The 126,149-nt window shown below is 48.6% G+C and overlaps 4 protein-coding genes and 2 non-coding genes across 10 annotated transcripts; 4 read left to right on the plus strand and 2 right to left on the minus strand.

Annotated features, from left to right (window-relative positions):
* Positions 1–16,112: 16,112 nt before the first annotated feature.
* Positions 16,113–22,609, minus strand: FBXL12 (F-box and leucine rich repeat protein 12). Of its 2 annotated transcripts, XM_068980906.1 has the most exons (3): positions 22,404–22,609; positions 22,222–22,294; positions 16,113–17,447 (listed from the first exon to the last, which is right to left on the minus strand). In XM_068980906.1, exons 1-3 carry the CDS (start codon positions 22,487–22,489, stop codon positions 16,626–16,628), a joined length of 981 nt encoding a protein of 326 aa, XP_068837007.1. In that variant the 5' UTR covers positions 22,490–22,609; the 3' UTR covers positions 16,113–16,625. The 2 variants fall into 2 exon arrangements, with proteins under 2 accessions (XP_068837007.1, XP_068837008.1); XM_068980907.1 differs by lacking the exon at positions 22,222–22,294 and having other exon boundaries at positions 22,430–22,609.
* A 5,500-nt stretch (positions 22,610–28,109) lies between these two features.
* Positions 28,110–29,674, plus strand: UBL5 (ubiquitin like 5). Its single transcript, XM_068980863.1, has 5 exons — positions 28,110–28,258; positions 28,545–28,662; positions 28,821–28,904; positions 29,067–29,104; positions 29,538–29,674. Exons 2-5 carry the CDS (start codon positions 28,607–28,609, stop codon positions 29,579–29,581), a joined length of 222 nt encoding a protein of 73 aa, XP_068836964.1. The 5' UTR covers positions 28,110–28,258; positions 28,545–28,606; the 3' UTR covers positions 29,582–29,674.
* A 7,342-nt stretch (positions 29,675–37,016) lies between these two features.
* Positions 37,017–49,140, plus strand: PIN1 (peptidylprolyl cis/trans isomerase, NIMA-interacting 1). The gene is made up of 4 exons (XM_068980898.1): positions 37,017–37,080; positions 39,383–39,595; positions 47,614–47,724; positions 48,539–49,140. Exons 1-4 carry the CDS (start codon positions 37,023–37,025, stop codon positions 48,646–48,648), a joined length of 492 nt encoding a protein of 163 aa, XP_068836999.1. The 5' UTR covers positions 37,017–37,022; the 3' UTR covers positions 48,649–49,140.
* Positions 49,141–54,230: 5,090 nt separating this feature from the next.
* On the minus strand, positions 54,231–108,780 carry OLFM2 (olfactomedin 2). 4 transcript variants are annotated; one of them, XM_068980730.1, is made up of 9 exons: positions 108,676–108,780; positions 88,662–88,673; positions 75,386–75,413; positions 69,524–69,542; positions 60,757–60,892; positions 57,723–57,869; positions 56,996–57,215; positions 56,562–56,668; positions 54,231–54,908 (listed from the first exon to the last, which is right to left on the minus strand). In XM_068980730.1, the coding sequence occupies exons 1-9, from the start codon at positions 108,778–108,780 to the stop codon at positions 54,231–54,233; spliced, it is 1,452 nt and encodes a 483-aa protein (XP_068836831.1). The 4 variants fall into 4 exon arrangements, with proteins under 4 accessions (XP_068836831.1, XP_068836833.1, XP_068836832.1 ...); XM_068980732.1 differs by lacking the exons at positions 69,524–69,542; positions 75,386–75,413; positions 88,662–88,673; positions 108,676–108,780 and adding exons at positions 62,671–62,694; positions 67,970–67,989; XM_068980731.1 differs by lacking the exons at positions 69,524–69,542; positions 75,386–75,413; positions 88,662–88,673 and having other exon boundaries at positions 60,757–60,906; positions 108,646–108,780.
* Positions 64,179–64,313, plus strand: LOC138086705 (small nucleolar RNA SNORA70). Its single transcript, XR_011145413.1, has one exon. It is a non-coding gene; the product is annotated as a small nucleolar RNA SNORA70 (small nucleolar RNA).
* On the plus strand, positions 84,603–84,737 carry LOC138086704 (small nucleolar RNA SNORA70). Its single transcript, XR_011145412.1, has one exon. It is a non-coding gene; the product is annotated as a small nucleolar RNA SNORA70 (small nucleolar RNA).
* Positions 108,781–126,149: the final 17,369 nt, after the last annotated feature.

Below are 126,149 nucleotides of genomic sequence, written 5' to 3' on the forward strand. Positions count from 1 at the left end.
ACGAAACGGCCAGATCACGAGAACCGAAAGACACGAGGACGGAAGGTCAAACCCAGCTGGACTCCCAGTCGCTCGAATCCCCACCTTCGGAGGTATAAGACCACACCCTCTTTCAGACCCCGCCCCTTGGAGTCCCACGCCCCGCCCCCTATGCCCCGCCTCCCAGAATTCCACATCCACGCCGAGACCCCGCCCCCCTTATCCCGGTCTCCGCGCCCAGACCCTGCCCCTTGGATCCTACGCCCCTGCCCCTGCCTAGATCCCGCCCCCACGGCCTCATCTTCCCGCCCTTCTCAAGACCCTGCTCCGCGAGCACCGTCACCTGCCTCCCGAGCCCCATCTCCAGGCCCTTACCAAGACCCCACCCCACAAGCACCTTCTCCCCGCCCTCGCCGAGTCCCCGCCCCCCAAAAGGCGGGGCCTCACACGGACCTACTCCTCGGTGCTGGAGGCAGATCGCTAGGAAAACAGTGGCGCGGTTTCGTTAAGGATGGCCGCTCTAGAGACGCCCACTGCATTTCCTTAGAAGGGGAAGACTCGGGGGCCGACCTAGTAGCACCTGAGGCGGCGAGAGTGGCGGCCACAGCATCTCCTAGCCTCGGGGCCGGGGAGTCCCAGTATCCTCTCACTGGAGCCGTTGGGCCCCGCGGGGCAGACTCCAATAGGGACCTTGGGGGCGGGGCCAGGCGGGAGGCTCGGGCGGGGTGGGGGACCAGGGTGCTGGACCGGCCCTCGTGCACACCTGGGAGCCGCCAGGCTGTGGGAGTCTCTGAGAATGCTTTTCTCCCAGCTCTAGCAACTCCTTAGTACCTCCTTTCACAAAGGGATACTAAGTTTGCCGGTGGTTTGTTATGCAGCAGTGGATAACTAATACAACCCTCTTGAGTTTTTTATTTCTATTCTTATCTTTGAACCTATGTGTTAAATAACTTCAGTACTGTCCAATTCGTTGCGACCCTATGGACTGTAGCCCGTCAGGCTCCTCTCTCCATGAGAGTCTCCAGGCAAGAATACTGGAGTGGATTGCCATGCCTTCAGCCAGGGAATCGTCCCCACTCAGGGATCGAACCCGCAACTCTTAAGTCTCCTGCGTTGGCAGCTGGTTTCTTTACCACTAGCGGCACGTGGGAAGAATTTGTCTTACATTTGTATATTAATCTTGAGACTTGTTCAGTTGCTCAGTCGTATCTGACTCTTTGCAACCCTGTGGACTGGCAGCACACCAGGCTTCCCTTTCCTTCACTATCTCACTGGAGTTTGTCCACTGAATTGGTGATGCCATCCGTCCCTCTCACCCTCTCATCGTCTGTTGCCCCCTTCTCCTCCTGCCCTCAATCTTTCCCAGTACCGGGGTCTTTTCCAATGAGTTAGCTCTTTGCATCAGGTGGCCAAAATATTGGAGCTTCAGCAATCAGTCCTTCCCATGAATATTCAGGGTTGATTTCCTTTAGGATTGACTGGTTTGAATTGATCTCCTTGCTGTCCAAGGGACTCTCAAGAGTCTTCTCCAGCACCACAGTTCAAAAGCATCTATTCTTCAGTGCTCAGCCTTCTTTATGGTCCACCTGTCACATCTGTACCATAGCTTTGATGATATCTTTATAGGCAAAGTGACATATCTGCTTTTTACACTATCTAGCTTCATCATAGCTTTTCTTTCAAGGAGCAAGTGTCTTTTAGTTTTATAGCTGCAGTCACTGTCCACAGTGATTTTGGAGTCAAAGAAAATAAAATCTAACACTGTTTCCACTTTTTCCCCATCTTATTTGCCATAAAGTGATGGAACTGGTTGCCATGATCTTAGTTTTTTGAATATTGAGTTTCAAGCCAGCATTTTCACTGTCCTCTTTCACCATCATCAAGAGGCTCTTAAGTTTCTCTTCACTTTCTGCTATTAGAGTGGTGTCATCTGCATATCTGGGGTTATTGATATTTCTCCCAGCAGTCTTGATCCTAGCTTGTGATTTATCCAGCCCAGCATTTTGCATAATGTACTCTGCATATAAGTTTAAAAAGTAGGTGACAATGTACAGCTTTGTCATACTCCTTTTCCGATTTTGAACCAGACTGTTGTCCTATGTTCAATTCCAACTGTTGCTTCTTGACCTGCATACAGGTTTCTCAGGAGGCAGGTAAGGTGGTATGGTATTCCCATCTCTTTAAGAATCTCCCCAGTTTGTTGTGATCCATGCAATCAGAGGCTTTAGTGTCGTCAATGAAGCAGAAGTAGATGTTTTTCTGGAATTCCATTGCTTTTTATATGATCCAACAGATGTTGGCAATTTGATCTCTGGTCCCTCTGCCCTTTCTGAATCCAGCTTGTACATCTGGAATTTCTCAGTTCACGTACTGCTGAAGCCCAGCTTGAAGGATTTTGAGCATCACATTGCTAGCATGTGAAATAAGCACAATTGTACAGTAGTTTGAGTATCATTTGGCATGGCCTTTTTTTGGGTTTGGAATGAAAACTGACCTTTTCCAGTCCTGTGGCCCCTGCTGAGTTTTCCAGATTGTAGACACTATAGTTATATACATCTAAGTTTTAGTTTAATTTCCCATTTGATTGCTTGGGGGGAGTTCTGAGAGTTGAGGGACCTGGTCTGATTTAAATTAAAGATGTATATCAGTGCTGCTAAGTCACTTCAGTCGTTTCCAACTCTGTGCGACCCCATAGACAGCAGCCCACCAGGCTCCCCCGTCCCTGGGATTCTCCAGGCAAGAACACTGGAGTGGGTTGCCATTTGCTTCTCAGTATTCACCTGATAAAGTAGATGCCCAACAAATATGCATTCCTTTATTTTACCCCTTATGAGGGATGAAGAGAAATACAAATGTTAGAGCTTTCTTAACTCCTATGTTATAAAGTTATATTTATAATTTACATGGCAGATATGATGATGTGTTGCCATCTGCTGGGGATCAAGGATATCACGTGCTGTCTCAAGCAGCTGCTTTTGAAACCAGCCACAAAATAATCCTTTCTGTATTGGATAGTTCTCATTAAAAAAAAAAAAAAAAAAGCATTTTCCTGGCAAAGCCTCCTTGCCTGCCCACTTGCATCTTTCACAAGCATCCTGGATTCCTTCTGCACTGAGACATAAAAATACCTGAGTCTCAGGAAGTCCAGACACAAGATACTGACACCCACTACAGGTAGAAAAGTTAATGATTAACGATGGTAGGCTGCCCACAAGCATGTAGACCCCAGACCATTTGGACCTGAGGGTTGATGATGCTGACTCCTACTTACCACACCACCAATGCTCCAGAAGAACTCAAGCCCATCACTCCCTTGATCCTTATCACCTACCCCTCTCCCTATTCCCTAAGGAGTGGGGCACAATTCATGAGGCACTGCTGCTGCTGCTGCTGCTGCTGCTGCTGCTGCTAAGTCGCTTCAGTCGTGTCCAACTCTGTGCGACCCCAGAGAGGGCAGCCCACTAGGCTCCCCCGTCCCTGGGATTCTCATGAGGCACTAGCCTGCTGTATTCCCTCTTTGCCCAGAAAAGAAATAAAGCCACTCTTTTCTTCTCCTCCATAAGTAAATTTTCCCTTCCCAGGATAACTTTGGGTTCTAACAATGCTTAGTGCTTGGAGTTTGGCAGGGAAGGAGTGACAGTTTGGCAAATGAGAAAACTAAGATTCAGAGTTATCCAGACACAGTATTTCCACATTACCCACCCGCCTCTATCCCCAGCAATCAGGCTGAAGGATTTTAGGGACTGTCTTAGAATTTCTGGAGGAAGAATGAACAGCAAGTGCAAAGATCCTGAGGCAGGAAATGTTTGGCCTCTTTGACCAACAGCAGAAGCTCAGTACCTAAGATGATGGAAGTGAATTGGGCAGGATGGAAACCAGCAGGAAATAAAATCAGAGAAGTAACAGTGTCAGAGTATATGGGGATTATCTGGGCAACTATAAGAATATTGGGTTTAACTCTTGAGTGCAGTGGGGAGGCCCTGAAGGGCTTTGAGCTACAAGAGGAGCATTATTTGATATACATTTTTAAAAGATGTGTGGAGCTTCCCAGGTGGTGTGAGTGGTAAAGAACCCACCTGCCAATGCAGGAGACACAATAGACAAGAGTTCGATCCCTGGGTAAGGAAGATCCCCCTGGAGGAGGGCATGGCAACCCACTCCAGTATTCTTGCCTGGAGAATCCCATGGAAAGAGGAGCCTGGAGGTCTACAGTCCATGGGGTCGCAAAGAACTGTACACAATTGAAGCGACTGAGCACGCATGTCTTTTGTTTGACTCCTAGAAAGCAAAAATAGAATTGGGGAGGACAATTTTAAAAGTTAAGGCAGGAACTTCCCTAGTGGTCCCATGACTAAGACTCCCACCCCCAATGCAGGGAGCCCAAGTTCGATCCCTGGTCAGGGAAACTAGATCCCACATGCTGCAATGAAAATCAAAGATCCTGAGTGCTGTAACTAAGAACTGGAGCAGCCAAATAGATAAAATAAATAATTTTTTAAAAAAGAAAGTTAAGTCAATAATCCTGATTACAGATGGAAATGTCTGAACAAGCATGTCAGGGGAGAATAGAAGGAGTGGGAAACCATTTGCAAAAAGTATGTGCTTGACGGCATGTACTCCCCCTTCACCAAAATCACATCTATACTGACATTTCCCCCTCCTCTCTGGAGCAGTTTCTCAGAGCTATCTGAGGAGCTGTCTCCCAGGCTGTGGTCCTCATTTTGCTCCAGATAAAATTTAACTCACAAGTCTCACTCTGTGCTTTTTTTATTTTAAGCCAGCACTCTATCTCCTTCTATCTGAGACCTCAACCATGCCCCTGAACCCTTTAGGACCTATGACTAATGAACCTGTTTTTTCAAGTTCCCTGATGATCGTTGATGAAGTGCTTCTTGGAATTGTCAACAAAAAAATTAATTAGTGATCAATCCAAGAACGAAATGTAGGATTTTGTTCTAGCCAGCCTGAGGGTTATCCATATAACCTGGGAGATAGTCTTTTGGAAAGCCCTGAGGACTTTTCCATTGGTTAGAGATCAAAGCACAGTTTTTTTTTTTTTTTTTTTCAGGAAAAAAAGAAAAAAACATCAAAGTGACATGCTGAGAGTTTACAAAGTACAGATTGCATATATAGGGCAAGTAATGGGTCACTGTGCTTTTAACAGGGTTGTGAAAGGAATATTTTCTCTCGAGGAGTTACCTTGCAAATTTCCAGGAGAAATTTCCTCTTTACAATTGGGCAGGTATTCCTGTGTCTTCTAAGGAGGTCTGATTTATGTATAATACAGATGCATGCGGCACACAAAGGGGAGGAGGTAGTGGCCCAAATGGGCAGAGAATCCTATGTTTACATTTTTCCTCATCCTGCCTTAAAATAAATTTATTTCATCACAATCATAATAAGAAACCATAAAGGCCATTCCAGCCACATAGTGTTGGCTCACGTTGGGGGAATGTCCACAGGGGCTCATCCCAATGAGTCTGGGACCAGGTGAGTGTCCCAGGCACCCCTAGATGATAGCAACTCTATCAGTACGCTGTTGTTCAGTTACTAAGTCATGTCAGACTCTCTGCGACCCCACGGACTGCAGCATACCATGCACCAGGCTTCCCTGTTCACCATCTCCAGGAGCTTGCTCAAACTCTTGTCCATTGAGTCAGTGATGCTATTCAACCATCTCATCCCCTGCGGCCTCCTTGTCCTCCTGCCTTCTATCTTTCCCAGCAATGAGTCAGCTCTTCGAATCAGATGGCCAAAGTATTAGAGCTTCAGCTTCAGCATCAGTCCTTCCAATGAATATCCAGGGTTGATTTCCTTTAGGATTGACTGGTGTGACCTCTCTGCTGTTCATGGGACTCTCAAGAGTCTTCTCCAGCACCACAATTCAAAAGCATCAGTTCTTCATCACTCAGCCTTCTTTATGGTCCAACTTTCACATCAAAACAGGAATGCCTCTAAGTTAGTCTGAGTTAGGGAAGAGACTCCATTTCTCTGGCTTCCTAGGTCCAAGTAGGGGAAATTTCAGCTGAAGTGACAGTCCTGGTTCTTTTCTGTACATGAAACACCCACACACTTTCTCTGACCAGTGGATTTGGAAGAAGGAGCTGAGTTTGAATGGTTCATGCCCTTTATCTCTGGCTTTTGGAGTCAGCTCGACCCCAGAGAGAGGGTGTTGCCCTAAAGGTCCAGGAGCAAATGACGAGAATGAAAACAACATGAAATCTAGTGCAATGGATCGGGGGCCTACAGCCTCTGACTGAGGTGCAGAGTCCACTCTGAGTCCAGCTTTTATTCCTGATTGCAGACTACAAAACTTGCTTTGATCTGTCCTTCCCAAGATACTACATCGACATAGTCCAGATCTTGTTTTTACCCCAGGCTGTTCCCTTCTGGAATAGTCTCAGGAACAATCAGCAAGTGTGTAGGCAGTATTCATACCTAATGCATACCTGGTGTTCCAAGGCCCATGCTTTCATGATCCCAGTCATACTCCCTCCTGGGTCTGGCCTTGGGGTCTGTAACAAGGCTATTATTCTAAGAAAAACATGATGAAAAAAATGTTTTTCATCGTTGTTTACATATCATCAACACAGTTTCTTGATATACGCTGTTTTTCCAGGGGCTATTTCTATGAAATTTCTCAAGGCTATGAAAGTACATTATTAGAAATTCCCACTTCAAGAGAGTATTTTGGTCAGGCTGGGACCATGTAGCTGATATCCAGAGGAGCCTTGTGGTTGACTAGCTGTGCCATGCCTGAGTAGGTTGCGCACATTAAGGGGTGAGATATCAGAAAACCCACCAAGTTGCATAATGAAGCCTCGTGTTCCAGTCCTGCCTAGTTCCTGTGACTGGTCTTGACCCCAAAAGTGAAACAAAGAGATGCCAATGATTGTTTTTTGTCCAAAGTCACAGTAATAGAATGCCAACTGAAAACTGTCGCTTTCCCTCTGATTCTATAAGAATGAAGTCACTAGCGGGAATTCCGTGGTGGTCTAGTGGTTAGGACTTGGTGCTTTTAGTGCGGGAGCCCTGGTTTGATCCCTGGTGGAGGAAGATCCCACAAGCTACATTGTGTCACCAAAGAAAAAAGAATAAAGTCACCTGCCACTGCAGTGACTTCAACACACCCTGGAAGGAGTTCAGGATAGCGATCAGGAATGAGGCACTCTGTGCACAGAGAAAAACTTGCAGAACAGGTCTTCCAAGGGTTAGATTTTTCAGGAGATTTTCTGAGTCTAATTTCTTGCATCTTCTCATATTTAGAAAAGCACTAAATTACTAAGAGAAACATCTGCTCCTTGAGACTAACAAAAACCTTCTACCAAAATGTATGCTTTACTGCACTTAACCCCCTTCACTAAAATCATAAATCTACTCACCTCCTCCCCTATTTGAGAGCAATTCCTCAGAGCTGTCTGAGAGACTGTCTCCTGAGCTATAGTCCTCATTTGGTCCCAAACAAAAATTAAACCACAACTCTTACATTGTGCTTCTCTTTTTTTAGTCAACAAGACAACATTTTAGAAGATGATAAGCCAGACTTCTTACAATGATTCTCTGTGGGGTCTAGGATTAGAAATAGATTCACTTTCTGTAATGTTAATGTTATTTACAAGGGACTTCCCTGGCAGTCCAGTGGTTAAGACTGCAATGGTTAAGACTTCCCTGCAGGGTCCACAGGTTCAATCCCTGGTTTGAGAGCTAAGATCCCACATCCTGTGGGGTGGCAAAAAAAAAAAAAAAAATATTTACAACATCAGGACAATTTCTGTTTAACCAGAAATGATGTTGTCAAGGCTTGTATGTGTATGTATGTGCTCTGTGTCTCAGGTGTGTAAAACTCTTTGCAATCCTATGGACTATAGCCTGCCAGGCTCCTCTGCCCATGGAATTTTCCAGGCAAGAATACTGGAACAGTTTACCATTTCCTACTTTGGTGGAGCTTCCGGACCCAGGGATTGAACCCAAGTCTCTTATGTCTCCTGCACTAATAGTTCCCTGTGCCAGCTGGGAAACCCTATCTTCAAGGCTTTTATTTCTTTTAATATTTACTTATGTACTTGGCTGCTCTTGGTCTTAGTTTTGGCATGCAGGATCTTTAGTTGCAGCATGTGAAATCTAGTTCTCTGACCAGGAATCAAACCCAGGTCCCCTACATTTGAAAACATGGAGTCTTAGCCACTAGACAACCCGGGAAGTCCCACAAGGCTTATTTTACACTTTTTTAATTGAATTACAGTTGATTTACAGTGTTGTGTTAATTCCCACTCAAAAATTCTATGTTTAAACACAAATAACTATCCATAGGTGAATGGATAACAAATTACTGTCTCTAGTCATATGATGGAATACTACTCAGGAAGAAATGTTTTTTACTTATTTTTTTTCTGTTTGTTTGTTTTTTAGGGGGCAATTTGTTCATGTTTGGGATTTTGGTGGGGTTTTTTTTGTTTGTTTTTGCCAAACTGCACTGCTTCCTGGATGTTATTTCTCCCACCAGGGATGGAAGCTGGGCCTCCTGCGGTGGAAGCAAGGATTCCTAATCACCTGATCACCCAGGAATTACTTTGAACAAATTTTTGATCCTTGAAACAAAAGGCTCCTGATAAATCTCAAAATTTTTAGGCTGGGTAACAGGAACAAGACCTCTCCTCCCAAATACACACACACACACACACACACCATATGATTCTATTTCCACAAAATTCTTGGAAAAGCAAAATAATTTCTAGTGACAGAAAGGAGATCAGTGGTTGCCTAGAGGCTGTGCTCTGCAACAAGAGAAGCCAGCCCAATGAGAAGCCCAGGCACCACAACTAGAAAGTACCTCCTGCAAAGCCACAACTAAAGAATGCCTGCATGCAGCAACCAAGACCCAGCACAGCCAAAAATAAACAAATGAATAAATAAAATCTAAAAACAAATAAATAAAAGACAGTTGTTGGAGGATGGAGGGAATGAAAAGTGACCATTGAAATGAGAAGCCATCTTGAGACTGAAAAACAAGGCAAGCAGCTTCATATAGTCAATGGATCGATTTATTAGAGGGTAACTTGCTCATGGGTTTCGCAGGTGGTGCTAGCAGTAAAGAACCTGTCTACCAGTGCAAGAGACATAAGAGATGCAGGTTCAATCCCTAGGTCGGGAAGATCCCCTGGAAAAGGGCAGGGCAACCCACTCCAGTATTTATGCCTGGAACAATCCCATGGACAGAGGAGCCTGGCAGGTTCTGGTTCATAGGGTCTCAAAGAGTCAGACATGACTGAAGCAACTTCACACACTCACAACGTGCTCACAGCGTAGGATCAGGTGTATGACAACTGAGAAGCATTCATGGCCTCACTCCTCACCCCTGAGGGACCTTTGGACAATTTATAGTTAACCTAGGGTCTGGGGGAAGGTGCTGGGAAACAGAATGTACATTACTAAGTCAAGATTTATAAATGAGTAACTAGTCTCATGGGCACTGGGAATACATCAGCCGTGAAAGTTTTCATCACTATTTGGGGAGTATCAGAGCATAGAGGCCAACCAATCCTAACGACTGTTAAACAATATCTCTTAACTACAAAGCCCTTGATGACAGAGAAGTGGGTTACTGTACAGTACCTTTCTGCATGGGGTCAGCAGAAGGACAGGAGGAACTATAAGGGCCCAAGATAGCATCAGTTATGCTAACAGCCATACTACCAATGTCTCCACATCTGTCACTTTACTATACATGATTCAACAAGCTCCAGGTACATTTTGTTTTATTTGTATTTTTTAGTGGAGATGTGAAGTAGAAAAGAGTAGCTTTATTGCTTTGCCAGGCAAAGGGGGCCACAGAGGGCCAATGCCCTTAAAACTGTGTGTCCCGATGTGGAAGGGATAGTGAGGCATTTTTATAATAATATTTCAAAGAGGAAGGCATGATCAGCTCATGGATATTGAGCTGATTGGTTGGTGGTGAGGTAACCGGGAGTCAACATCATCAACTTTCTGGTTCCAACCTTCTGGGGTCTCTGTGCTTATGGAGAGCATGCAGTTACTTTCTCCCACCTGGTTGGGGTTTCATTACAGTAAATCCCCTACATAGGAACCTTCAAGTTGAGAACTTTTGAAGATCCAAACATACATCTGGTTCCGGCCAGGAACCAGAACCTATGCCATCAATATCATGCGTTAATGGAACTGCAGCTTTCCCTGCATCTCCTATTGCTGATGATCCTTCAGCTCTAACTGTTTTCCACCTCCTCTCCCTCCTCCAGTCAGTAACTCTTCTTGCCTGTTCACTAGATGCCAGCCTCTATTTGCCAGCCACTGTACTGTACTCCTGAATTTTCAGTAAATTTTCTTAAATTGAAGAGAGTAGGGAAAACCACTAGACCATTCAGGTATGACCTCAATCAAATTCCTTGTGATTATATAGTGGAAGTGAGAAATAGATTCAAGGGATTAGATCTGAGTGCCTGAAGAACTATGGATGGAGTCCTGACATTGTACAGAAGGCCATGATCAAGACCATCCCCAAGAAAAAGAAATGCAAAAAGGCAAAATGGTTGCCTGAGGAGGCCTTACAAATAGCTGAGAAAAGAAGAGAAGCAAAAGGCTAAGGAGAAAAGGAAAGACATACCCATTTGAATGCAGAGGCCCAAAGAATAGCAAGGAGAGTAAGCCTTTCTCAGTGAACAATGCAAAGAAATAGAGGAAAACAACAGAATGGGAAAGACTAGAGATCTCTTCAAGAAGATAAGAGATACCAAGGGAACATATCATGCAAAGATGGGCACAATAAAGGACAGAAATGGTAGGGACCTAACAGAAGCAGAAGATATTAAGAAGAGGTGGCAAGAATACACAGAAGAACTGTACAAAAAAGATCTTCACGACCCAGATAACCACAATGATGTGACCACTCACCTCGAGCCAGACATCCTGGAATGCAAAGTCAAGTGGGCCTTAGGAAGCATCGCTACGAACAATGCTAGTGGAGGTGATGGAATTCCAGTTGAGCTATTTCAAATCCTAAAAGATGATGCTTTGAAAGTGCTGCACTCAATATGCCAAGAAATTTGGGAAACTCACCAGTGGCCACAGAACTGGAAAAGGTCAGTTTTCATTCCAATCCCAAAGAAGGACAATGCCAAAGTATGTTCAAACTACAGCACAATTGCAGTCATCTCACATGCTAGCAAAGTAATGCTCAAAATTCTCCAAGTGAGGCTTAAATAGTACACGAACTGTGAACTTCCAGATGTTCAAGCTGGATTTAGAAAAGGCAGAGATCAAACTGTCAACATCTGTTGAATCATAGAAAAGGCAAAAGAATTCCAGAAAAACATCTACTTCTGCTTTATTGATTACACCAAAGCCTTTGACTGTGTAGATCACAGCAAACTGTGGAAAATTCTTCAAGAGATGGGAATACCAGAACACGTCACCTGCCTCCTGAGAAATCTGTATGCAGTTCAAGGGGCAACTGTTAGAACTGGACATGAAACAACGGACTGGTTCCAAATTGGGAAAGGAGTACATCAAGGCTGTATATTGTCACCCTGCTTATTTAACTTATATGCAGAGTACATTATGCAAAATGCTGGGCTGGATGAAGCACAAGCTGGAATCAAGATTGCAGGGAGAAATATCAGTAACCTCAGATATGTAGATGACATCACTCTTATGGCAGAAAGTGAAGAGGAACTAAAAAGCCTCTTGATGAAAGTGAAAGAGGAGACTGAAACAGCTGGTTTAAAACTCAGCATTTGGAAAGCTAAGATCATGGCATCCAGTCTCATCACTTCATGGCAAATAGATGGTGAAACAATGGAAACAGTGGCAGACTTTATTTTCTTGGGCTCCAAAATCACTGCAGATGGTGACTGCAGCCATGAAATTAAAAGACACTTGTTCCTTGAAAGAAAAGCTATGACCAACCTAGACAGCATATAAATAGCAGAGACATTACTTTGCCAACAAAGGTCCATCTAGTCAAGGCTATGGTTTTTCCAGTAGTCATGTATGGATGTGAGAGTTGGACTATAAAGAAAACTTAGCTCCAAAGAATTGATGCTTTTGAACTGTGGTATTGAAGAAGACTCTTGAGAGTCCCTTGGACTGCAAGGAGATCCAACCAGTCCATCCTAAAGGAGATCAGTCCTGAATATTCATTGGAAGAACTGATGCTGCAGCTTAAGCTCTAATACTTTGGCCACCTGATATGAAGAACTGACTCACTGGAAAAGACCCTGAGGCTGAGAAAGATTGAAGGCAGGAGAAGAAGGGGACAACAGAGAATGAGATGGTTGGATGGTATCATCGACTTGAAGGACATGAATTTGAGCAAGTTCCGGGAGATGGTAAGGGACAGGGAAGCCTGGTGTGCTGCAATCCGTGGGGTTGCAAAGAGTTGGACATGACTGAGTGACTGAACTGAACTGGACTTTCAAGGTACTGTACTATAAGATTTAAAATGTTTTCCATATTTTTGTCTTTTTTATGCATTGTGTGAAAATTATTATCAACCTGTTACAGTATAGTACTATACAGTAATTGTATTACTTGAATACCTAGGCTAACAAATTGGACTTATGAACATGCTCTTAGAACAAAACTCATTCATATGTAGGGACTTATAGTATCTAAAAAACAGCTCAAAGATAATGTTATTGCTTGAGGGGAGAACCAGGACTCCTGCCCCAAGGCTTCTCTATGGTCCAGGTACATTTTATTTATATATTTTTGGTTGTGCCAGGTCTTTGTTGCTGCACTCGGGCTTTCTCTAGCTGTGATGATGAGGGGCTACTCTCTGTTGGGGTGCATGGGCTCCTCATTGTCATGGCTTCTCTTGCTCTGGAGCACAGGCTCTAGGCATGCAGGCCTCAGTAGTTGCAGGGCGCAGGCTCAGTAGTTGTGGTGCACAGGTTTAGTTGCTCCATGGCAAGAGGAATCCTCCCGGACCAGGGATCGAACCTGTGTCCCCTGCATTGGCAGGTGGATTCTTACCCACTATGCCACCCAGGAAGCCCCAGATACATTTTAAAACAGAGGACAGCCTCAATCCCCAGCTCCTTATCTAGGAAAAGGCACTGGTTAAGGATGGGGAGATCCCAAGTGGGGAGGAGCTCTGTCTGATGTCCCACAACTCCACCAACCTTCAGAGCTAAACTCGAGGAACGCACCACTAAGATAGAATGAGTCCCCCACTAGGTGAGCCGGGGGGAAAAAAAACACCTCTAACTAGTGGTGTGCTGCAGCCAGTTCATGCCAGTGTAGGGGAGGTGATTGCTAAATTTTCATGAATTTCTTGAGCCAAGTTGTTAAACTGTTGGTATCTTGAAACCAGCCATGGTAGAGAGTTTTACACCACAAAAATCTGCAGGTGCTACAACCACTGCGAATGAGGACTTCCTCCACCACCACCTGCTAACACCAGCCAGCAAACATTTCTGGGCACACCACTGCCTCCAACTCCGTATCTGTTGCTCCATTCCCACTGGAAAGGTAGGAAAGGAGCTGTTCCAGGTTGAATGTCAGTAGGAAATGACAACACACTCCAGTATTCTTGCCTGGGAAATCCCTCGAACAGAGGAGCCTGGCAGGCTCCAGTTCATGGGGTTGCAGAGTCAGACATGACTTAGTGATTAAACAACAACACTCCATCTCCAGGGAGACCAGCAGAGGCCAGGACAGGGCTTCTGTTGATCTCTCCATCACACCCCCTCTCCCAACAGTATATTTCAGATCTCCAAACACCCTCTACCAGGGTGACAGATCCCTTGGTCATTTCCCTTCCTGAGATGTTCCCAAGGCCCATGCCCCAGCCTGGATCAACCTGGTCCCCTTGATGCCTTGGGCAGGAGCTGCTAAATTTGGTCCCGGTGTGGGACAAGTAGACCCTAACTATGGCCACATCAGGGGAGCAGTCACACCCTGGTCTACATGTGGTCAGATGGGAAGGAATTTTCATTGGCTGCCCCAGCGGGAAAAGAATAAAACATCTGGTTCCTCTCTGATAGGTGAACTTGTAAAAAGAACCAAGGGTCCCCAGCTCAACCCCCTTTCCTCTCTCCTGCCTCTGCCCACCACAGAGCAGGCACACTGACCTGGCAGGCAGGTGGTGAGCCTGCCAAGCCACACACACCCTCCTAACCCAGCTCCAATCAGAAGTAACACTCATGGATAAACAACACAGTCCTAAGGACTTCACTTGGTCCAGTGGTTAGGACTCCATCCTTCCACTGCTGGGGGCACAGGTTTGATCCCTGGTCAGGGAACTAAGATCTCACAAGCTGTGAGATGTGGCCAGAAAACAAAACAAAAAACCCAACAAGGTCCTATTGCATAGCACAGGGAACTATATTCAATGTGTCCTAAGCTGCTTCAGTCATACCCGATTCTGGGGCCCTATGGACTGTCGCTCACCAGCCTCCTCTGTCCATGGGATTCTCCAGGCAAGAATACTGGAGTGGGTTGCCATGCCCTCCTCCAGGGGATCTTCCCGACCCAGGGATCAAACCTATGTCTCTTATGTCTCTTGCATTGGCAGGTAGATTCTTTACCACTGAGCCACCTGGAAGTCCACTATATTCAATATTCTGGGATAAACCATCATGGAAAAACATATAAAAGAATATATAGGGATCCCCCTGGTGGTCCAGTGGTTAAGACACCCTGCTTCTGAGTTAAAGCTTAGGGCCCTTTAAAGAGGAGTCAATACTCTTGCTCATGCTTTCCTTAAGCCTTGTGCAACAATGTATCTTGCCTGAGAACTGGCCTTTCTTTAGGTCTGGAACTAATGGCTACACAATGTCTTACTCATGGAAATGGTTTTCTTAGACTCTATGAATAATTATAATTGTAACAAATCTTGCCTGGGAACCTGTTTCTCAAGACTTGTAGCCCTGATGACACAGCAACAGTATATCTCCACCAGAGACATTGACCCGGATCATTCCCCCTGGCTAATCTTGTGCCAAAGTTATAACATGATGTATGCCTTGGGAAAGGGTATGGTGGAACTTTTACAAACCTTCAGGTATTATTTTTATTTAACTAGCTAGCAGAAGAGTATATATGCCCGGCCCAAACTAGCAAGCCAGGTATTCTCCTGCCCCCTTCTGATGTCTATATCAGAAGCTTTCTCTGTCACTTTCACTTCAAATAAAAATCTACACGAAGCTCTGAGTGACTGAAACTGTCTTTGGAGTTAAATCTTCTCCTTTGGGGACCACAAATCTGGCAACAACATTCACTGTAAGCTTCTTTCACTTCCACTGCAGGGGGCACAGGTTTGATCCCTGGTTGGGAAAATAAGATCACACATGCTGTGTTGTTTAAAAAAACAAAAACAAAAAACGATATGCATATATATATATATGTATAACCGAGTCATGAGTCACTTTGCTCTATGGCAGAAATGAACACATCGTAAATCAACTCTACTTCAAAAAAAAAAAAAAAAACACCTCATTTCAAGGGTAGGCACTTAGGATCGCTATCTGTCTCCCACCTGTATCTTTCAAGTGGTTCAGACTCAAAAGACAGGGAAACGAATTGCTACTTACTGAACCCCTAAAACCAAAGCCACCTGTGAGGCCCTTGCAACGTCTCCCCATCATGTCTGATTTCACTATTGTTCACCCCTTGTTCCCTTGGCCATTTGGACCTTCTTCCCATCCTCAGAAAATGCCAAGTTCATTATTTCCATCTTAGGTCTTTGCTTTTTCTGTTTTTCCTAGGGCTCCCCAGGGCTGGTTCCTCATTGCCTCCCAGGTTTCCCCTCAGAGAAGCCCACCCTGCCCACCCAACCAAACACACGTGCGTCCATCACGTGGCCCTAGTTTATTGGCTCAGAGTCTCTAAAACTATTCCATGCATATGTTCACCTGTTGATCACCCTGCCTTCTTCCTTGGGTGTTTCATTCATTGCTGTGGTCCCAGTGCCTAGAATAGTCCCTGCAAAATAGCTTGAGACACATTTGCTGAATAAATAAACCAAACACTTTAAAAAAAAAATTATTTGTCTTTAATAGCAAAATTACACTATCGAAAATTGGGAAAATCCAGAATACAAAATACAGAAAGGACAGCTTCGGATCTTTATTAACATTTTGATCATCAAGCATGAACTGTATCTGCCCTCCTTTCCGTGTCTCCCGTGTGCATGTAAGTCTGTCAGTGGCATGTCAGTGTTATCAGTGGTGTGTCTGCGTGTCAATGACATGTTAGTGTGCAGGTGTGCATGCATAGATAGCCTTTCTAGGCTTCCTAAGGGGTCTCGGCCCCTCAGGTCTCCCTAAGTCCTAATCTGCCCTTCCGCATCGTCCTGTTCCTGAGAACAGCTCTTCATGGAGGACCTTTGGTGGGCCCGGAGGTGGTAAACATTAAGGCTCTGTAACGTAACCATGAGGTAGCTGTGGTCTTCTTCATCTCCAGATGTGAGGATAGGGCCTCCGAGGGGCTGGCTCATGTCAGAGGCCATACAGCTGGTGAACCACAATTCCAATGACCTGAAGACGCCAAGGCCTGGGTTCTCTCTACCTGTGGCCTTCAGCCCTCTCCAACCTGATTACCTGCCTACTGGCAAGGTGCTGCTCAGAGAGTCCAGATCTCATTAATGAAAGCTAAGAGGGGGATCTCTGGGTCAGGGGTAGGGGATGCAGTCACATCCACCAGTCCATGGACTCTTTGGGCAAGGCCCTGACAATGACCATACAGTGGGGTAGCCCCTTAGACAGGATCCTCTCTGCCTCCTGACCTTCCCAGCCCAGCCCCTGCAGCTCAAGGACCCTGAGCTTGGGCATGGTGAGGCAGGAGGCGAGGATCTCCTGCGGAGAAGGCATTTCCGGGGTGACAAGTGGCCCCAGCAGGCACAGACTCTCCAGGGCTGGCATGCCCTCCAGGACAGAGAGGCCAGGGGCCGAGAGGCCCCGAACAGTCAGCCGTATCTTCCGCACGTCTCGGAGGTGGCGGCTGATGGCCAGGAGGGTGCTGTCGGCCGAGAGGGTACAGCCCAGCACCTCCAGCCTCTGCAGGTAGTTCAGCTCCTGCAGGCCCATATCCAGCCCGGTCTCAGTCACCCGGTAGGTGCCGCCCAGCACTAGCGAGCGCAGGGCACGGAAACGTGTGAGGCCCTGCAGGTGCTCGTCACGGAAGGCGGGGACGCGGTCCAGCACGATGCACTCGAGCAGGGGCAGCACCGTGGGGTCCTGCTCTTTATGGAGCCAGGCCATGGAGATCTCACAGCTATGCAGCTCCAGGGTCCTCAGGGTGCAGGGCAGGCTGGTGATGGGCACCATGCTCAGGTTGGCCACATGCAGGCAGAGGCGCTTGAGGTTGGGGCACTTCTGACCCAGGGCCCTCATCAGGGCAGGGGACAGCTGGGGAGCCTGGGAGCCCGAGAACAGGTAGCCGCCCATCCGCAGGGAATGGAGCCTGGATGCCATGTACCGGCGGAGGAGGTGCCACATGACTTTGGGCCGCATCTGTAAGAGCCAGAGATGGGAGGGTGTCTGGACCAGAGATACGGGGCATCTTCCAGGGACCCCACCCGCCTGGAGACAGAAAAGCCCCGGCTGGGGTTCTGAGGCTTCCTGGGAATTCTGTCCTTCCCTCACCAGCCTCACTCAACCAGATACCTTTCCAGGAGTAACAGGATGGTTTAACCCCACCATTTTGACCTCTAAGTTTGAACAAAAGCATTGGTGGATAAGAGACCATCATAACATATCTGTCTCTACCAGGACAGTGAGTCTCATTACCTTCTGGAATAAGTAAGTGAAACAACAACAACAAAAAGCCTGTTTCTAAACCTTTCAATTCCTTGCATAATGAAAGTCACTGTGATCTGTATATATATCCTAGGAAAATGTTACTGCTGTCTAATTTATGAAATAATACTCTTGACTCCAGGTTTAATAAAACTTTATATTTTTTAAGATTTTTTAAAAAGTGAATCCACCCAGCAATATTTTTATCTCTTTCTTTTTCTTTTTTTTGGCCATCCCATGTGGTATGTGGGATCTTAGTTCGCCAACCAGGGCTCAAACCCTCGCTTCCTGCAGTGGAAGCCTGGAGTCTTAACCAGTGAACCACCAAGAAGTGCCTGTCCCATTCTTAATGACCACCTCCTCATAGAAATGAGCAACACAAAATAAAAACTGAAAAAGGTTAAAACTGCCCAGGGCAAATTAGATCTAGGTATTTTTTTTAAAAAAATCATAGCTTAATAATAGTGAAAGCTGCAAAATTTAATCCTGGGAAGTTAGACTTGTAGAAAACCAACTATATACTAACTAGTATTTCATGTATTTTATTATATGTACAGTTTACCTTAAAAAAAAAAAGCAGAAAAAAGAAACTGCATACCATAGAATTTGTTAACTTTTTTTTGGTAAATATGACTTTTTTATTAGCAAAATCCATGACCAGGCAAGACGATATTCTGCTGTCCCTCAGCTATTCCTTTTCTGCTGGGTTCTTGGTATCCCCAATCCTTTTATTCCTAAATTCATGTTTTTCACACTGTCATTGAAATATAGTTGATTTACTGTGTGTTACAATGTTATTAGTTTTGGTGCAGAGCAAAGTGATTCAGTGATTGCTATTTTGGTGTACATATATATATATAAAAGAGTTAATCACTCAGTCATGTCTGACTCTTTGTGACTCCATGGACTGTCACCCACCGGGCTCCTCTGTCCATGGAGTTCTTTAGGTAAGAATACTAGAGTGGGTAGTCATTCCCTTCTCCAGGAGACCTTTCTGACCCAGGGATCAAACCCAGGCCTTCTGAATTTCAGGCAGATTCTTTACCATCTGAGCCACCAGAGAAGCCCATATGTGTATACATATGGATGAATATATATATATATATGCTGGATCTATATATATTTTTTATATTCTGTTCCATTTTAGGTTATTACAAGATATTGAGTATTGCGCCTACTGTGCTATATAGTAAGTCCTTGTTGGTTACCTATTTTATATATAGTAGTATGTATATTTTAATCTCAAACTCCTAATTTATCCCTCTCCACTGTTAACTACTCTTGATAGAGGAATCAAATCTTCCTGATCCAGTTTAGACCTGCAAATTTGGGCTGAGGAAAGGGACTCACTAGAAACACTTACCACTAAAAGGTAACTCACAAGAGTGGAAGCCACTGTTGGTAAAATATCAAATGGCCACAAAGCCAGAAGTTGAATCATTTTTACTTGTAAAAAGACAAATGAGAAAATCCTTTAAGTTTCATGATATCAAACACTAGCCAGGATGTGGAGAAGCAGTTCTTGGGTCCTGCTGGTGGGACTTGGTCTGGCTACTTTGAAATGCAATCTGATTTTTAGTGAAATTTAAAATATGGACACCCACTGGCACCTGTTTTGTTTTTAAAAATATGGGAACAGCTACTGCCTTTTTGGGAAAGAACAAGGTGACTTGGGTGACAGAAGCAGGGAGAGACCTTAATTTCCAATGTTTATAATTTTGTATATTTTCAATCCTGTGCATTTATCTTTGGCCCCTCCCCCACTTGTGTTTTTTAAACAAATTCTTTAGTTGGTTTAAATGAACACACTGCCTAACCTAGTAATACCTGTTTTGTGGAATTTACCTTACAGAAACGTTGGTTTCTGACATCGTGGTTTTAACAGCAAAAATGTCCAGTGATAACAGCCATGTAGATAGCAACTAAGAACAAAGAGGATTCAGAGATTCAAACATGGGTAACTCCTCAAGACATGCAGGAAGGAGTGGCAAAATGATACCTTCAAGGTTAAAGAAAAAAGAAACAATACTATGTACTTTTGTTGTTTAGCTGCTAAGTCATGTCTGACTCTTTTGTGACCCCATGGACTGTAGCCCAACAGGCTCCTCAGTCCAAGGGATTCTCCAGGCAGGAATGGCGAAGTAGGTTGCCATTTCCTTCTCCAGGGGATCTTCCTGACCCAGGGATTGAACTGGCATCTCTTATGTCTCCTGCACTGGCAGGCAGATTCTTTACCACTAGCCCCACCTGAGAAGACTATTATATATATATTATAATTTATATGGGTACAATTATTTCAACCATAATGGTTAACTTGTATTGAGTAACTATTGTTTGCCGGATGCAGCGCTGAGCATTGAACTAGAACGCTCACACAGTACCTGGCTGCAAAGCAGGTCTCTGTCCCCACCCCCACGCCCCCACCTGGAAAAACGCATTGGCCGAATCTTGCTGCAAGAGTACAACTGATTCAACACAGCCTGACCCCAAAGGCCAATCCTGCTCTTGTAACCACTGCCCTTTCCTTCCCTATAAAGCCCTAAGGGTCCAAAAGCATAGAAAATGCTATAGAAGGAAATTCCATACATAATAGTGGTTATTCTGGGGAAGGGTAGAGATACCAGGGGATGACTGTCAAAGGCTCTTGCTTCATTTGTGACAATATTTCAATGTTTTTTTGGCTTGGTTTGGTTTTAATTTAGATATAATTAACATATAACACTATATGAGTTTCAGGCATACATGTGACATAATGAACCAATGCTTGTATGTATTATGACACGATCATCACAATAAGTCCAGTTAATATCTGTCACCATACATAGGTATACTACTTCCAATTTTTGTAAGAATTATTCATGATGTGTGACTTTAAAAAATAAAACCTCAAAAAGAGAAATGTAAAACAAATGTCCTAGTTAATCTCTATTATGGGTACTAAAGTGTTTTAGAAGTGGACTCATCTGCAACTGATTTTGAAGCATACTTAAAAAATAAAATGGGAAAACAAAATAAACATTTGAAAAATAAAATAAAAGCTTGATGGAAAGAGGGATGGATGGATGAAGAGATGATAAAACAAATGTATTAAGTATTAGTGGTGGGCAACTCTATGTTCTCTGTACTGTTCTTTTAACTACTATATACGTTTGAAAGTTTTCGTAATAAAATGGTCTGGTGGCTTGGAGATAAAGAATCCGCCTGTCAATGCACTAGGTCGGGAAGATCCCCCAGAGGAGGAAATGGCAACCCACTCCAGTATTCTTGCCTAGGAAATCCCATGGACAGAGGAGCCCGGCGGGCTATAATCCATGGGGTTGCAAAAAGTTGGACACGACTGAGTGACCAACACCAACCTAACACCAATAGGTGATTCATATGTACAATAAAGTTTGAGACACGGTCTTATAAAGCTGTTTGTGATAGTAGAAAGTTGGAAATAATCTAACCATCTGTCAACAGGAAAATAGAGAAACAAACTGTGGTATATTCATTTAACAGCAATTAAAAGGAATGAATTAGATTTACAAGTACTAATTAGAGTAAATCTCAAAAGTGATGTGTGAATAAAGTTGCTAATGGGTGGATATATTAAGTAAAATATCATTTCATTATCTAAAGAGTAGTTTCATCTCAATTTTAGAAACACATTAACAATACTGTATATTGCTGATAAGCACATACATAGGCAGTAAATAAAAACATGAAGGGATACAAATCCACTTTATAGTCATGGTTATCTCTGAGGAGGGTTTCAAAAGTGCAAGAAACATATGTGCAAATGTTGTATGCATATGTTTGCATAGAAACATTTGTATGTGTATTTCACAAGATCTGCAGTGAATAAAACCAAAGGTTTAAAAAGATTAAATCTAGGTGGTGAGTACATAGTTTCAGATATTATCCTCTATACATTTCTATATCTATCTGAAATAGTTCATAATAAAAAGAAAAATGCAAAGGGTCAACTCATTGGAAAAGACCTGATGCTGGGAAAGATTGAAGGCAAAAGGAGAAGGGGCAGCAGAGGACGAGACGGTTAGAGAGCATCACTAACTCAGTGGACATGAATTTGAGCAGACTCTGGGAAACAGTGAAGGACAGGGGAGCCTGGTGTGCTGTAGTTCATAGGGTTGCAAAGAGTTGGGCAACTTAGCGACTGAACAACAACAAAGAAAAATAAATAAAGCACAAGTGGGAGAAAGTTGAAATGATTTGGTTGACTACTCAGGAGATTAATTCTAGAACTAAGTCGACTATAGAAATTTCTCCATGAAAACTCATCAATAAGCTCTTTTCCTGCAAGACCTTGGTTATACCCATTCTGGAGATGGGGAAGCTGAGGCCTGGAGGTCAGTGCAGAGCAAGTAAGAGACGCGGGCGGGACGCACCCGGGAGAGCCTCGCTCGAAACACAGGGTTGGAGGCGTGGTCCTCGAAGTCTGACCAACCCGACCTCGGCCCAGGCCTGCCCGGCCAGACCCGCATACCGTGTAGAGCGTCAGGTCGACGTGTCGCCACAGCCACCGGTCGTCCACCAGCTTCTTCCAGTGGTGACAGACCCTGGGGGAGGGGACCCGCCGTTAGAACGACCCGGCCGCTTGAGGATCAGATGTGCGTCTCCTAGTGCGCCCCCCGCCTGGCCCTTCCCTCCCGCAGGGGGCGGCCGCACCTGGAGATTCGGATCCGATCCCGGACCTGGAGGTAAGAGAAGATCTCCAGCAGGACCGAGTCGGGCAAGTCGGCAAAAGTCGCCATGATCCCGTTGACACGCACTTCCGCTTCCGACTAAAGGAACTCGGGGACTCGCCCTGTGGGGGCCCTAAGAAGCGGGGGAAAGAGAGGGTGAGGACAGGGAGGTGGTCGCAGTTTCCGGTAGCTGGCGGAGTTTCGGCTTTGCTTTTGAGGGGATGTGGCTGGACCTGGCAGCCAGACCAGCGCGGTATCAGAACTCCGCACAGAGGACGGGGCTAGGGACTGGGACCAAGCCCGGAAGGCGTGGCTAAGGCGATTACGAAGTCAAGGGCGGGGTTAAGGTGGGAACACGACTCGGGGGCGGGGCCGGAGAGGAGGGCCAAACAAAAAAGGCGTGGCTCGGGCGACATTGAGGCCTGGGGCGGGGCTAAGGGCGAGAACGAGACTGGGGGCCTGGCTGGAGGTTAGGACCGAGCTCCTAATACCGATGCCGAGCCCTAAAGGGCGGGATTGAGGGCGGGACCAAAAGCGGAGCTCTAGGCAGACAGGGAAGTCCCTATTTTTTTACTTAATAGTGCTTTTTTGTCCATGAGAATAAGTTTGTAGAAGTGAAACAGCTTGTTAAAAGACACTGAATTTTTTACTTTTACTGATGGCGCCAAATTGTTCTCCACAGAGCCTGAATTGACACTTCCTCCACATATATAACACTCATTTTTAAAGTTGCCAAGTCATCAGGGCAGTGAAATTTATTGAAACACTCCTGTATTGATGAGCATTCAGGTTGCTTCCAGGTAAGCTAAACAATACTGGAGCTAAACTTTCTTTTATATACATATATTAGTTAAGTTCAGTTCAGTCGTGTCTGATTCTTTGGGAACCCATGGACGGCAGCACACCAGGCTTTCCTGTTCACCAACTCCCAGAGTTTGCTCAAACTCATGTACATCGAGTTGGTGATGCCATCTAACCATCTCATCCCTCTGTCGTCCCCTTCTCCTCCTGCCTTCAATCTTTCCTAGCATCAGGGTCTTTTCCAATGAGTCAGTTCTTTGCATCAGGTGGCCAAAGTATATGTACATATATATGTAACATACACTAATATCCCACAAGCTGTACAGCATGGCAAGACAAACAAAATCCCCAACAAACAAAAAACCATGTATTGCCATTATAGGCTCTTGAAAGTGTGATTTGGGAGAAGCTATTCAAAATTATAAGCAGAACACTCTCGTTGAATTTTTGTCATACTTTTTGAGGAAAGAACTACATAATTGGAGAATAAGACCTGCACTGTAATAACTGTTTATCTGATGACTTTCCAATTAATTCATTTAAAAAACATTCAGTTCAGTTCAGTTCAGTCGCTCAGTTGTGTCCAACTCTTTGCGACCCCATGAATTGCAGCACATCAGGCCTCCTTGTCCATCACCAATGCCCGGAGTTCACCCAAACTCATGTGCATTGAGTCGGTGTTGCCATCCAGCCATCTCATCCTCTGTCGTCCCTTTCTCCTCCCGCCCCCAATCCCTCCCAGCAACAGGGTCTTTTCCAATGAGTCAACTCTTCGCATGAGGCATGTCCTTTGACACATCAATCCAATTCCTGGTTTGATTTATCATATAGAAATAGATTGTATTTATAATAGAAACATAGAAAGTATATATTACATATATATGTGTGTATATATATATTATATATATAATAGCTTTTTCTAAATCACACTCCCAAGAGCCTATAATGGAAATACATGGTTTTTGTTTGTTTGTTGGGGGCTTTGTTGTTTTGCCATGCTATGCAGCTTGTGGGATCTTAGTTCCCTAAGCAGGGACTGAAGCCAGACCACTGCAGCAAAAGCACTGAGTCCTAACCACTGGACCACCAGGGAATCCCCTGGCAAAATATGTTTTTAATACATGCACACACAGAAGGAATTGTGTATGAAATGCAAAACTGGGACTTCCCTGGTCGTCCAATGGGTTGACGTGGTGGTCCACTGGACTCTGGTAGTCCAGGGGTTTCTGGTTTCCTCATCTTAATAAGTGACTACCACAGTGTTTTACTTTTTATATATTTATTTATGGATAAGTGAAAGCAATATAGGTTTTTTAAGCTTTATTCAGATATAGTTGATACATAGTTGCAGAAATTTAACACATTCATCTAAAAGAGTTTGCTTTTAAAAATTTTCTTTTGGCCAGCTGTAGAGTGCATGTGGGATCTTAATTCCCCCACCAGGGATCGTGCAAACATCATGTTGCTTGCTAGGGCCTCAAGCCCAGATTTTTCTGATGCCAGAATATGGGCCTCTATCTCAGTGCTCTCTGGCTGTGATTCTCTCTAGAAAGTCCATGGCATCATGAAGGGGCAATGCCTCTGTCAGTTACACAGGTTTCCTAAGAACAATCTCCTCCCCATCAAGCGAACAGGAGTGGAAGGATGGGCACCCCCACACAGAAGCTCTTTCCTCTGGGTCAGAAATTTAGGTAATAAGGGGCAGAGGGGCCCTGCCCAGCTTGCACCTTGAGTTGTGACTCAGAACTCTCCTTCCTGGGAAGCACCTAGCTCCTCCCAGTAGCAGATGACAGCAGATCCTTTTGAGGCCCAGATGGGAGATTGGGGCTGTCCTGGCCCCCAGTGGGCAGGTACTGAGTCTCTTCATGAGAATTTCTGAATGACATTTATCAGGAAATAGAAGTCTCTAATGTGAGTCTGGAGAAGGCAATGGCACCCCACTCCAGTACTCTTGCCTGGAAAATCCCATGGACGGAGGAGCCTGGTAGGCTGCAGTCCATGGGGTCGCTAAGAGTCTGACACGACTGAGTGAATTCACTTTCACTTTTCACTTTCATGCATTGGAGAAGGAAATGGCAACCCACTCCATTGTTCTTGCCTGGAGAATCCCAGGGACAGGGGAGCCTGTTGGGCTGCCGTCTATGGGGTTGCACGAAGTGGGACATGACTGAAGTGACTTAGCAGCAACAGCAGCTCTAATGTGAACTGTCCAGCCTCCTGAGGCCTCTCCATATCCCACCCAGCTCTGGAGGAGAGAGTCCTTGCAGCAGTGGCAGCCTAGTCCTGGGACTTCCCATGGCCCATTCCCTCCACTTCCTCAGGATGCCTTAGCCCAGCTGGGACTAGCAGACCCCCAGTAGATCCCCAAGCTCCCAACAATCCCAGGCTTTATTTCCCTCCCCTTTCAGCAGCACTCTTCACCTCTTTTCAATCTCTCCCAGCCCATAAGCTCAGCAACACAATCCTGTGTTTTAGCTATCTCTTTTTTAATTAAAAGAAATTTTTTTTAATTTGTGGGGTTTCTTTTGAGGAAAGGTTTTTTGTTTTTTTTTTTTCCTGTGTTGCATGGCTTTCAGGATCTTAGTTCTGCAGCCAAGGACAAAACCCAGGCCCTAGGAAGTCAGAGAGTAGAGTCCTAACCACTGGACCACCAGGGAATTGCCTAGCTACCTTTGAATCAAACATAAAAAATGAGTGAGAACTTCTTTTTTTTTTTTTAAATAACACTTACTTCCCTGGTGGTCCAATAGTTAAGACTTCATGCTTCTACTGCATTGGGCATGGGTTCAGTCCCTGGTCAGGATGCTAAGAATGCTGTTTGGTACAGCAAAAAAAACCCAAAATTTCTTTTGGGACTTCCCTGAAGGTCTAGTGGTTAAGAACCTGCCTTGCAATGCAGGGGATGAGGGTTCAATCCCTGGTCGGGGAACAAAGATCCCACATATGGCAACTAGGACTCAATGCAGCCAAATCAACCAATAAATATTTTTTAAAAATTTATTTTCCCCCTCATTATAAGAATAACATATGTTCATTGTAGATAACGGGGAAAACACCAAAAGCACCAAAAAGAGGAACATGGACTCAGCAATTCCACTGTCTAGTGGTCAACACCATCAACACCTGGTGTGACCTAGTTTTTCTATGTGAATGCAAAGATGTGCTCTTTCTAAACTTCCCCAGGCACATGAGTCCCTTCAAGCTTACCCCTTACCTTCCATCTCCCTTCTTGTCCCATCTATTCTTCTGGATGAGGAAAAGGAGAATCAGAGAGGGGAAGTGTTGAAATCGTGTGTGCGTGCTAAGTCGCTTCAGTCATGTCTGACTCTTTGCAACGCCATGGACTGTAGCCCATCAGGCTCCTCTGTCCATGGGATTCTCCAAGCAAGAATACTGGCGTGGGGACGTGGTTCAATCCCTGGTCAGGGAACCAGATCCCACATGCCACAACTAAGGGTTCGCATGACACATGCTGCCAAGTAAATAACTAAAAATAAATATTAATTAAAACAATTTTTTTTAGAAAGTTTACAGAAATACACTGAAAAAGGCTTCACCTCAGGAGAGAGAATGAGGCCAGGAGTGTGGTCTTACTTTTGGCTTGTATTTTTCCTTCTCCAGGGGATCTTCGCGACCCAGGCAGGTGGGTTCTTTACCACTAGCGCCATCTGAAAGCCCGTTGAGACCATGCAGCTTAATATTAAGAATCAGACTGAGGTTTTGATTCATCATCTAGATCTGTGTCTCCAATCTGAATAAACTTTCCATTAAGATTCCCTGCCCTCTGAAGCCCACTTAGTGGGATTCTGCAGAGGTTGGAGAAATAACAGATTTCTGCCCTGAGGCAGAAAAAAAGAAAAAGTCCTGAGGCAGGAAGGCCCCGGAGACTAGTGTTTGAGATGGCACTTCTTGAGCCAGTTCCTTAAGTCAGGGCAGCCCCAACAGGGTCGCAGAGTATCCATCCTTTCCCCAGAAAGGTATCTCAGTCTTCTGCCTAATCTCACACCCTATTTTGAGAAGGTGGATTGGGTGGATCAGAAGTTGCCGGCCCCTTTTCAGAGTGAATCGTTTTAGGCTCGTCAAACTAGGAGAATTCTGTCTGCTGAGAAGAAACTGTTCAATAGTGAGTTCTACGGGCAGGTTGGATTTAGGAAGGGGTGTTCCCTGTCCCACCAGCTCTGGGGAACCATATCAGTCCCGGGGCTGCTCTGGGGCTGAAAAGCAAGGTTGGGATCTGGTACACAGCGCCCTCTGTAGGGCAGGAGCGACCTTCCTTGAAGTCAAAGACCCGGGAACTCTTGCACGTGTGCTGGTTTCCACCAGGTGGTTCCTCATCAGTGCTGCATTCTGGTTAGTGCTGAACTTCATTCTGGAGTGCTGGTAAGGCTGGTACCCAGGCCAGAATCAGAAGACTCCTTCACTTACGGATTGTAGCCAGCAACCCAGATGTCCCTGGGGACAGGCGAGATAGCCAGAGGGGAGGGATTAGCAAAACGCTTCCGGGGTCCAGCCCTGAATGAAGGCAGGGGGGACTGATAGCACAACTGCAGGACTTGATCCAGGCTCCCCGTAGCCCTGAAGCTTCTGTTAGAGGCTTCTTTGGGCTCAGGAACAGGAGGTCAACCCTTTTCTCTCGGGATGTGCCTGGGCGTCCCCACCAGATGCTACACTAGAGGGTGTCTCGGCACAACGAAGGGCCTTCAACCAAGGGCCTCCAAAAGGCTGGGCGCCGGTCCAAGACCTCTGACACTCCACTCGTCTCCCCAGCCGGGACCTTCACTCGGCCCAACGCTCCGTCCACAGGTGTCCCCCTGCCCAGGCTTGGAAGCCCAAAACCGCTCCTGGGAACTGCAAACCCACATCCTACCCTGGGATAAGCACTCGGCGGCGTGTTGACAGGCACCGGAGGTAGGGGTGGAGCTTCCGGCTGCGCACTTCCGCTTCCTGTTTCAGCGTAGGTTCTTAGTGTCTACTCCGGCCGAGGCTTAGCAGTTGTGCGAGGAGGTTGTGGCGTCTGCTGCTTCCAGGCGATTTGAGGTGAGGGGGGCAGGTAGAGGAGTCCGGAGTCCGGGAAAGGTGAGGGGACCTGGCCTTCGAGGATCCGCCGGCCTGCGAGAGGCTCGGCTCGGTGTTCAGGCTACCTGGAGTGGGTCGGGGCCTGGGCGGGTTACTGGAGGGGAGGAGCGCGGCTGCCCGGGGTCCGCGGTAGCCCTGGGGTCCAAAGTCCTGGGACACGGAACTTGGAGCCTGGGGAGACTCCGATCTGGGGGAGTAATGGGGACGTGAACATTAAGTCTCAATAACCGGGGGTCTTGCGATCTAGGGGACCCCTGAAGTCCCGACTCAGTTGCCTCCCAGTCCCCGCCTTGTGTTGCTCCAGCCAGGATGATCGAGGTTGTTTGCAACGACCGTCTGGGGAAGAAAGTGCGCGTTAAGTGCAAGTATCCACTGGCGACCAAGTGGCTGTGGCTTCCGGGGGGTGCTTGGCATGAGGCAGGCAACTCAGTCTTTGTTTTAGGGTGATTGTAGTTAAACCCGGGGGTTGGGGCGGGAATGGGGAGAGTCCCCTTTCCATTTTCCTTAACTCCTCTGCGTCCAGTACGGATGACACCATCGGGGACCTGAAGAAGCTGATCGCAGCCCAAACTGGCACCCGTTGGAACAAGATTGTATTGAAGAAGTGGTGAGTACAGGGGTAGAACTAGGGGCTGGACAGGAGCAGGCCAGAAGGGTTTGGCTGGGGGAGGGCTGCAGTCAGCCCTTTGTTTAGGCAGAACTTTTTTTAGCTGGTCTCGGGGGTGAAGAGCCTCCTTAGACTTTTTTCTAAAAAGTTTTTATCCCACAGGTACACGATTTTTAAGGACCACGTGTCTCTTGGGGACTGTATCCTTTTTTGACTTCTTGAGGAAGGATCTACATACCCAGACTTGGTTCTCTATGTTCAATACTCAGGTCTGTATGAGGTTATGCACATAAGCTATTTAACTTAGAATGTGGCACATAGTAAGTATTTAGAGTGGGAGCCATCTAATTATTTTGTTGGGGGAGGAGGGTGGTTGGTGAAATATTTTGACTTGGCTTGTAAGACTTTGACACTTTCTGGTCAAAATATTTATTGCTAAGCTCCACCTGAGTGGGGACAGGAGACCAGGGTGGAACGAGATTCCAGGATGTCTGTTGTGCAGAAGGAACATGAACTTTTTACAAAGTTTGGCTTCTTTCCAAATCAAAATGATCCAGTCCCAAATGTGCAGTTGTGAGAGATGGGGATGGGAATGGAGCCCACCATAAGGATTCCTTAACACCTTCACTTCAGATGAAATCCACGATGGGATGAACCTGGAGCTTTATTACCAATAGAGCAGAATTCCTTCTTCCTGCCCTTCCCCCTCCTCCCACCCTCACTCCCCACACTAATATGGATGCTTGTTTTTGGAAACTCTCGTTAATAAAAACTTAGAGGCTGCTTTGTTGTCATCTTTGAGTGAGAGTTATCTCTTGAGGGGAGGGTTGGTATCTGGTTGTCACTGTATTCTCAGTACCCACTCAGCTGCTCAGTAAGACTTCAAGATTGGATCAAGGAGGGAGCCAGTAGACTGGGAACCTGAGTGAAAGACCAGAGCTCTGGGGCTAGCCGTATGTCCCTGGGCCTCCCTGGTGGCTCAGACAGTAAAGAATCCTCCTGCTGTGCGGAAGACCTGGGTTTGATCCCCTGGAGAAGAGAATGGCAATCCACTCCTGTATTCTTGCCTGGAGAATTCCATGAACAGAGGAGCCGGGCAGGCTACAGTCCATGGGGTCACAAAGAGTTGGACACAACTGAGTGACTAACACTTTTCTGAAGGTCAAAAGATCCTGGGATTATTGTCATCAATAGACCAAGGATCCTCTGGGCAAGGACCTTAGTAGAATTAATAATTAGGAATACAGGTTTAGATTCAGACAGACTAGGGGTGGAACCCTAGCCCTACCACCAACTGTGACCCTGGGTAGTTACTTAATCTCCCTTAACCTTCATTTCCTTATCCAATCTGGAACTGATTGTGTTTACTTCATTGGTATGTTGTGAAGTAGAGATGAGATAAGCATGATTAAGCAGCCATAGTTCTTGACACCTATGAAATGCTAGTGGACAGAGTAAAACAGTGTGACCTAGGCTATTCAGCCCTTGCTAATCCTCCGTTTCTTCCTCTAAAAAGGGGCACCATGATGACACTCACATCTCCATGAGATAATAAGATAATGCAGTTAAAACAGCAGGATGCCTCGTGCTATATCCATCCCTGGCCTTCTTCCTTCAGGTATGAGTAGACAGGACATCAAACACTCCATTTCTATTCCCTTGGCCACAGCTCCTGAGGTCAGCCTTGACCTTGTCCTTACCCAGAGCCACATTCTGGAGCTGCTTTTGAGAGTTTCACCTAGAACCTTGCACCAACCCTTCTCCTCTCTCTGTGTGTTGACCTGGTAGGTCCTTCTCAGGACATAACCATGTTCAAGTCTAGTCCACTGCTCCTCCTCTTCCCCCCAGCCTTATGCTTTCTCTTTGCCGTCAAGCTTCTTGGCACGAAGTCTTGCAGACTGCCTGGGATGCTGGCCTATAGTCCACAAAAGCTGGTCTCTGCTTGGTCTCTGCTGGCCTACTTTTTACCTGCCCCCTTGGCTTCCCTACTGTCCTAGGATTCCCTTTCCTGCTGACAAATCAGAAATATCTGTCTTCTGGTACCCCTGCTCTTTTAGCTCAGTCTCCTCCTTATCTGTCTGCTTAGAAAATAAACCCCCTCCCCCCATTCTTTTTTAAATTTCATGACAGCCTTGACATGCTAAAGTCCTTGTTTTCAAATCAGCATAGAAAGTACAGGCTAAAAGTAAGACCATACTCCTGGCCCCATTCTCTCTCCTGAGGTGAAGCCTTTTTCAGTGTATTTCTGTAAACTTCCATTAAAAAAATTGTTTTAATTAATATTTATTTTTAGTTATTTACTTGGCAGCATGTGTCATGCAAACCCTTAGTTGTGGCATGTGGGATCTGGTTCCCTGATCAGGGGTTGAACCAGGTCCCCATGCATCGGAAGCATGGAGTCTTAGCCACTGGACCCCCAGGAAGTCCGCAATTTAATTTTTTTTAAAATTACTATGCTAATATCTGCTTGTAAAAAAAAATCCACACGTTTTGCGAAAAATTAAGTTTCTTACTTTTATAACACCCCTACTGACAGTGGCAATAATTAACATTTGAGTGAATCCAGAAATTTTCTGAAATACAATTGGAAAAATTACATATTCTGTAATATTTGTATACCATTCAGTAGTGTTTTTTTTATGCTTTTCATTTTTCTATATTAATGATTATTTTGGTCTCATTCTTTTTGGTATTTTTATTGATTTTTTTTTGGCCTTTTTTTACATAAAAGGGCAATATGGAGGAGGGATTTTTGTGGTGATGGAATTGCCACATCTGGAATTATGGTGATGGATGCAGGACTCTGCATTTGTCAACCAGGATATAGAAAGATCAAATGCAGCCAGTCAAACAGATCCATATGTATAAGTGAATTACAAGACCTCACTGAAGGAGGTGGGGGAGAAAGGAGCTGATCTAAATAATTTTCTAAAACGTATTTTGATGTGATACTATAAGGCTAAAGACAAAAAGAATTACACACAAACATTGTACTGTAGCTGGTAAGTCTGTTCCTCACAGCAGAATGATTTTGCAGTTTCGAAACCAGTCTTACTAATATACATCTGTACACAGAGTTGGATACATAAATTGCAGATAATTATAGCCAGGTGTCTTGCTGCTGGAGAAAGAAGTTACTGTGAAAGAGGGTGAATAGAAGCCCATGGGACTGATTAGAGTTGGAGGCATCAATATGAACTCATGATTTTCATTTAAAGCATTTACAAACATACATAGAAATACAGATATGTGCATATGTACATACATTTCCTTGTTTATCCATTTAGAGGGACCAGAAGCAGTGGTAGCCCAGTATCAATAGTTCCAGATCTTGGTTTCTTTATATGTATAATTTTACTTTTCATTTATTTTGGCTGTGCTGGGTCTTCATTGCTGCTCAGGCTTTTCTCTAGTTGTGGTGGGGGGCTACTTTTCATTGCAGTGCACGGGTTTCTCATTGCAGTGGTTTCTCTTGTTGCAGAGCACAGGCTCTAGGACACAGGCTTCAGTAGTTGCAGCTTGAGGGCTCAGTAGTTGCAGCTCCTGAGATCTAGACACAGGCTCAGTAGTTGAGGTGCACAGGCTTAGTTGCTCCACGGCATGTGGGATCTTACTGGGCCAGGGGTCAAGCCCATGTCTTCTGCTTTGGCAGGTGGATTCTTTACCACTGGACCTTCAAGGAAGCCCCAGATCTTGGTTTCTAAACAATATTCTCCAATAAAAGGAACCAGGGTTTCTGGGAGAAGTGATTGATTCCTGAGCTGGAGCAGGGAAAATGCAAGCTCAGGGTGGAGCATCTTGAGGTAAGAAGTACTCAAAAAAGATGGAAGCATGTTGAAAGAGCACAGAGACCAACCTGTGAAAAAGCTCTCAGTGGCCAAATGTAGAAAAACTTGAGCAACAAAAGAATAACATTGGACTATAACCCAAAGAATAAAATAAATATACTCAAGCCCATGTTCATAGAAATAAATAGCTAAAAGTGTAAATGAGTGGGGAAGAAGGGACAACCCTTCATTACAAGTAGATTTCAATTAATTGTAGAAGGAAAGAAGAAAATAAGAACTCACCAATGCTTTTTTAAAAAAAATCACCAATCTTTGCATCACCATAGTAATAATTGCTGTAGGCAAGATGCTCTAATAGATGTTAAAATTGGGGGGTGAAAGTTTAAGTAGAAGGATATTTGCACAGACTCAAAAGTATCTCTTCCAAAAGTATTTACTTATTACAAAAGGGAAAATAGTTCAGATACTGTCTTAACCAAGTGATGAAAAATACCACAAGTGTGGGAGGTGATCTCTAAGATGGCCCCTAATGAGCTGGGACCACACTTATACTACTGTGTAATCCCCTCCTCTTAGGCCAGACCTAACTTCTAACAATATAGCAAAAATGATGGGATATCCTTTCTGAGATTAGGTTGTGAAACGTTCCATCTTGCCCTGCTCATTGATGAAAGCCAGGCAGATACCATGTTGTGAGCTGCCTTGTTGACCCCCAGCCAATAGCCAGTGAGGAACTGTGGTCCTCAATTCCATATTCTGTTAGCAACTAAATCCTACCAGCAACCAAATGAGGGTGCTTGGAAGCAGATCCTGCCCAGTCAAGTTTTGGGATAAGACCATAGCTGCTCCTGCTGACACCAGCTAAACTACTCCATTCCTGACCCATGGAAACTGAGATGGCAAATGTTAATTCACTAGATTGTAGGCTAACATGTCAAACAGCAATAGACACCCTAATACAACCACTAATACACTGCAGCGTCATTAATTGCCTGGCACAATGCACTGAGAAGGGCATATCATCTTTGTGGTGTCCTTTCCAATGATGTATGCATTAGTGGTGCTTAGTTGCTCAGTTGTGTCTGACTCTTTGTGATCCCATGGACTGTAGCCAACCAAGCACCTCTGTCCATGGGGATTCTCCAGGCAAGAATACTGGAATGGGTTGCCATGCCCTCTGCCAGGGGATCTTCCCAACCCAGGGATCAAACCCAGGTCTCCCATGTTGCAGGTGGATTCTTTACCATTTCAGCTACCAGGGAAGTCCAAACCTCAATAAATCATGAGAAAATATTGGACAGACATCATCATGTCCAAACATCAGAATGAAAGCCATTGTACTTTTCAAAAGTATCGAGATCATGAAAGACAAGGAAAGACCTAGAAATGGTCACATCCCGGAGGAGGATATTACTAGGGAAACAGGAAATTCTTTTATTTAAAATATAGTTTAGTTAATTGTATTGGACCAATATTGATTTCTTAGTTTTCATCATCATTCTGTGGCAGAAATTCTCAGTTTTAGCACTGTTAACATTTGGGGGAATAATTATTTGTTGTGGAGGCTGTACATTGCAGGATGTTCAGTAACATCCTCAGCCTCCACCCACTAAATGCAAGTAGCATCTCTCTCCTTTTGTGACAACCAAAAATGTCTTAAACTTGCCATATGTCCCCTGGGGAACAATATCACCCCTGGTTGACAACCTCTATTCTGTTATGTAAAATGCTAATATAAGGGATGGTTGGGTAAAGGACTTTGAGAACTATACTACTTTTGCAGTCCAGCCCTAAATCTAAAATTATCTTTAAAAAAAGATTATGATTATTATTATGCTAATACATGCTTGTTAAAAAAGTCAGAATGTTATAACTTAAGTTCCTCATTTCTTCCTTCACCTGCATCACCAACCAGTATGTCATTAACATATTTGGATAAATCCAGAAATTTTCAGTGATACACAACTATTTTTATACAGTTTGAGTTAATTATAATACTCTAATAATATACAAAGTTAATTTTTATTGATCTTTTTGGTTTTATTATACTTTCTTTTTTTTAATATATATTGATTTGGCTGCACTGGGTCTTTGTTGCTGTATGTAGGACCTAGTTCCCTGACCAGGGATTGAACCTAGGCCTCCTACTTAGGGAGTACAAAGGCTTAGCCACTGGACCACCAGGGAAGTCTCTTACTATGCTTTCATACATACTATAATTGCTATGCTGTACTATGTTTTGGTTTTTTTTTTTTCACCCAGCAATACCTACCCTTGCTATGGACCAGACACTGTTTTTGAATGCTTGCTATAGATGAACTCATTTAATCTTTACATTAAGGATATTCATGAGACATGTTTTTTCCTGACTCTCATTTTGCAGATGAAGAAGCTGAAGTACAGAGGTTAAGTAATTTGTTAAGGTCACAGCAAGTGGTAGAGCCAGGCTTTGAACTCAAAGCAATCTGGTTCCTGAGTGCTTTTAACTTTCAGCTGCATCCTGCCTCTAATTTGTCCTAGACATGTTTCCCTGTGTTTCATGTCACTGCGCCTCATTCTTTTTAACAGTTACATAAGGTTGTATGCTATATTGTTCAGTTGTTAAGTCGTGTCCGACTCTTTGCAATCCCATGGACTTCAGCACACCAGGCTTCCCTGTCCTTCACCATCTTCTGGAGTTTGTTTAAACTCATGTCCATGGAGTCAGTGATGCCATCCCGCCATCTCATCTTCTGTCACCTTCTTCTTCTGCCCTCAATCCTTCCCACCATCAGGGTCTTTCCCAATGAGTTGGCTCTTCACATCAGGTGGTCAAAGTGATGGCACCAGGTGGAACTTCACTTCAGCATCAGTCCTTCCAATGAATATTCAGGACTGATTTCCTTTAGGATGGACTGGTTGGATCTCCTTGCAATCCAAGGGACCTCTTGAGTCTTCCCCAGAACCACAATTCAAAAGCATCAGTTCTTTGGCGCTCAGCCTTCCTTATTGTCCAACTCTCGACATCCATACATGACTACTGGAGAAACTGTAGCTTTGACTATACAGACCTTTGTCGGCTTAGTGATGTCTCTGCTTTTTAATACCCTGTCTAGGTTTGTCATAGCTTTCCTTTCAAGGAGCAAGTGTCTTTTAATTTCATCACTGCAGTCACCATCCACAGTGATTTTGGAGCCCTGGAAAATAAAATCTGTCACTGTTTCCACTTTCCCCTTTTCTATTTGCCATGAAGTGATGGGGCCAGATGCCATGATCATAGTTTTTTTAATGTTGCATTTTAAACTAGCTTTTTCACTCTCCTCTTCCTATAGAGGAACTTTAGTTGAACTCTTCCCTGTTGGTGTCCCGATTCCGACGTAAATCTACAGCCCTAGGTCTCCAACCACCTCTTCAATGTCCGTTTAGTGCCACAGCCTTCATTTTAAATTGACTTATTCAACTGATATTTCAATAAAAAATAAATTTAAAAAGCAACTTGATTCAAACTGAGCTATTATCCTCCCACCCGCGCTTCCACCCACTAATTTCCACCCACAAAGCCACCGTGTCCTCATCTGAATGGCAATGCCAACACCCACGAGTCACCCAGGACAGAGGCAGAAGCCAAACTGGGAGGGAATTAGTAAAGTAAAGTAGATTTCAAAGGAAATGGAAGGTGTTTGGGTCAGTAAAATAGGGAGTTTTGCACAAAAAATTAAAAGGAGGTGGGCTAGCTTTGGACATCTTGGGGAAACAAGTGGGACGAGGGAGAACAGAGGAGCCAAATATAGGCTTCTGGATTCTTAGCTGTTCATCACCAAGGTAACTGCGTTGCTATGGCAACAGCAAAGGCAGCACCGCCTTTTTCAAGAACTTCCTTCGCTGCGGTTACCTCCACACCACACAGGCCAGACACTTCCGCATGGGAGGCTTCAGCCCGCGGGCTATGGTTTAGGAAGGCGGGAATTGCTACAGTAGTAGCCAATCGGATGGGTTCTGTGGCGAAGGACGCAAAGGAGGGGTCGGAACTTTTGGAAGCTCAGCAGAGGGCGTTGATAAGGCGAGTTCGCGTCCCTTTCCCACCATTTAGCGGCCGAGGAAAGGAAGAGGGCGGGACCTGGGTGAGGCCGACCGGGGGCGGGGCCCAGATTAAAGGTGGGAGGCTCCGCCCACCCCCGCTTTTGCTCAATAGGAAGCCAGAGAATCAGTCCGGACAGTTAGGGTGCCCAATGAGTGCTGTCGCCAGGACCCCGTGCGGGGCGGGCTCAGCCAATCGGCAGCAGCGATGGGCGGACGCGGGCGGCAGAGGCGGTGCGGCGGAGGCGGAGCGGCCTCTGCGGCAGGAGGGAAGATGGCGGACGAGGAGAAGCTGCCGCCCGGCTGGGAGAAGCGTATGAGCCGCAGCTCAGGTGCCGCGGGGGTCGGGGCTGGGACGGGGCCGCGAGGGCCCGCAGAAGCAGGGCTCGAGCTTGTCCCTCGAGCGCGGCAGCGCTGCTCGGTTCCCGTGGGGTCCTGGCTCCTCCGCGTCGTCCCCGGGTAACGGCCCCGGCCCACCCTGTTGGGGCTGCGAGCCTGAGGAGAGGGGAATCCCGAGGAAACTGAGGCAAGGGGCGTGGCCGGGGAGTTCCAGGGTGCTCCCGGGGTGGCAAGGGGATGGTGATCCCGCGGCACTCCCTCAGGCGATGGCCCTGGCCCTGCCGATCTGACTGACATTTTCGTTCGGCCTAATGCACCAGAAGTCCTGAGGGAACGTCTGTGCAACCCGCTGGTCCCAGGGTGGGGACCCCTTGGGGAGGACACCCCAACATCATGCTCAGGGCGGGGCCCTAAGGGTGTTGTTCGGCCTCGGATATACAACCTCCTTCTGCTAATACACTCGCTACCATCCACACCATATTCTGAGTTTGCGATATCCAGCCTGTGGTATTCTGCCTGAGAACTGCTCTTGTGCTCCGGAACCCGACTTAAGACTTTTCCCCAGTAATAATGTCAAGAATAGGGAACGTTTATCTCAGGACCAAGCATAGTTCCAAGCATTTTGGGTGTTTGCTTTCTCTAAATGGCCATAATTTTGGGAGAGAGGTAATTGTTACCCCCGTTTTGCAGATCAGGAAACTCGAGGCCAGAAAACGCAAGGAACCCGCCCAAGGTCATTGATTTCAGGGGGTGGGGGTTGGGTTCGGACCCAGTCATTCTGACTCCAGAGCCCCCTACCCTTCTTGCTGCAAACTACCAAGATGCAGGTTCCAGTATTTCACACTTCTTTCTCCATAGAGCCTAGCAGTCATTGTCGCAGTAATAATTTGATTTTTTGAACATCAGGAGCACTTTGCATACAGCACCATCCACTCTCCACATTAACCCTCTGGAGGTTTGATGTCCTTATTCTCTCACCCCCACTTTTCAAATGAGAAAACTGAGGTTCAGGGAGATGGAACCCATTGCCAGTGTTTTTGAGGCAGTCAGTGGCTCAGCTCTCACCAACCCCCACCCCACCCTGCAGCCTTGACCCATGGATGTGACCTACAATGTAAAGCCAATGCTCTGCCCAATTTGGGGCTCCCACTCCAGCCATTTCTACCCAGTTCAGTCCTGACAGTGTTCCCTGAGGGTGACATCCAGCCCTTCACGGTGTTCGGACAAGTCCTCCGTGTAACCCCGGGCAGACTCTGCTCCAGGAATGACACCCTATCTCTACTGGGTCCTACTTCAAGCTTCTTGTTGGCAGCCCTCACTCCATGCTCTTTAGTCTCTGGATAACATCTGACCCCAGTAATGCTGGACCCCAGTTCTGTAACTGGGTAGGGGAAAAGGACAAAGCTTTTGTGTGTGACACACATGGGTACAGTTTATGCAGCAGAATAAACACCCATTGCTTTGTTTTGGAGGTACTAGTAGCTGACCAGATGCCTCACAGTAACATGTGCATGCTTAAGTCGTGTCCTCCTCTTTGTGACCCCATGGACTATCCCACCAGGCTCCTCTGTCCATGGGATTTCCCAGGCAAGAATACTGGAGTGAGTTGCCATTTCCTCTTCCAGAGTATCTTCCAACCCAGGGATCAAACCCAAGATTTTTTTGCTTCCTGCATTAGCAGGCAGATTCTTTACCTCTGTGCCACCTTGGAAGCCCACAGTTTGACCAGAGATGTATTAGTATGTCTTTTGTTACCCAAATGTTACTGACTGGAGTGTCTCAACATTCATTTATAATCGCCAGACACAGGCGTTAGTTTTTGCAAAAATTCCCCAGTCGATAATGTGTTAATATATGTCAAGTGCTATCCTAAACTCGTTACAGATGTGAACTCATACAGTCCTTCCAAAAACCATTCAGGCAAGTACTGTTATTTCCATTTTACAAGTGAGAAAACTGAGGCCCGGAGAAGGGAGTCATACAGGGAGTGTGTGGCAGATTTGAACAGGGAGTCTGGCTGCTGAGTGCATGCTTTGAACCTCTCTTCCTCATCTTGGATTATTTTCCCCCCTTGAAGTTATTAATGACCAAAGTTATTATGTGGTCGTACTTGCTTGTTTATTGTCTGTCTGCCTCCCACCTAGAGGGTTAGCTCCCTAAGTCCTGGTGACACTGGTGGACAGCAGTGGGCTGGCTGGATGAAGGCATCTTGTTGGCCAGTTCCATATCATGGCTTGATCGTGGTATGCACTGAGCAGGTCCCAGCTGAATTCTGTACCCCACCCCCCCTTCTAGGCCGGGTGTACTACTTCAATCACATCACTAATGCCAGCCAGTGGGAGCGGCCAAGTGGCAACAGCAGTGGCAGCGGCAAAAATGGACAAGGGGAGCCCACCAGGGTCCGCTGCTCACACCTGCTGGTCAAGCACAGCCAGTCACGGCGACCCTCATCCTGGCGGCAGGAGAAGATCACCCGAACCAAGGAGGAGGCCCTGGAGCTGATCAATGGTGAGCTGGGGTTGGAGACCAGGCCTGGGGGAAGGGGGCAGTCCCTCTCCCCAAGGGCAGTGCAAGCTTTACAGAAATCACATGAGATGCTCCACCCCAGCCAGCTTAGCTGTCAGCTGTGGCCTTGGCCGACCTATAAGTGCCCGTTGGTGGCATGAGCCTGGCTTCCATGGCTGCCTCTCATTTTCCTCCCCAGCTGGTGTGTGAGAGTGGGCCAAGGTTGGTGGAGAGGACCCAGCCTTGTGGCTGCCAGACCTGGGTTCACATGGTCACTATGCCCCTAGGAGCTCCTTGACCCTGAGAGATTCACGTCACTTCCTTGAGACTTGGTTTTCACCTTTGTCAAATGGACGTCGTCATCTCCTTGCCTTCATGGGCCATAGTGAAAGCTCAGTGAGATGAAATGGTGTAATGGGTGGCACACAGTTGTGTGTGGGTCGTCATTCAGTGGGAGCTATCCTGGAGAGTAGTGTTATCAAGCAGGGTCCTGGGGCACGTATGTGGATGGGTCAGGAGGGAGGTTGGAAAGGTAGCAGTGTTAGAACTAGACAAGAGTCAGTGAATTAATTTGGCTCTGAGCAGGCTGTTCGACGCTAAGTTCTGTGTTTGCTCCACAGTCTAGAGCAGCAGTTGGTAGGCAGACTTTTTCTTAAAAGGGCAGATGGTAAATAGTTTAGGTTTTGTGGGCTGTACAGTCTCTGTCAGTTCTGCTTGGCAACTCCGTAGCAGCTGCAGGTGATGTGTAAACAAATGGGTGTGGTCATGTGTCAATAAAACTTTATTTACAGAAACAGCAGGATTTGACCCCAGGGCTGTAGTCCTCAGCATCCTGGTCTAGAGCTATCTAGTGTGGCTGCTTCTATCTACATGTGGTTATTTTCATGTAAATTAGTTCAGTTTAAGTCATATTAAAGATTGGTTCCTCAGTCACACCAGCTACACTGTTCAGTAGTCCCACTTGGTTATAGGCTGCCATTTTGGACAGCACAACTGGAGAATATTTCCATCCTTGCAGGAAGTTCTGTTGGACAGTGCTGGTCTGGATCACAAGTGTGGTTTCATCATCCACTCAGCCTCTCTCACCAGAGATCCCAGACACCTCCCAGGCCCTCCAACCCCACAGAACCAGTGCCTCACCCCTGCCCAAACAGCCTGAGTGCCTGTCCAGTTCTACTAGGTCCTGGCTGTGTGACCTTGAGCAAGCTACTTAACATCTCAGCCTCAGTCTTTTAACTTACAAAGTTAGTGTTAAGATAATAGGACCCACCACATGGGGTGAAGAGAAAAAATTGTTAGTCGCTCAGTTGTGTCCGACTCTTTGTGACCCCATGGTCTGTAGCCCACCAGGCGCCTCTGTCCATGGATTTCTCCAGGCAGTAATACTGGAGTGGGTTGCCGTTTCCTTCTCCAGGGGATCTTCCTGACCCAGGGATCGAACCCAGGTCTCGTGCATTGCAGGCAGATTCTTTATCTTCTGGTCACCAGGGAAGCCCTAGTGCAGCAAAGCACGAGTAACAGCCCTTGGCATCTAGTAAGTGTTCTGTAATTGCTGGTGGCCATTATGATGGTGGTTATTAGCACAGGCCTGGCATGGTTCGTCCGTATTAGCTGTTGTTTTGTGCCACATAACTGGCCTGTGGGATATTACTGACACACACCTACACCCATACCTGTTCACCCCATACAGTCCCCAGCATGATAAGTGGCACCTGTTAGCCACCCACCTCTCAGCCTTGTAGAGTGGAGCCAAGGTTTTGCACAGAATCTTGAAGGCAGATTTAAAGAGCTTCCTTGGACTTCCTTGATGGTCCAGTGGTTAAGAATTCACCTTCTACTGTGGGAGAGGCGAGTTCCAACCCTGGTCAGGGAATTTAGGTCCTATATGCCTTGAGGCAACTTAATCTGCATGCCACAACTAGAGAAGCCTGCATGCTTCAATCCACCACAGCCAAAAAAAAAAAAGAAAAAAAACAAAAAATAGCTTGCCTCCCAAGCTCCCTAGGGCGGGGGCTGGGTCTTTCTCTTTTCCCACTGCACACTGGACACAAAGCCTGGCGCACAGTAGCGCCCACATCTGGGTCTCCTGAACCCAGAGGAAGCAAGAAGGGATCCTGGCAGAGGAAGCGGCGGAAATGAAGGCCTGGGGCTGGGCTGTAGGCAGGACTCAGGGGGAGACTGCAGGGGACTGAAGAGAGATGAAACTTATCTGGGCAGGCCCCAGCCAGGTGGAGAAGGGCCCAAGCTGAGGCCAAAAGTTTGGGTCCTTTTCCAGAGGCTGCAGGAAACACAGCCACGTGATGCTGGGAGAAGGGCCCTACAGTCTGGCTTTTCGGTAAGAGCTGTGGCTGGAGGGTGACGGGCCAGGAAAGCCGGAAGGCCCAGGCCCAGGCTGGATGGGCCAGTAATGAGCAGTAAGTGATGAGTGGGGTCTGGCTGCCACTCAGGGGAAGAGGATGTGGCGGGATACTCAGAAGAAACCACGAGATGACCTCTTGGATGCTTTTAGCTCAAGTGGTCCCAGTTCTGAGGCTTCTGGACCACGTGAGAGTGCACAGAACGTGATGGGCACTTGGAGAGTGAGTGGCAGGAGATGTCGTCACTGGCTGAGGGGACTTGGGAAGAGGCGCAATCTGGGGAGAGTCTCACTAAGTCTGAGGGCTGGAGGAAGGAACTTTGGCGAGGCAACCACGAGAGGATCTGGGTTGAGCAGATAGCAGGCCAGAGACAGAAGCCTGGGGGACAGTCCCAGCCAGAGGTGGCAGGTAGACATGGGGACATCTGAGCATCACTTGAAAGAATAGCTGTTGGGCTGTAGGGCCTGCCTGGGAGTGGTGCCGCCTGTCCCATCTCCGAGGGACAACGACATGTCTAGTGGGGCTGGCAACTGCAGTGGGAGCCCGGGGGTACTGAGGTCAGCTTGGGTCTGGGGAAGGGGTATCCATGGGCCCTGGGGCCTCACCTTAAATCAATGTACACTCGGAAGTGTTAGCAGGAGTCAAACATGCCTCCCTGTGCCAGGGGCCCTGGTGGAGGCCGTGGGAGGAACTGCAGCTAGAAACAGTGTGACTTGAACTTGGAGTGGGTAGGAGGTAGGGGGAGTAGATTCTAGAGAGCTTGAGTGGGCAGAATCAGGAGGACTGGGTGATAGATGAGAGGGGCAGGTCAGAGGTAGTGTGACCCACCCTGGACTGGCCCATAGGTGGATCTCAGTGCCAGCTGTGTGAAAGTTGCTCAGTTGTGCCCAACTCTTTGTGACCCCATGGACTGTAATCTGTGGAATTCTCCAGGCCGGCATACTGGAGTGGGTAGCCATTCCGTTCTCCAGGGAATCTTCCCAACCCAGGGATTAAACCCAGGTCTCCCACATTGCAGGCGGATTCTTTACCAGCTGAGCAATCAGGGAAGCCCAAGAATATTGAAATGGGTAGCCTATCCTTTCTCTAGCAGATCTTCCCAACCCAGGAATCGAACCGGGGTCTCCTGCATTGCAGACGGATTCTTTACCAGCTGAGCCACCAGGGAAGCCAGCTGTGTAGCTTCAAGCAAGTGTCTTCATTCTCAGAGCTTCAGCTGGCCTCATCTGTAGAATGGGCACAGGGTGGCCTGAAGATCCAGGGGCCAGCCGACCGCTGAACGCTTAGCAGAGCAGTGGGCTCAGTGTCATGCTGTCTGCATGGTAGAGCCTTAACCCCAGTCATGTAGGTGTGTGTGGTGGGGACCAGGGTCAGGACAAGGCCTTTGCCTACCGCAGCCTCTCCTGCTTGCTAATGGTCCATGGGTGGCGCTCTGGGGCAGGACATGGGAGGCCTGGTGGGCTCAGCATGCAGACCCTCCACTGACATTGGCATATGGTCTTAGTGTCCTGAGATGGGCCCCCTCAAGGGTCATTATGAGGGTGCAGTAAGATGGCGCAGACTTTGGTACACTTGGTTACCAGACACCCATGTGCCAGGTCAGCAAGCTCTGGGCACCGGGGCCTGGTTTCCTCTTTCATGAAGAAGGATGTTTCTCCCTCGTCCCCTCTTCTCATCATGGGCTTGTTCCAGGTGATGACGAGATCAGCCTTTCGGTGGCACAGTCTGCCACTGGCAGCCTGGGTCCCTCCGTACCCATTTAGAACCTGTGCTCCTCAGTTGCCTTGAAAATCAATGTGTTCACATTTTCTGCTGAGGCTTCTTTCTCAGGGCCAGCTCCTCTGCAGCTCTTGGGCTGTGGCCAAAGGCTTGTCAGGGATCCGGGGACTGGCTGCCTATCGTTGCCTGTGTCCTTGTGTAAGGAAGCCAGGCCACAGAGAAGCCCTCCCTGCCTGTTCCTCCATCCCTACGTGCCCAAGATCGCAGAGAGGCCCCAGTGTGAGTCCCATCCCCGTACTCCGTGCCCAGGGTCTGGAGGGTTAGTGAGTGCCTTCCACCCAGTGTCCCCACTCATGGTGGGCGGCTCCCTTCCAGGCTTCTGGTTTCAGGCTGGGGTCTCTGGTCTCTAGACAGCCCCTCCTGGATTTGGATTTTTTTTAATATTTAATATTTACTTGGCTGTGCATGGTCTTAGTTGCAGCATGCAGGATCCTTAGTTACAGCATGCAGACTCTTAGTTGCAGAATGTGGGATCTGCTTCCACAACCAGGGATCGAATCTGGCCCCCTGCATTGGTAGCACAGCATCCTAGTCACTGGACCACCAGGGTAATCCCTGGAATTTGGGTCTTGAGGAAGGCAGACTTAATTCCATCACCTTTTTCCCTGTCCAGACCCTTTCCCTAGTTTGTCTCTAAACCTCTTTAGAGTCAGAGACCACTCCACTTGTTCACTCACTGTCCCTGGAATCATGGTGTGACTCTGGCTGCTACAACAGAATACCACAGGCTGTGTGGCTTAGCCACAGACGTTTATTTTTCACAGTTCTAGAGGCTGGAAGTCTAAGATCAGAGTGTTGATTGGTTTGGTTTCTTCTGAGGCTTCTCTCCTTGGCTTGCAGATTGCCACCTTCTGTGTGCTCACCCAGCCTTACCTCAGTGCATGTGATGGAGAAAGAGCGAGCTTTTGGGGGACCTTTTTTTTTTAATACGTAGTTTTATCTATTCAGTTGCACTGGGTCTCAGTAGTTACAGCAGGCAGGCATGTGGGATCTTTAGCAGTAGCATGTGGGATCTAGTTCCCTGACCAGGGTTTGAACCCAGGCTCCCTGCACTGGGAGCGTGGAATCTTAGCCACTGGACCACCAGGGAAGTCCCTAGCTTTTCACTTTGACTTGTGGCCAGACTCCCAAAGGTCAGTTTTAGAAAGGAGAGCTCAGAAAGGAAGTCTTGTTTCTTTTTAAAAAATCGTTTCAGGGACTTGCCCTGTGGTTCAGTGGTTAAGACCCCATGCTTCCAATGCAGGGGACGCAGGTTTGATCCCTGGTCATGAAACTAAGATCCCACATGCCGTGGGGCGTGGCCAAAAAGTAAGAAAAAAAATCAGGGTCCCATCCAAGCAGAATATTTTCTTTCTTTTAAAAAACAAAATGTATTTATGTATTTGGCTACATCAGGTCATAGTTAAGGCACGTGGGCTCTTCATTGGGTCATATAGGATCTGTCACTGCGGCATGAAGACTCTAATTGCAGCTTATGGGCTTAGTTGCTTGGAGGCATGTGGGATCTTGGTTCCCCAACTAAGGATTGAACACATGTCCCCTGCTTTGCAAGGTGGGTTTTTAACCACTGGACCACCAGGGAAGTCCTGTAGCAGAATATATTCTGAGAACTGCTGATCACAGGAAAACGTGAGTGCTGTGAATGATGGGGAGAAAAGCTTGGCTTTTATTCAGTTCCTAGGCTGCTGTTGCTTGCGTGCACACACACTGTGTGTCCTTGCCAGGCTGCCTAGTTTCAGGGATCCCTGCAGCTGTGCCCCCAGCCCCAGTGGCTGGAGGATGCTGCAAGGGGTGCTTGAACAAGACTCAGGACCGGGGCTGACTCCCCAAATGCTGGGCCCATGCAGCAGTGCTCCCACGAAGTACCTGGATGCAGGCAGGTACACTGAGGGGTGCTGCAGTCAGGATTCCCTAGCTGGGTTTACTGGAGTCCAGACAGGAGGCGGGGGTGGGGGGGCGGGGGGTAGGGAGTTGGGAAACGTATCTCAGTGTTGCTCAGGTGAGACTGAGGACATAACCAGAATCCAGGGAGAGGAAGAGATGGAGGGGAATCCTTGTGCCATCCAGTTCAGATCGGAGTCACCCGTGGATGCGTCAGGCACAGGGGGTCCACTTGGCAGCCACGGGGGTTATTGGGAGCCCACCCGGCTTTTCACAGCAGGAGGCACTGCAGGGACTTCCCTGGCGGTTCAGTGCGTAGGACTCCAGGCTTTCACTGCTGAGGGCCTGGCTTTGATCCCTAGTCAGGGAACTAAGATCCCACAAGCTGCAGGGTGCAGCCTCCCCCCCCGCCCCCAACTCCCCCTCCAAAAAAAGCCACCGCAGCATGCAGGCCACAGGGAGCGGGGCTGTGTCACATCTGAGAGCCTGTCTGACCAGGTAGCACAGTGCGGTGACAGCCAGCACAGACCACAAGGTGCAGACGGGCACGCAGGTCAGAAAGAAGCAGGGTAGTCCGAGTGGCAGGGCCCCGCAGAAGGGAGGACAGCATGCTGACAGCGGGTGCCGCTTGTCCGGGTGTCTCTCAGTGCCTGGCACTGTGCCTCGTGTCCCTGTGACCGGCTGGCAAATGACCGATGGTCGAGGCTCAGAGGCGCAGGGACACAGGGCAGGCAGGGGTCACGGGAACAGCTGTGGAAGCAGCCAAGCAGATCAGATGCCAGGACACGAGTTACTGCCGTGGCCTGTAGTGAGATGGGGGAGTGGGGTGACAGGTGTGCTGCCATAGCGTCCTGGACGGACGGATGGATGACAGTGACAGGCTAGACTGGAGCCGGAGATCCGTGGGCCAAGGTGAAGTTCCCACCAGCTCAGCGACAGGCAGATGGTCTGGCTGGGTGTGTGGGTCTCTGAGCACCAAGTGGATTAATCAGCAGCGTCCATGTGGTGCTCAGAAAGGTGCCAGGCGTGTCACAGCCTCATTTAGGTCAGACGGGAGCCATGGGTGAAGTGTCTCCGTGGTGTTGCCCTCTGCTGGGAGCCCTTTGCCTCAGTCCTCTTCCTTCCCTCCCATCAGCCCTGTCTCCCTGTCCCCCCAGGAAGAATCGGTATCTAGTTTGGGCTGCACAGAGGGTGAATCTGGTGCGCTGCCAACTCAGCCCATCAGGGCAGCTGGGAGAAGAGCCGTGTCAGCTGCCCCGGGGGCGCAGTCTGCCGCCTGTCTCTTGCTGAGTCCCAGTCAGGCCGCCTCCAGGGTTCTTCATGACACCCCAGGAAGTGGCCCTGGCCTTCCTCACACTTTGGACAGACAGGACAACCAAGGCCCTCGCGCTGAGGGCTCAGCCATCTCCTGTGGCAGAGCTGGGCTAGTGCTATGGCCTCCTGCCTTTGTCCTAGAAGCCTCTAGAAAATTTTCCTTTTACTGCCCTGGGGCGTCCCAGTGTCCCTTTTTATTTTTATTTTCTTGGCTGTGCTTCTGTGGGGTCTTAATTCCCAACCAGGGGTCAAACCTGTGCCCCATACGTTGGAAGCCCCAAGTCTTAACTACTGGACCGCAGGGAAGTCCCCCAGTGCTCCTTCGTAACGTCCGTCCTGCCTGCTGTCCGCCCCAGCAGAGCCTGGAGGTAGACTTTCTCTCAGTGTGTGGGGCTAGGTAGAGGCCATGCCATGTTCATTATGTGTTCCTGTGTGTGTAGGGAGGGGGGGTTACAGAGAAGGGGTTGTAGGACTGGGTAGGAGACCAGCTGCTCTTGAGGTCACCACAGGGTCATGGGGTGCATGCCTGTCATGGGTGTGTATGGCTCCGGCTGTGGTTGTGCATGCACGCTCATGCACACACAATTGGCAGGGGTTGCGGGCTCCTTTCTGAGTGAAGTGCTGCCCTGCCCGGAACCCTCCGCCCACCCAGCCCTGACGAGGACGCCTCCCTTTGTGTCCCCCTTGCAGGCTACATCCAGAAGATTAAGTCTGGAGAGGAGGACTTTGAATCTCTGGCCTCACAGTTCAGCGACTGCAGCTCCGCCAAGGCCAGGGGAGACCTGGGTGCCTTCAGCAGAGGTGCGCAAAAAATGGGCACCCCTGAACCCCAGCAAGACCCTCTGACCCACTGGCACCTGCACCCCACCTAGAGGGCTGGCCTGTGTCGCACTGTCCCCTGGGGTCCACCAGGTGGCAGCAGAGTCCCTTCCTCAGGCTGCAGAGTCTTCTCCCCGGTGGTGGCATTTCTCTCAGGGTGGGGCATCCATCTGTGTGTCTCTGCTCAGTTGTCCCCATCACAGACCCACCAGGGTGGGTGCTTGCTGCCATTTCCCTCTCTTCCTGTTGAGGTGCAAAGCTGGGGCCCCTAAGAGTCCCAGAGCACATCCCCCAGAATCCTCTGCCCGCCCTCCTGGGTGGAGAAACCAGGAGTGAGGGGAGGAGGGGGTCAGATCAGCAACCCTGCCAAGTTCAGGCCCCTCCACCTGGGACTGTGGGAAGGGAGGAGCAGAGGGAACCAGGCCGCCGCCGCCTCCCCCCTTCATCCTGGGGTCTCTAGAGCATCAAGGAAGGGCCCAAAATAGGCTGAGGGGTGTTTGGGAGCCAGCAAGGGGCTGTGGGCCAGGGAGACCAGCTCCTCGGTAAAGCTCCTCTCTCAGTGCACAGAGGAGACAGCCACTCTGCCTCGTTCTTCATGCTGTCCTCAGCTTCCTGGGGCCTCCCTAATAGCCTTGCCGCCCCCAGCTGCGCCCAGCTCAGGCGCCGTGACAGGGCCGGAAAGTGCATGACGGATGAGTCAGAATGAGGGCCCTGGGGGCGCAGTGGGAGCCCCGTCTGCCCAGTCCCACCTGCCGGTCTGGACCGCACCCGCCATCTCTCCTGCTTCCTCCCCCAGGTCAGATGCAGAAGCCATTTGAAGACGCCTCCTTCGCGCTGCGGACAGGGGAGATGAGCGGGCCCGTGTTCACAGATTCGGGCATCCACATCATCCTTCGCACGGAGTGAGGGGTGTGGATGGCCCAGGCCTGGCCCCCTGGGGGAGACGGGTGGGACGGGGTGGCTGGGCCCGCAGACTCCGCTCCCTGCTGCCGGCCAACCAGTGGGGACCCCTCCCTTCTCCTGTCACACAGTATTTATTGATCCCAGAATGGCTGGGAGGGGGCCCTTCACCACCGGGTGCTCCCTGTCCGCTCCCATTGGGGCTGTCCCTGCTAGACCCCCCTCCCCTTTAGGAATCGACTTCAGAAGGGCACAGGGTGGAGAGGCTCCCTGGGCTCCCAGGGCCAGGGTTGGGGGTGACCTGTCCCAAAGAGAAGGCCTAATTAGCTGAGCTGCCCCTGTGCCACCCCAGGTCCAGGATGGGGTCAGGTGGGCCTTGAGTTGTTGCTGGTTGGGCCGTGTTCCTCTGTTCAGTTGTAAAAAGCAGATGCTCCGTGTGGGGCCCAGGCTGCTGGCTGCTACGGGGCCTCTAAGCAGCCATGCAGCGCCTTCCCCACCCTTGATTAAACCTGGAACCACTGCTTTGCTGTCTGGCATTTCACTTCCCACCCCCAGGGCAGCGGTCATCTGCCACCACCCCTGGTGTCAGGTGTCCAGGCCATGGTCCCTCCCTGGGAAGCTGCTCCTTTCCCTGGGCCTGGGGTGCTTCATAGCAGCAGCAGACTCTCGGGGAAGTGGAACAGCCGCGGTCCTCAAACTTGGGTGTTCAGGAATGTTCCAGAATGCAAGGGCCCTGACCGCACAGCTCTGGGTTCAGCAGGTCAGGTGGAACAGGAGAATCCTCAGGGAACCAGAGTGAAGTCCCCGTTCACCCTTGGTGCTCTCGGTGCCGTGCCCCCCCAAACACACCCCACTTCAGTTGGAACAAAATATTCCCAACACTCCGATGCCCACTTCCCTGTCACCGTAAGCATTCTGCCAGGACCCAGGCACCTCTGCAGATGCTAATACCATGGCAACGGGGGCCAGTGAGCAGGGCCACTGCCAGATGTCTCTGAGAGCAGGGGTCCTGCCTAGCCTTCCGGTGGCAGGTGGGGGGAGTTCTGTGCTGGAACATGGTAAGGGGAGGGTCACTGAGCAGAAGGAATCCCTGCAGCAGGTGTGGGAGGGGGCAGGACTCTTCAGGTGGAGGCTGGGGGCGTGGCCCATCTGTTCTGCATGACTCCTCACAGCTGCCCCTGGATCCGGGCCTGGGCAGGAGGCTCAGAGGTCAGTCAAGGGGTTCATGGGTGTGTTGGAGAAGGGGTTATGTCCGTTCTGCCCCCCACACACACACTTAATGGGGACCAGCATGGATCTTGGAGTGGTGGGCTAGCAGGGCTTGGGAATCCAATAAAATAAGCCCTGCCTGGCCTGACCCCAAGGAAGAATCCCCCTACCCCCAGAGCTGAGTCTCTTAACACAGGCCTGAGTTGCTTATAAATAGTCACCTGGGCCGACGCCCATCTGGCCAGTTTCTGGAGCAGTTGCTCTCTGCCTGCCAGCACGCTTGTCATTAAGAAGGTTTAATGAGCCTCCTCTCAGCTCTGGCTGCTTGGCTGCCCCTCCAGACAGACCCTTCTGCCACCATCTGTGGGGGCCACGAAGCAGGCAGAGGCCCCACTGCCGTTCTCTGGGGCTTGGGGAGTCTTTGCCCCCCTCTCCTGGTCCAGTGGAGCCTCTGGGAAGGATTGGAAATGAGCACTTCAGGGCAGAAAGGTTTGCAGGGTCCTCCTCCAAAGTACCACCTGAGAAGTGGGCCTGTGCCCCTTAACACCAAACGCCCAAGGAAGGTCTCCCTGAGCTCCCAGGCACCTGAGGTGCTGTTGGGGAAGGGAGAGGGTAGGGGTGCACTTTTCTGTGTGGGGCTGGCAGGGAATTTTTTTTTTTTTTTGCCTTGCCACCTGGTTTACGGGATCTTAGTTTCCTGAAGCAGGGATGCAACATGTGCCCCCTGTTGTCCTTAGGTGTGTGTCCTGTGTGACCCTGGGGGTCCCCACCTGCCTCCATGGACCTCCCTCTTCCTTTGTCTAGCAGCAGCCAAACCCCAAACACAAAAGAAAGTTGCTCTTAGATAAAGATGCCCTGGAGCCCTCTCAGCATCCATAATGCAGAAGCTGTGGCTTCTGTCACCTGCTCCACACTCCCACCCACCTGCTCCTGCCCAGAATCCAGGCCCTGGATCCCAGGCCCTCAGGATGATGAGAGTATAGTCTACGCCACTGGTCTGGCGCCTGCCCGCTCAAACTACCTTAGGGGCAGTGTGAAGTGTGGTCACTTCAGTTCGGGGTGACGTGGGTACTGCCACTGGATGGTCTGCAAAGCTTCCCCTATGAAGCCAGTCACGTCCATCATAGGGGAAGTTGCGATCAGCAGGCAACCTTGGACACAGGCGGATGACATGTGACCCAGGTCAGGGTCAAGGGATGGGGGGTTATTTCTCATATTTTGTTGTTCAGTCGCTCAGTTGTGTCCAACTCTTGGCGACCCCATGGACCACAGAGCGCCAGGCTTCCCTGTCCTCCACTGTCTCCTGGAGTTTGCTCAAACTCATGTCCACCCATCTCATCCTCTGTTGCCCCCTTTTCCTCTTGCTCTCCATCCTTTCCAGCATCAAGGTGTTTTCCAGTGAGCTGGCTCTTCACATCAGATGGCCAAAGTACTGGAGCTTCAGCTTCAGCATCAGTCCTTCCAATGAATGTTCAGGGTTGTTAGAACAAAAGCCACCAATGCAAAAGTATCAGAGGGTGGGGCCTGCCCCTGTGTTGTGTGTATGAGAGAAGGAGCCGTTCTGATGCCAGGCACCTGTGGGCATCAGATGCCCAATATGATTGGAGGGATGGGGTACAGGTGTTGTAAGGTGGGTGTTTTTGGTGTGTTTTTGTGTTTTTTTTTTAAAGCAGGTACAGAGCAAAGTGCCTCTCAAAGTGCTTGTCCAGGAAGTGATTCTTTTCATGTCAAACTTGCTAATTTAAATGGAAATTAATTGCTTTTCTTGACGATTTAAAAATTGGTTTTAAATGCATGCATCAGGCAGTCATATTTATTATTCATTGGTTTCGTTGGCAATACAGCCCCAGTGTCCCGCGTTCCGGGAGATGCCAGCACAGAGCAGAGATGATTTAATCAAGAGAGGCCATTAATTAGAGATGGGGAGATAGGGAGGGAGGCTTCCTCCCACAGGAGCAGGTCTGGCCACCTCTGTGGCCTCAGCAGGGGGCGGTGGGGTTGGAGGGAAGGGGAGCCTGAGTGGGTGGGGCTGTTCGCATGATGTTTCTGCTAGAGATTTCAGTGGGGTGGGGGCCATGCGTTGGGGCGAAGGTGGGGGTACGGGGTACACTATCTTTGTTTCTGGCCACAGCTCCAGAGGTGTCGCCCAGGCCACCAATGATCTGGCTAAAATAAAGCCTTCATCGTGTCTTTCCCATTCTGTGACCCCCTTCCACCCCACCTCGGTCACATCAACAAGGCTTCTGAGGACCTGGACTCTGCTGACTTCTTTAATTTCTTCCCAACTTGTTCAACACACCCTTCCTGTCTCTGAGACTTGCTAGCTTTGCCCTTTTCTTTCCCTCCAGGAGCCCCGATCTCCACGTTGGTCCCCGTTGAGGACTATCCCTGCCCAAGCCAGGGCATCAGGTGTGGGTGTGTCCAGTGGGAGACCCCCAGGCACTTTCAGACTGTTGCTACCTTTTTGTTAATAGCGCACTCAGAACTGGTGCAAGTTACACAAAATGGTTTTGAAATTAAAAAGCCAAAACAAGAAAAAGGGAAAATTCTTTTGTGTCCCACTCTCTCATGGTGGTGTTGGTGTTCAGTCACTCAGTCATGTCTGACTCTGTGGCCCCATGGACTGCAGCACGCCAGGCTGCCCTGTCCTCCACTATCTCCTGAAGTTTGCTCAAACTCATGTGCATCGAGTCGGTGATGCCACCTAACCATCTCATCCTCTGCTCCACCCCTTTCTCCTTTTGCCTTCAATCCTTCCCAGCACCAGGTTCTTTTCCAGTGAGTCAGTCTTCAGAGCTTCCACTTCAGGAACAGTCTTTCCAATGAATATTCAGGGTTGATTTCCTTTAGGATTGACTGGTTTGATATTCTCTTTTGGCCATACCACGAGGCATGAGAGATCTTAGTTCCCCCACCAAATGACCAGGGATCGAACCCACAGCCCCTGCAGTGGAAAAAGTGGAGTTTTAACCACTGGACCACCAGGGAAGTCCCATCATACCTATATTCTTAAAAGCAGCCAAACTGTTAAAAAAAAAAAATGTTAAAAGTTGCCAGATGGTCACCAGTGATGCACCAGTGTGATCAGTGAGTGAAAGAAAAAAAAAAAATACTGGCAATGGGATTTCCCTGGCAATCCAGTGATTAAGACTTTACCTTCCAGTTCAGGAGGGCAGGTCGGGTCAGGCAGCTAAGATCCCACATACCTCCTGGCCAAAAACCAAAAACATAGAAGCAATACTTGTAACAAATTCAATAAAGACTTTAAAAATGGTCCACATCAAAAAAAGTCTTAAAAAAAACTGACAATATTCACGTGAGGCCAGTCTTCAGTATCATGATAGAATTTGCGGTTGTTTGGATCCTGGTGTTCGGATCAACTGAAACAGCTTTGGATTGGGTCTCCTCACCTGGCTTCCCAAAGGGCTAACCCTACCATGACCCCTGCTCTCATCCCTCCCACCCCACCCTCTACCCCCAAACCCCCTTCACCCCCACCCTCAGGCTAGGCTTGTGCGTGCATGCATGCCAAGTCCCTTCGGTCATGTCCAACTCTTTGCGACTCTGTGGACTGTAGCGCCCGCCAGGCTCCTCTGTCCATGGGATTCTCCAGGCAAGACTATTGGAGTGAGTTGCCATGCCCTCCTCCAGGGGATCTTCCAGACCCAGGGATCAAACCTGCGTCTCTTAAGTCCCCCGCCTTGGCAGGCAGGTTCTTTACCACTAGCATCACCTGGGAAGCCCCAGACTTGTGCTTACCTGCCCCTATTCACAAAGCTCGTGTCCTTGGACAAGGGAACCCAGCTGGGATGGGCCTCCAGGCTCACCCTCCACTTCACCTCCTCTGCCTCTTCTAGACACACAGAGCAATTAAAGCATCAAATGTCAAAGATCCCATTTATTCCGGCAACCCGGAAAGAAAAAGAGCAAATTAAAAAAAAGAAAAAAAGAAACAGATCCATGCACTCAACTCCTTGGGTTGGGAGGAAGGGATGTGGGGAGAGGAGAAGAGGGTCTGGGTGGGATGCAAAAAGGGAAGGGAGGGAGGGAAGATAGAGACACATAAGCAGAGAGAGAGAAAGAGACCTGGAGGGTCAGATAAATGAAAGAGACAGAGGCATCAAAAAAAGAAGAAAGATGTATCAAAATCAGATCATAAAGAAGAGACAATACAGAGAAAACGCACCAGTAGAAATACAGAGGCAGAGAATGAAAGCTGGGTGCAAAGGTGAAGAGAGAAAAAACAGTACCTGGAGGAAGAGAGGGAGGGAAAGAGAGGGCAGGACAGAGACAGATAAACTCGGAGGGACACAGCGGAGTGGAAAGGGCCCCCGTGGCCCTCGTGTGGCAGCGCGAGGCAGCGCGAGCGACGTCAGCCCCTAGGGGTCCCCGGCGGTGCTGATGACATGGAAGAGGGTGACGTTGTAGAGCACCTGGTGGCCGTTGTTCCAGGTGTAGAGGGCCCGCTCCCGGGGGTTGTAATCCAGCATGGAGATGTGGGAATACTGGTTGTGGAAGGGCACGTCCGTGTACTCATAACTGGACGTGTTGGTGAAGTAGGCAAAGTAGACCTTGGCCCCGGCCAGGTGGGAGTTGGTCACATAGAGCACGCCGCAGATCATGAAGGCCTCGCCGGCACTGCGCTTGGGGTAGCCGGTGTCCCACGAGCGCACGACCTCCAGGGTGTGCGGGTCCAGCCGGCTGACCACGATGTTGCCTGCATTCTGGTTGGTGGTGTACACGGCCCAGAGCCCGCTCTCGTCCACCATGAAGTCCATGTCCGAGAAGCCACCCCAGGAGTAGGGGAAGGTGTTGTTGTAGCCTGCCCCGGGGAGGCTCCGCTGCACCAGCACGGAGCGAGAGCGGAAGTGGTACTTGACCACCACGTTGCTCTGGTACTTGTTGTAGAACAGAGAGCCGTTGTACACCACGTGGCCGGTGCCAGCCCACGGCTGGGGCAGCAGGTGCTGGATAAAGTTCTGACCCTTGATGAAGTCTCCCAGAGTGCGGAACTCCAGGACACGCCGGCCCTTGTAATAGCCATCCATGTACCAGACCTGCGAGAGAGCTGTTGGTCACTGGTGGGCCACTGCCGATGACCAGGGGTCTCGACAGGCACACATCAATCACACAGTCATGAGGGGTCAACAGTCTCTTAGTGGTCATTACTCAATCACGGGATGTCTGGTGACCCTCCGGGACCAGGCAACATCCCGGTGACTGGGGTCACTGGGCCAGTGCCATTGGTCTCAGACACTCAGAGGACAGGGCTTGATCCCCAAGAATCAGGGTGACTGCAGTCCCTGGAGACTCGCTGGGCCTAGGAATTGACTGGTCACCGGATATGGGACGGTTAGCAGTCATGACACTGCCCTGGGGTGGCAAGAGGTCACTTGAATCTACTGCTTGTGGGTAATCCCAGTAACGATAGGTGACTACCATGTCACCATCATCCTCTCCGTCAACATCACTCACTGTCACCATGGTAATTAGCAAGTATGAGTGCTCTTACTAGTGCTGGTTATTGGGTTAAATATCTTAAAAACTCTAAGACTGACGATATAACCATTTTGAAAATAAGGGAACTCAGGCTCAGCGACATTAAGGAACTTGCCCGAGATTCCCTAGCTAAGAACTGGTAGAAGTGAAGTCGCTCAGTCGTGTCCGACTCTTTGTGACCTTCTCCAGGGGATCTTCCCGATCCAGGGATCGACCCCGGGTCTCCCGCATTGAAGGCAGACGCTTTAACCTCTGAGCCACCAGGGAAGTGGGATACTAATCCAAGTCTGATTCCCAAACCTAAGTTCTTTTTGTTTGTTTGTTTTGCTGTTGTTTTTGGTGGTTGTTTTTTGGTTTCAGCCACACTTGTGTGGCTTGCTGGATCTTAGTTCCCTGACCAGGGGTCAAAATTGGGCCCCGGCAGTGAAATCACCAAGTCCTAACCACTGGGCAGCCAGGGAATTCCCCTCAAACCCAGGCTCTTAACCTCTTGGTTAAACCACCATGATGCCTCAGGAGCTCAATGATCACGGTGGGGAAGTGGCTGTTACGGGCTTCCCAGGTGGCTCAATGGTAAAGAATGCCAATGCAGGAAACATGGGTTCGATCCTTGGGTGGGGAAGTTGCCCTGGAGAACAAAATGACAACCTACTCCAATATTCTTGCCTGGAAAATCTCATGGAAAGAGGAGCCTGGTGAGCTACAGTCCATGGGATTGCAAAAGAATCAGACACAACTAACTGACTTAACGATCTATGATGGTGGCTGCCCGGTGACCAATATCTGTCACTAGGATAGTCACTGAGCAGTTAATGGATGGTTCCTGTGGGCCAGAGGTGACAGGCAATTGTGACCATGGGGGTCGCTGGAAGTTCAAAGGTCATCGAGTGGTGCTCAGAGGTCCTAGTCCTTGGGAAGGCACTGGTCACTGGTGGTTATTTTGAGATCAGTGCTCACTGGGAGCTAGCTGGTCAGTGGTACTAGAAACCATTAGTCTCTATATAGTCACTAGACGTCAGCAGACTTGCAAATTCACAGAGTTGGAAAGTTCTTGGTCACTTGGAGGTCACTAGACAGTCAGGGGGAGGTCAAGGGCCCTGGAGAACCTAGGACAAGATGATCATTGATGTGGAGGCACTGGGCACCTATGGAGCACCACGGGCTACGTCTCCCTGACCCCGGGTTCTGACCCCCGGCGTGAGCACACTCACCCGGCTGTCGGCGCTGGGGGCCATCGTGTCCGTCATCCAGGAGCCAAAGCGGGACCCCATGGCCCGAATGGTGATGGGGTTACTGACCCCGGTCAGCTTCCCACAGCCTGGGAGGCAGCAACAGGGGGAATGAGGGTGGAGGATGGGAAGAGTCCGAGGGACACAGGGCAAGGCTGAGGGGGTGATCAAACTGAAGCGCCGGGACCAGGGGTGAGGGGAGATCCAGAGATCTGGTCCCGAGGTGGAGTTAGCTTGGGGGTGAGTCGGGGTAGGGTCAGGGCCGTTTCCAGTTTGGAGGGTCTATTTTTGGCCTTGGGTAAGAAAGTCAAGGATCAACGTTTGGAAGTTAGAGGTCAAAACCGTGTTCTGAACACACAGAGGGTATTGGGGTTGGAGGTGGAGCGCAGGGGTCAAGGTGAAGCATCAAGGCATACCCAGCTTCTGGGCACAGGCGTGGAGCCGGGCCTCCAGGGCCATCACTCGCTGCTGCAGGTCCTCATAGCCGTAGGCGCCCATCTCCTCCTGGATGCTGGCAAGGCTGCCGGAGAGATTCCTCACCTCCTCTCGCAGGCGCACGATGGTCCGTGTGTCTGCCTTGTACTGTTCCAGGACCGAGCTCAGCGGCAACAGCTCTGTCATCCTGTCCTTCAGCTCCTGCCCCCAAGAGGGAACCCGTGGTGATCCCGACCCCTGACCGGTGACTCAGACCTGGCTCCAACCTTCAACCCACAACTTCACCCATTTTGGGGGGGTATTATTTTTATGGGAGTGTAATCACTTTACCATGTTGTGTTAGTGTCTGCCGTACAACAAAGTGAATCAGTCAAATGTATACACATATCCCCTCCCTCTTGAGCCTCCCTCCCACCCACCCCCAATTGCTATTGTCCAGTCGCTCAGTCATGTCCAACTCTTTGCGACCCCATGGACCGCAGCATGCCAGGCTTCCCTGTCCTTCACTATCTCCCGGAGTTTGCTCAAACTCACGTCCACGGAGTTGGTGCCAGTGATACCACCCCTTATCTTTGATGCACACCTGACTCTTGACATTCAGCCCAATTAGGACCGCAGATCCCAGTCAACCCTCTGTCCTTCCTGGAAGTAACCGGCACCAATCCCAGTTCTTCCTTTAACCTCTGACATGAACCCTGAAGGACGCACCTGGAAGCTCTTGGCTGAGAGGGACCCGTCGGCTGCCCGGAGCCGTGCATCCAGGCTCCGCATGAGGGTCTCCATGCTGCGCACGTACTGGAGGTCCCGATACGTCCGCAACTCAAGAACCTCCATAGACTGGGAGACGTTCTGAACCTAGGAAGTAGGAGGGTTAGGGCGAGCCAGACTCCTGTCCCTATCCCCAGGGATGCCACAGACAAGATCTGGTTGGGCCAGACGCTAAACACCCAACCCACCTTCTTCTCCTGACCTTATCAGCAACCTCCCAAAGGCACGCCCAATCTATCCATCTGGTCTGGCCTCCACCACCTCCCACCTCTCCCTGCCTCCCTGCTCTCCTCGCCTCCACCCTCATTCACAGCAGTCAAGTTTCCAGAGCAGCCACACTGAGAAGCATGTGGGATCTTAGTTCCCCAGCCAGGGGGCGAACCCATGCCCCCTACAGTGGGAGCGCAGAGTCTTAACCTCTGGACCCGTGGGAAAGTCTGGAGAGGGAGTTTCTGAAAAGGAAGATTGAGTCACCTTCTCCTGCAGACCCTGCGAGCTGGTTCTGCCCCTTTGCCTGCCTCCTCTTCATGTTCATCTACTCCAACCACCAGCGCAACTTCACTCTCATAGGCTCAAAGCTCCTTCCCTTCTCAGGGCCTTTGTTGTTGTTCAGTTGCTAAGTCTTTGCGACCCCATGAACTGTAGCACCCCAGGCTCCTCTATCCTCCGATATCTCCCAGAGTTTGCTCAAACTCATGTCCATTGAGTCGGTCATGCCATCCAATCATCTCATCCTCTGTCACCCCCTTCTCCTCCTGCCTTCAATCTTCCCCAGCATCAGGGTCTTTTCCAGTGAGTTGGCTCTTTGCATCAGGTGGCCAAAGTATTAGAGCTTCAGCTTCAGCATCAGTTCTTCCAATGAATATTCAGGACTGATTTCCTTTAGGATGGACTGGTTGGATCTCCTTGCAGTCCAAGGGACTCTCAAGAGTCTTCTCCAACACCACAGTTCAAAAGCAGCAATTCTGCAGCGCTCGGCTTTCTTTATAGTCCAACTCTCACATCTGTCCACGACTGCTGGGCCTTTGCACTTGCTGATCCCTCTATCTGGAGAGCTGTTCCTCTCATCTTCCCACAGCTGGCTCCTCTTCATCCTTCATGTCTCAGCTCCAGCATCACCTCCTCAGAGTGGCCTTCCCCGATCACCCTCCCTCAAGGGGCCACTCACTCTCTCTCCCTTATGGGGCTATCTTTTTTTCCAGTTGTGACTACTACTGGAACATTCTTATTCATCTGCCTCCTTCAGGTGGGGTCCTCAGAGGCAGACCTGGTGTTTGGTTTGTCCACAGCTGAATTCTCAATAATACTAGATGCTCAGTAAATACGGGTAAATGAGGGAATGAAACCTCCCTTGCCCTGACCTCTCTGAATCAGCCCGAGGGCCCCCGAGGGCCCACCTCCACCTGGCTAAGGTGAGCTCCTCCCAGTCAAGGTGAACTCAGAGACAACGCTGGATGCTTGTTGAAATACGCAGACATTCTTGAACCATTGTTCATGTGACACTTGGAAGTTCTGAGGAAGCCAACAAACAGCCTGATACCCATCCTGGACATCACAAAACATTTTAATAGTCATTGTCAACAATCAGGGGACACCCCCTGTATGTGTTTAGGGTCTCCTGGTTTACAGTCTACGGGAACTTGAATACAATTTGTATTTTGCTGTTGTGTGAAAATTGTATGAATCTTGTGTGTGTGTGTGTGTGTGTGAAAATCATTCAGTCATGTCTGACTCTTCTGCGACCCCATGAACTATAACCCACCAGGCTCCTAAGTGTATGGGATTCTCCAGGCAAGAACACTGGAGATTGCCTTCTTCAGGGGATCTTCCCGATCCAAGGATCAAACCTGGGTCTCCTGCATTGCAGGAGATTCTTTACCATCTGAGCCACCAGGGAAGCCCTGTATAAATCTTAATTATGTTAAATTGATTCACAGTGCTTTTCAGGTCTATTATATCCTTCTACTTTTTGTCTATTCATTCTATTTATTTTTGAGACTTTGATATTAAAACTCAAACTAAAAAATTTGTCTGCTTTAAAAAGTTGTAATATATAGTGGAATTATATGTTACTTTGTTCTGTATTTTCCAAGTCTCCTGTAAATGTTTTATCACACTTTCAAAACTTAAAAAATAAAAAAAAAAGGAAAAAAAAATAATCAGGGGACACTACATGGTCATCTTGAACTGTTCTGGTGTCGCAGGCAGACAAGACTTTGGTGCCAACAAGGGTCTCTGTCCTCAGCTTCCTCCTCTACAGGAGGACAGTGGGAGGTGGCTAGTCCCTAACACTGACATCAGAACTGACTCATAAGCAGTTCATCTGGGTAGTGGCAAAAAACAGCAATCAGCCTGTAAAGGGCACCCAAATATCCTTGGATTGAATTGCTGTTGTTTAATTACTAAGTCGTGTCTGACTCTTTCTGACCCCATGGACTGTAGCCTGCCAGGCTCCTCTGTCTCTGGAATTCTCCAGGCAAGAATACTGGAGTGGGTTGCCATTCCCTTCTCCAGGGAATCTCCCCAAACCAAAGATCGAACTTGAGTCTCCTACATTGGCAAGTGGATTCTTTACCACTGAGCCACCTGGGAAGCCCTTGGATTGAATGGGGACCAGTTTATATCAGTCACAATCAGAAGGGGAAGGAATCTTCACGTATCTTGGGATGGAGGGCGAGACCCTTCTTAGCAGCTGAGTCCTGAGGCTGAGTACACACTGCGGCTGGGGTTCACACACCAGAGATGCAGATGCTGCCACTGGGGTTCACCTTCCCTGTGCCCACACTGTGCTCAGCTTCTCCTCCAAAGAAGCAGCAGAGAGATTTTGACTAAAACACCCGCCCGGAGGGCAGCCAGGTTATCCACCAGCTTTGCATAATCATGGCTTAGATCCAGTCCCGGCTGACCTGGTGGGAAGCAGAGGAGAGGGTGGGGAAGTGAGAGATTTTCACAGGGGAACCTGGACGGTTCTTACCTTCTCCATCAGCTGCCGCAGCTCCCGGCTCCGGCCGTCTCGGGAGCAGGTGCTTTGCGCAGGGATCACAGCCGTGCAGATGCATTTCCCGTCGGGGGCCTGGGCTGAGGTGTACAGCTGCCAGCCTTCCTCTGGGCTTTGGAAGAGGGTCTGCAGGGAGGTCAGGGTCAGAGAGCGGGAACCCCAAGGGGGATTTGCCCCCTCACCCCCTGGGAGAAAAAGAGGATCCCAGGGAGATGACAGATGCCCTTCCCTGGATGCTTGCAATGTCCCAGACCATGTGCTCTGCGTGCCAGGGTGTGTGATCTAAATCCTTCCTCAGGGAAAGCCCCATTTTACAGGTGACAAGATTGAGGTACGAGGGGTGAAGGAACACAGCAAGGAACTGTGGGATACGAGCCCTTCCACAAGATGAGAATTCATTCTCTCAACACATATTTGCACACGCACACACCACTGTCTCCATAACCACCATTAGAACATAGACCAGGGGACTTCCCTGATGGTCCCGTGGTTAAGAATCCGCCTTTGCAATGCAGGGACTTCGGCTTCAATCCCTGGTTGGGGAACTAAGATCCCACATGCTGCAGAGCAACTAAGCCTATGTGCCATAACTACAGTCTGTATATCAAAATGAAAAGCAACTAAGACCCAAGGCAGCCAAAAAAATGCCCCCCAAACAAAAACCCCTCCTCCTATGTCATTCCGCCTTCCCCAACTCCTGCTCCCTAGAAGCCCAAGCAAGGTAATGGCCAAAGGGTGACACAGTCCTCACCCTTCAAGTCTTTGCCTGGAAGGCATCATTCTCAGACTCCTACACTAAATTTCAAGTTAGATGATGCCACTTAGATAATCCGATTATCAATTATGGCTGTTTCCCAAACCTGGCTTCTTGGAACCCTGGCAAGCTTATCAGGCATGCGAGGAAAAGGGGTGCTCTGCGGTCAAATATGTTTGTGTAAGGCTGAGTGAAATGAGTTTTTTTTTTTTTAATGCAGGACTTATCAGAGCCTTTGAAATGCTCATGTGCATCAGGGAACTCAGCCATAATTTCCCACACTTACTAGAAAATATCTAGTGAGTGCCTACTGTATGCCAGGCGTGGGTCTGCGATAGGGACTAGGAAGAGAGGAGAGATGAAGAAAATGTATCTATTGCTCCCCACGGATGTGGAGGAGGCAGACTTCAAGTATGGAATCCCACTGATGCTTCCAGAACTATGTGCATACACGGTAAGTTGCTTCAGTCATATCTGTTCTTTGCCACCCCATGGATTATAGCCTGCCAGGCTCTTTTGTCCATGGAATTTCCCAGTCAAGAAAACGGCAGTGGGTTGCCACACCCTCCTCCAGGGGGTCTTCCCAACCCAGGGATCAAACCTTGGTTTCCTGAATAGCGGGTGAATTCTTTACTGTCTGAGCCACCAGGGAAGCCCTCTAGAACGATATGTTGCAGTGGATGCTACGAAGAAAGTGCAGAGTGTAACAAGGGGTGTCCCCAGGCTGAGAGTCTCAGAGGAGGCATACCAGGGACGGGACATATAACCTGAACTGGAGGAATGAGTGAGCCAGTAGAAGGGCAGAGAGGAAGAGACATTTTGGGCACCCAAATTCTGACCAATGGGACATCCCTGGTGGTCCAGTGGTTAAGATTTTGCGCTTCCATTGCAAGGGCCTCAGGTTGGATCTCTGGTCAGGAACTAAGATGCCACATGCTGCACCACACAGCACAGCCCACCCTTCCAATTCTAATCAACCTATGGAGGAGTTGGAGAAACACTGCTCAAAAAGCATCAAATCCTCACTGGATGGAGCATACATCATGCCGCCTTGAGCTTCCCCAGAACATACTTCCAGCCAGTCACAAGTCCCAATCTTTTTTATTTTAATGACAATGTTGTTTTTGCTTAGTTGCTGAGCAACTAAGAGTTGTGTGACTCTTGCGACCCCATGGACTGTAGCCCACCAGGCTCCTCTGTCCATGGAATTTTCCAGGCAAGAATACTGGATTGAGTGGCTTGCCATTTCCTTCTCCAGGGGATCTTCCTTATCCAGGGATTGAACCCCCTGTCTCCTGCTTTGGCAGGAGGATTCTTTACCACTGAGTCACCTAGGAAGCCTGCAATTTTAGGGGCCCTAAGAAGGCCTTCATGAGAAGGTGTCATTTAAATAAAGACGTGAAGGAAGTGAGGGAGAAGCCTTGGTGATATCAAGGGAAAGACGGTCCAAGCCAATAAAACAGCAAGTGCAAAGGCTCTGAGGCAGGACCAGGCCTGGTGTGTTTGGGAAACGGAGAACGCTATAGCTAAAACAGAGGGAACAAGCGGAAAAGTGGGAGGGGGAAGATGAGGACAGGGATGGGGCAGGACAGCCTGTGCAGTGCTTATGTGCCATGGGGAGGGACACTGATTTTTGGTCTGAGGGAAGTGGGTGGGTTCTGATCACAGGATAGACAGGACCTGACTCAGGTGCTCACAGGTGCACCCTGGCTGCTGGGGGGCGGGGGAACAGACTGGGGGTGTCAGGGTGGGAGACCAGGGCAGATGGGTGGAAACTGAAGAGATGGGAAGAAACTAGAAGATTCCAGTCCTATCCATAATGCATCCCTACAGACAGGAAGGAAAGTCTAATAAAACCCCAAGTGTTTTACAGAGAAACAAAGCCCCACTACCATGGACTATTTGCACAGCCGCTGCTTATCACCCAGGAGAGGCTGTTTCCATGAGCTGTAGCAGAGATAAAAGCCAGACTATGAATTATGAGCAATCCTAGAGATTCCAGCTATTAGCCCACCTATTTTCTCTCCCACTCAATAGAGTCTTTTTTTTTAAGCTAATTGGAATGTGAGCAAGTGGTATCATTGTACAGATGAGCTTGACTCCTCCACTAATTTATAAGAAAAGCAAACCATTTATAAATGCCAACTGAAACTATTGTTTAGTCATTCCTTGCACCTTATATGCACATTTTGGAGGTTGAGGGAACCCCCACTGTACGAGGTGCTGTGAGAAGACTTTTGAAGAGTCCATTGGACAGTCAATCCTAAAGGAAATCAACACTGAATATTCACTGGAAGGACTGATGCTGAAGCTGAAGCTCCAATACTTTGGCCACCTGATGCAAAGAGCCGGCTCATTGGAAAAGACATTGATGAAAGATTAAGGGCAGGAGGAGAAGGGGGCAACAGAGGATGAGATGGTTGGATGGCATCACTGACCCAACGGACATGTGTTTGAGCAAACTCTGGGAGATGGTGAAGGACAGGGAAGCCAGGCATGCTGCAGTCCATGGGGTCGCAAAGAGTTGGACATGAGTGAGCGACTGAACAACAACCACCTCTGTGAGAGTCCATGTCTCCCCCAAGAAGGAATAAAGTCACTTACCTTCCCAGCCTCCCTTTCGAGCAGAAACGTTCCAGGTGGTTTGCAGCCAATTAAGCCAACTGTGCTCTTTTCCCCATGGGGGCCCAGCATGCAAGGGCTGCAAACAGCAGCCCCCTCAGTAGTGTAGATGGCCTGTTGTCTGTACAGGCTGCCCTAAGGGATCTTGGAGACAGTCCTTTCCAGTGGACATTCATGACTGGCACGCTATCTGCAATCTAGGCTCCAGACAGGTAGGCACGGTGCCTTTGGAAAGCCCCAAGGCACAGTGGCCAGGGTCCACACTGGCCAGGTCATAATGTCCATCTGCACCAAGCTGCAGAACAAGAAGTGTGTGACTGAAGCCCTCTGCAGGGCCAAGTTCAAGTTCCCTGGCTGCCAGAAGAGCCACATCTCCAAGAAGTAAGGATTTACTAAGTTTAATGTGGATAAATTTGACATCATGGTGACAAAAACGGGCTCATCCCGGATGGCTGTGGGGGTCAAAGACATCCCTAATTGTGGCCCCCTGGACAAATGCTGGGCTCTGCACTCATGAGAGCCTGGGCACTGTCTCCTCCTTACTCATGTGTGGGTGCTAACTTGCTTCAGTCATGTCCAACTCTTTGCAACCCCATGGACTGTAGCCCGCCATGGGATTCTTCAAGCAAGAATACTGGAGTGGGTTGCCATGCCCTTCTCCAGGGAATCTTCCCAGTCCAGGGACTGAACCCAGTACTCCTGCATTGCAGGCAGATTCTTTACCATCTGAGCCACCAGGGAAGCCCACCTGGTCTAAAACAAGAAGGATGCCCCATGGGACTTCCCTGGTGGTCCAGAGGGGTTAAGATTCTGGGCTTCCAATGCAGGGTGTGTGGGTTCAATCCCTGGTTGGGGTACTATGATCCCACATGCTGCATGGGCAATAAGTAAATAAATAAAACAACAACCAAAAAAAAAAAACAACAATTTTTTTTTTTTTAAGGAGGATTGCTCAAGGTTAGAAGAGTGACCCCAGGGCAGAGATAAATTAGGAGGCTGGGATTAACATACACACAGTATTATACAAACTGCTGCTGCTGCTGCTACTATATATAAAATAGATAGTCAACAAGGACCTACTATATAGCACAGGGAACTCTACTCAATATTCTGTAATAGCCTATATTGGAGAAGAATCTGAAAAAGAATAGATTATATGTATACGTGGGGTTTCCCAGGTGGCGCTAATGGTAAAGACTCTGCCTGCCAATGCAGGAGACACAAGAGACAGGGGTTTGATCCCTGGGTCGGGAAGACCCTCTGGAGTAGGAAATGGCACCCCACTCCAGTATTCTTGCCTAGGAAATTCGATGGACAGAGAAGGCTGGCAAGCTACAGTCCATGGAGTCCCGAGGAGCTGGACACGACTGAGTGACTAAGCATGCGCACACATACGTATATGTATAACTGAATCATTTTGCTGAAATTTATACAACACTGTAAATGAACTATACTCCAATATAACATAAAAATTTTAAAAAGAAAAGAGTGACCCAGGAATGCCTTCCCCCTTGGATCTAAAAGAACGTAGAGCTAGTTTCACCTTTTTTCATGGCAGATATAGTTCTTAACAAACAAAACCAGAATCATGAATGTGAGTTCAAACACCTCCGTCTGTGCTCCCCTGGCCCTGGTTCCCAAGCAATTTGGACGGAATCCCCTGAAGATTTTTGTTTATGCAGAGACAAAGCAGCCTGGTTCAACATAATTAACATCCCTTTCTTACATTCTGTAGCGTGTCCTTTGAAGCAAACAAGCCATTTTCTCTCAACATATGAAATATTGAATTGTAAAAGAGAAGCAAGATTTAAGTGGCACGGAGAGAAGGCCTTCATGGCTTGCCTAAAGTAATTGTCTGCGTTGGATGTACCTTGCTGGGGTATTCTCTGCAGCAGCGCAATTAAATGCCTGGGGTTTGGCTGCCAAATCTCTGCATGGCAGAGATTCTGAGTTTCACCCGTGGGGTTCAAGTTCAAAAACACAGTCAAGTTCAGGTCCCAGGGAATTGCTGAAATGTCCTGGAAGGCTCAGCATCTGAGTGTCTAAATACCAGTTCCCCAGACTGGGTTGAGGTTGGAACCAAAGTTACAAATTCTTGGAGGTCATAGTCCTAGGAATAGAGAACACCTATAAGTAATGGAAGGGGCTTCCCACGTGGCACTAGTGGTAAAGAACCCGCCTCCCAATGCAGGAGACTTAGGAGATGAGGGTTCAATCCCTGGGTCAAGAAGAGCCTCCGGAGTAGGTAGTGGCAACTTACTCCAGTATTCTTGCCTGCAAAATTCCATGGACAGGGGAGCCTGGCAGGGCTGCAGTCCATGGGGCTGCAAAGAGTCAGACACGACTGAGCACATCACTAACAGAAATGTTTGCATCACCAGGTGTGAGAGCCCTCCTGGTACAGACACTTCTGGTCTGGTAGCCCGTCTCACTTCTAACGTGGCAAACGTACTGGAGGAAGCCAGCCACTCTGTCAGTTGAGCGGTTGGTTCCAAGTTTAATATTCTTGCTAATGGGCTCTAAGAGCATTAGCCAGGCACTCAGCTAGCTCTTCCTCAAATTGTCTTTTCTGCCCAGAATTTTTCAAATGCTTTCACCCAGGCTACTGCCCTAATTAAACAGCTGTCTTGGTAACCAGTCCAGGACTGAGTAAAGACAAGACACGCAGGGAAAGTTTTTCTAGCTGTCAGGTCCAGGATCATCAGCTCGGCCTACAGCTCCATCACCAACATCTTGGTTCAGAAAACAATTCCTGGTTCTTTGGGGAGTAGAGGGATTGCCACAGAATCCTGGGGGGGAGGGGCCGCCAACCATTAAGTGCTGGCTATCAGGGGTTTAGCCAACAGGAACAGAGCAAGTGGCTGCCTCTTAATGAGTCAAAGATATTATTGCGTGTGAGGCTGCATAATTTAACCAGAAAGCAGAAATGTCTTGGGGCTCATATATTTATTTGTTCCCCGCCTTGTTCCGGAGAGGACCGCAAGTGGTTTACAAAGATATGTAAAATACCGCACGATAGCTCCAATTAAAGAGGAGAGCAGGAATTAGATATTTCTGGAGGGCAGGCTGTCAATCCAGAGCCACAGCCTTCAGGCTTCTGCATTTTGTATTTAACCCAGTCAATCCCACTCTAAGAATGTAGCCCAGGGAAACGGTGTGGACGAGCACTCGATGGCTATAAGAATGCTCATTAAAATGCCGTCTAAAATTGGACAAGTGGAATTTTTTCCCTCTCCAGCCTTTTGCCAACAGGGAGGCTGATTTAAAAACTCTACAGCGGAACTTCCCTGGTGATCCAGTGGTTAAGAATCCCACTGCCAAGGCAGGGGACACTGGCTCGATGCCTGGTCTGGGAAGATTCCACATGCGGTGGGGCAACTAAGTCCATGTGCTGCAGTTACCGATGCCCTCATGCCTAGAGCCTGTGTTCTGCAACAAGAGATGCCACCACAATGAGAAGCCCGAGCACTGCAGCTAGGGAGTAGCCCCCACTCGCCACAGCTAGAGGAGGCCCATATGCAGCAACGAAGACCCAGTGCACCGAAACTAAGTGAAACAAACTAAGAACTCTACAGGGAGGAATACTGTGTGTGTGTGCGTTAGTTGCTCAGTTGTGTCCGACTCTTTGCAACCCTATGGACTATAGCCCACCAGGCTCCTCTGTCTATGAAATTTTTCAGGCAAGAATACTGGAGTGCGTAGCCATTGCCCTCTCCAGGGGATCTTTCCAACCCAGGGATCAAACCTGGGTCTCCTGCATTGCAGGAAGATTCTTTTACCACATGAGGCACCAGGGAAGCCCAGGGGAAATACTCTGCACCCATTAAAATTAAGAACAAGCAGGGATTTTTATCACCATCTTTAAATGTATCTTGAAGCAAAAGTTCTCTACAATAAACACGGACTGTTCTCGTGAAGAATTTCTTTTCAGTCCCTTAAAGTTTTGTCTTTGCAAGGGAGAAAGGAAAGAAAGAGAAAAAGTAGAGACACTAGAGCTCGAAGGAAAGCTAAGAAAAACCCAGCCCTTAAAAACCTGAACAACCAGCATATGGTCAGGCCATAAATTTGGCTCCCAGCTCCTTAGCAGCCAACTCAAAAAAGGGAAAGCTGGTCATTTATGCGGCTCCCAGTGTCCTGAAACAAAAGCACGCCAGATGCTCAGGAGAAAACTTAACTATTTTTAGTACCAAGAACAGGCAAGGCTCTCTCCCACGGTCCTCCCCAAAAAAGGAGCCCATGTGATGTCACCAGGATCTTTCCAGACAACATCCTTACGGTAGAAATGAGTCGTTTTCTCTGGACGTTCCTTCTCCCTGCTCAGATGGTGGAAAGGTCAGATGGTCCGAGGGTCAGACTGCCTGGGTTTATGTACTGGCTTGGCCTCTCCCCTGTGGTATGAGTGGGGTCACCTTTATAAGCCTCCATATCCTCATCTGTAAAATGGACATGATAACTGTACCTACCTCACAGAGTTTCCAGGAAGCTTGAATGAGTCAAGACTCCATGTGTGAGCAAGGAGAAGAGTCATCAGCATGTATTGACAGTAAGGATTTGCTTTTGTTATTATTATAATCCTCATGACAATCTAATGCCAATCTGGTGACTTCCTAAAGTCAAAATTGTTTGAGCTTGATGCAGGCATGAAACTGAGATAATCGGGAAGAACTGGTGCTGGGACTTCCTTGGTGGTCCTTCCTTGGATTAAGACTTTGCCTTCCAAAGCCGGGGGTGCAGGTTCTATTCCTGGTCAGTGAGCTAAGATCCCATGTCACTCGGCCCAAACAACAAACAAACAGACATAAAACAGAAGCAATATTGTAAAAAATTCAATAAAGACTTTTTAAAAATGGCCCACTTTAAAAAAATCTAAAAGAAAAGCAGGGGAACTTCTCTGGTGGTACAGTGGATAGGAATCTACCTGCCCATGCAGGGGACACTGGTTCAATCCCTGGTGCAGGAAGATCCCACGTGACTAGGAGCAACTAAGCCCATGCACCACAACTACTGAGCCTGAATGTTGCAACAACTGAAGCCGGAGCGCCTGGAGCCCGTGTGCCACAGTAAGAGAAGCTGCCACAATGAGAAGCCTGAGCATCTCAACTATAGAGTAGCCCCTGCTCACCGCAACTAGAGGAAGCCCTCTTATAGCAACAAAGACCTAGTGCAGCAAAAAAAAAAGTCACTGAAAGTCCATTTGATTTGGGACTGAGAATGCAAGATGAGGAAGACTCACAGACAGCCGGATGGCAGAGAGATAAAGAAAGAGAGAGCATCAAGTCGGGCCAAAGAGGGACAGAGTTGCTGCTCCATCTTACTTGCCACGTGACTTGGCTGGCTTCTGGTTCCAGACCATCTCCTTGACATAACTTGGTGGAGAGGAGTCCTGCTTCAGAGTAACAGGCAATCAACAAGGCTCGCACGACCCTGTTCTCTGTGGCTCATCTTCTGGCCAGTGGTCCCGAATCTTTTTGGTTTCGTGGAAGACAATTTTTCCACGGACCAGGCAGGGTGGGAGGGATGGTTTCAGGATGATTCAAATGCACTTCACTTACTAGGCACTTTATTTCTATCATTACATCAGCTCCATCTGATGCAGGAGGTTGGAGACCCCTGCCAGTCATCTTACTCTTCCTGAAACATCACGCTTTTTCCTCACAACCCATCCACTGGCTGGACCCTCTGCCATCAAAACTCTTGCCCGAGTCATACAGAAAATTCCTATTGGCTATCTATTTTATATATGGTAATGTAAGTTTCCATGTTACTCTTTCCATACATCCTGCTTCAAACCGCAGCTCTGTAACAACCTAGAGGGGTGGGATGGGGAGGGAGGTTCAAGAGGGAGGGAATCATACCCTATGGCTGATTCATGTTGATACTTGGCAGAAACCAACACAATTCTGCAAGGCAATTACCCTTCAATTAAAAAATAAATTTAAATTTCTTTTAAAAAAGAACTCTTGCCGGGGAGATCCCTGGCACTCCAGTCGTTAGGACTCTGAGCTTTCACTGCAGGAGGTATGGGTTGGACCACTGGTGGGGGAACTTAGAACCCACATGACATGCAGCACGGCCAAGAAATTGAAAAAGAAAAAAATGATTTTTAATCTTGCTCTATCTCATGGCTAGGCTAACCCTTCCCCATTAGGGCTCAGGCATAAATGTCTCTTCCAAAAGCAGCCTCCACTGTCCCTTCCCCATCCTACCCAACTCTCAGGCATCCTGTGCCTTTTTTTCCCCTAATACTTCTATTTCTTCTTAGTGTATGTCAAGCACTGCTCTAAGCACTCTGCATGCTTTAACTGATGGAGTTCTACCACGACACTTAGACAGGACTGTCATTATTCACCTTTGATGAGCTGAGATTCGAACACGACCATCTGTCTCCACAGTCCTCATCACCACACTGCGACTCCCCTGTCCTCCTTCAAGCCCAGATCACAATGGCCACTGAGGGGAACTTCCCTCGTGGTCCAGAGGTTAAGAATCCATCTTGCAATGTGGGGAACTTGGTTTCAATCGCTGGTTAGGGAACTAAGATCCCACATACCACAGGGGAACTAAGACTCAGTGAGGCCAAACAAATAAATATAGGGGGGGGAAAAGAAACACAAAGGAATTAGGGGCTTCCCTGGTGGCTCAGTGGCAAAGAATCCACCTGCCAATGCAGGAAACACAGATTCCATCCCTGATTAGGGATCTTATCACACATGCCACGGAGCAACTAAACTCCTGCGCCACAACTACTGAGCCTGTGCTCTAGAGCCAAGGCGCTGCAACTACTGAAGGCTTCGAGCCCTATGCTCCGCAACAAGAGAGGTCACTGCAGTGAGAAGCTGCAACTAGAGCTGGCCCAAGCAGCAACGAAGACCCAGCACAGCAAAAAATAAATAAATAAAATCATATCCTTTCAAAATAAAATAATATTTTTTTTTAAAAAGCAATGGCTATTGGGACCTCTTGGGTGTGACCACTGGCTCAAAGCCTACCTCTGTTCTCAGACAGAAAACATCATGGAGATAGGGAGCTCTGTTTGCTTTGGTCATTGCTGAATCCCCCAGCCCTGGCATGATCAATACTGAGTAACTAAACGCTGATGGGCTGGTGAGTCAGAGAGCAAACATCCTCACAGACCCACCATGCATTTCCCCTCTGCCACCAAATAGGTTTCCATCTCTTCCAGGGAGGGACTGGCTGAGATCAAACGGCAGATCGGCTGAGGCAGGCACGCAGGCGGCCGCGGCTCCCCTCTGACTCTGGGGATGGCAGCAGGGCCATGATGAATGATCAGGGACATGCTTGTCTGCCTTGTCTCAGCCGTGACGGGTCCTGAGTCCCTCTGGAGGGCTTGAGATAATAGCAGGCTGCCCCTGTCAAACCTAGTGGTATTGGGCAAATCCCCCCTGAGTGATAAGCTTGACAGGCTTTAAAAAAGACATCAGCTCACCGGTGCTGAGATGGAGAACCAGGATCTCCCTCAGTCTGAGCAGCTGGGGCCTGGCTGGTGAGAGCCTGTGGCCGGGGGAGGGGTTGGGATGGCATGTGGGGAGGGGGGCAGCTGTAAATCCATTCATTCATTCTTTTTTTTTTTTTTTTTTGCCACACCACTTAGCTTTCGGGATCTTAGTTCCCCCATCAGGGATGGAATCCTGGCCCTCGACGGTGAAAGTGCCACGTCTCAACCACTGGACTAGCAGGAATTCCCAAATCATTTATTCTTTTTTAAAATATAATCTTATTTATTTATTTTTGGCTGTGCTGGGTCTTCACTGCTGTGTGGGCTTTTCTATAGTTGCAGCAAGCAGGGGCTGCTCTCCGTCTGAGGTGTGCGGGCGGCTCTCCGTCTGAGGTGTGCAGACGGCTGGCTCTCCGTCTAAGGTGTGCAGACGGCTCTCCATCTGAGGTGTGCGGACGGCTGACTCTTCGTCTGAGGTGCGCGGGCTCCTCGTTGTGGCGGCTTCTCTTCTTGGAGAGCACGGGCTCTAGGGCATGCAGCCTTCAGTGGTTGTGGCTCCCAGGATCTAGAGCGCAGGCTCAGTCGTTGTGGCACGCAGACTTACTTGCTCCAAGGCATGTAGGATCTTCCCAGATCAGGGATCGAACCTGCATCTCCCATACTGGCAGGCGGATTCTTTACCACTGAGCCCCCAGGGAAGCCCCTGATTCATTTACTCTTTCATATCCTTCCAATGCAGATTACCCATCTTGCCCTGAGAGGCTATTCAGGCTGGCACACACAACCTCTTCCCCTCTGAAGCCACCCAAGCCATGGCAGAAGACCGCCCCCAGTGCCCCCTGGGCCGCAGTCTACACACATATTCCTGGATCCTAGGCTCTGCCATTACAGTGCCAATGGGGGCCAATAATGAATGGAACAGACTTTCTTGGGAGAGATGAGAAGAGACACAGGTCTCTGACTTTGACTGACTGCCCTCCTTGGGGTCCAGGGAAGGTGTGGAGAGGGCTTGCCTTATGCAAAATTTTACAAACACAGTCCATTCTCTTGGAGTGTGGCCCAGACTATTGGAATCACCTCAAATCCCCATGGGTAGCCCCAAGAGTAGGGTTTATGGGCAGAGCTCTGCATCCAGGCTACCATACAAGGGCCACTCCAGTCCTCATACCAGCTTGCTTCGATGAGGACAAGTTCTTCTCTGTCTCCAGCCCTCATGAATACCCCATTTGAGAAGACCCCTCTGGGAGGAAACAGACTTTCACTTGAGTCTCCTGAGTCTTACCATCTTCCTTTCAGATCCCCAGCGCCTCCTGAGCTCTTTATCACCCCAGGGCCTTTGAACATGCTGCTTACCCCAAAGTCATTCTGCTGTGAGGGTTTGCCCCAGGGCAGATGGAATGGAGACAGAAAATAGGCAGCTTCTGGTGTTTTACACAAGTCACAGCCTTCCCTGGTGGCCCAGTGGTTGAGATTCTGAGCTTCCACTAGAGCGGGCACAGGTTTGATCCCTGGTCTGGGAACCAAGATCCTGCATGCTGCTCGGCAAAGCCAAAAAACTAAAAAATAAAGACAGAGTCCACAGGACTCTGACCACCTCCCGTGGAAACGCCAAGTTAGGTAGTTGGGATGAGGAAGAGAGGGGGTTTGGCTGGAGATACATATTTGCATGTTCTTGGCAGAGATGGGATGGAAAGAGACATCCCTGGTGGTCTAGAGGTTAAGACTCCAAGCTTCCAATGCAGGGGATGCAGGTTCAATCCCTAGTCAGGGAACTAAGATCCTGTATGCCAAGCAGCCAAAAAATAAACAAATAAAACTAAACCAATTGCTTGAATTAAGACCCCTGATAGCCCTAAAAGAGTTCTGTTTCTCTTACCAGCCTCTAAGATACCTTAGCTGCTCACTAAATACCTGTGCATGAACAGGCAGCTATAGAGTTCATCAGTACAGGCTGCTTCAGCCCCAATTCTGATCCACTCCTTCCTGTGTGACCTTGGGCAAGTAGCTTAACCCCTCTGTGCCTTTCTTCATCCCTCTGCTTCCTCATCTAAAAGTTGGGATCATAATGGCCAGGCTTCTCAAAATTCTTGTCAAAATGATGAATTGGTACATGTCAAGCGTTAGTCACAGTGTGTGGTACATTGTGAATGTCCAGTCAGTGGGAGTTTTTATATCAGTTCATGGAAAAGACTCTGATGCTGGGAAAGGCTGAGGGCAGGAGGAGAAGGGGGCGACAGAGGATGAGATGGTTGGATGGCATCACTGACCCAATGGACATGAGTTCGAGCAAGCTCCGGGAGTGATCGACAGAGAAGCCTGGTGTGCTGCAGTCCATGCTGGGGTTGAAAAGAGTTGCACACGACTGAGCGACTGAAAAACAACAAATGAAAACAGCACTGTTCTAGAACTGTCTTATGTCCCCTGCTGACTGTTTAACTTTTTATATATTATTTTATTCAGGCTTCTCAGGTGGCACAAGTGGTTAAAGAACCCACCTGCCAGTGCAGGAGATGTGAGAGATATGGGTTCGAAGCCTGGGTTGGGAAGATCCCCTGGAGGAGGGAATGGCAACCCACTCCAGTATTCTTGCCTGGAGAATTCCTTGGACAGAGTAGCCTGGCAGGGGGGTTCATGGGGTTGCAGAGTCGGACACAACTGAAGCGATTTAGCACACACTCACGCTGTGAGGTATGTGGGCTCTTAGTTCCATGACCAGAGATCAAACCCTTGCCCTCTGCATTGGAAGAGTGGAGTCTTAACCACTGGATCACCGGGGAAGTCCTTCCTGCTGACTTTTTAAAAATAAACCTTTTATATTGGAAGGATTTTAGATTTACAAAAAAGTTGTAAAGAGAGGGCTTACATACACCCCTCACCCAATTTCCCTTGTTGCTAACCTATAACATATTCATGGGACACTTGTCACAACTAAGAAACCAGTTCAGGTGCATCACTCATTAAACTCCAGACTTTACTCAGATTTCTTCAGTTTTTCCAGGGGTACCCTGGTGGCTCAGACAACAAAGATGCAGGAGACCCAGGTTTGATCCCTGGGTCAGGAAGATCCCCTGGAGAAGGAAGTGGCAACCCACTCCAGTATTCTTACCTGGAGAGTCCCATGGACAGAGGAGCCTGGCGAGCTACAGTCCATGGGGTCACAAAGAGTGGGACACGACTGAGCACACACACACCAGTTTTTCCACTCATGTCCCTTTTCTGGTCCAGACTCCCATCCAGGATCCCACATTGCATTTAGTTATAGCCCTCCCGTAATCTCTGGTCTGTCATAATTTCTCCATCTTTCCTCGATTTTCATGACCTTGGCAGTTTTGACGACCACTGATCAGAGATCCCGTAGCAGGTCCCACTGGCTTTGAAGGGGCAGGAACCAGGTTCTAATTTCTCCCTGAGGCTTCCCTGGCTCCCAGCCTGATGCCTAGCACGCAGTAGCTGCTGCACAGACACTGCCTGAATGAATGAACACATGAATGACAGTCATTTATTTCTTTATCCTCCGCACTCTATGTTCCACAGGCATTCCTGCCAGAGGCTAGATCTAGAAAAGTTCACAGAGAAATAAAAGCTCTTCTCCTTTCAGAAAGGTTCGTTTTTGATCCTTTCTTTGTAGACATCAAGGATTCATTTCTTTAATATTTAGGGGCTTTTGTACCAAAGGGAAGTGACTACGTCTGCATCAGATGTCTCATTTTTAAAGGCAAGTGACAGAGATCTTTCTAGCAAGATGGGGGTTTCTTCCTTGCCAGTGCTATCACTTGATTTCTCTATTTCTCCCTCCCCAGCCTTCAGGCAGGGGCGGAGTGGAGGGGTGAGGGAACTATGGAATTATCCACATTTTGATGTCCTCTCTGTCATAGCCCAGGGAAGCTTAATTAGAAGAACCTTGCAAAGTTTACCGAGGCTGAAGTTTACCTTTTTGAAGCCATGCAAAAAGTGGCATGGCTGGTGATGGAGATGAATTGTTATTGTTGTTGTTTAGTCGCTAAATTGTATCTAACTCTATTTTGGCCCCATGGACTGCAACCCGCCAGCCTCCTCTGTCCATGGGATTTCCCAGGCAAGAATTCTGGACTGGGTTGTCATTTCCTTCTCCAGGGGATCTTCCTAACCCAGGGATTGAACCTGTCTCCTGCATTGGCAGGTAGATTCTTTACCACCGAGCCACCTGGGAAACCCAGAAATGAATTAGAAGTTTTATTTCCCATCCCTCTGAATGGCCCAATATTTACCACGGGGACCAAGAGACCTGCCTTTGGGTATACACAGCATGCCCCTTTTTAGTTAGTCAGAAATGGGAATGCCCTTTAGCCAGGCAGGCATTGGGAGTCTGGCTGTTTTTTTATTCCTCAGCTCTGGGAGGCCAAGATGAAGCCAGGGAATGGAAGAAAAATGTACACGTCGAGGTCATCTTGCTCCCCCCAACCAACCCCGCAACCATGGTCCCTGCAGATGAAAGACACTGAGCCAGGTTTAATCTCTTGCCCGAAGTTTGTCAGAAGTAAAAATGAGCCTGGGTGAGCTTTTCTGACACTTCTCCTGACTTACAGGAATTCAATTTCTGGCCTGGGCATAAATTTGCTGCCAACAGCCCCTGCTGTGGGGGATGGGCCCATTGGCTGAGGTTGGATTCCTGAAATCAGTGCGGCGGTGCGTGGAAAAGGTCGTCATGGGGGAAATTGATCTTCCGTGGCTGGCTCAGGAATTTCACGCTAGGAGCCAGGGACGCCCTGGCACAAAATGAAGGCATTCGCTATGAGGCTCCTGGGCAAGGGATGAAGGGAGGGAGGCCTTGAAGGCTGGACAGTGCAGTCAGGAGGTGACGATCTGCTGGCTAATAACTCACAGGGACAGCCAAGCATCAGCACTGTCTGAAACTGACTTTCAGAGGCTCCATGGGCGCCTCTGGGGGTGGCAAGTTACTTTGGGGTCCAAAGCTTTGATCATTTGGTTACACCCTGGATACATATTCCAGGGTTTCAAAGATGGGCATTCAATTCCCCAGGCCAAGGTGAGGCAACAGAGCATGGTCATTTAGGGTGCCAACTCTGCGGCCAGGTTGCCTGAGCTCCACTCTCAGCTCTGCTATGTGACTTTGGGCAAATGACTTAACCACTCTGGGCCTCCATTTCCCCACTTGTACTACAGAACTAAGAATAGTACTGATGTGGGACTTTCTTGGTGGTCCAGGGATTAAGAATCTACCTGCTAATGCAGCGGACACAGGTTCAATCCCTGGTCCAGGAAGGTTTCACATGCCAAGGCGCAATTACTGCCCTGCGCTCCACAACAAGAGAAGTCACCATAATGAGAATCCTGAGCACCGCAACTAGAGAAAGCCATCAGGCACAAAGATTCAGCACAGCCACAAACAAGACAAATATATGAATCTGTTTGCCGTGAGGGAGGAGGGGGAGAACTGTTCAGCCCATGACCACGTGTGAGCAGGGAAAAGGTCTGGTCAGGAAGATCGTTGAGGGTGGATCAGCCAGAGTGAGACAGAGAGGCAGAAAAAATCCACCAGCAAGATTCAGCTGAGCACATCAGGAGGCTGGCTCAGCCCCTGCTTTGGAGCTTTCCAGAGCTTTCAAAGAAATAGATCTCAGAGAAAACAGCCCCAGCCACGAGGCACATCCTCCGCTCAGAAAGGGGAAGAGGCAGTGCTGGCCACCAGGGTCACTGGAGCCCTTTGTTAGCAAGAACGGGCCACTTGAAGGGAAATCGATCCTGGCTAAGCACGAAGCAGCTGCTCCCAGCCAAAGCTGCTATAGAGAGGCCCTTTGCACCCTCTCCTCCGGGGCTGGGACAGGAGCCAGCAGGAGCCCGGGGATTGTTCTGCCAGGTGGCGGGTCTCAGAAGGGCCTTCAATCAGCATGCATTGTGGCCGCTGGCTCCTACATCCGTCCAAAGTGAAGTTTCAGCATCACCTGCACTCACCAGAGATCCGGCCTCATATGGAATGGTTAACATTATCATCAGCCTTGCCAAGTGCCATCCATGTGCATGCATGCATGCTAAGTCGCTTCAGTTGTGTCCACCTCTTTTTGACCCTATGGACTGTAGCCTGCCAGGCTCCTCTGGTCATGAGAGTCTCCAGGCAAGAATACTGGAGTGGGTGGCCATTTCCTTCCCCATAGCATCTTCCCAACCCAAAATTGAACCCGAGTCTCTTGCATCTCCTCCATTGGCAGGCAGATTCTTTACCACTAGAGTCACCTGGGAGGCATTATGCATGCACATCTATGCCTGAGGAAATTCCCAGAGTCACCTCTTAGCCACGTGACCTTCAGCAAGCAACGTGAACCTCACTGTGCCTCAGTTTCCCATCTTTAAAACAGGGCCAACAGCAGCACCCACTTCTTAGGATTGTAGTGGAGGTGAGTGGCACACAGAGCTTCAAACCATGAGTGATTAGAACTGTGGAAGGAGACTTCCCTGGTGGTCCAGTGGTTAAGAATCTGCATTGCAATCCAGGGGACATGGGTTTGATCCCTGATCTCAGAACTAAGAGCAATTGAGCCCATGCAATTACTGAGTGCACGCATCACAACTAGAGAGTCCATGTGCTACAATGCAAGATCCTGCAACCCAGTGCAGCCAAATTAATTAATTTTAAAAAGACGGGGGCCTTCCCAGGTGGTGAAGTGGTAAAGAATCCACCTGTCAATGTAGGAGACGCAAGAGACTTGGGTTCGATCCCTTGGTGGGGAAGATCCCCTGAAGTAGGAAATAGCAACCCACTCCAGTATTCTTTCCTGGAAAATTCCCTGGATAGAGAAGCCTGGTGGGCTACAGTCCTTGGCATTGCAAAGAGTCAGACACAACTAAGCATACACATACAAATCCCTTGCCATAAATTAAAGATAATCCTAAAAGTAATCACAGCAAAAACAAAACAATATTAAAAGAAAAAACAGAACTATGGAAGGTCACCCCCTGATAGGGTTGTCCCCTTTCATCTCACAACAGTTGTGGGATGTAGGGGGTGTCCTAAGTCAAAGGTCAGGGAAGAAAGTAGCAGAACCTGACATGCCATCAGTCTGTTGGGAGACAGTAGCCACGCTAGACAGGTCCATGGAGAAAATTTAATATGGGGAATGTGGTGCCAAGGACCCAGAAGGCCTGGATGAGGGAAGTGGGAAAGGAAAAGTAATCAGAAGAATAGCGATTGTAATAAGCTGCACGATTAGCAGGGCAAAGGGGGTTGCTAGAGCTGGACCCAAGGAGGGGACACAAGATCACTGCCTGCAGCTAAGAAACAGGGACAGAAATCCCCTGATTTCTCTTTTCCTCCCACCTACAACTCCTACCACGGCTTCCCATTGGCCAAACCTAACAGGAAGCCACTGAGCAAGGGAACCTGGGAAATGTAGTTTTCAGGGGTCAATTTCCCTCAGATACCAAGAGCAAGGTAAGGGTACTTAACTCAGGGCCCAGGCTGCCTCTCTCTAAATTCTGCTCTGGTCAACTGTCCCATTTTATGCCTCACAATATAATAAGTCTTTGAAGGACCAGTGATTCTTCTTTAAGGGAAGGCTTCCTTGAGGAGGTGACTTTTTAAATTTTTTTATTTTTCTTGTTGAATTTTCCTTTTATTTTATTGGCCGCACCATGCAGCATGTGGGCTCTTAATTCCCCAACCAGGGATCAAATCCACGTCCTTGGCAATGAAAGTACGGTGTCTTAACCACTGGGCCACTGGGAAATTCCCCAAGGAGGTGACTTTTAAACTTAGGTAAATGTTTTTTCTTCAAACTTTAAATTTTTTATTTTGTATTGGGGTATAACTGGTTAACAATGTTGTGGTAGTTTCAGGTGAACAGTGAAGGGACTCAGCATATATATACATGTATCCATTCTTCCCTAAACTTCCCATCCAGGCTGGCACATAACACTGAGCAGAGTTCCATGTACTATACAATTAGGTCCTTGTTGGTTATCCATTTTGAATATAGCAGTGGTACATAACCTTCCCAGACTCCCTGACTAGCCAATTCCCCCAGCAACCGTACGTTCATTTTTTTAAGTCTGTGAGTCTCTTTCTGTTTTGTAAGTAAGTTCATTTGTACCATTTCTTTTCAGATTCCACATATAAGAGATGTCACGATATTTCTCCTTTGTCTGAGTTACTTCATTTAGTATGACACCCTCTAGGTCCATCCGTGTTGCTGCAAATGCCATTATTTTATTTTTTTAATGGCTGAGTAATATTCTCTCTATATATATATATATATATACACACATACACACAGACACACCCCCCACACCTTCTTTATCCATTCCGTCCATGGACATTTAGGTTGCTTCTATGTCTTGGCTCTTGTAAACAGCTAATGCAGTGAACGCTGGGATGCATGTATCCTTTCAGATCGTGTTTTTCTCTGGAATATGTGCAGGAATGGGATTGCAGGGTCACTGGTAGCTCTATTTTCAGTTTTATAAGGAACCTCCATACTGTTCTCCATAGTGGCTGTACCAATTTACATTCCCACCAACAGGGAAGGAGGGTTCCCCTCTCTCCACACCCTCTCCAGCATTTGTTCTTTATGGATTTTTTTTGATGATAGCCATTCTGGCTGGTGCGAGGTGATATCTCATTGTAGTTTTGATTTGCGTTTCTCGAATAACCAGCAACGTTGAACATATTGCCATGTGCCGGCTGGCCATCTGCATGTTCTCTTTGGAGAAATGTCTATTCAGATCCTCTGCCCATTTTTTGAGTGGGCTGTTTGTTTTGATGCTGTTAAGCATCATAAGCTGTTTGTAAATTTTGGAGACTAGTCCCTTATCAGCCACGTTAAACCTAGGTGACTCTTAACTATGAAGGAGACTTTCTCAGTCCCCAACTCTGCCTGGCATTTGTCACAGAAGATATCAAACTATATTTGTTGGCTGGTGTAGTGTATGACCCACTAGGGAAGAAGTGTACAAATACAAGGACCTTATGTCTTGGTCACTACCTTGTTCCCAGTGCCTAGAATAGCACTTGGCACATAGTAGGTACTCAATAACCCTCATAGCTCCGTTAATAAAGAATCTGCCTGCAATGCAGGAGACCCTGGTTTGATTTCTGGGTTGGGAAGATCCCCTAGAGAAGGGATAGGCTACCCACTCCAGTATTCTCGGTGGCAATCAGCTGGTAAAGAACCCACCTGCAATGCGGGAGACCTGGGTTCCATCCCTGGCTTGGGAAGATCCCCTGGAGACGGAAACGGGCTACCCACTCCAGTATTCTGGCCTGGAGAATTCCTTTTTTTTCTTATTTCATTATTTTATATTGAAATATAAATATATATACTTACAATATTACACTCATTTCAAATATACAACATAATGATTAGATGTTTTTATATGTTGTGAAATGACCATCATGATAAACCTGGTTACCATCTGTGCCCATGCAAAGTTATTATAATATTATTGACTATAATGTATTTTACGTTCCCATGAAGGAGAATTCCATTGACTGTATAGTCTATGGGGTCGCAAAGAGTCAGACACGACTGAGCAACTTTCACTTCACAGGTGCTCAATAAACGTTTGTACAATAATTTTTAAGACCTTGAAGTGGCACTGCTTGCTCTGTAAATTAAGTAGAAGAGCTGGAATTACAAACCAAATCCTATGGCGCTCTAGAGAGCCTGGTGCCTCTACTCTGCCATCTACCCGCTACCCCAAGACTGTCCAAACTCTCTGCATCCTTCAGGGTTCAGAGTAAACACGGTGGTTGTTTAGACTCTGTCATGTCTGACTTTTTCAGCCCCATGGACTGTAGCCTGCCAGGCTCCTCTGTTCATGGGATTCCCCAGGCAAGAATGCTGGAGTGGTTCCTGTTTCCTTCTCCAGGGGATCTTCCTGACTCAGGGATCGACCCACATCCCCTGCATTGGCAGGCAGATTCTTTACCACCTGGGAAGGCCATCTCTGAAACATTACCGCCCCCCAAAAGCCTCCCCACCTCTGCAGACAGGTCAAGGTCCCCTCTGTGTGTGTCTCCGAAGTCCCCAACCCTCCCTTCTTACAAGGTTCTTATATCTCATAGTTTTTCTTGCCCGGGTGAGTGTCTGCATGCCCTTTCACGCTGTGAGCTCTAAAAGGGCAGAACTAGGTGCTCTTTCCCGCTGTGGCCCCTATTCCAGCACATGCTGGACAGATAGACAGGCATCATCAGGACATGAACAAATGAATGCCTCCTACCTACTCTGAGTCCTCCAGGTGACCTCCTCTCTCACCCTCCATACACTGTTCTATTCTCTCAGGGATTTCCTCCCTTCTTCCCATCCCTTCTCAAGTGAAGGCAGGGGTTTCAGGTTTCAAAGGGGTCATGGGGTCTAAGGGCTTCCCAGGTGGTGCTAGTGGTAAAGAACCCACCTGCCAATGCAGGAGATGCCAAAGACACGAGTTCTATCCCTGGGTCAGGAAGATCCCCTGGAGAAGGAAATGGCAACCCACTCCAGTATTCTTGTCTGGATAATCCTATGGACAGAGGAGCCTGGCGGGCTACAGTCCTTGGGATTGCAAAGAGTCAGACATGACTGAAGCAACTTAGCACACAGCACACACACATGGGGTCTAAGGTGGGCTTCCCTGTGGCTCAGATAGTAAAGAATCTGCCTGCAGTGCAAGAAACCTGGGTTCGATCCCACGGTCAGGAAGATCCCCTGGAGAAGAGGATGGCAATCCACTCCAGTATTCCTGTCTGGAGACTGAGTGACTAACACACATGGGGTCTAAGGCAGTTGAATGTGTCTCAGAAGCACAAAGATCCCAGACCATGAAGACCTGAGTTCAGATCCTGGCTCCTCCAGTTTCTAGCTATGTGACCTTGGCAAGTGATTCGACTTCTCTGTGCAACCGTTTCCGCATCTGCCAAACGGGCACAATGGCAGTGCCTTCCTCTAGGACCATGGGAGAATGAGGTGAACTATTCAGAACTGCTTCCGGGCTGTATCTCTTCCTCACAGCTCCCTTCTGCAATTCCTAGGCAAGTCTGGGAAGCGGAGGGCTGAGCCTCTGGCAGTTTATAAATCCAGAAAGGATCTCAGCTGTGTCAGGGGAGCCCCAGTGCCAAGTTGGCCTGATTTTCATCCCAAAAGAGCTGAGAACGGGTTCTGGTGTCAGACATCTGCGCTGTGATTGGCATAAATGCCTGGTGTTCCCGTGACCCTCTTTGTTAGAGCCTAGGGGTGTAGATGTTCTTGGGGCTCTGCCCAGATCTCCTTATAACGGGGCACACCCACCCCACAAATGCTGAGAGTGGAAGCTCAGAGCTAGCACTGCTGACCTTCTCTGGAGACCTGCCCTTGGCTTTCGGGAGCTACCACATGCCTGAGATGCCTCAGAGGCTTCCTCCACCCCTAGGTGCAGCCAATGGTTAATTGATGCCAAAGCCCACCCCTCGGCAATGTAATTTACATTCCAGAGCTTCCCCCATCCTTGTGGATCAGGCCAGTGTACCTGAGTCCCCTTTCCTGGTCCCACTTCTCTTTACCCCTCCCCCTACTCACAATTAGTCATGTGCTCCAAATCCCCATCTTGGGTTCTGCTTCTCACAAACCCAACCTAAGATGGGGAGAAACAATGAGCATTCAACAGGAGAGGGCATTTATGCGAGTGTCCCTTCAAAGCTCATCTTCACACCCAGGCACCAGGTTCTGTCATTTCCACCTACACAGGCCATCCATCAGCTAATCCCGAGAACAGCTCTCGCTTCAAAATGTATCCCCAATTCTGCCCAGTCCACCCAGCCTACAATGTGCAGTCCTTATCACTTTCTAAGGCTTGCTCTGCTGCATTTTATTGCATAAAATGTACTGCCCCTTGACCCTACATTAAAATTTATCTTGTTTCTTGTCTGTCTCCCCTGTGATGCTGTCAGCGTTCCAAGGGCAGCATCCAAAAGATGCTTATTGCTTTGTGTGTTGCTGTATCTGCAAGCCAGAACAGGGCCTGGCACCCAGTAGGTGCTCAATAAGCATTTCTGGAATTAAAGAATGAATCCTTTAAACGCATTCATTTAGAAACAACTTTAAATGTCTCTCTCTTGCATGTGTGTGTGCTAAGTCGCTTCAGTCATGTCTGACTCTGCGCAACCCTATGGACTGTAGCCCTCCAGGCTCCTCTGTCCATGGGATGCTCCAGGCAAGAATACTGCAGTGGGTTCTCATGCCCTCCTCCAGGGGATCTTCCCAACCCAGGGATCGAACCCACATCTCTGGCATCTCCTACATCGGCAGGCAGGTTCTTTATCACTGGCGCCACCTGGGAAACCCATCTTTTTCTTTTATCTCTCTACACTCAGAATCTATGCGCCTTTTGCTCTCTGGATGGACATCTTAGCGCAGTCACCTCTGCCCTTGTCCCCTGGATCCCACTCTCGCCACCCACAGTGTGTTCCCCGCTGCAGCAGCTAGAGGCCACCTACAGGCATAAGTCAGATCATATTCTCCCTCTGACCAGAAGCCTCTATGACTCCCACCCTCACTTGTAAATAGCAAAGTTCTCCCACAGCCCACAAGGCCTTGCATAATCTGCCCCTGTCACCCCTCTGCCCTCATCTCCTCTATGCTCCCCTTCACTCACTGTTTCAGCCTCACAGGCCTCCCACTGTTCCTACGACACCCCAGGCACACTTCTTCTACATCAAGTTTTGCACCCACTAGTCCCCCTGCCTGGAAAATGTCCTTCCATTTCCTTCATTTAACGTCATTTTTTCAAGAGGCCTCCTTGACAGCCCCCCCACCTCGCCCCTGTCAAAACAACGAATGTTTCAGCACCACCCATTTCCTTCTTTGCTTTATCAGCTTCCAACACACTACATCATTTATGCATTAATTTTGTGTGTTATCTTTCTTCTTTTCTGGAATGTCAGGCAGCGGTCTTCACCTGGTTTTGTCCACTGCTGTATCACCAGTGCCTAGAATAGTACCTTGCATACCACAAGTATTCATTGGTTACTTTAAAAAATGTGCATATTTGCAGCCAATTAATCCAACTGTTCTCTTTTCCCCATGGGGGCCTAGTGTTCAATGGCTGCAAACAGCAGCCCCCTTGGTAGAGTAGGCAGCCTGTTGTCTGTACAGATTGCCCTAAGGGACCTTGGAGAGAGTCCTCTCCAGTGGACATTCATGAATGGAATGCTAGTCCCAGTCTAGCCTCCAGACAGGTGTGTGAAGTGCCCTTGAAAGCCCCAGGGCACAGTGGCCAGGGTCCACACTGGGCAGGTCAAAATGTCCATCCGAGCTGAGCTGCAGAACAAGGAGTGTTTGCTTGAGGCCCTCCGCAGGGCCAAGTTCAAGTTCCCTGGCCGCCAGAAGATCCACATCTCCAAGAAGTGAGGATTTACTAAGTTTAACATGGATGAACTTGGAAACATGGTGGCAGAAAAGCGGCTCATTCCAGATGGCTGCGGGGTCAAATCCACCCTTAATCACGGGCCCCCTGGACAAACGGTGGGCCCTGTGCTCACGAGAGCCTGGGTGCTGTCCCCACCTTACTCATGCGTGTGTGCTAAGTCGCTTCAGTCATGTCCAACTCTTTGCGACCCTATGCCTGTCGGGTTCCTCTGTCCATGGGATTCTCCAGGCAAGAATACTGGAGGAGGTTGCCATGCCCTCCTCCAGGGGATCTTCCTAGCCCAGGGATTGAACCCTCATCTCTTGCGTCTCCTACATTGTAGGCAGATTCTTTACCGCTGAGCCACTGGGGAAGCCCCACTGGTAGCATTAATGCCTTCTTTTTCCACCCACTGCCGGAGGCAGGTCAGGGAGAGGGGACTAAGCAGGGTCAGCCTCATCTCAGGCTGGAACCCAGGTCTCCTGCATTGCAGGTGGATTCTTTACCACTGAGCCACCTACTCATGCCCACCGATAAATCATACTTTCCTATCCAAAAAAAAAAAAAAATTGCATAACAGGACTTCTCTGGAGGTCCAGTGGTTAAGACTCTGTGATTCCAATGGAGGGAGCACGGGTTTGATCCCTGCTCAGGGAACTAAGATCCCACATGCCACATGGGACGGCCAAAAAAAAAAATTTTGCTCAACACCCTGTGAGGCAGGGACTCTCAGCATCCCCCCAGAGAGATGAGGACACTGAGACACGCCAAGGGATGTGCCATGCTTGGTGGGTCCAAGAGTGGTCCACAGGCATCTCTTTGGGTGTGAGTGTGACTGTATGGGATTCTGAGTTTTGCCTGCTGGTCTGAGCCCAAATGCCTGGATCTGTCTGGACGCCAACACCAGAGGAGGCTGCCTGGACATGTTCGGGCAAATTTTGCATGTGAGTGTCTGTGTGTGGAAGGGAGGCGGCAGACCAGCTCCCAGACAGGTGGGAATGTGTGTGTGCTCAGCTGTGTGGGAAAGCGTGTGTGTGACAGCGCACAGGACGACGGGGATTCATGCATCCACAGCCAAGCTCTGTGTGTGTGCGTGTGTGTGAGTGTGTGTGTGTGAAGAGGGGAGGGAAAGCTCTGGGAGGCTTGGATGGGGCTGGAGCTGAAGTCAAAGGAATGTGGTGGGTGAGGGAAGAGCCCCGCCAGTCACAGGCCTGTTATTTATAGACGGATCCTGGTTCATAAATTCCAAATGTTTTTTTTTTTTTTTTATCTCCCTCACTGCCAGGCCCTTATAAATATTCATGAGTTTCCTGCCTCAGAATATTCAGAGGAGGAGTGGGGTGGGCCGTGAGAGGGGAAAGAGAGGGTCCTGGTGGCAACGAGAGGACCCACAGGTGGAGAGGACTGGGCTCTCTCTGGAATTGCCTTCTCCCCTCAGGGCTCCTCTTCCAATGCAGCTGCTGAGATGAGGAAGGTTCTCGGCCAATACAGAGATCTCTCAATGCCTATTACTATTCTTCCCCAGTGTCTGTGGAAAAATACCGCCCACTTCGGGGGCAGAGAAGGCACGTGTGCTGTTTTCTCAGCTCTGACGATAGTTCCGGCTTGGAAACTTGTTACCCTGGGACCCCCCCGGCTCTGAAGGGGGTGGGACACCCCTCAGACATACGATGAGACAAAGGAGCTCTAGAGGCAAACCCCTCCTGTCCCATCCCATGGAGGGGATTGGGTCCCAAAGACTAGTCTGTAAGGGAAGAAATAAAGTGTGTGTGTGTGTGTGTGTGAGAGTGTGAGAGAGAGAGTGTGTGTGTGTCTGTGTGTGTACCTGCATCTGTGAGTATCTCTTCAAATGTGAAACAGACTGCGGCAGCTGGTAGAAGTGTTCACAAATTTTCCAGTTCTCTCTTGGGCTCAGGATAAGACTCTACTTCCCCAGTATGGCCCTGGGACTTCCTTTAGCCGTGTGGGTGGAAGTGACCTCCGGGGAAGAGCTCTAACAGCCAGTGCGTGATCTGCCACATTCTTGCCTCAGTAACTGTGGAAGAGCGTGTGGATGAGAAGCCTCCAGCAGTTGGCCACATGAAGCAGAGACCCCTGCCAACCGGCAAGTAGCATGCGCAACTGCTCATTTGGTTGTGCTAAACCACTGAGATTTGGGGACTGTGTGTTAGGCAGTACAGCCTTGCCTGCGCTGACTGGCACAGAGCCTGAGTGTGTGAGATGGATGAGCGGCACATCTGTGTCCATGTGGCCAAGAACACACGTGAGTGTGTAGCCAAGTCCAGGCCTAAGTGTGCAAGCATCAGCAAGTGTATGGAACTATACACATGAGTGTACAAAACAGGGACTAAGAGTGTGCAAGGCTCTGTAGGTGGGTAAAAAAAACGTGAACATGAATGGCCAGGCACTACACTGCACTGCACAACTCCAGGGGGCACTGTTCTCTGAGAACACATCCCCTAGAGTCGGGGCATTGCTGTAAACATGAAAGTATCATAGGGTGGGAGGCTGTGTCTGAATGCGCTGCCTTGGCTGGCTGGCAGTGTGTTTGTGCTTCATTCTGTGCCCGTGTGTGTGTGTGCAAGGATTTATACACGGCTGCTGTATCAATGTGCATATATGTGTGAAGCGTGTTGCTGTGGGTTTGAGGAACATGTATGGGTTTGAATGCTGTGTGTCTGTGTGCTGCTGTGTGAACTGACCCCCTGTGTGATGAGTCTGTGTGAAGTGAAAGCACCCCTCTAGTCTCCATCAGAGCGGTCACAGCCAACACAGAGGGAGGCACGGCCACCTTGGGCATTCCCAAGCTGTCAGCTCTGCTGAACATGTTTCTGGGCTCAAGGGCCTGAGCTGGCTTCAACTTACGCCCTAGGATGACCTGGCACTGGAAAATAAAATTCACGTCCCCTCATTAGTCCTGGGACATGCTATGTCATTTACAGTGGACATTAATCAGCAGTACTCAACTGTTTGAGCAAAGTGGTCCTCAACTTCCCCAAGAGAAGCACGTTTTCTTTTTCTATCCTCATAACCTCTTCTCTGGTCTCAGGATATGGGGTCAGCACTGGTCCATCTCAGGGAAGTGAAAGAAGTTAAAGTGTTAAGTTGCTCAGTCGTGTCTGACTCTTTACAACCCCATGGACTGTAGCCTGCTAGGCTCTGCTGTCCATGGAATTCTCCAGGCAAGAGTAGTGGAGTGGGTTGCCATTTCCTTCTCCAGGGGATCTTCCTGACCCAAGGATCAAGCCGGGTCTCCTACATTACAGGAAGATTCTTTACCATCTGAGCCACCAGGGAAGCCCTTGTTCCATCTCAGGACTTAGGTTCAACTCTGGTCCATCTGAGGACCTGGATTTGACCTTGCCTACTATCTCAACTGTAGCCTCAATTCATCCAGGACTTGGGTTCATTCCTGGGCTCCTAGGTCTCCTAGGACCAGGTTTATCTTTGGTCTATCCCTAGACTGAAGTTCAGTCTTTGCTGATCCAGGGCTTGGGCTTGACCCTAGACTGTCTCAGAGTCAACCGTGGAGTATCTTAAGACCTCATGGATATATCTCTGCAGGGCTTGAAGTACTCTCCAGTCTCAGAACCTGAGTTAAGTCTGTTTTGACTCAGAACCCAGCTTTCCCCAGATCTATCTCAGGATCTGAGCCCCCCTTACCCAAGCTCAACTTTCAGCAATCGGTGGTAAACCCACAGCTGACATTTCCTCTTTCTGAGCATCTCCTTACTCATGGATCACTTCCCCCAACAAGTGCTTAGACTTCTTGAATGAATGTCCACTTCAAATGATTGGTGTGTCCCATGATTAATGAGGGTAGGGGGATTTTATCTCTCCAATGCCATTATCTAAAATTCACCAGCATGGATTTTATGGGTCTTTCAAGGATTATTGCAAGGCTTTCTTGATAAGCTATTACAAGCAGCATTAATCTTCAAGAGTTGGGGAGTTTACGAGAATCCATCATGAGTCTTAACTCATAAACACTGGAGTTGGACACCCCCTCCCCTTCTGATCTCTCTCTAGGCTCAGAGGCCCAATCTGAGGCCAGGAGCTCAGTAGCAGACTTTGAAGAGGGCCTTCTTCATGGGTGTGTACAAGGGGAATGAATGCCTGCACACTGTCATGGGGCAACTTGAGCTAAACTGGGAGGCTCAAACTATTCTCCATTTTCCTCCAATGTTCCCTGATCTTCCAGGGAAAATAATAGCCATAAAGTGGACCCTCTCTTCTCCCCGGACATATTTCACAAACATCTGCTCCATTCTGGCCCCGCCCTCCTGTTACAATAGAGAAGTTGCCCTTCATTTCAAAGACCATGCAGCTCTTCTTGCTTTGGTCCTCTTCTGCCTTCTTATGTTGCTGTTGCTCAGTCGCTAAGTTGTGTCTGACTCTTTGCAGCCCCATGGACTGCAGCATGCCAGGCTTCCCTGTCCTCCACTATCTCCCAGAGTTTCCTCAAACTCATGTCCATTGAATCGGTGAACCAGCTCATCCTCTGTCGTCCCCTTCTCCTCCTGCCCTCAATCTTTCCCAGCAGCAGGGTCTTTTCCAATGAGTCAGCTTTTTGCATCAGATGGCCAAAGTATTGGAGCTTCAGCTTTAGCATCAGTCCTTCCAATGAACTTTCAGGGTTGATTTCCCTTAGGATTGACTAGTTTGATCTCTTTGCTGTCCAAGGGACTCTCAAGAGTCTTCTGCCTTCTTATACGATCTCTTTTATCTGTATTTATCTATTTATCTTATTCAATTTAAACTTTTTATTTTGTATTGGAGTATAGCTGATTAACAATATTGTGATGGTCTCAGGTGAACAGCGAAGGGACGCAGCCATACATATACATGCATCCATTCTCCCCAAGCCCCCCTCCCATCCAGGCTGCCACAAAACACTGAGCAGAGTTCCCTGTGCTCTACAGTAGGTCCCTGTTGGTTATCCATTTTAAATATAGCAGTGTGTACATGTCGATCCCTAACTCCCTAACTATCTCTTCCTCCCATTCTTCCCCCCCGGCAACCATAAGTTCGTTCTCTAAGTCTGTGGATCCGTTTCTGTTTTGTAAGTAAAGAACTTTCTCATTGGTTTTTAAATAAACTCAAGTCTCTCCTATGAAAAAACAAAACGCCTTACTTGACTCCTCCTTCCATCTGTCTTCAGCTCCCCTCCTCCGCTTTTCAGTTGCCTACACTAACTGCCTCCGTTTCCTCACTTCCTGAACTAGCACCTCCACTGCTCCTGTCTAGTTTCTGACCCCATCATACCACCGACACAGATTTTGCCAAGTCCACCCACGGCTTCCATGTTTCTAAACACAATGGCCATTTTTCAGCCTGCCGTCTCTCTTGACCTCTCATCAGGGTTCAACTCTGTTGACTTTTCTCTCTTTCTTGATATATTTCCTTCCCTGGCTGCCTTCACACATGTTTGCATGGTGCATCTCCTTTGCAGACTCATCTTCCTCCACCTGGTCATTAAATGGTACTCAAGATCAGGATAAGTCAACCTGAGCATGACAGATATTGTGGCCAGATAACAATTCTGTGCATTGTAGGATGTTCAGCAGTATGTCTGGCTTCTACCCACTAGACACCAGTCGTATCCCCTTTCAGCTGTGACAACATGTCCCCAGACAATGCCAAATATCTCCCTGGGTGCAGAATCACCTCCAAGTTGAGAACTAGTGCTCCAGACTCAGTCTTAGGCTCTCTCGTTCCCTCAATCTTTCTCTGAGGGTGTTTACTCTTACCCAATCTCCTGTCATCACTTGCATGCATGTACATCCTCAGAACTCCAAATACGTATATATATCTGACTCCTTGATGCCCTCACCCTCACCCAAGACCCTTGGACATCTCAAAAGCATCTCAGTCCCAAAAATGCTCAAAATGAAATGCAATCTTCTCTCCTGAACCTAGTTCAGATCCAGATTCCTGTGTTAACTTCTCCATCCCCTTCTCTACCCCCAGGCAGTGGTTCAGATGCCCAGGCGTTATCCCCACCCCCATTTCTACTCTCTCACTTGGTCTACTTGACTTTAACTCCTAGATGCTTTTACAGCTCATGCAGGGTTCTCCACGCTGTATCATCACTCAATGGTCCAAGCCACCCTCACAATTCAGAAAGTCTGTCTGATCTGTCTTGATCCACCCTTTCTCTTACCAGTGCACTCCACACATGGGAGCCTCAGGAACCTTTTTTTATATATATATTCCTTACTCCATTATGGTTTATTACAGAATACTGAATATAGTTTTCCTGCCCTATACAGCAGGACTTTGTTTTTTATCCCTTCTGTATAAAATAGCTTGCATCTGCTAATCCCAAACTCCCAGTCCATCCTTTTCCGTGCCCCTCCCCTTTGGCAACCACAAGTCTCTTCTCTGTATCTGTGAGTCTGTTTTTGTTTTGAAGAGAAATTCATTTGTGTCATATTTTTAGATTCCACATATAAGTGATGTCAGATGGTATTTGTCTTTCTCTTTATGACTGACTTCACTTACTATGATAATCTCTAGGTCCATCCACATGGCTGCAAATGGCATTATTTCATTCCTTTTTATGGCTGAATAATATTCCATTGCGTATATGGACCACATCTTCTTTAAGCATTCATCTGTCAGTTAATATTGAGGTTGTTTCCATGTCTTGGCTACTGTATATAGTGCTGCGATGAACACAGAGGTGCATGTATCTTTTTGCATTATAGTTTTGTCTGGATATATGCCCAGGAGTGAGGTTGCTGGATCATATGGTAACTCTATTTTTAGTTTTTTGAGGAACCTCCATACTGTTTTCCACAGTGGCTGCACCAACTGACATTCTCACCAACAGTGTAGGAGGGGAGGGAACTTTTATAATGCATACTGATGATATCATTTTTCCAACCAAAACCTCAGTGGCAGATTTCTTTTATTCTTAGGATACAGATAAAACCCCTTAACACAGCCACGAGGCCCTGCCGGCCTGACCTGTATTTACTTCTCTGCTTTCATGCTACGTTGTCTCTCCCTTCCAAGGCCATCTTTGGTCTGCCATATAGTCTGCCTCATCCCAGAGCCTTTGCATAAGCAGTTCTCTCTGCCTAGAATATCCTTTGCTCTCTGCTTCAGATCTCAGCTCTTACTTCCTCTGACTTTCCAAATTAGATCAAATCCCCTTATTAGATGCTCTTTTGACACCAAGAATCTTTCTTCAAGCTGTTATCACAGCTGCCATTTATATTTATTTGTGAAATTTGGTCATCATCTGCCTTTCTGTTTTGAAGGAGGCTCCATGCACTGCTTGGCTCACCATCTTATCCCCCAAGAAGGGCACATAGTTGGCCCTCAATGGTTATTTGTCGAATAAATTAACGATTGGATAAACGGCCACACTGCTTTCAGGATCAAGTTAGAGTGATGTGCTCTGGCATTTGAGAATCTCCATGACCTCGAGGACTGAGCTCTCAGTCCTGGTAAAGGTCAGAACAGAGACCAAAAGGCACAAGACACAAAGTGGAGAATAATAATTTGTAGAAGTGGGAAGTCAGAGGCAGGGATGACCAAGAAAAAACAGGCCCTCCAAGGAGCATGGGGGGTAAATCTTGGGGAATGAAATGCCCTTCACAGAACTTAGAAGGGAAATTCAGGCCATTGTATCTACCTGATTATTAATGGGCAGGGTGACCCAGCTGGTATTTGGTCTGCTCTATTCACCACCCTCCACACCCCAACCTTTAGAAATGGTTCCTAGGTCTTTGGTTCTCTCCAAACATCACCCCATTTCTCTGTTCCTCACTTTCTCCTCCCCGACGTCAGTTGGATCCATCAGCAAGTCCTGATGGCTCTCCCCTAAGAAACGTGCCAATCTGCCCACTGTTCACTTTTCCAGATGCTTCTTTCCAGCCCAGCCACCTCTGGCTTTTGCTTGGCCCATTGCAGTCACCTCCTCCCTGATCTCCCTGCTTCCACGCTCGCTCACTGGTATCCTTTCCCCATCACAGAAGTTAGAGGGATCTTTAAGCAATGTGAATCAGATCATGGCTCCCCTCTCCACTGCAACTTATCCAGCAATTTCTCATTGCATTTAGAATAGAAAACTCACTTTGGCCCATGAGGCCCTGCATTAAATGTCCCTTACCAACCTGTAAGACCTTAGTCCTCTCCTCCTCTTGAGTAACCCAGCCCTCTTTCCAGAAGGCATGAAACTCATTCCCATGTCAGAACATTTGCCCTGTGGTTCCCCCTCCTAGAATGCTCTTCTCCCAGAATGCTCTTCCCTCTCCCAGAATGCTCCTCTCCCAGTTCCTTCCCTCTCCCAGAATGCTCCTCTCCCAGTTCCTTCCCTCTCCCAGAATGCTCCTCTCCCAGTTCTCTCCTCTCAGAATGCTCTTCTCCCAGTTCTTCCCCTTTCTCAGAACACTCTTTTGCCAGAATGCTCTTCCTTTTCCAAGAATGGTCTTCCCTTTCTCAGCACTTTCCATGGCTGGCTCCTTCTCATCTATCAGGTCTCTGTTGACATGTCACCTCTTCAAACTTCTAAGATGAATGAATTCTGAGGATCTAATGTACAGCATGGTGATAATAGTTACCAACACTGTATTATATACTTGAAAGTCGCTAAGAGAGAAATCTTAAATGTTCTCACCTCACACACACACAAAAATGGTAATAATGTGAGGTGATAGAGGTGTTAACTAACTCTGGTGAATATCATTTTGTAATACACATGTGTATCAAATCATCTTCTTGTACACCTTAAAGTTACACAATGTTATATGTCCATTATATCTCAATAAAGCTGGCAAAGAGTCACCTCCCCAGAGAGCTCTATACTGGTGTCTTGACAAAATGAAGTTCTCTGGTCACTTCCACTTGTTAGTTTCATTACAGTACATATCTCTCCAAAACGAACTTGTTTATATATCTGCTTAGATGGTTGTTGCATCTCCATGTAATATACACATCACAAGACTGAGGTAGACCCATCATATTCACAGTTGCATCTCAGCCCCTACAACAGTGCCTGAGACTCTAGGCATTCAATCAGAGTTTGTAAAGTGAATGCATTCATGGGTGAATGAGTGATGATGTCCAGCACTGCCTCCCTTCCCAGTGACCCTTCCAAGAGAAAACTCCTACTTGTAAATCCCAACTGAGTGGAAGACCTCCAAACCACATGTTCCCAGGCACCCAGGGTGTCTGACAAATTGGACAACAAGTGGATTCCTGATACAAGTTGAAAGGGACAAATTCTCTAGTCCAGGGAGATGGAATTGGAACATGGAGGTCACGGCGATTAAAAAGTATGGGGGCCAGTGAGGCCCTGGAGCTGGAGATGCATGGCGGATCGGGGCTGCAGAAACCAGAGCCACGACAGGCTGGAGTGAGGAGTGCAGAAATGAAGACTCCTCAGAGTAGAGGGTGGACAGAGAAGAGGGTTTCCTCCTGAATCCATAGGAGCCCCACCTCCGCCACATCCTTCACCCTAGTTTACATCTGCACAGTGCTGTTACCGGCTGATAATCTCTCATTTATTACCAGTCTCTTTTCTTACGTATAATTTTATTTATTTACTTAGTTTTATTTTTGGTTGTGCTGCGCATGCTTTTCTCTAATTACAGCAAGTGGGGGACTACTTTCTAATTGTGGTGCTCAGGCTTCTCACTGTGGTGGTTTCTTTTGTTGCCAAGCACAGACTCTAGGGCACGCAGGCTTCATTAGTCGTGGCTCCCGGGCTCTAGAGCACAGGCTCAACAGTTGTGATGCATGGACTTAGTGGCTAAATGGCATGTGGGATCTTCCCGGACCAGGGATCAAACCCATGTCCCCTGCCTGCATTGGCAGGCAGATTCTTTACCACTGAGTCACCACGGAAGCCCTGTTACTGGTCTCTTTCCACTAAAATATCAGCTCCATGAGAGCAAACACCCTGTTTTTCTTGTCCACCTGGCGCCTAGTAGGTGGAGAATAAATATTTGCCAACTGAATTGCTCAATGAGTGAGTGAATGACAGCTTCCCGAGTCCCTGAAGTCCCTGTTATTGGGTTTTCTGAGACTCCCTGTACTCTTTATCAAAAACTCTTACTTCACTGGGCCATATTAGGGTTTTTTTTTAATTCCAAATAGATGCTCCGACATCCCCAGGCAGACAGCCAGGAACTGTGATGTTTGGAGGCAAATAAGAATGAAGAGAGATGTCAGGGAAGAGTGCACAGTGGGAGAGGAAACCGTGGCTTTAAAGGACTGACTCTCAGAGCAGGAGAGAAACAGATGAAGCTGGAAGGCTACTGGGACACTATGATGATAATGCCAGGACTGAAATGCAGTGGATAAAGAATCTCTTTGCATTTCAAAAATATTCATAATAGGGGACTTCCCTGGTGGTCCAGTGGCTAAGACTCTGTGCTCCCAATGCAGGGGGCCTGAGTTCCATTCCTGGTCAGGGAACTAGACCCCACATGCCACAACTAAGAGTTGGCATGCTGCAGCTAAAGACCCCTTGTGCTGCCACTAAGACCTGGTACAGCTACATAAATAAATATTTTTTTTTAAGAATATTAATAATGATGATTCTATTCAGTGTTAGAGATAGTCCCTAACACACACTGAGCTCCACCTGTGCTGGGTGCCACTTTAAGCCATACCTGAGCATGGGCGGCCATAACTGGCCCTGATGGGAGAGGGGTGTCAAACAGGGGAGAATCTCAGCTAAGACAGCCTGAGTGAGGCTGACTCGGGGCTCTGGATTTGCACTTGTGTAACTTGGGTCTTCTCCTCCATGGTTCTCTAAAAAGGGTCTGAAAAGGTCACTCATGCTGGCTTTGAGATCTCATTTTGCCAGGAACCCTGGAGAATTTTTTAGGGGGGGTCGGTCATTTGCATCCCAAATAGTGACATGTGGGTGCTGGGGTACACAGGGGGCTCTGTGACTGTGGACATCAGTGTTCATCCACAGGCTCCTGTGGGCATCTGCATTCTGGACACACATGGAACATCTGGACACATCTGTGACGAGTCATGTGCATGGCTGCATATGAGCATACATCGAGGGGAATGCTGGTGTGCATCACTGGGCCAGAGCAAATATACATGCCTCTTGCACTGCTGTCCATAGCTGCGAACATTCCCTTCGTTTAGACGTGTTCACAAGCGTCTATTCCCATATGCAATTTGTGAGCCCACAAGCCAGTCTGCATAAGGACTCTTAAATATATATATAAATATTATACACACATATGTACACACACACACATATATATATATATGTATATATGGGCTTTCCAGGTGGCTCACTGCTAAAGAATCCACCTGCCAATGCAGGAAGACTCGGGTTCAATCCTTGGGTCGGGAAGATCCCCTGGAGAAGGAAATGGTAACCCACTCCAATATTCTTGCCTGGAGGATCCCATGGACAGAGGAGCCTAGCAGGCTTCAGCCGATGGGGTCACAAAAGAGGTGCCATGACTTAGCAACTAAACACCACAACATATCTTTATATATATCAGGTGTACACTGCATACATGTGTATTTATATACCTCTCTCCTTGAGTCCTCAAGTCCATGTTAGCCACGTACATAAATGCACACTGCTTAATCCAGAAACTGCACTGCCACAGTGCCCATCACAGAAGGGAATGCCCCCTTATAAATACCCATGACCCTCTGTGTGCTCATCTGCACAGCCAGGTACGTATCTGTATGTCTAATCAGGAGCCACAAGCATGTTACACATTTGTGTCCATTCAAGAAGATCCCTGCCCTTCCATGTATTCATATAACTCTCCATGTGCATTTGTGTCCATCTGCCTGTAACAGCGAATATTTCCACATTCCTCTCAGCAGGAACTGACATCTGTATATGTTCTGTCAGTTGCCCTCTTAGGTCTCCTCAACCAATTCATTAGCATGGCAGTCAGTCCTGAAATATTCCTGCAGAATTTATGCTTTACTAATAAGCCTGGTGTCCTGCTGAGGTCACATGGCACTTTACAAGGGCTAATGGAGCCAGCTTCGGCCAGCAGGGCTGGGGATTCCTGGTCTCCTAGAATAGCCAGAGAATGCGCTCACCGGAATGAGCACATTTCTCTTCCTTCTCACTGCACCAAATGCCCCAGCCAACGCCTGTCTGCAGAACGGAAGTCACATTTCAAGGTATGTTTATCACCCAAATGCTACCCTGGCATCACATTAAGGGGGGCATCATCGTCTTTGTCATTATACTGAAGGCTGCATCGCTGGTGGACGCTATCCTGAGGGCTGCCTCAACAAACTGTGTGCAGTGGGAACGGACAGGCAGAGGTAAGAAGTAATCCCAAGGGACCTGGTGGGACTAGAGCAATGGAAGAAATGAGGACCCTGGCACTATGTCCTGGGGGAAGGAAGCTACAGAGGAGCAAACAGGGCATCAAGACTTGGCACTCAGGGACTTCCCTGGTGGTCCAGTGGCTAAGACTCCATGCTTCCAATGCAGGGGTCTTGGGTTTGATCCCTGGTCAGGGAACTAGATCTCACATGCTGCAACTAAGACCCAGTGCAGCTCTGGGGGGACCAGCAGATCTCCAGCCTCTGCCTGAGTCTATGCACCCGAGGCCACCTTGCTCTTCTGGATGGATGGATAGGGCAGCGGGGAGAAGGCTGTTATAAATTAAACATTGAGACACCATCTGAGCACCAGACTGCCGTCACCTCATTGGCTGGTTCTCTCCCAGGAGGCTGCGGGACCGCAGGGTGGGGGAGAGGGCAGGGGAAGTGGCTCGCTTAATTAATTAGTCCTAATTGAGATATCTTTGTAAATACCCCTTTATGGAAGGACATGATCCCATCATTTCCTGGGAATTTGCCATCTCTATTTGTCCGCAGCCCCTGAGCATCGCAGAAATGACAACAAAAGAAAGAGCAGTCCAAAAGACTGCTGGAGATTTATCCGTGCTTCTGATGATGACAGCAGCACCGAGGGGTTGGGGGAGGAGGCTCAGAGATACACAGAGACCCGGGCGGGGCAGCAGGCAAGGAGAGATGGGGAACTGAAATACTGGGCAGGAGGCGGCAACAAGCAATAGGGAGACCAAGCGACACAGGCAGAGTCAAGAAATGCAGGCTCTGGAATACAGGAAGAAAGAAAGACAGCCAGAGATGGGCGGAGAAACTTCACACCAGGGAAGACCAGAAGTGGGGACAGATGGACCACGGCTGGGCCAACAGGCCTTCCTCTGCCTTTTCCCGCCTCGCCCGGTCTCCCCATCTCTTAGGCAAACTACCCACTGCGGCAGCGGCAACCATCAAGCCTGATTCCTCTTTGGCCCTTGCTCCCCTCCCCTTCGCTCTCCCTCCCCCAATCACTCCTGCAATCATCTTCCTTGTTCAAAATGAGCTTCCGCAGCTGTAGCCCAGACAGCTGTTCCATCTTGGAGCCAATGCTGGGTCCTGGTGGCTGGGTCCTAGAGGGACACCCTCCTGGGCAGCAGAGTGGGTGGGGGAGGGTGGGGGAGGGTTCAGGCTCGCCAAGAGCTTGGGCACCCACTCACCCTTCACCCCAGACTCCCATTAAAGTGTGCCTCCCATCCCCAGCATCACCAGGGGTACAGACACTCCCCGCTTGTCCTTCTAGGGCCTTCGAGGGCTGATGCTGGCCTGGCCCATCCCGTCCCATTCACTGAATCCTGCCCAACACAGGTTCCAGCTTTGTCCTGTCTCAGGAGCCCTCTCAGGTCTGAGAATTTGAGCCTCAACCCTACCCCCTGTCAGGGTCCTGGACTGTGATACAGCAACTATGGCAATAATGGAAACAGAATCCTAGAGAGAGACACAGATAGACAGAGACTGAGAGACAGATGTGGCTTCCCACGTGGCACAGCAGTGAAGAATCCACCTGCCAAGGCAGGAGATGCAAGAAACGAGGGCTCACTCCCTGGGTTGGGAAGATCCCCTGGAGAAAGGAATGGCCACCCACTCCAGTATTCTTGCCTGGAGAATTTCAGGGACAGAGGAGCCTGGTGGGCTAGAGTCCATGGGGTCGCAAAGAGTCGGACCCGACTGAGCACACACACGTGGCGTGGCACAGGAGATAGACGTGGAAGAGATATAGTGATAGACACATCAAGAGGCAGAGATGACAGAACCAGAGCCAAAGAGACTCATAAAGACACAGAGGAAGGAGGAAGGAGACTCACAGACAGAGAGAGGCAAGAGAGAGATGGAGAGAAGACAGTGGGACAGAGACAAAGAGAGGCAGACATGAGACACAGGCAGACAAACAGATACCCACCAATATCCACTCAACACACACTTTTTGAGGGGACTTCCCTGGTGGCCTAGCGGCTATTATTCCACATTCCCAATGCGAAGGGGCCTGGGCTCGATCGCTGGCCAGGGAACTAGATCCCACACGCTGCAACTAAGAGTTCACAGCTGGCAACTATTAATAAAAGATCCTGCATGCTGCAACTAAGACTCAGTGCAACCAAATAAATACAAATAATAAACAAAGGAAAAAAGCCTCCATTTATTGAATGCCTATTATGTGATGAATCTGCCTGCAATGCAGAAGACCTGGGTTCGATCCCTGGGTTGGGAAGATCCCCTGGAGAAGGGATAGGCTATCCACTCCAGTATTCTGACCTGGAGAATTCCATGGCCTTTACAGTCCTCGGGGTTGCAAAGAGTCGATCACGACTGAGCAACTTTCAATTTTTCACTTTCTATTATGTGATGGCGACACACAGTGAAGACAAAGAGAGAGGAATAAAGTAGCTAATGAGACAACAATATGAGAGACAGAGAGAGAGACACAGAGAGAGACTTAAAAGACAATGTTTAAAAATAGAGACGCATCAAGGCTGAGACAAGACAGGACTGAGAACCAGCCTGGTCCTTCAGATCTCTCAGTGGCAACTTCTTCACTCCCACACACAAAGACACCCAACCCCACATCAAACTCTCTCCAAGCGCCTGAACCTCCCCCGGAAGGCTGCTTTTCTTCCTCGCCCAGCTTCGCGGCTGCTCCTCTCTGGAGCTTCACAAAGAGGCGTTAGCCACCCAGGGCCAGAGGTGAGAAGGACGCTGGGGGGAATGCAGACACCAAGAGGCAAAAACCAGAGCTTCCCTCTGGAAGAGAAGGAAGCCTGTTTTAACTGCACTCAAGCAGCCCCAGGGTTCAGACTACCCTCCCTTGGTAGCTGTCCATGGTGCTGTTAGTGGTGCCAATTGGATGGGCAAAGGCAGCATTTCAAGCCATTTCTACGTGTTGCATCAAGCTCGGGTGGTAGTCAGCAGCAGCCAACGGCTTGGTCCCTGCCTACCTCACCAGATCATCAAACAGAACACCTGCCATTCCAGCCCAACACCTCTACATCCCCTGTTCTCTTGGCCTCTCTCCCTCCAAGTTACCAGCTCCGTCTTTACCCAGCTCTTACTCATCCTTCAGGTCTCAGGGCAAACATCACCTCCTCAGGGAAGGTGACTAGTCCCTCCCAACTTCCTGTCCTCATAGTTCCACACCTTCTCCTTCACAGCCCCCACTAATTTTTAATAATCTAGAAGTGTGCAAATGGCTATTTGCACAATTCCAGGTTCACTGTCTCCCTACGAAGCTTTGTGAGGAAAGAGACCAAGTCTTCCCTGTTCACTGCTCTATCCCCAGCCCCCAGCACAGGACTTGGCACGGAAGAGCTCAGAGATCGCTAGTCGGGGATGATTGCTTTCTGGTTGCAAGATCACTTCATAACTTTTATGTGGGCTGCTGGCAACGTGCCCGTTTGTTGGACATCCATTCAAACAGAGAAGAGTTGAGAAACAAAGACACAAGGGGAAAAAAAGTTTTAAGAAACAAACGTTCCTGAGGAATTCTCTAGCAGTCCAGTGGTGAGGACTCTGCACCTTCACTGCTGAGGGTGAGGGGTCAATCCCCCATTGGAGAACTAAGATCCTACAAGCCACAGTGCCAAATTAATTAATTAATTAAATAGAAAAGAGAAAGAAACAGGCACTTCTGAGCCACGGGAGAAGATTGAGTTGTTGTTATTCAGTTGCTAAGTCATGTCTGACTCTTTACAACCCCATGGACTCCAGAGTGTCAGGCTTCCCTGTCCTTCACTATCTCCTGGAGTTTGCTCAAACTCATATAGTCACAGAAATACTCAATCAAGGCTCAGAAGTTTCACACAGCAGAAAGAAGGGTCAGTAGTGTCATGGGGCAGAACTGAGACCATTCAAGAAATACCTACTGCCCCAAATGAGACAGCTTCAGTAACGAACAAGAGGGACAAAGTTTTTGCTTGCACGGCACTACCGTTCTGTTGGTAGAAGACACTTACCAACATGATTTCAGACCAGGATGAGTACTGGGAAAATAACAGAACAGGTTCAAATAATAAAGTGGGGGCATTTTAGCTGGGGAGGCCAGGGGGGCTCTCTCTGAGGAGATAATGTTTGAGCCTGAATCAGAGGGGTGAGAAGGAGCTGGCTAGAGGAAGGATGTTCCCAGAAGATGGGAACAAGTTCCAGAGGCAGGAACGAGCATGGGATAGCAAGGTGGTCCTTCCTAGATCTGAAACACAGGCAGGTATAGATTTGTGATGATTATAATCGCTAACCTTCACAGGCTCCTTCCATATGCCGGGCACACTGCTAAACACCACGCTATACAGTATATATTGTTACAATACAATATATATATATATTGTTGTCCCCATTTTATGGGTGAAGAAACTGAGGTTTACTGAATTGGGCCAGGTAAGAAGTTTAGATCTGCTGCAAGTGAGATGGGGAAATTTTTAAATGAGACAAATTTCACACTCCTAGTCTAGAAGGCTATGCTAACAATTAGGCCTCTAGAAAAATGCATTCCTGCTCCGAAGTCCTCCAGGTCCCCCATTCTTTGACGCTCAGAACAAGGTAAAGGCAGACTTCCCTGGTGGTGCACGGGGTAAGAATCCGCCTGCCAATGCAGAGGACATGGGTTTGATCCCTGGTCTGGGAGGATTCCACGTGCCACGGAGCAACTAAGCCTATGCACCACAAGAATTGAGTTTTACCTCTAAAGCCCACAAGACACAACTACTGAGCCCACACGCTGCATCTGCTGACGCCCATAAGCCTAGAGCCTGTGGTCCCCAAGAGGAGCCCTCGCAATGAGAAGCCCTCACACGGCAACATAGAGTAGCCCCCACTCAACACCACTAGCAAAAGCCCTCACCAGCAAGGAAGACCCATGCAACCAAAACTGAAAATAAATACATAAATAAAATTTTTAAAGAATGAAGTATAGGCACCTCAGGGCAAATCCCATCATGACATGGTCCCCCCTGGCCACTTGGGCCACTTTCACACCCTTCCCATCCTGGTACATATTGGTGTTTAATAAATAGCTGTTAAGTGAATAAATGGGATGCCAGGGAGGGTGCTGAGCACGAAAGGGATGGTGACTCAGGTGTTCAGTTTTTCTGAATTGCTTGCATCTCTCTGTCCTCAACAGGATGCTCCTCACCTCCGAGCCTTTGTCCCCGCTGTTCCTCCTGCCTGGAGCCCCCCTGCTCTGCTTTCACCTGGCCAATTCCTTCTCCACTTTAAGACTCAGTTGGACATCACCACCTCCAGGAAAGCTCCATCACACCCCGGCTGATTTCAATGCCCCTCTCCTGTGTCCCCGCAACACTCTAGAAATATCCCTGTCTCCAGGCATACCATGACGTGTCACAAGTACTGTGGATGAGACAGTGATCTGATTGAAGTCAGGGCTTTATTCATCTCTACATTCCACAGTCCAGGACCCTTCCCAGTACAAAACAGGTACTCAAATATTTCCTGACATATTGAGGTGTTTGAACAGAAGCCGTAGTCCACAATTAGCAGCAAGTGAATAGGCAGGTGTGGGTGAAATCCACAATACTTCACCTCCTTGGTTCCTGCCCTGGTCCAGTCCCCATCATCACTCACCTGGACCAGGGCTGCGGCCTCTTCCCCAGTCTCCTGGCTCCTGCCCTTACCTCCCACAATCTGTCCATCCTACAGGGGCCAGAGAAAAACTGTGAACACCTGAGTCACCATCCCTCTATGCTCAGCATCCCCCTGGCATCTCATTTATTCACTTAAAAACTGTTCCTTGAACACCAACTGTGTGCCAGCCCCAGTGCTAAGGCACAGGGGCTACAACAGTCAACCAAAATGGATTTTAAAAAAATCTCTGCCCTCAGGGAGCTAGCGTTTCAAGGGGGAGGGTCAGACAACAAAATAAATAAATCAACTACACTGTGAGCAACAGAAGGGTAAAAGCGCACTGCTGAGGGCTTCCCAGGTGGTCTAGTGGTTAAGAATCTGCCTGCCAATTCGGGGGACAAGGGTTCGATCCCTGGTCCGGGAAGATCCCACATGCACTGGAGCAACGAAGCCTCTGTGCTGCAACTACTGAAGCCTGTGTGCCTTGAGCCCGTGCACCACAACAAGAGAAACCACCACAGTAAGAATTCCGAGCACTGCAACAAACGTCAGCCCCCTCTTGCTGCAACTAGAGAAAGCCCGAGTGCAGCAATGGAGACCCAGGCACAGCCAAAATTAAATAGATAAGCTGGTTTTTTTTTTAAGTGAAATGCGGAAAAGGAAAGCATGAAAGGAGGACAGATAATGTGCAACAAGTTGCAAGTTAAATATAAAATCCTTGCAAGTCTCTCTCCCACAAACATGAGGTGGCTCCCACCACCTCCCTACCCTCATTTCTTCTTGCTTTCCCCTTCACTCACTCTGCTTCAGCCACACTGGTTTCCTCACCGTCGCTCCAAAACTTCCGACATATTCCCACCTCAGGGCCTTTGCACTTGCTGTTACCTCCACTTACTTCCTTCAGATCTCTGTTCAAATGTCACCTCCTAAGAGACATCTACTCAATCTAAAATAGTCTCCCCAAGACTCTCCACTCCCCTTATACTGCTCTATGGTTCTTCACAGCACATTTATCACTCTGTGTGTGTGGTGGGGGGCGGGGGGTGGTGGTGGTGGTGTGAGCTCAGTTGTTTTAGTTGTGTCCAACTCTTTTTGACCCCACAGACTGTAGCCCACCAGGCTCTTCTCTCCATGATGTTCTTCAGGCAAGAATATGGTTGCCATGCCCTCCTCCAGGAGATCTTCCCAACCCAGGGATTGAACCCTGCATCTCCTGCCTTGCAGGCAGATTCTTTACCACTGATTATGGGGGAAGCCCTGTATCACCATGTATATATTATCGATTTATCTGTGCACTTATCTATTTGTCCCCCTTCCTGCCCTAGAATGTCAGTTCCCCCAGGACGAGATATCTGTCTGTTTTGTTCATGGTCATATCCTTGCCACTTGGAAGAGTGCCTGGCACATAATAGGTGCTCAATAAATATTCGTTGAATGAATTAATGAATGGAGAGAATCTCCAAGAGAATTCTTGTTATAGAATAAGAGGAGGAGGGATCAGTAGTATACAGCCATGTTTAGGGTTGTTCATAAATATTTGGCCACGTCTCTCTGTTCCAGGTCATAGTAGGGCCCCCTGTCTCACCCTCTTTGGGGTTAAGCATGCCATGTGACTTGTGCTGACCAATGAAATGTGAGCAGAAGTAACATGGGGTTTCCAGGGGGAAGCTTTAGGAGGCAGTGAGTGGGGCTATGCTGTGCCTTGCTCTCCCTGTTTCAATGATCATGTCACCATAGAACCTCCTTCATTCCAGGTCCCTGACTACCACCGACAGAGCTCACCAGCCAACACGGATGCATAGTGCAAGCACAAAATAAACCAGTGCAGTGTTAAATCACTGAGTTGTGAGGCCACTTGCTACAGTCCTTCCTTGCCTCAACTGACTGCGTATTAGGGTCCTTTCCCCACTGAAAACCATCAAGAAAAGAAAAGGATTCCGAACTTTGGTTCTTACTGGGAAGTCCTCAAAAAGCCTCTTGCTGATAGCTGCCAGACGGTCCTTGTTTCTCCCAGGAGGAAAATGGTTCTCCCCCAACAGAATATTCCTCCTTCATCTCTCCTTCCTTCCCTCCATCCCTCAAGCAGGAGGGGATGGGCAAGGGCATAACAGATAAGATGCAGGTAACTCACTTCAGGCCCTGTAATGACGGCAGCCGCTGGCAATGGGGCTGACAATGCTCAGTCTGGCTCTGAATTTATGACCCCCAGGTGAGAAACCATTCCGCTGAAGGCTCCCATCCCACAGGGATGGTTTATGGCTGGGAGTTGGCCAAAGGTAGTAGCAGAGGCAGTTTCCCCTCCCCCTCTCTTCCAGGGACAGTTTGTAACAGCATCTTTCAGTATCTCTTAGAATGCTAAGCTGTTTCTCTGGATCAGATCAGGGAGGTGAAGAATGGCCAGAGGATCCGGGCTCATTCCATCCTCAAAGAGACCCATTTTAAAGGGCCTGCTTCAGGACCAGGAATTCTCACTACCCGGGTTCCTGAACCCCTCAGCTTAACCAGGTTGCTGCTATGTACCTTCCCACAACTCTTCCCTATTAAACACCTACTCTGCGCCTTCCATTTGTTCCTCAATCCTTATGAAAGTGGATTACTGATTTAGACACTTGACAAATATTTATTCCACGTCTATTATGTGCTTGGCTGTAATGGCAAACAGAGAAGCCTCTCCTTACTGAACCTAGCCATTTGTTTTTATTTGAAGGTGGAATCCTTATGAAGATGCAATTGTTGATTCAGCCACTTGACAAATACTTATTGTAGGCTCACTATACATCAGGTCTTAGGTTTCAATAATGAGTAAAACACAGATGTCCTCATGGATCCTGTGGTTTAGTGGGGACCCTCCTTGATGAATGAGGACATTGGAGCTTAGAGAGATTAAATAATTTTCCCCAAGGTCATAAGACTGGTAACTTGTAGGACCAGAATTCAAACCCAGATTCCTCTGACTCAGAGTCCTGCCGCTGAGCATCTACTGTGTCAGGCATTGAACTGGGATTTTCAGGCATACACACACTTGACATAAAGAAAATACTCAATAATTTTACTGAATAAACAAAAGAGCTGGATGGATAGAGAGATGGATGGATGGAAGGATGGATGCATGGAAGAACTGATTAAGAGACAGATAATGAATAATAGGTGAATGGAAAGATAGATGGATGGAGAGGTGGATGGAGAAACAAGTGGAAGGATGAAGAGATGAATGGGTAGGAGGATGGTTAACTGGATGAATGAATGGATGGAGAGGTGAGTGGATAGATGTTTGGGTAGATGAAACAATGAGTATAAAGATAGTTGGATGGATAGATAGATGAAAGGATGAATGGATGAGGACCTGGATGACAGCCCTCTTACCCACAACAGTTCTGTGAGGTAGAAATTATCATTCCCATTTTATAGATGAGGAAACTTCTGCCTACAGTGGTCATGTTGCTGGCCCGGAGTGCAAATCATAGAGCAAGTTGGGGGAAAGTCTGCATTTCAACCTATGTCTACAGATTCTCAAGACCCTTTCTAGAGCACCCTCATGTCACAGTCTCCTTCTAGGTGCTACCCTGAGTTTTCTGGCATCTCACCCCATAGAGCTCTTCTAGCAAGGCTGAGTGAGACTGAGGGATGGGGATGGGGATCAAGGGTGGGAGAACTACCAGCTTTTAGTAGGTAACTTCATGGAAGCATTGATCAAGGTCCTGTCAGCTACAGATAGGCTAGAGTGGAGACCACATCAGACCACACACCCCCTCACACTTACAGAAAAATTGACACACACAGGAATCCTCCCACACATAAAACTAGGCACACACACCATTCATAGATAAACACTTGAACATATATGCACGCACTTCTAAAGACAGACACGTCCACATTTATATGCACACGAACATATCTGCCAAGACCTATTTACACACACAAAGTCATAATTCAGAGACGTGCTGTTACACACTTATGTACACAGTCCCCAGACATTACCCATATGCTGTACATGATACGAGCACACATTTACACTGACTCACACTTTTTAGATGGTAAGGGAGTGGAATAATCTGGCTTCTGACTTCAATGAGAAGCCATCTCTCCCCGTCCCCAAAGGGCAACAGTAAGAAGTCTGTCTCAGAGTCATGTAGACAGACATATGCACACATGCAATTACATACATGCAAACCCACAGTCAGGGACATACAACTGCAGATACACACTTAGACACATCCACACCCAGACACAGTGAGTGCCCAGGGACACACCCACTCAGTCTGGAATGCACCCTTACGTACAGGCAGACACATCTATGCCCTCATGCCAGCAAAGCACATGAACTTTCTCAAAACCTCCACTCACACATGCCCCCAAAGACACACCAAAACCCACGCATAGACAGATACACCAGGACATTGCTTGATGTGACTGACACACAGAAAGACATTGTTTCACACACTGACTTCAATTCTGAGAATTCAGACTGAAAGCCCTCACCTGGGCCAAACCCAGTGACAATTCCTTCCAGGGGCTGATGAAGCACAGGACACAGCACTGCTGCCTCTACTTGCCCACAACCCTTGGGAGCAAAGACCTCTTTCCTTTCAGGGTGGTGGCCATTGGAGGCTCAAGAGGGGAGCTGATGAAGCTGGGGGACCGTCAAGCAGGAGAGGGAGACCCCATGAATTCCAGATCCAGATATTGGGAGGAGTCCCAAAACCAGACTGAAAAGGGGAAGGGATGAGGGGTATGGGGCATACCTAGAGGAGCCTGAGGGAAATTTGTCCAGGAGCATGTCTCCCCAGGACACCAAGACCACCATCATTAACCCTGAAGGAGCACCGCCCCCCGCCCCCCCCCGCCCCGACACACACACATCCTGCCCTCTCTCACTGTGCCCCCTCACCCCCAGCCAAATTCCATGACTTAGGAAGCTAGAGGATGAAGGTGATAGAAGAGGATAGGATGGCATGGGGAAGGCAGCAAACCTGGAGTTTCTGGGGGCAGCACAGAGCCCCAGGCCCTGCTCTCTGCAGCCCCTCCCGCGGAGTCTGAGACCCCCATCTGCCTCCTAGGGTTTCAGCACATGGTGAGACAGGTAATTAGAAGGGAGATGCTGGGGGGTGGGGCGGGGTTGCACAGGGGAGAGGAAAGGAGAGACAGAAAAAAAGGAACACTAAGTCAGAGACAGCTCAACAGAGACTCACAGAGAGGGGAAACAGAGAAACAAATCGGAGGAAAAAGAAATCAAGAAGACAGAGCGAGACAGACAGGGAAACCCACAGAGAGAGACAAAGCTAGAAGAGAGGGAGAGAGACAGACAGACTGATAGGCATACGGGACTACTCAGAGACATCAAGACACAAGCAGGGAGAGACTGGGACAGTGGAGACGCTCTGAGACCCGAGATTTCCCCATTCAGAGGCTGGGTTCCTCCCAGACCCCCGAATCTACCCTCCCTCTTCGCCCCATTCAGCCCGGACCAGGCTCAATTCCGCAGCCCTTGCTGCCTGCGCCCCGGGGCCGGAGCGAGCCTAGTACCTTGTTGCCACTCGGACACTGCACATTAAGCCTAAGAAATAATCATAACAATAATAAAGGCGCCGCGGAGGTGGCCGGGGGTCCCAGGGCGCCTCCGCCTCGGCGTCCAGCCCCCAGCCCAGGGAGGGCGCCCCTGGGACCGGGCGCGCGGGGAAAGCAGGGGGCGGGGGCCCCCGGGGGCTGCGGCGGCGGCTCGGGCACCACGCCCCCCCTCGGGAGCGCCCCCTGCGCGGCGGCCACTCACGATTTTCTCGGAGGCGCCCGCGCGGGACACGGTGCCGTTGAGCCCCACGAGCGAGGGCAGCGTCTGCGACATCCAGTTAGTGACCATGGCCATGGTGCTGAGCACGGCCCCGATCTTCAGCAGCGGTACCGACATCGCGCCCCCGCCTCATGCCCCGCGGCCGCCCGCCGCCTGGCGCTCCGTCCCTCGCCGCCCAGTCGCCCCAGGGGACGCGAGCGCGAGCTGGGGGCCGGGCCGGGGCCAGGCCGGCCGGGGGGCTCCGGGACGCGGGCTGCGGCTCTGCGCGCCCGGCGGGGCTCCGCTTATAAAGCGCCGCCTCGGCCCCCCCCCCCCCGCACCCCCTCCCGCGCCTCCGCGCCGGGCACTTCCAGCCGCCGTGACGTCACGGCTCCGGCCCGGAGCCCGGCAGGGGGCGGGGGGCGCCGGACTACACCCCCCCGGGCCTGGCCACCCCGCTCTGCGCGGGACCCACCCATCCCGCGAGGGGCCCCCTCCGGCGGCCTCCCCCACCTGCCCCACCCCCACCGCCGCGGCATCCCGGCCCCGCCCCCATTGGTGTCCCCGCCCCCAGTTACCCCCCAACACCCCCAACCCCGGTGAGGTATTCCCGGGCCACTCTCCACGCACAGCCCCTCTCTTAGACCCCCGGGTGCTTGGCCAGCGTCTAAATGGGCACCCGCCCCACCCCGACCATCCAAAGCTGGCAGGGGGCGGGGGAGGGGCGGCCGAAGTCGCAAGTCCCTATCCACCTACTGCTAGGACACCGACACCGGCTCCCTAAAAACTGGGAGACCAGGCATGGGGTGGGTGGACTCTGGTGCGCTCCCTTGAATGGGAAGGCCAAGGGCCTCCTTTTCCTTGGGGAAGGGGCACCCCGGTACCAGGACCATTCTGGAGACCACTTGGTCGTTTTCGGACGAGGGAAGCCTCGAGTGGCGCGTCCGAGACCAATAGATGTGATTACTCGGATGAAGGTTCGGGAATGGGGTCACTTTTGCAGTAGGAGGACCCGCCCCCCAAATGACTCCAAGGGGCGGCATGGCCACCCCCGACGGCTGAGACAGGAACTAGCCTTTTGCCGACAAGTCCCAGGCGGGTCTCCACTCACATCTTGAACTTAGGGTGAGGGCGGCGAACTGATGCTTTGGAGCCTCCTCCAGACCCCAGGGACCAGCTCCCCGGCCCGCCCCTTCGAAGGAGGGGGGCGTGCAGTGGCCCCCGACTTTCCACCCACGCACCAGCCGGCGGCGGGGGCGGCCAGGCCGCCAGGAGGAGAGCCCGGCCGGTTTTAATTTCCTCTGTTTTCCCTGCACTCACGCCCCCTCCTGGCGTCCCCGCATCACCTCGCGTGGCCGCCGCCACCGTCGCCTTCAGCCCGCGGCCGCCGCCGTCTGGAGGCGGCGATGACTCAGGCCTTTCCTGGGTAGTGGCCGCTCACCGCCCTCGGGAGTAGCGCTGGGCATGGGGGGTACAGATGGTGGGGGTCTTGAACAATCCTTTTTTTCTGAGCTTAACGATCCGGAGAGGCAGGTTCTGCCCTTATGTGACCTCAAGCAATGACCTCTCTCTGCCTCAGTTTCCTCATCTGCAAAGTGGATGGTTTTAAGGATCCGCAGACCTAACACCTGTAGATGGCTCCCGTGTCCTGACAATGAAGTAAAAGATTTATTGAGCATCTACTGTGTCCCAAGCACCATGAACAACAGATTTAAAAAGCCCTGCCTTGGTGGAGCTGAACATTCTATAGCCAACAAAGGTCCTTCTAGTCAAAGCTATGTTTTTTTCAGTAGTCATGCACACATGTGAGAGCTGGACCATAAAGAAGGCTGAGCGCCAAAGAACTAATGCCTTCGAACTGTGGTGTTGGAGAAGATTCTTAAGAGTCCCTTGGACTGCAAGGAGAGCAAACCAGTCAATTCTAAAGGAAATCAACCCTGAATATTCATTGGAAGGACTGATGTTGAAGCTGAAGCTCCCATACTTTTGGCCACCTGATGTGAAGAGTCGACTCATTGGAAAACACCCTGATGCTGGGAAAGACTGAAGGTAGGAGGAGAAAGGGACAACAGAGGATGAGATGGTTGGATGGCATCACCGACTCAATGGACATGAGTTTGAGCAAGCTCCGGGAGTTGGTGACGGACAGGGAAGCCTGGTGTGCTGCAGGCCATGGGGTTACAAGCAGCCGGACAAGACTGAGCAACTGAACAACAATAGGATCAGAAGCCAACACATGGGGATGGAGAGGAAGGGGCATATGGGCTAAGTAGGGGAGTCAAACTTTAATCGAGGTGGTTGGGAAAAGTGACATTTGAGCAGAGACCTGAAGAAAGTGGAGGGAGCCATTTGGATATCTGAAGGAAGAGCTCCAGGCAGGAAGCATAGCAAGTGCAAAGGCCCTGAGACAGAAGCAAGTGTTCAAGGAACAGGAAAGACGCCAGCGTGCAGGTTGCAGCAGGTTAAGCTGGGGAGAGATGGTGCTTGTAAAGCACTTTGCTGCTTGTCTGGGACATCGTGTTTCATAAATAGCTGACATTGTTATTATCTGCAACTGATAATGAGCTTTAGAAAAATGAGATGTCTCTTTGCCTACTTGTACTACAGCTTGCATTTAGGAGTGCTGAACACTTTGCAAATACAGTTGCTGAGTACTGGGTGAAATCCCCTGTGAAAAGTACAGCACCTTCCCTATTTACAAGAGAGGAAACCACTCAGAGAGGAGCCAGGAGATAAATTCGAGCCCAGGATTTGAATCTAGGTGGGTCTGATTTCAGATCCCCAAGCCGCTGGGCTCCAAGCCCTCCCAGTTTAGAGAATTTGAAACAGGATGATACTCTTACTCACTCACTGTTGGTGATGCAGGAAACTGCACCAGCTCCTTCCAGCCAAACTCCTTCAAGGAGTGGTCTACACTCACAGCTATACTTGCTGTCTCTGCTCCCTCACCTCCCATTTCCTGTATGCTCCCACAGTCCTCTCACTAAAGGACCAGTGGCCCTACAATTTGTTCATCCCACAGGCTCATTTAGTCACTCTCGCAGGTAAGCCCTTGTGGATCATTCCCTTCTTGAAAGTCATTTGTCCTTTGAATTCAGTGCTGCACCATCACTGTCTCCTGCCTTCTTCCTCAATGTCTCCTGGGGCTTTGTCCTAGGTTCCCAGCCCCTGTCATTCTGCATTCTGTGCCTGGACCATCCAGCACACTCACTCCTAGGGTTAGGGTTGCATTCAGCACACTCCCACCTCAGGACCTTTGCACTTGCTGTCTTCACTATTAACATAGATATACACGTTGTTTGTTCATTTTTAAATTTTTCACTGTATTTATTTATTTCGGCTGTACCATGATATGTGAAAGCTTCCCTGTTGGCTCAGATGGTAAAGAGTCCGCCTGCAATGTTCAAGACCCAGGTTCGATCCCTGGGTTGGGAAGATCCCCTGAAGAAGGAAATGGCAACCCACTCCAGTATTCTTGCCTGGGAAATCACCATGAACAGAGGTGCCTGGCAGGCTACAGTCCATGGGGTTACAATGAGTTGGACACGACTGAACTACTAACACAGTGGGACAAATGGCATGTGGGACCTTAGTTCCCCAACCAGGGATTGAACCCAGGCTCAATACATTGGAAAACAGAGTTTTATCACCACTGGACCGCCAGGGACGTCCCTAACTTCATTTATTTATTTGGCCATGCCACCGGGCATGAGGGATCTTAGTTTCCTGACCAGTGACTGAATCTACACCCTCTACCGTGGAAGTGCAGAGTCATAACCACTGGATGGCCAAGGAAGTCTCTGTGGTTTATTCCTTTATTTCACTTATATTTCTGGGCTATCACTATGTAGGTCAGAGCCATACTCTACCTTTCTCCAGAAAACTACATTTCCCAGGTTCTCTGGCACCCTGGCTTCCTGTTAGTCCCACCCAATGAGAGGCCCTAGAGGGAGACTGGAGAGTGAGGAGGAAGGGAGAGGGCCAGGGTATTTCTTCTTTCGCTCTCTGCTAGGGTGGCAGTGTGTATTCTGACAGTGGCCACACCTTCTCTATGATCCCATGATCCCAGCTCCCACAGCCTCTTCCTCATCGCACCCTCCCTTTTGCCTTGTCCCTCCAGTAGCTTTGTGCTGTGGCTTATTCCTGGATTCCCTGATCATTCCATCAGTTTGGCTTCTCAACTCTTCCATTTCGTGACAAACTAATTCTCTATATTATTAATACACTTCCTCTCGAAACACCTAGAGTGGTTTGTTCCCCTGCCTGGACTCTGAGTGATCTGACCACTGTATCCTGAAGACCTCCCCTGCACCACCCCCCCATCTCCATCAGCACCACCAACACCACCACCACCTCTCCATCCCTTATCCTGCTCTACTTTTCTTTGAACGACATCGATCACCATGTGACACTGTATTGTACTTTTGTTTCTGGTCTGTCTCTTCCACTAGACTTTCAGCTTCACAAGGGCTCCTACGTGCCTGTGTTCTCCACAGCTGCATCCTTACAGCTTAGGATAGTGCTTGGCATATAACAGTAAGTGCTCAAGGGGCTTCCTGGGTGGCTCAGTAGGTAAAGAATCTGCCTGCAATGCAGGAGACACGAGTTCAATCCCTGGGTCAGGAAGATCCCCTGGAGGAAGGGACGGCAGCCCACTCCAGTATTCTTGCCTGGGAAATCCCATGGACAGAGGAGCCTGGTGGGCTACAATCCAAACGGTCACAAAAAGTTGGACACAACTGAAGCGATTGAGCACACACGCACACATGCACAGGCGCTCAAGAAATTATTGAATTGGCTGAATCTACAACCGAGACTCCCAAAGGTATTTCTACAAGCCATATCTCCACCTAGAGCTCAAATTCCTATGCCCATCTCCTCCCTGCACATCTCCACCTGTGTCTTTCACAGGACTAATCACATATGACATCCACCAGGCAAACCTCAATCAAAAAGACAGGCAGAAGCAGGTGCTGGTGATGATGTGAGGAGACCAAAACCTCTTGCTAGTGGAAATATAAAATGTTGCAGACTTCTCTGAGGGTCCAGTGGGTAAGAATCCTCCTGCCAATGCAGGGAACATGGGTTCGATCCCTGATCCGGGAAGATCCTATATGCCGCAGAGCAACTAAACCCATACACCACAACTTGAACCTGCACTCTAGAGTCCCTGCTCCTCAACAAGAGAAGCCACCACAGTGAGAAGCCCCTGTACCACAACGAAGAATAGCTTCTGCTCACTGCAACTAGAGAAAACCCATGCGGAGCAAGGAAGACCCAGTGCAGCGAGCCAAAAATTAATTTAAAAAGTAAAATAAACTGTTGCAACTACTTTGAGAGACAGTTTAGCAGCTTCTTAAAATGTTAAACAGAAATTGACCGTAAGACTCAACAATTCCATCCACTCAAGAGAAATGAAAGTATATGTCCATAGAAAGACTTGCATATGAATATTCATAACAGCACTGTTCACAATGAAACAATTCAAACGCTCATCAACTGGTGAAATGATACACTATGTGGTACTTCCATACACCGTGGTACATCCATACAACTGGTGAACACATCCATACCACTGTGGCTCAGTGGTCAAGAATCTGCCTGCCAATGCAAGAGATGTGGCTTCGATCCTTTGATCCAGGAAGTTCCCACGTGTGGCAAAGCAGTTAAGGCCGTGTGTCACGACTACTGCACCTGTGCTCTAGAGCCTCGACTACTGGGCCCACAGGCCCTGAGCACCCTAGAGTCAGCGCTGCACAACAGGAGAAGCCGCTGCAGTGAGAGCCTGAGCAACAAAGGGTAGCCCCCGTTCAATGCAGCTAGAAAAAAGACCTCACAGCACAACCAAAAATAAATAAAATTGAAAAAAGAATAAGGAACAAACAACTGATATATGCTTCAACATGGGTGAACCTTACACATATTTTGCTAAGTGAAAGAAATCAGATACAAAAGGCCACATTTTGTATGATTTCTATTTACACAAAATGTCCAGAAAAGGCGAATACAGAGACAAAGAAATTAGAGCAGTGATTGTCTGAAATGGGATGGGGTGGGAATGAACTGCAAACAGGCATGACGGATCTTTTGCACGTGATATAAATGTCCTCAAACTAGATTGGGATGATGTTTGCACAATTCTGAAAATTTACTCAGTCACTGAGTTGCACAGTTAGGTGGATTTAATGGTATACAAAGTGAAAATGAAAGTCGCTCAATCATGTCAGACTCTGCGACCCCATGGACTGTAACCCGCTGGGCTCCTCTGTCCATGGGATTCTCCAGGCAAGAATAGTGGAGTGGGTTGCCATTTCCTTCTCCAGGGGATCTTCCCAACCCAGGGATCGAACCCAGGTCTCCTGCATTGCAGGTGGATTCTTTACTGTCCGAGCCCAGAGAAGACCAATGATATATAAATTATACCTCAAAAAAACTGTTTAAAAGGGGGACCATGCCTAAACTTTCCCTGAAAGCTCCCTCCCCCGAGGAACCCTGTACTGACATGAGAATGCAGCTGCTGCTGCTAAGTCCCTTCAGTCGTGTCCGACTCTGTGTGACCCCATAGACAGCAGCCCACCAGGCTCCCCCGCCCCTGGGATTCTCCAGGCAAGAACACTGGAGTGGGTTGCCATTGCCTTCTCCAGTGCATGAAAGTGAAAAGTGAAAGGGCAGTCACTCAGTTGTGTCCGACTCTTCGAAACCCCGTGGACTGCAGCCTACCAGGCTCCTCCGTCCATGGGATTCTCCAGGCAAGAGTACTGGAGTGGGGTGCCATTGCCTTCTCCGGACATGAGAATGAGTTCTTCCTTAATTTCTTTTTTTTTTTTTTTTGCAGCATGTGGGGTCTTAGTTCCCCGACCAGGAATTGAACCCACAACCCCTGCAGTAGAAGCATGGAGTCTTACACTGGGCCACCAAGGACGTCCCTTCCTTAAATTCTACATTCTATATTTCTTGCTTGCCCTACCCTGGTCCTGGCCCAGATGCACCCACAGTTAGAAACCATCAATTATGCCCCTCTTGTGTTCTTTCTCTGTCCTACTCCTCCATTCACATTATCACCAATGCCAGCTGAAACTGATGTAGACATATCTCCAGAAATGTCCCTTTTTCACTGTCACCATCACCACTCTAAACATCGTGTTGGGGAGTGCTACAGATTGAATGTCAGTATCCCCCTACTCCTTCTAAATTCACATGCTGAAAGCTAACCTTCAATGTGATAGTGTCTGGAGGTGAAGCCTTTGGGAGGTGACTAGGTCCTGAGGGTGGAGTCCTCATGTACAGGATTAGTGCCCTAATACAGAGACCCCCAGAGAGCTCCCTCTCCTTCCACGTGAGGACACAGTGAGAAGACACCGAGAAGCTGGTCCTCACCAGACACCAAACCTACCAGCGCTTTCACTCTGATCCGGGGCTTCCCCAACTCCAGAACTAAATAGAATTCTGTTGTTTATAAGCCACCTGGTCTATGTTATTCTATTACAGCAACCTGAACACACCAGGAGTCATGAGAAGAAATCTTTTTCCCCTGACCTGAAAATTATCAGGAGGAAAAAAAGTTTGTAACAGTCAGAAACAGTAACAATAATTGCTAAGGTTTATTGAGTACTTATTATGAGAAGGCAGTGGCACCCCACTCCAGTACTCTTGCCTGGAAAATCCCATGGACAGAGAAGCCTGGTAGGCTGCAGTCCATGGGGTTGTGAAGAGTCGGACACAACTGGGTGACTTCATTTTCACTTTTCACTTTCATGCATTGGAGAAGGAAATGGCAACCCACTCCAGTGTTCTTGCCTGGAGGATCCCAGGGACGGGGAGCCCCGTGGGCTGCCGTCTATGAGGTCGCACAGAGTCGGACACGACTGAAGCGACTTAGCAGCAGCAGCAGCAGAGGTAGAAGCTTTCTTTGGAAGGAAAGCTATGACAAACCTAGACAGTGTATTAAAAAGCAGAGACATTTTGCCAACAAAGGTTCATACAGTCAAAGGTATGGTTTTTCCAGTAGTCATGTACGTATGTGAGAGTTGGACCATAAAGGAGGCTGAGCACTGAAGCACTGATGCTTTCAAATTGTGGTGCTGGAGAAGACTTGTGAGAGTCCTTTGGACAGCAAGGAGATCAAATCACTTGTTCCTAAAGGAAATCAACTCTGGATATTCATTGGAAGGACTAATCCTGAACCTCCAGTACTTTGGCCACCTGATGCGAATAGTCAGCTCATTGGAAAAGACTCTGATGCTGGGGAAGATTGAAAGCAAAAGGAGATAGGGACAGAAGAGGCTAAGATGGTTAGATAGCATCACCAACCAATGGACATGAATTTGGACTAACTCTGGGAGATAGTGAAGGACAGGGAAGCCTGGCATGCTGCAGTCCATGGAGGTGCAAAGAGCTGGACACAGCTTAGCAAGTGAACAACACCAACATGAGCTAGGCACCATTTGTAGCAATGTACATGTAATCACTCATTTACCCTCAGAATACCAATATGAAGTAGATAATTTCAATTTTTAAAATGAGGAAATAGTGGCACAAAGATGCTAAGAAATTTTTCCAAGATCCCCTGGAATCTAGCCCAGACTCTGGAGCTAGATTCCTGGATCATTCGGCCCTATTCAAAGGGGAAAGAATAAGTGTTGATCTGTACCTCACGTCATATACAAAAACCAATTCCAGATAGATTTTACATCTAAATGTGAGAGGTAAACAATGTGTATTTTAAGTAAATATAGAAGAACATCTTCATTACTGTGGGGTGGGCAAAGATTTCTAAACCAGGACACTAACAAGCACTAACCTTGAAGGAAAAACATTATTATGTAAACTACATTCAGGGACTTCCCTGGTTAGTCCAGGGGTTGAGCATTATCCTTCCAAAGCATGGGATGTGGGTTTGATCCTTAGTCAAGGAACTAAGATCCCACATGCTGTGGGGCAACTAAGCCTGCAAGCTGCAACCAGAGAAGCGGCACAGCAAAGACCCAACCCAGCACAGCCCAAAATAATTAAAGTTCATTTGTTAAAAAAAAAAAAAATACCATAGTTAAAAATAAACTACATTCAAATTAAATTCTATTTATCAAAGACATTAAGAGAATGAAAAGACAAGCCACATAGTGGAAGATACTTGCAATCCTATGTCCAACAAAGAACTGATATCCTAATTTTAATTTATATGAGAAACAGAAATACAGATACAAAATTTGGATGTATACAAAACACATATTCTTACAAATTAATAAGAAAAAGGCAGACAGCCTAATAGCAAAATGGGCGAAAGACTTGAAAAGGCATTTCACAAAAGGGAATACTCAAGTGGTCAATATACATGTGAAAAGGTATTTAAATATTATTAGTCATCATGAAATGTAAATTAAACCCAAAATGTGATACCACTATACACCCATCAGAATGTCTAAAGTGAAACAAAGACAACACCAAGTGTTGGTAATGATGCAGAGCAGCTGAAGGCTCAGACGCCACTAGCGGGACAGTAAACTGGTAAATTCTTTGAAGAGTCTTTGAAACTTTCAAAGACTGTTTGGCACTTACCTCCTCAAGTTCAATATATTCCTCCCCTGTGTATGCGTTCAGTTACTAAGTCATATCTGACTTTTTGTGATCCCAGGGACTGTAGACCACCAGGCTCTTCGGTCCATGGAATTCTCCAGGCAAAAATACTGGAGTAGGTTGCCATTTCCTATTCCAGGGGATCTTACTGAGATCAAACTTGTGTCTCCTGCATCTCCTGTATTGGCAGGCAGCTTCTTTACCACTGAGCCACCTGGAAAGCCCATATTCCTCCCCTATGACTCAGCAGTCCTTCTAGGTATATATACTTGAGTCTCACTATTTGTGGGTTCCGTGTTGTCAAACTCACCTACTCACTACAATTTATTTGTAACCCCAAAATCAATCCTCCTGGAGCTTTTGTGGTGATCCATGGATGTTCACAGGGTAGCAAAAATACTGAGTCACTGACACACAGGTTCCCAATGGAGAGCCAGTGCAGCCATGCTGTGGGCCTCTTGTTTCAGTTCTCATAACTGCAAACAACTTTCTCTCTCACAGTCTACTTCATGCCGAAACTTTCACATTCTCATGCACTTTATTGGTGATCTCGCTGTTTTAAGAGACCACGTGCACAGTGCTAAGTTCTGTCTAGTGTTCTAGGCAAAAGAAGGTTGTAAAGTGTCTTCTAGAGAAAATAGGACTCATTGATAAGCTTTGCTCGAGAGTGTCTTTGGGGGACTCAGTTGGTGGTCCAGTGGTTAAGAATCTGCCTTACAATGCAGGGGACGCAGGTTGGAGCCCTGGTTAGGAGAACTAAGATCCCATATGCGGAGGAGTAACTAAGCCTGAGTGTTGCCTGCATGCTCTGGAGCCTGTGCGCCACAACTAGAGAGGCCCCTTGACGCAACGACTGAACCCTAGAGACACAACTAGAGAAAGTCCCTGCACAGCAAGGAAACATCCCGCAAGACACAAGATCCCGCGAGCCACAGCTAAGACCTGATGTAACCAAGTAAATTAATTTAACTAAGGTTTAAAAAAAGAATGCCTTCGGCCATGAGTTTGATGCCAATGAATCAGCAACATATATTAAATAAAGTATTTTTAAACACAAACATTCATAAAAGGGGTTTGCATATCGTTTCATAAACAAAAATGGGACCAGAGCCTTGCAGGAATCTAATGCCATGATGACTCAGTATTCACAGCATACAGTCTTCACCTCACTAATTCTTTGTAGAACATAATCCCTTCGAAAAAAGAGAATCTACTGTATATATACACCCAACAGAAATGCAAACAAGCATCACTAAAGGCAGGTATCAGGGTGTTTATTTAAGAATGTTTGTGTCAGCCACAAACTTCACCAACCCAAATGCCAAGAAACAGTAGAATGGATATATCGCACTCGATATATTCACACAATGGAACACCACAAAGCAATAGAAACAAGCAGTCTACCTCAAAACAATAATATGGAGGAAGCTGACACGCACTATGCTCAGCAAAACAAACTAGGCACCCAAAACAATATATTTAGTGACTTCATTAAGTTGAAAAGCAGGTCAAACCAGTGATAGTGAGACTATGCACTCGGTGGACAGGGAAAGTGAAAGCACAGATGGAAACTAGAAGAGGCATCAGGGGGCTCCGGATTCTTACAAAGTTCTGTTTCTCAACCCAGTACTGGTCCCATTATGTCACTTTAAGACAATTTCTAAAGAGCACTGTTATGATTTGCATACCTCTTTGTAGATATGTTTTATGTCAAAAAGGAAGTTCATTCAAAAGTATGAACCAAGATACCAAGCATAAAGAGACTTCCCAGGTGGCTCAGTGGTAGAGAATCTGCCCGCCAATGCGGGAGAGCCGGGTTCAATCCCTGATCTGGCAAGATCCCCTGGAGAAAGAAACGACAACCCACTCCAGGATTCTTGCCTGGGGAATCCCACGGACGGAGGAGCCTGGCAGGCTACAGGCCAGAGTCCTAAAAGAGTCGGTGACGACTTAGCAACTTAACAACAACCACCAAGTATAAAATGTAAGTGTCATTTCTGTTTGATGTGCAGCAGGTAAAAATGCTAGAATGTCCAGTGGAAAAGCTAGAAAAAATAAACCAAGCAAAACTCAGTGTCCTTTGCAAGAAGCCAAGTGGCCTCTGTCAAAGGGACCATGTTGGCTCCCATGATATTTCATTCACACAGAGGAAAGGCATGAATTTCTGTCCACACATACAGAGCTTTGCATCCCTCAGAACTCACAAACACACATGGTATTAATCTTCTAGCCTGTGCCTGCCTTGAGCTTTTTTTTTTTTTTTTTTTTGCTTGGTTACAACAGGTGTTTAGAAATGGTGTTGAAACATCTTCTCCCAGGAATTCTCTCTCTTGCCATCTCTGCTTTCCTGCCTGGTTCAGAATTCCAAGAGGAGACTCCAAAGGAGACAGCAGGCCTGGCTGAGGACTTTGGCCACTATACAATGAGACGCACATTCCCCCTGCCCCCTAAATGTTGGTCCTGCTCTACCCACGGCTGCCACCAACTTGCCTCTGGTTTTGTTAGCTCTTGTAATAATTCTGTTTTCATACCTTTATTCTCCCTATGCCGGCCTGTCTTCCAAGTTACAACCAGAGGATCTCTCCCTCTTACAAATCCAACCGTGTCTCATTCCTGGCTTTAAAACCTTGTATTTAAACAACACAAAAGCAGACATCCCAATTTTGAAAATGGACAAAGGTCTTGACTAGACATTTCTCCAAAGAAGATATACAGATGGCAAACAACAACAACAACAAAAAATAACGCATGAAAAAATGCTCAACATCATTAGCTCTTCTTTTTCCAACATCACTTAATGAAACGCAAATTGAGGCCACAATGAAGAACCGCCTTACACACCTTCAAATGAGAGCCCAGGAGCCACAACTATTGAGCTGATGTGCCGGAAGTACTGACGCCCGAGCACCCTAGAGCTGGTGTTCTACAACAAGAGAAGCCACTGCAATGAGAAGCCTGCACACCACAACTCGAGAGGAGCCCCCGTTCATCACAACTATATAAAAGCCCACAAGCAACAAAGACCCAGCACAGCCAAAAATAAATAAATTAATTAAAAATAAATAAAATTTCTTTTTTAAATAGTAGCACTTCTTTTTTTAAGAGTAAACCAGCACTGAGAACCTACTGGATTTCCCAGAAGCAACACAAGTCAGTTTCTCTGCACAGACTTCATGGAACTTATTCTAACTCCTCTCTGCTCCTTCTGGTTTCTTCTTGATTTGTGGCTGAGCTCTGAATGGATGAGGGCTTCCCTGGTGGCTCAGATGGTAAAGAATCTGCCTGCAAAACAGGGGACTTGGGTTTGGTCTGGGGATCAGGAAGATCCCCTGGAGAAGGGAATGGTTACCCATTCCAGTATTCTTGCCTGGGAAACCCCAGAGATAGAGCTACAGTCCATGGGGTCACAAAGAGTTGAGCACAACTGAGCAACTAACACTCTGAATGGATGGGACTGTGAAACAGACCAGGCTTCTGTTCTGGAAGTGAAGATAAGTCAATGTTCTCAGACATGAGTTCCTGGAAAAACGTGAACAAAGTCTCCTGCCCCTGCCACAAAGCCCTTCTCCCCAACACAGCCAGGCTCAACTTGAAAGAAGTTAAATCTTCATCTCACTCCTTGAGAGCTCAGTCACCCAGCTTCGGTGTCTGGTATAAGGCTCGAAACACAGAAGACTCACAATGGATGCTTTCTAAATGAATACATGAATGCATGAATAAATGAAAACAGCCAGTCACTGCTTCCCAGGCACTGGCCACCAAATTCTGGGGACAGAGTCATTGCTAACACCAGCTGCTGAGATCATAAGAAATCTACACATGTCCATGTGGTCAACTTGTATGGACACAGAATCACTGTGCCTATACACCCATAAGGGTGATATGGCACACGTGTGTCCCGGTGCCCAGTTTGACCAATGCCAAGTACATGGCTCCTAAACATACACACATATGCGCATGGACACTATAGACACACTACTGTTGGGGCAGGGTTAGAGTGAAGTGAGTCATACACAAGCAGAGTTTGATCCTGCCTTTATTTAAAATTTTGTTATTTTGTTCATCATGGTTTTTTTTTTTGCATTGATTTTTATTTTCTTAAAATATTGCATAAAAATATTTATCTTGGGGGCTTCCCAGGTATCCCAGTGGTTAAGAATCTGCCTTGCAATGCAAGGGACACTGGTTCGATCCCTGGTCCAAGATCCCACATGCCACGGAGCAACTAAGCCCGTGGACCACCACTACTGAGCCTGTGCTCTGGAGCCCTTGAGCCACAACTACTGAACCCACAGCCTTCAGTTACTGAACCCAAGCACCCTAGAGCCTGTGCTCCACAACAAGAGAAGCCACCACGATGAGAAGCCCGAGCACCCCAAAGAAGAGTAGACCCCCTCTCGCCTCAGCTAGAGAAAGCCTGCATGTAGCACTGAAGACCGATCACAGCCAAAAAGTAAAAGTAAACCTTTTAAAAAAAATATTGGTTTCTGAAGCTATTGGCACCTCCTTCAATTCTGCACCCAAGGCGAGTGCCTCACCTGTCTCACACCCTGGCCAGGACTGTGATTGACACACACCCCCCGCTAAGGGCATCTGCCTGCACCTCCTCACCAGAGTCAACGGGACACACACACAGTCTCTGCACAAACCTCATTCTACCACTAGATGTCGCCCCAGCTCCTTCAGCTTGAGCTCAGCAGCAACCCCTTAGGAAGAAAACGTCCAATTCACTTAATTATCTGGGAGTCCTCGAGATTTCCTTTTACTTCCCTCCACCCGAAACATTTACATTCTCTAATGGAGCCCTGGGGGAACAGCGTCTTAATCCTAAATAGTGGTGCCCTGGAGTGCTAGAATTTTTAGGCACAGATGAAGACGGGTTTTCCTACTGCCTGCGATCCAGGAGCGATGGTTGACTTGAAATTGGTATGGGATAACCCAAGGGGAGGGTTGTTCCTCTGACCTTCCCTTGGCACAAGAGTCCCACTGTTTGAGAAAGAAAGAGACTCTGTTGGGGGGAGGAGGAGGAGGGACTGATCCATTCATTCGACAGATATTTTTTGAGATCCTACTGCGTGCCAGGCTCTGCTGTAAACACTGATACAACAGATCACCGGACCCCGATAAGTTGCCCCTCTAGGGGGAGAGAGACAATAATTTGTTGTTTTGTTGTTGTTTAGTCTCTAAGTCATGGCCGACTCTTGTGGCCTCATGGACCGTAGCCCGACAGGCTCCTCTGCTCCTCTGCCTGGGATTCCCCAAGCAAGAACACTGGAGTGGGTTGCCATTTCCTTCTCCAGGGGATCCTCCCGACCCAGGGACTGAACCCATGTCTTCTGCATGGCAGGCAGATTCTTTACCACGGAGCCCCACCCAGGAAGCCCAGTAAGTGAATAAACAAATCCTGGAAACGTAGTGACAAAGGCTATCAAGAAAAACAGCACAGAGGCAGAGCTCTCAGAGGAGGTGACATTTAAGCAGAAGGGGAGGGAGGAAGTTGAGTAGCTACCTAGGGGAACAGTGTCCCAGGCAGAGGGAATGACACGTGCCAAGGCCCTGAGGCATGCAGTATGAACTGAGCTATCCCTCCTGTCCCATCCCGTGAGGACCCCGGGAAAGAGGGGACCCCAAAGTCACACAGTACCAGAGATGTAGCTAGATCTTTTCTCTTTTTCTGACTGCTGAGTCTTCATTCCTTTGCTCGGGCTTTCTCTAGTTGCTACAGGTGGAGACTACTCTCTGGTTTCGGTGCAATGGCTGCTCATTACAGTGGCGTCCTGGTTGTCGAGTACAGGCTCTGGGGCACACAGGCTCAGTAGCTGCAGTGCACTGAGGCTTAGTAGCCCTCCATGGCATGTGGCATCTTCCCAGACCAGGGATTGGACCAGTGTCCCCTACATTGGCAGGTACATTCTTAACCACTAGAATACCTGGGAAGTCCCAACGTAGCTAGATCTGATACAGGACTTCGCAGTGGTCAGGAAGGGAGCATCCAACAGGAAAGATGGTGAGCCTTGAAGCTATCAAGCTCTCTGGTAGCTCTAGACCCTGGATGGATGGACAGCTCCTCTGACATGTATTACTTTCCTGTTCTCAGGGTAAAATCAAGCTCCTATCCACAGCCCACAAGTTTCTACTTGGTCTGGTCCTTTTTTGGCTTCCCTGGCCTCACCGTCCCCTCGGCTTTTCCTTCCCTCACTCCTCTCTAGCCACACCAGCCTTCTTGCTGCTCCTCAAACACTCCAAGCTTGTTCCTACCTCAGGGCCTTTGCACTTGCTGTTCCTGCTTTGAAAGCTTTCCCCCTGGGACACAGAAGGCATCTCTCTCACTTCTCAGGGAGCCTCAAATATCACCTCCTTAGAGACACAGTCTCTATCACACCTGCTAAAACAGCTCCCCACCCCACCCACCACCTCCTTTGTTGTTTAGTCACTAAGTGGTGTCTGACTCTTTTGTGACCCCATGGACTGCAGCCTGTCAGGCTCCTCTGTCCATGGGATTTTCCAGGCAAGAATACTGGAGTGGGTTGCCATTTCCTTCTCCAGATCTTCCCCGCCCAGGGATAGAACCTGCATCTCCTGCTTGGCAGGTGGATTCTTTACCACTGAGCCACAAGGGAAGCCCTTAACCTCCTTTACCCTGTTTAATTACTCTTCATGCCACTTGCGCTGTATTATATATTGATTTAGTTGTTCACACTGTATTATATATTTATTCGGTTTTTGTCTGTCTCTCCTACTACAAGGTCAACCCCAGGAGGGCAGGGACTTGATGACTTGGTTCAAGGCTGTATCTCCAGTGCTTCATCATATCTGTTGATTGAATGGACAAAGGCATAATTTCCAGAAAGGACCCCTGGTGGAGCCCAGGGCCCATCAATGAGGGGGAAGGAGGCTCTGGGAAACAATGGAGGAGACTCGGAAGGGACAGAGTGTCCATTTTCCAGACCTCTCTCTTCTCTGGGGCTCTAGGCTGGGTGGACAAGCTGAGACACACAACACAGAAGCGCCCACTGTAGCTAGTGGTAGGACCCGACCAGCATCACCCCAACTGCTTACCCCAGCTCTAAGTTCTGCCCCATCCACCGTTTAGCCCCGCCTCCACGGACTCAGTTTAGTCCCGCCCCCGAACAGCCTCATTTAGCTCCTCCCCCATGAATCGTCATGTGAGTCCCGCCCCCAAGCCTCTCCCACCCTTCTCTGGGGTCACCCAACAGCACCTCTCACTGCACTCTCCCGCACCCCTAGACAATCTTGGCCACAGGACAGGAAATCTAGAGTTTCCAAAAGGTTAGCAGGGGTGAGGGAAGAGTCCCCAGATGGTGGTTCCAAGGATCCTTCTTGGAAATGCAATTCAACTTCCCTCCTGGTGCATTTTCATCCACCGTTCTCTTGAGTGTACGCATCTTTTGGTTTCTTGTCTCTCACTCAGCTGACTTTCTTTACTTCTTTGGGATTCAGGTACCAATCGAGCACCTGTAGTGTGCAGCCTGATGCCTGGCACTAAGCACACTCCCCATCCCAGTCAGTACTTGGGTACTGTGATGGGAGAACAGAGTGAGGGAGGGGACCTCTTGAGGTCTTCTGTGGCCTGGAAATTCTTCTACCTAGAGTCTGATCTCCATCCCTCCCAATGTCCCCAGACCCCCAGGGTGGGCACAAGGGTCTGATTTCTTTCTTCTCTCTCTCTCTCTTTTTTGCCACACCACGCATCTTGTGGGATCTTAGTTCCCTGAACAGGGATTGAACCTAGGCCCTCAGTAGTGACAGTACAGAGTGCTAACCGCTGGACTGTCAGGGAAGGCCCTTTTTCTTCTCTTGACCACAAAAGAGAAGGAACCAGGACTGTTCTTCCTCTGAGTTTCTACCTAGAAACCCTTCTAGTGTGTACACAGGCACTGTCCACACCCATAGAGTAGATTATTTAACAAGAC

The sequence above is a fragment of the Capricornis sumatraensis genome, chromosome 9 (genome assembly GCF_032405125.1).
Source record: "Capricornis sumatraensis isolate serow.1 chromosome 9, serow.2, whole genome shotgun sequence".
Classification (NCBI taxonomy): Eukaryota; Metazoa; Chordata; class Mammalia; order Artiodactyla; family Bovidae; genus Capricornis; species Capricornis sumatraensis.

What these genes read in the sequence shown, in the direction of transcription:
- FBXL12 (XM_068980906.1), bottom strand. Translation starts at nt 22,489, where the DNA reads ATGGCGACTTTTGCCGACTTGCCCGACTCGGTCCTGCTGGAGATCTTC. An exon ending in GATCGGATCCGAATCTCCAG is followed by an intron (nt 22,295 to 22,403) that starts GTGCGGCCGCCC and finishes CCCCTCCCCCAG; the next exon opens with GGTCTGTCACCACTGGAAGA. An exon ending in TCGACCTGACGCTCTACACG is followed by an intron (nt 17,448 to 22,221) that starts GTATGCGGGTCT and finishes TGGCTCTTACAG; the next exon opens with ATGCGGCCCAAAGTCATGTG.
- UBL5 (XM_068980863.1), top strand. Translation starts at nt 28,607, where the DNA reads ATGATCGAGGTTGTTTGCAACGACCGTCTGGGGAAGAAAGTGCGCGTT. An exon ending in AAGATTGTATTGAAGAAGTG is followed by an intron (nt 28,905 to 29,066) that starts GTGAGTACAGGG and finishes TTTATCCCACAG; the next exon opens with GTACACGATTTTTAAGGACC. An exon ending in CCACGTGTCTCTTGGGGACT is followed by an intron (nt 29,105 to 29,537) that starts GTATCCTTTTTT and finishes CCTTCACTTCAG; the next exon opens with ATGAAATCCACGATGGGATG.
- PIN1 (XM_068980898.1), top strand. Translation starts at nt 37,023, where the DNA reads ATGGCGGACGAGGAGAAGCTGCCGCCCGGCTGGGAGAAGCGTATGAGC. An exon ending in GCGTATGAGCCGCAGCTCAG is followed by an intron (nt 37,081 to 39,382) that starts GTGCCGCGGGGG and finishes CCCCCCTTCTAG; the next exon opens with GCCGGGTGTACTACTTCAAT. An exon ending in CCTGGGTGCCTTCAGCAGAG is followed by an intron (nt 47,725 to 48,538) that starts GTGCGCAAAAAA and finishes TTCCTCCCCCAG; the next exon opens with GTCAGATGCAGAAGCCATTT.
- OLFM2 (XM_068980730.1), bottom strand. Translation starts at nt 108,780, where the DNA reads ATGTCGGTACCGCTGCTGAAGATCGGGGCCGTGCTCAGCACCATGGCC. An exon ending in TGCGGCAGCTGATGGAGAAG is followed by an intron (nt 57,870 to 60,756) that starts GTAAGAACCGTC and finishes CCTACTTCCTAG; the next exon opens with GTTCAGAACGTCTCCCAGTC. An exon ending in CCCCCAGCGCCGACAGCCGG is followed by an intron (nt 54,909 to 56,561) that starts GTGAGTGTGCTC and finishes GCTCTCTCGCAG; the next exon opens with GTCTGGTACATGGATGGCTA.